This window comes from Lathamus discolor, chromosome Z (assembly GCF_037157495.1).
Source record: "Lathamus discolor isolate bLatDis1 chromosome Z, bLatDis1.hap1, whole genome shotgun sequence".
NCBI lineage: Eukaryota > Metazoa > Chordata > Aves > Psittaciformes > Psittacidae > Lathamus > Lathamus discolor.
Window position 1 is genome coordinate 87,015,595 of NC_088909.1, and position 143,721 is coordinate 87,159,315.

General features: G+C 43.3%; 4 protein-coding genes and 1 non-coding gene across 8 annotated transcripts in view; 1 reads left to right on the plus strand and 4 right to left on the minus strand.

Annotated features, from left to right (window-relative positions):
• Positions 1–6,675: 6,675 nt before the first annotated feature.
• Positions 6,676–19,525, minus strand: MTX3 (metaxin 3). Of its 3 annotated transcripts, XM_065663219.1 has the most exons (9): positions 19,248–19,525; positions 18,662–18,731; positions 16,585–16,661; positions 14,929–15,021; positions 11,523–11,705; positions 11,299–11,375; positions 10,239–10,396; positions 9,794–9,882; positions 6,676–8,384 (listed from the first exon to the last, which is right to left on the minus strand). In XM_065663219.1, exons 1-9 carry the CDS (start codon positions 19,326–19,328, stop codon positions 8,274–8,276), a joined length of 939 nt encoding a protein of 312 aa, XP_065519291.1. In that variant the 5' UTR covers positions 19,329–19,525; the 3' UTR covers positions 6,676–8,273. The 3 variants fall into 3 exon arrangements, with proteins under 3 accessions (XP_065519291.1, XP_065519289.1, XP_065519290.1); XM_065663217.1 differs by lacking the exon at positions 9,794–9,882 and having other exon boundaries at positions 6,676–8,410; positions 19,248–19,394; XM_065663218.1 differs by lacking the exon at positions 9,794–9,882 and having other exon boundaries at positions 8,281–8,384; positions 19,248–19,393.
• A 5,668-nt stretch (positions 19,526–25,193) lies between these two features.
• Positions 25,194–71,388, plus strand: THBS4 (thrombospondin 4). The gene is made up of 22 exons (XM_065662736.1): positions 25,194–25,302; positions 29,561–29,764; positions 33,528–33,775; positions 34,866–34,971; positions 46,303–46,385; positions 47,227–47,278; positions 48,628–48,800; positions 51,728–51,865; positions 52,451–52,528; positions 55,983–56,135; positions 57,437–57,541; positions 57,781–57,888; positions 60,330–60,489; positions 61,155–61,273; positions 62,097–62,149; positions 64,151–64,344; positions 64,631–64,809; positions 65,995–66,043; positions 66,135–66,331; positions 66,828–67,000; positions 69,115–69,254; positions 71,215–71,388. Exons 1-22 carry the CDS (start codon positions 25,215–25,217, stop codon positions 71,274–71,276), a joined length of 2,862 nt encoding a protein of 953 aa, XP_065518808.1. The 5' UTR covers positions 25,194–25,214; the 3' UTR covers positions 71,277–71,388.
• A 5,154-nt stretch (positions 71,389–76,542) lies between these two features.
• SERINC5 (serine incorporator 5) lies at positions 76,543–117,421 on the minus strand. Its single transcript, XM_065662689.1, has 12 exons — positions 117,318–117,421; positions 102,883–103,050; positions 95,699–95,877; positions 95,308–95,390; positions 93,460–93,553; positions 91,690–91,901; positions 90,770–90,865; positions 87,888–88,014; positions 86,123–86,189; positions 82,676–82,715; positions 81,879–82,026; positions 76,543–81,564 (listed from the first exon to the last, which is right to left on the minus strand). Exons 1-12 carry the CDS (start codon positions 117,342–117,344, stop codon positions 81,417–81,419), a joined length of 1,389 nt encoding a protein of 462 aa, XP_065518761.1. The 5' UTR covers positions 117,345–117,421; the 3' UTR covers positions 76,543–81,416.
• On the minus strand, positions 102,226–102,353 carry LOC136006117 (U6atac minor spliceosomal RNA). Its single transcript, XR_010608979.1, has one exon. It is a non-coding gene; the product is annotated as a U6atac minor spliceosomal RNA (small nuclear RNA).
• A 7,829-nt stretch (positions 117,422–125,250) lies between the features above and the next one.
• Positions 125,251–143,721, minus strand: part of CDK7 (cyclin dependent kinase 7) — a 20,141-nt gene continuing 1,670 nt past the window's right edge. For both annotated transcript variants that reach the window (XM_065661117.1, XM_065661118.1), the window contains exons 3-12: positions 142,312–142,345; positions 141,117–141,184; positions 140,145–140,213; positions 138,442–138,552; positions 136,727–136,845; positions 136,136–136,235; positions 135,213–135,299; positions 133,327–133,476; positions 128,626–128,773; positions 125,251–125,463 (exon numbers count right to left, since the gene is read on the minus strand). In XM_065661117.1, coding sequence (XP_065517189.1) covers positions 125,438–125,463; positions 128,626–128,773; positions 133,327–133,476; positions 135,213–135,299; positions 136,136–136,235; positions 136,727–136,845; positions 138,442–138,552; positions 140,145–140,213; positions 141,117–141,184; positions 142,312–142,345 — 912 coding nt within the window. In that variant the 3' untranslated portion in view covers positions 125,251–125,437. The remainder of the gene's footprint in view (positions 125,464–128,625; positions 128,774–133,326; positions 133,477–135,212; positions 135,300–136,135; positions 136,236–136,726; positions 136,846–138,441; positions 138,553–140,144; positions 140,214–141,116; positions 141,185–142,311; positions 142,346–143,721) is intronic.

The following is a 143,721-nucleotide window of genomic DNA, read 5'->3' on the forward strand; positions in this document are numbered from 1 at the left end:
AGGTATAACACAGATCACTACTGCTACCATCAATAATAATAATGATAACAGAAATAACAAGGGAAGAGAATACGATACCACACGCCAAAATGAGCCCGACTGAGAAGAGATGGTGCCCTTCCGGGTAATTCCCAGTTACCTCCCGGGCATGATGTACTCTTTGGCCAGTTTGGGTCAGGTGTCCTGCCTCTGCTTCCTCCTGGCTTCCCCTCCTCCCTGGCAGAGCATGAGACTCACAAAGTCCTATGGCCAGTCTAAACATTTGAGCAGTAACTAAAAGCATCGGTGTTATCAGCGCTGTTCCCAGGCCGAAAGTCAAAACACAGCACTGCACTAGCTACTAAGAAGGAGAAAAATGACTGCTACTGCTGAACCCAGGACAGTGAGGAGAGACTAAAACACAATTAGAAACAGTGCATGCAATTTTGTAAGGATAATATCATGAGCTGCATTTCCAAGAAATAATACTGTCCCTTTCAATAAACTTTCTTCAAGGTTTGCACCTGGTGAGTGATGTCAGAACTCATGTAATTTTGTTCTGAGAGTGAAACAAGAAAAGTGCATCCATTTCTTTGTAAAAATAGTTCACTCTATCCTCATCCATATGGTGAAGGAGACCCTAGGAAAATATCCTATTCTCCTTCCAAAAGGAAACCCCACCAGTCATGGTAGGTACCTTCCTGTGATGTACCCGAAGTTACCAGTAACTTCTTGCAGAATTCGGCTACCAAGTAATTGGAAAGGTGCTGAAAATGTGTGAAGACCAGAGGAGCATAAGGGGGATATATATAATATATATATTAATTATATATAAAAGGGATATATATATATATATATATATATATATATAATGCTTATGCCAGGTCAAGCTATCCCGTCTATTCAGTGTAGACGTTTGACCTGTGACAGCACCAGAGGCTTCTGCAAAAGTGCATCAGAAAAAAATTGGTTTTGTAAAAACATGGCAGAGGAGAAATTGGGAACAAGTTGATATATCTGCCTCAGATGTAGTCAGAAGAAACAGTTAGGCAATCTGAATGCATCTGTATCAATTAAAAATGTCTCTATCAATTCTTTCCAGGGTGTGTCATCTTCATATGCTAAATTATATAAACTTTTGTAGGAATTATCTCAAACCAAACCCAGGGAAGCATCTGATAAACATAAACTGAAGGAAGTGCTATTAACACTGAAAACACACAAGAAAGTTACTGAAACATCAGACCACACTGAACTGACTGAAAGAGAATGCAAAGGATATCATTATTGCTGTTAAGAACTAATTAGAAGCCAATTGCTGAAGTTTGCATCCTGTGGGTAACTTCCAGGAGCACAGCCTGGTTTATTTAATTCGAACGGTTTTTGGAAGAAATGTGGTTTGGGTTTGTTCTGTACCACCTCCCTTATGGCAACACACAGCTTCAGTAATGCTTTAATACAGCAGCAGAGGAGTGAAACAACGCAGATGCTAAGGCTGTGGAAAACTCTTCATCCAGTCTGACAACTCAGAGAGAAGATGTCATTCTGACACTGAATGATTCGCTCCAGGTGTACATCTTGCGATACAGGAAATACGACACTTCCCTCTGTGCCAGAGGATAATTTTCTTACCCAGACGGTGAACAAAGCACCTCTCAAAACTGATGTTTCTTTTATGTCGGAGTTTGCCAAGCATAAGAAACCAACAGGCATGAAAAGATTTGGGCTGCCAGAACTGTGAGTTGGAAACTTAAGCATGGAAAACGCAGTCTTATGCAGATGCGGGCAGGACTTTTCTATAGGCATGTGTCCTTATTGTGGAGGAGGTAAGGAAATCTTCCTTTACTTTGCTCATAAAACAGCAAACTCATACATTGTGAAGGTTTTCCACCTACAAATCACTATATAAACTTGGTGTGTACCAAGCTCTGGAAAGCAGCCTCTCGTATTTCTCAGGTACACCCACCTCTCCTGCAATCCTATGAGTCAGCCAACATCCAGGAGCCTTCTTCCAGGAATCTGGCCTACTCAGAAACCCAGCTAACAAGCACTGGCAATAACCAGTGCAGAGGGCTGACACCATCTTGATAAAGAGGAAAAAACAGAGGAAATTGGCAAAAAATCCTAACAAAATCTACACTGACCATTAAACAAAAGGCCCTAAAATTGCCATGGACTCCTCTTCAACTGTTTTCGTTTATCAACTACATAGTAAAAGAGGACCCCACTTGTCTGTCACTGATACCCCAACTTCTCTCATTTCAGTTATGCATCAGGCTTGGTTCAGAGTAAGCACATGTCATGGCTATGCGTGAATTTCTGATGCCTAAAGAAAGAGAAAGGGCGCCTGTTTTTGTCTACTGTCCTATTGCCAACCAGTCATTAAATCCCAGGACAAAAGCTGTAAAAGCAGTGATGGGAGCATCCTCACATGTGTTGGAACTTCCCAAACCAAAGTCAATAAGCAATGACAACTGGCAGCTTTAGGTTTGGTCTTCCCCAGGCTGGTGAGACTGCAGGAGAGCAAACTGGCACCATGCTGGTGTCAAGATAAGCCAACAAAAGCCAATGGCCTTCTATGCCATGTGACCTAAAGCTGACCTGACAGAAAGCTGAGATGGCAGTATTAGGAGTAAGAGGGTAATGCCCTACTCTTCCCACTGTCTTTCACTGTGGGACTGTAATCCCAGCTGACCTTGTTCTCACTGGTCTCTGTGGCAGCATCTGATGTCTAATGGTCAAGGCTGCAAACAGCACAGAGCCCTTAGAGACTGCTTTCAAGAACTGCCCGTTGCTGGAGGTGGAATCTAGCGGGTACCGCGACTCCCACAAAACATACTTCAGCAAAACAAGTAAGCATCTTGCCTGCTTCAGTCCTTCTGAGCATGTCACTCCGTTGCTATGTTCTCTACACTGGGTGCCACTGACTGCCAACAGCACTTCAACACTTAGTCTTCTGTCTGCAAAGACAGCTACCTGGCTCAGCTAAAATAAGGAGGCAAATAGAACAGATGGGAAACTGCTTTCTTAGCCTGTGGAAGTCAGGGGGATTTCTGAGTTTTTCATATCCTGCACTGAGGAAACAGGACCTCTCACGGATTTTTGTGAAAAATAAGGTATCTCTGCCCACTGCAGAAAAACTACTAATCCACTGGCTCAGACACTTGGCTAGAGCTGTGGAGCAAAGAAAATGAGTTCTCACTTTTTCTTATTCAGAGAGTGCTGAAATCCCTCTCCCACGTAATCAGGGGAGGGGATTCAGCTATTCCAGGCAAAGTTGTGCCTGATCTGTACCCATCAGTCCCCTTCCACCTCCCTTCTCCCCTCAGATTCCTATCCGGGTATGAGCAATCTTTCCTGTACAAAACAGTACATTTTTTGTAAAGCATACAGTTTTCAAAAATTTGCATTTCCAACAGCGACAGTTTCAGCAGAATATGTCACTGGCCGTGGAGGTGCTGCAGCCCTTCCTCTTCCCCATGGAAGGAATTTCTTGAGATGTCTCTTACTGTGGCCACAACTAAGAGCAAAACTCACTGGGAAGTCCTGACCTGAACATATGCAGCCCAATTTAAGCAAATATTGGTCTTGTCTTTTAACAGTGAGAAGAAAAAAAAATGCTTTTCCTTTTTTTGTGTGTGCTTTCAATAATCCTCAGAACACAAAGACAACCCATAGCTGGAGCCCACATGAAAACCTAAAAACTTTCCCTTCAGCATCTGACTCTCTCTAATGCTATGCCATTCAAGTGAAAGTTAAATATACGTTGGAATAACTGTCTGCAAGAATGGAAAAAGATTGGAGAAGGAGACTTAAGATTGAAAATAAAAACAACTAAAATGCATAGGGAAAACAAAATCAGTCACATTTGTTTGAAATAATTACCTAAGGAAGAATAATTGCAAGTGCCAAAACTGGACAAGAGCATGGGTAGGTGATAACAGCTATGTGGAAGTCAAACGAGAGCAGGGCATCGAGGTTAAGAGGACAGACACAGGGACCCTGTTGGCAGCACAGTAAGGACAACAGCCTGGGGGGGACAGCTCCCAACATGACTGTTTTACCACCTGCACAGCTGCTGTTGTGCCAACAGTAAGTCAGCTGGTAGCAACTGATAAATAAATGATCATTCACTGCCGCAGACGACAATGTGAGTGGAGCTAGATTCCTCCCTTCACCAGGCTGCTTTGGGTAAGTTGTAGCTCTGCAGAGACTTGCACTTCCTTGTCCCTCTCACCTCTACACTCTTGGAAACCAAACCCTTTAAGTGTTTGTATGAACTGGCAGGCTGCCTGGCCACCCTTGTCAAAATGGCTTGGCAAATTTGAGCTGAGTACCGAATTGCTCACACAGGGACTGCTTCTACTTAATGAGCCACTTGATACCCAAGGCACGCAATTTCTCTGCACTCTTAGTAAACTGAAGGACCTGCTACACTCTGTATCCTGATAACAGTAAATCACCAACAGACCACGCATGCAATACTTCAACATTGGAAAAAATTGGAACATTGACGTTCATGATGAAAAATACCCCACGCAGTTTTAATGAGGGAATGAGCAAAAGGGAGATGAACAATGCTGGGGAACATCTTGTGCCATAGGCTGATTTACTGCAAGACCTTACTTGCCATGGAACTAAAGTTGTCCTCCACTAATTCCTGGTCTCAGCTTAGCTTTTAATAAAACTCAGTAAATCTTGCTTGCTCGGTCTTGCACAAGGCCACACTGGCCTAGCATATTACAAGCAATTTTCCTTTTCTTCTTGTTTTTTTTTTTCTATAAAACCTGCAGCAAGCCATTGGATGTTCCCCACCTTCTGCCCACAAGAACAGTCCATCATACTTAGTGAGGAAGTCTTTCACAGCCTCAAGTACTGTGATACTGATAAATCTCAGATAACAGGTCACTGAGCCTGAAAGCACATGCCCATGATGCCTTTTCCTTGCTAACCTTTTCTTTCCTTCTCCTTCCCAGCTTCTGATTCCAACCTGGTCCAATTTCACTTGCACCTGGGATCTGTTCCTGAGAGCTTTACCCCAGGCATAAAGAGCAAACCAGTGTGATAGAGCGAATACTTAACATACTTAACATATCCCTGAGGTGGTACAAAGCATCACCTGCCTTCCCAGCAGCTACCCCCGACATGCAGCTCTGCTCTGTAACAGGCTACCCCTGGCCCTCCCACTGCTGGGTAGACTTCCCTAGTGCAAGTAGACCTGAACAGGGGAGCGTGGCTTCTGCTCTCCTGCCCAGACCCAAAACATCAAGTTGCACATCATCATCACCCCTGAATTGCTAGGTCTCGCATAGATGCAGAACATCAGTGCTAACAAGATGCCTATACACCAGACAGGAGGTGGGCACATGCCTGACAAGCAGCTGAGCCGGGAGAACAGCCTCTCAACTCAGAAACCTGCCTATGCTCAGCCACTTCTCCAGCTTCCTACTGCAGGCACACACCTGGCAGGTCCCAACAACATGGTCCAGACCACCTGTGGTGGCTAAAATGCCTGGGCCAGCTGGGTGGAAGAGAGTGGCTTTTCTGCTGGCATAGTTAGGGCTGAACAACTGGAAAGCTCTGGGCTGTGTGCTTTGGGATTTGACCAGCTCAACCCTCTGTGCAGCTCTTTAATAGCATGTGCCATGCTGAACAGCCTGATCCTGCATCAGTGCTCTGCCAAAATCCATCACCTCACTGACACTGGTTAGCACCAGGCAGGATTATGAACCATTTAGCTGAATCAGGCTAACCACAAACAACGGACTAAAATGGTTTGTGAAACTGGACATTTGTACTGTGAAACAGTGCATTCTTTTAATGCAGTGTCTTGTTAGTCATCGCAGTCTTTAAGTGTGTTAGGGATTAAGCAACTCATTGCCAACAGTGCACCCAGCCAGATTTCAGCCACAGCATAGTTGTCAGGCTAATGTAAAAAGCTGGTCCACCTTTCTGTATGAAAAATACCCAGCACTGTGCTCCTACTGCAATGCCAAGAATAATACCAAGAAGAAGAAAGCTACTCAAGTGAGTCTGGAAACCATTTTAACCAGGAACCAAACACGACTGGGTGTTTCTCTTGACAGAGTTTAAGCTACATTAGCAAAAGTGATGCGATTTCAGCAATGCTTAAGTGTTTATAAAAGCCTAACACAACCATGTTTTTAGAGGGGGAAATGACATTTTAAAGCTGGCTTGGAAATGCTAAATATACCATATTTGTAGCAATTCATTCATAACATTTTTCATCGTATTTCTTCTGGAATAGACAAGTTCCTATAGCCAGCTGACAGGAAGATACAGATTAGCCCTGAAAATACCTACATGGACTTCCCCTGAAAGTTTGCCTGGGCACAGGAGTGTTAAATTTGCAACCTCTGGAGTGGTTGAGCCGGCTTACAATTGGCAGCCACCTCCATTGGGAAAGCATGGCAGGCTGGAGTTGCTCTAGAGGTAATAACCTCTTCCCTGCCATCATCACCTTCCAGGAGCAGCGCAGCGAAAAGAAGGCCCACCAGCTGTCCTGGCAGCAACAAAACAACAGAAAGGTTACAAAACCTGTGCTTACCCACAGCCTCCTCCTCCCCAAGCAGCTGTTGAAAGAAAAGATTTCTCCTGAAAAGCTCTGATTAAATAAACCTTTTCATAAGGAGAAAGGAATGTGTTCAAAAAACCATTAAAAAACACTACCAGAACTCCACAAAAAATCAAAAGTTTTAATTCTGCAACAATGGCCATTTTACAAAGAGATTTTAGAGACTGAGTGAAATAAATATTCTAGTAAGAGCATGGAGCTGAAACATTATTTTAAAGTGCTCTTTAGAAACCCAACATTTCAATTATAATTAAGAAATGTTAAAGATCTTACATTCCTTACATATCAAGTCTGAAAGTACAGTATGTACACAATCTACAGTCTTGTCTTTATAAATAGGAAATAATTTATCTATATATCTCAAACATGACTACCAGCTGAAAGGAAGCTTAGAGACTATTTCGATTTGACCTGAAAAAAGGAAAAAAAAAAACCAGTCATCCCATACATACAGATATGGGAATGCTGTATCCCCAGAACTGCCATTTTGGCTGATCTCCTTGATTAATTCTTATCTGGCAGATACTTCACCCACTCATGAAGCATCTGCCAGCACGCTGCTGGTAGAGAATGACAGCATTTCCCTTGTAAAGGAATTGCTTGGGTCTCTAGAACTGGCAAGGCTGCTGTTAAGAGAATATGTAATGAGACATAAGTCCCTTAATTAGAACAGAAGATATATGCACTGCAATGTATTAAAGTTTGCAGAGATAAAAAGAACTCTGAACTAGACTGTCAAACAACAAAAATGTGGATTATTTTTTAGTTTTTGAATGAACTGTAGTGCTTATAAAAAATTAAGACAAAACTAACACGAGGCATTTGTGACAAACTTAAAAGCCTATCCCAACTTTCTCATGAAGCCCTAATCAGCCCCTTTCAATCCAGAACTGCAGCGTAGTTGCTAGTCAAGTCTCTTATCCTGACAGGACTCAGTCAAATCTCTCCAGCTCACTACTGGTGCTCTCTGATTTTCACATAACAGTTCTGCAGCGTGTGGCATTCCCCTGTGCACAGGTTAAGCCTGCTTCACTCAGGACTAACACCAGGCACCTGCGAAATGTTAGTAGTGTACATCACTGCACTCCCACATTGCACACACTTTCCAACAATCCCCCTGAAAGTACAACATGATAATGTTTTCAAAAATACAAACCATCTTAAAACACAGAAGTGTTGATGAATGTACAATAAAAATATTTAACTTCCACCCATCACTTTTCATTTCTTGGCTGCCACAAAGAAAAACTTTTTTTCCCTTCCAGTCTTTTCAATGATTTTGAAACTCGACTTTGTAATTTTCAGAGAGATACAAGAGTATACCCACTCACATACAGTAACACGATTACAGTAAAATCAAAAGCCACAAAATTATGGTGAACATTCTGTAAGTGGAATTTAAACTTTTGGTCAACATTTCTGCTAGGCTAAAGGCAAAAATATGCTGTACAAAACCACTTTAACATCTGCAAGAATAAGCCTCTTGTTTACTTTAGCCTCAGCTTAGTGTGTGGTCAGCCTGAACGATGCAATTTCTTAAAAGAGCAGGTAGACAGGAGATTGTAAAGCTCTATTTCTTCCTAGCTGTACCCATAAGCAGATTCTTCCCTTGTGAAACAACATTCACGTGAAAAAATTTACTGTGGCGCTCAGAATTCTGAGTTGAAGGCAAACGCAGGTGTATGAGCAACAAAAGTTGTCAAGGTGACAAACGATTCAACGGACTGCCCTCTTCTCCACCTGCAGCAAGCTTGAGCGTCTTTAGCTTTCGAGGGGGATGCTGGGGACTCTTACGAAGGTTGTCGTCCATCTGCAGGGAAATAATGAGAGCCGGATCTGGCAAACAGTAGAATACAGATTACACAACTGTCTGTTTGTCAGCCCTGCCATCATTAATGCTGGTTTGGGGTATTTTTTCCCCTCTTATTCCAGGCCCATCTAAAACTGATGCCTTGGTTCCTTTCCACTCCCAAAGATACGCTTGTGTTAAAGCAACTATTCATTCCACTAGCACATGGCGCATCAACCCCAAAGGGCAAATAAGTTGCTTCTGCTCAAAAAATTCTGTCAGCATTACTGAAGAGAGCAACACTGCTACCTTCTTCTAAGAGACCAACGTTTCAATTTTGTATAACAGCCAAATGCACCAGCATTTGGAGGAAAAAAAAAAAGAAATAGCTTAAAAAAAAGAAAGCTGATCAAAAGTCAAACTGGTAATATCAATGGATGATTTTGCATGTTCAGCACCTTGCAAGAACAAACCTTATTCAAATTAGGAATGTTCTGGAGGCGCTGGGTGAATTTAGATCAGTTACTGATTTCAAAAAGTATTTAATAAAGTACTTGTGACAAGACCTTTTCAAAGACATGTTAAAATTAATCTCTGAAATATAAAGATTCTACATTTCCATAGGAAATCAATCTAATGCCCTGTGTGTAATGTGGTATCAAAGAGAGTCTAGTTACTACAGAATAAAGCAAATTGCAGAAGACAGCACAGGGTAGAACTCCAGAGATTGTCTAGTCCATCCCACTTCAAGACAGGAGTCTTTAAAACTTCCACAGCCACTTCAATACCTCAAAGATGAGATACAATCCATACCTAAAGCTACAGAAGCTGTTCATAGTTAATGATCTATGTCCTACTCTGGTCTTTTCCAGGAAGAAATGCCTTCTATCCTTCTAGTTAAAGCGTTCTGTCTGCATCAGAACACTAATTCTTCACAGGTCTTTTTTCACATGAGTTGTATAGCTTTTGACAGGTGCTGAATGACACAGCCTTAGAGACAAAGAATACAAAGAAATAAAAGCTGGATGTAGAAGAAGCAGAAGGAAGAGTGACTGTACGTTAGTGACTACAGCATTCAGCTGGGAGCAACGAGAGCTGGCAATTGTCTTAACCTGAAGGACCATTTCTGGGTCTTGATCAATACATTTGATTTCTTTCTTGGAATGTACTTGCAGAAAGACATCTTTAGTTCGTATGAGCACTTGCAAGATAATGCTTTTGATTGTAATGAAAATACTTTTGAAGTACAAGGCTTCATTATTATTTTCAAATGACATAATTCTTCCTGCCTCTCTACATAAAGTAACTCACTTAGAAAAGAAGCAGTTAAAATAAAATGTCCACCACACAGCTGCATTTGCCAAGCAAAAGTATCTGTGAACAAGTAACCACAACGAAGCGGGAATATTAGAGACTGAAGCAAACGTAACCTTTTCAATCAAGTTGGATTCCTTATTTACAAGCTGTGTGAGTTTCTGCAGATTAGCATCTGCTGTATCCTGTCCAGCCGGAGAATGGCCTGGAGAGTGAAGGCAGAAAGATGAAGAGTGAAAAGGTATTTAGAAAAGCTTTTAAGTCTTTAAAAACGAACCCACATTGGAGAGAAAGTTCATACAGCATTTTTACGCAAACAAGAATTTAAGTGTAAAAGCCATTCCATGTGAGAAAACCAGGAGTATTAAGCATAAGCCACAGCGTACATGTGCGTTTTTTGCAATGCTTGCAGAGCAAAACTTTAGAAGCCTCGCTACCTCATTTCCCCACAGAAGCTCTAGCATAAACTACATAAAATCTAATTCTGCCTTGGCTCACAGATGAAGTCCTAATCCAAATAAGACTTTAGATGACAAAAAGGGGAAAATAAACAAAGCTTACCTGAGGCAGTTAATCTGAAGTAGCAAGTTAAAATATCATCACAGAATCGACACAGATTGGGAAGCTGTTTCAAATGCTCTTGTAGATGTACTCTGGGGAAGCACACTTTATAAACTGGTGCAAGGAAACCGAACACAAAGGCATCCAAGGTGGTAGGCCTGAAAAGAGTAACAAAACAAAACAAAAAACCAAAGTGACTGAAGTAAGACATTAAGACTGCTACAACATAACTGCTTTTTGTGTATATCAAACACAACTCAGGACAGAACGGAGCCAGCTTTTCCAGCATTCCATCTTTTCAAATAAGTCTGTTAAATTATTTCAAATCAATCTGGTAAATGTACAGATGATCTACTGATTTCAGCACCTCTGAACTAGAGACATACTGGCAAGCTGAAACAGTAACTTCAGCATTAAAATCCAGTCATGCTGTCATGCTGATAAGCAGCTCTAAACCATACTTCTGCAGTATAAAAGCATCCAGGGGACCAGGATCCTCTCTCACAAAGTGATCCAACTTCACTGGCTAAAGGAACAGATCATCCTTTTTAGGAACTGCTGACACTATGCCACTGGCAATATATGTTTCCTGCTCTGTGGACGTACCACAGAAAGAGGAGTGCTCCCAGACATACACCCTCCACCCACGAAGGTGCTGGTAACACCTGAGGCTTAAAGCAGTTTTTCTACATACAAGTACAGGAGGCAACATTCAGAGGCTAGAAAATCACTCATCACTAACTCATCAAGCACCCCACATTTTCTTAGCAGCTGTAGTCTGCCTCTCTGGAAAAATTCAGGATAAGGGAGACACCACATTGCTTTACTCCAAATGTCTTCTTAGTGACCTGCTTATTTATTCAGATTTATCTGTAAAGCAGAGTGTGAGATGTGAAACTACTGCGCAGCACTTTTTATGTTCTGACAGATAAAAACCAAAACAAAACAAAAAAAAGAAATTTGTGTTCACACAGTCATGTGGTACCTGCCTTATTAGTCATTAAACCAAAATACAAACAACAGAACAAAACAAAACGAAAAAAAAAAAAATCACACTCACGTATCTCCAAAGAAAAACTGAGATGTTCCCAATCTCTTCGACAGGAGATTTAGGCACTCCTTGGCATCCCTGTATATCTGATAAGACACAAAACTGTCTAAGAGCCCTAGGTTTAACAAGGCTACTATGCATAGCATCATTCATCATTTGACAGTGTGCTAGACTGTTTCACTTCTCATCTTTGACAGCATCAACTTACAAATTCTTTATTACACAACACATACTTGTGCTTCCACTTCAGTGAGAGTGTAGAGTGGAGGCCCTCCCCTGGTCAGCAAAATCCTGTTCAGCGCTTCCCTGGACATCTTTCCAGGCAGATACAAACTCAGTGGGAAGGTAATCCTTGAGGCAAACCATGGTTTTGTCACGCTACAGTAATTTTCAGCATCAACCCAGAAAGTGTGCAGCTGTATCAACACAGAGAAAAATGTTACCGGAATTTGAGCAAGAAAAGTAGGTACTTCTCAAAAGTTTGATGTGCAAGGCCTCTGTCACAGAAGCAGTAGCACCAGTAGCACTGTAATTTAAAGCAATCAGGCTCCATAAAGGACTATACTCATTCTTTAAGTGTAGGAGTATATAACTGAGACAACAGCTACCTTCCACCTAAAGAAAAACAACAAAGATATTACAGACCTATACACACATGCATAAAATTACACACACACTCATGTTTACGTATGTGCACATATCCACACTCACACACACACACACACTACACATAGAAAATATATTCCAAAAATGTTGCAGGCATACAGTATCAGGTTGAAGTTTCTATAATATTCTTTTTAATTTTATACAAATCTTAAAGTATTATAAATGGTGGCTTGTAACCTTGCAGGTGAGCTGAAGAGGCTAGCCTATGGTATCGTCTGGTCAGAATATTTTTTCCTGTACAACTGAAGCCAAAGTCGTTCAAGAGATCTGATGTCTGAAGATTTTTATAGCTGTAATATACTTACACTAAATTGGTGAGGGTATGCAGCCATGTGTTACTTACAAATTAAAAACGAAATTATTTTGATTTCTCAAAAGTTCTACCTGAACTGTTCAAAAGGTTTAAACAGTTGTGCACCCCACATCAGACATAACACACCTTTTTCAGAACACTGAAGTGAAAAAGAAACAGCAACAATAAGCTGCTTTCAGGATACTGTTTCATAAAAAGCACATAAAATAAAAGCAAATCATAGATGGCTTTTAAAATGTGTTTCATACATTCATCATACATACATACAAATAAGTACTGCATTCAGCTCTGGGGCCCCCAGTACAAAAGGGATGGGAACCTGCTTGAGCAAGTCCAGAGGAGGCCATGAAGATGAATCTATGGCTGGAGCATCTCTGCTATGCAAACAGCCTGAGAGAGCTGGGCTTGTTCAGCCTGGAGAAGAGAAGGCTGTGTGGAAACCTCACAGCAACCTTCCAGTATCTGAAGGGAGCCTACAAGGATGTCAAAGAGGGACTCTTCATCAGGGACTGTAGAGATAGAGTAAGGAATAATGGATTCAAACTTAAATGGGAGATTCGGGTTAGATACAAGGAAGAAGTTCTTTACTACAACGGTGTCCTGCATTTGGCAGTAACAGAAAAATAACTTATTTTTCTTCTTCTCAGTAGCTAGTGCAGTGCTGTGTTTTCGACTTTAGTCTGAGAACAATGCTGACAACACACCGATATTTCAGTTGTTGCTAAGTAATGCTTTCTCCAATCACAGACTTTTCAGTCTCATGCTCTACCAGTGAGAGGGACACAAGAAGCCAGGAGGCAGCAGAGACAGGACACCTGACCCAAACTAGCCAGAAAAATTTGTGGTATTCCATACCACAGCGCGTCATGCCCAGTATATAAACTGGGGGAATTACCTGGAAAGCCCAGATCGCTGCTCAGGTGAGGCTGGGTATTGGTTGGCAAGTGGTGAGCAACTGTATTGTGCATCACTTGTGTTTATTGTTAGAATCATAGAACCATAGAATAGTTAGGGCTGGAAAGGACCTTAAGATCATCTAGTTCCAACCCCCCTGCCATGGGCAGGGACACCTCAGGCTAAACCATGACACCCAAGGCTCTGTCCAACTTGGCCTTGAACACCATCAGGGATGCAGCATTCACAACTTCCCTGGGCAACCCATTCCAGTGCCTCACCACCCTTACAGTAATGAACTTCCTCCTATATCCAACCTAAACTTCCCCTGATTAAGTTTTAACCCATTACCCCTTGTCCTAATGCTACAGTCCCTGACGAAGAGTCCATTGCCAGCATCCCTATAGTCCCCCTTCAGATACTGGAAGGCTGCTATGAGGTCTCCATGCAGCCTTCTCTTCTCCAGGCTGAACAGCCCCAACTTTCTCAGCCTATCTGCATACAGGAGGTGCTCCAGCTTCCTAATCATCCTCGCAGCCCTCTTCCAACAGTTTCACACCCTTTTGATGCTGAGGACACCAGAACTGCACACAATACTCCAAGTGAGGTCCCACAAGAACAGAGCAGAGGGACAGTAAAACCTCCTTTGACCTGCTGGTTACGCTCCTTTTGATGCAGCCCAGGATACGGTTGGCTTTCTGGGCTGCAAGCGCACACTGCAGCCGGCTCATGTTCATTTTCTCATCGACCAGCACCCCCAAGTCCTTCTCTGCAGGGCTGCTCTGAATCTCTCCTCTGCCCAGCCTGTAGCTGTGCCTGGGATTGCTCCAACCCAGGTGTAGGACCTTGCACTCGGCACGGTTAAACTTCATAAGGTTGGCATCAGCCCACCTCACAAGCATGTCCAGGTCCCTCTGGATGGCATCCCTTCCCTCCAGCGTATCAACCGAACCACACAGCTTGGTGTCATCGGCAAACTTGCTGAGGGCGCACTCAATCCCACTGTCCATGTCACCAACAAAAGATGTTGAACATGACCGGTCCCAACACCGATCCCTGAAACACCACTTGTTACTGGTCTCCAACTGGACATTGAGCCATTGACCACAACTCTCCATACGGCCATCCAGCCAGTTCTTTATCCACCAAATGGTTCATTTATCAAATTGATGTCTCTCCAATTTAGAGACAAGGATGTCGTGTGGGACCTTTCCTTTTCTCCTTTCATATTCTCTCCCGTTATTTCCCTTATCATTATCATTACTGGTGGCAGCAGTAGTATTGTTTTATACCTCAGTTACTGGACTGTTCTTATCTTAACCCGTGGGAGTTACATTCTTTCAATTCTTCTCCCCACACCTCCAGGAGCAGGAAGAAAGGAAGAAGACGGGGACTGAGTGAGCAGCTGTGTGGTTCTGGGTTACTGGCTGGGCTTAAACCACAAAAGAGGGTAGTGAGGCATTGGAACAGGCTGCCTGAGGAGCAGTGTTGGACACAGTCTCGAGCAACCCAGTCTACTGCAAGGGGTCCCTGCCTACGGCAGAGACCTTAAAGATGATCTTTAAAGTCCTTTCCAACCCAAGCAATTCTATGATTCCATGAAATACACCCTTCTTTCCTTTACAAAAGTCGCTAGCAGTATTTCCAGAATTGCACTCATCTAGCCAGGACTACAGCTGAGAGACATTAATGTCTCTCACACTGGGCACTTCTTGTACCATTCACTTCCAAAAATTCTGACCATTAAAGTATTTCTCAATACTTACCAGAGAAGGAAGCAGCTTCTCTTCAAGTAGTGCAATATATGCCAATGTATCAGCCCCTTGTTTTGCAGACAATCCATAATCAGCATTGTATTTCTATAAATTAAGAAAAAAAAAATTACATACTACAAATAGTGTTACTGGGAACTTTCCAAAAAGATGATTAGTGTAACCCGAAGTTGTTTCAAACTTAACACCTATCAAGTCAGCAAACAAAACATTTTTTGGGACAGAAATCATGCACTCACTAGAATTTCTTTTCTTCTTCAGGCCAGCTATGTCAAACCTCCTTGAATCTCCTTTTTCTGCACCCTCATTCTTAGATTTTTGTGCCCCCCTATTCCCACAATAACTCTTGTGTCTCTCCCACAATAACTCTTGTGTCTCCTTCCTACTGCTTTCCAAGCAGCTGTCCAGTGATACAGAGGCAATTTTTCAGTACTAAGGGATGTAACAAACCTCTGGAAAAACCTCACCTTTATTTCTGAAGAAGAATCTGGCACTTAAGCTGGTGCATGCATAAAAAAGGCCCATAGTCTCATCTTTTGCTTTTGAGTACCACTCTAAAAGTTGAGAAATTGGATGCTAACAATATAAAGGACCAAATACACAGCTAAATTAATGCAGTTACAGCTGAATGAGCTTTTAATTCTGACACTGGATCCTCTTAAAGTATTATCTGAAGAGCTGATTAAGGTTTTTAAGGGGGAAATGAACTTAGTCAATTTAGAAACAAAGGGTCAGTGCTGACCCTTAGATATTTGAAATGCAAGCATATTATTCATACATTTTAAGCCAAGGAGGGCTTTTTTCCTAATAACGAATCTTTGATATTCAAATTACTATGAAACATCTGAATTTTAAAACAACTGTCTAAAATCCCACCTCAAATAGGCAGTTTTCAGATTCTGCTTTTCTTCCCCAAAGATTTAAAGTTTCACTTTTAGAATTTCACTTTTAGATCTTTAAATCTTGACTAGGCAGAAACTGGGTTTCTAATTTAAAAGCAGAATAGTGAGCTGGAAAACAACCTTAGAAATAAAAGGATGATGCAATGCTTTACTACACATCTTTATACTTTGCCAAAGAAGAAATCATATAGCTTTATTCTTTGTGAATAAAACATGAAGAAATCTGCAAAAGGCAAGCAGGAGTTGACTACGTGAGAACATGATGTGCATCAAGAAATGCTTGCAGACATTTTTACACTACAGGCTATAGAAAAACCATGTAGATTAAAACCGACACCGTATTATCCTTTAAAAAAAGAGCACTCACAGATGATTATCCATTTAAGCAGTTAAAACCACACTTCCTAAACTGTGATATCCTAAGTCTGCAAAGTCATAATGGTGGTAAAAGTGTTATAATTAGGAGCAGGGTGCTCAGTGAGAAACTGTTCAATTAAGGCAAATTTGTTGTCCTTTTCAATGAATATTTTTCTCATGCCTATTTATGTATCTTTCACATAACTAACCATCAAACTTTCAAACAACTATCTCTTATCCACCATTTTGCAATTCTCATGCATGTATCAGCAACAGGAAAGCTCTGGGTCTGAAACGAGTTCCAAGTTTTCAGAAGCCTGTATCATTGTATACGGTTGACAAGAAGAGCCACTATGAGGCAGAGAAAACAAACCTTTTGGAAGTGACCTACCTGCTTTCTTAAGAAGTTTAGTATTTTTGCTGGCTGAGATATGACAATGTCTTCTGATATGAGGACTGGCACATCCCCTAGAAGGCATAAATAATACAGTCAACAATTTATGCGGATTCGTTCTAACTTAATTAGAAAGCAATCAAGTCACTTCATCTACTTTTCCTCATGTTTGGATCTTACTAACATGTACGCACAAACTACGCTTTAACCAGTAGGGGACTTCCGCCAAGGTCACAAATACATTTAGGGTATTATGGCCTTCATTAATAACAACACATAAGAAAGAGCCCATGTTAAATCAGACTGAAGACAATGTTTTCTGGTAAATTGCTGATACTTTGAGAACCAGGTTCCTTGTCTGGATTTCAGATATTCATTTTAAGACAAAAATTCTAACACAGTCCAACTGTTCTCTCAACTTGTTCACCTCTCAACCTCTCCTTCCTTCTACGCCTATTTTTCCCTGCCATTCCCCTCTAAATCATAGAACGGTTTGGGTTGGAAAGGACCTTAAGATCATCTAGTTCCAACGCCCCGGCAATGGGTAGGGATAATTCACACTAGACCATGTCACCCAAAACCCCATCCAAGCCAGCACTTAACACTGCCAGGGATGGAGCATTTACCACTTCTTTGGGCAGCCTGTTCCAGGCCCTCACCATCCTCACAGTAAAGTACTTTTTCCTTACATCTAATCTGAACTTCCCCTGTTTAAGTTTTAACCCGTTACCCATCGTCCTGTCACTACAGTCCCTGACGAAGAGTCCCTCCCCAGCATCCCTATAGGCCTCCTTCAGATACTGGAAGGCTGCTATAAGGTCTCCATGCAGCCTTCTCTTCTCCAGGCTGAACAGCCCCAACTTTCTCAGCCTGTCTTCATACAGGAGGTGCTCCAGTCCCCTGATCATCCTCGTGGCCCTCCTCTGGACTTGCTCCAGCAGCTCCATGTCCTTCTTACGCTGAGGACACCAGAAATGCACACAGTACTCTAGCCTTGCTAGAACCACTGCCCACACTACCACTGCACAATCATGAACCAAGTACTTCCCTTTTGCCAGAAGCCTACTGGTCAGATGTTACTCATCAGATTGCAGGATCAAAGACTGCAGACTGTAAAATTTCTGTAACAGGTCTATCTTATAGCAAATTCAAAACATAACAGCCACAATGAGCCTATCATGACTGTGTTGCTAAATACTATTAAAGTAACAATTATCAGCAACACTTAACTATTTGGATCTTTTTCTTAATAGATGTTATGTATTTTGGCTATGAAGTATTTGGCAAGTACACCCAGCTAGTTATTGGATATTTTCTGCTAATAGAAAACAATAAGCTTAAAGCAAGAGCCGACGGTACTACTTCTGCATGGATATAGTAATGCCTGAACTGATAATGTGGTAAGTGTAAATGACACTGCAGTGATTTAACTCTCTGGAATACACCAAGACAATGCTGAGCAAACAGATAAGCAATTCATAGAAGTATCTGACACAAAGAAGTCCTCTCTGATACCTGATCTTCAACTTCCCCAGCAACTAGGCTGTTAGTCACCTTTTCTGAGTCAACCTCTCTAACTCAGCACAGTACTACACATCCCAGCTGGTGTAAGTTTATACTCTTTGAGGCTCACATTCCACTTCAGCTGTACCAGCCCACTAAATTATGTATAATTCTTTAATTATATAAGATTATTTCCATACATGTCTAGTTACTACCATCATAGGGTGAAAAAGCTTAAGAATTTGTTTTCATTACACCAACAATTTAGACTGCTGACAGAAACAGGTACGTCCTTGGCACCACTTTTTTGTTGACTGCCTGCTGCTTCACCCATATCCATTTCAATAAACTGTCCTTTGAGGCACTTTATTTGTCTTTATTTTATTCCCACAGATTCATCACACTTGATCCTGCAGTCATTTACTGATGTGCGGTGAAAGCAGACAGCCTTCGCTGGGCCAGGTTATACCTTTGAACACAAAACCAAAGCGAATGCAGGAAGAACACAGAAAGTGGAACCCACGTTTATGACCTGGCTACGATTAAAGAATAAAGAACTCAAGGATGGTACCTTTGCAAGCTCTCCATGAGTTATTTATAGTATTCACTGTCAGGGGAGCACCAGAAAATTTGGCATAAGCCTGCAATAAAGATTGAGGGGGAAGTAAGTCCGGTGTGTACGAGAAGTGTAAGACAGCACTTCAGGAGTTATTTTAAACAGCTGCGGGCACTGAGGACCGACTCAAAGGGCACGCACCGGTGGCGGAGTCGGTTTTAGTCGGTCGTCAGTGCCCTGATGCACGTCTAGGCAATGCCGGCCGCGCAGGCCGAGGCCAGGCAGCCCCCCGCAAGGCACGATGCCCTCGGAAGGAGCAACAGCCCGGGACGCCGCTGCCGCGCCGCTCCGCTCCGCAAGGCCCCACCGGGGGCCCCCTCGCCCTCACTTCCCACCCACCCGGCCGAACACGGCGGCAGGGGCGCCCACCCGCCCAGCACAAGGCTCGGCCTAGAGCGACGAGGGCGGGCGCGCCCTGCGGCGCCGGCGCCGCCTCTCCCGGGAGGAAAAGTGCCGGCGGCGGGCGAGTCCCGGGGCGCCGTCTCTCCTTCCCTCCCTCCGTGCTTCCCTCCCGGGGCGGGTGGCGGCCGACGGCAGTTACCATGACGGTCAGAGACTCCGGGTGCACGGACGGCAGCCCCCAGCCGCCTCCCCAGCAGCTCAGCTCCATGGGAGCCGCCATCTTGTCCGCCGTCCGCGCCAGAACGGCAGGCGCGGCGCTACTGCCCTCGCATGGCGACGCCGGAGCGCCCCCGGCCGAGCCCCGGGGAAGGACAAGCCGCCGCGTGGGCCTCGGCCATGCGGCCGGGAGGCGGCGGGGCGGCCCCGTGTCACGGGACCTCTCGGGCCCTCCCCATCGCCGCTGCCGAGGCCCGAGGGTGAGGCCGCTGGAGGCGCCGCTGGGGGTAGGGGCGTCGGCTGCTCCAAGCCTTTTACCTGTGAGGAGACGCCGCTGCCTCGAGGCGCCGTGGTTTCACTCGGGGGCTCCTGCTTTCGCGCTGCTTGAAGGCAGCTCTCTGGCTCCGTTACTACACACGAAGCCGTGACTTTCCAAAAAAGCAAACATTGTGGCTTTCGAGCAGATGTCAAGATCAGTCGCCAGGAATTTGGCTTTAAAAATAAGGAATTCTGATCATATGGTACCGGTTTTGACCAGGTTATAATGATAACCCTTTCCGTGTTTTCTTTTGGGGTTTTTTGTTGGGGTTTTTTTTTTTTTTTTTGGTTTTTGGGGTTTTGTTTTTTTGTTTTTTGCTGTGGGCTATTAGAAGCATCAAATTGTCAGCTGTTTCATTTCAGCGTTGGTGCATACATTCCAGAGCATGACTATATATTACATCAAGTAAAATGTTTCCATCCTTCCTACACAATCGACTTAAAAAAACCCTGTGCAGACCACCCTTATTCATGTCTTCCGTGTATGAAGAGATGAGGAGAACGAGGTCAAAGCTTCATCTTCCCCCCACCCCAGATCCGTGGTTTCAGATCTGCATGAATTCCGTGGCAGAAACTTATTACAAATCTACAAGACAGATCTTCAGATCATTCTGCTCCAGTTTGTGAGGAGCACGGGAGAGGAAATGCATCCATTTTTTTTCCTCAGAAATAAACACACCACTGGCAATGTTAACAGTAGGGGAAAAAAACCAAACAAACCAACAATCAAACAAAAAGAAAAAACACACAACAAAACCGACCTTTTTTTTTTTTTTTTTTTTTGGTTTTGGGGGGTTTTGTTTGGGTTTTTTTGTTGTTTTTTTTTTTTTTTTCCTTAACGGCTGTATTTTTTCCTGTAAAGAAGTACTCTAAGGTACATATTCTTAAAGGACAACTTTCTTCTCTTTTCTGCCCTACAGGGACCAGCTAACTTCTAGTCACTGTCTCTAAGTACTTCGCTTTGGCCTGATCCCCTCACTGGGATGTGCAAGAGAGGTTCTGAGCAGTGAACAGCTGTGATCCCAATCATCTGTTTCTGTAAGGAGGATGAGCTGGCAGGACCTTCTTAGGCAGGCTGCAAGAAGGCTTAGGAGGTAAATGTTAGAGTAAAATTTCTTCACATTGCCTTAGGGCCCAATTCATCTCTGTGCTGTTCTGGAGTCCAGAGCAAAGATGGAAGGCAATCTGCATCTTCCCTCACCTACCCAAAAGCTCTTCAGGAACTTTTCCTCTTGGTTGCCTGAGTGGAATTCCTATTAGTGTTGATTCGGAGAAAACTCCAGGAACAAACTCGCCCACAGAGTTTCAAGTTGACAAGCAGTATTCTTTATTGCTGCGCCGGGAGACACGGGGTGCTCCCGAGTGCTCCTCCTAACGTGTGTCCCCGTATTGCTATACAGACCATCCTTATATATGAAGCTGCACGTGAATTACATAATTTTCCGGAAAGTTTCCCACATGCATACAAAAAAATGTGATGGTGGTCTTTAAGGGTCGTTTATTTCTCCCAACAATCTTTATAACCTCTGGCAGTCTTTGAAGCACCAGCTTAATTAACATTACGGACATAGCAATCATCCTGTCCTTCTACTTATCAGTTAGTTTAACTGCTCCCATCCTGGACGTCTTATAGTCCGGGAGACTCCCCAGTAGATGTTTACACCAACTTAATGGGTTCATTAACACCACAAACATAACAATCATCCTATACTTCTACTTACCAGTTAAACTGTGCCCATCCTGGACATCTGCTAGTCCTAGATACTCCCCATCCCCATGTCCGGTTTTTCTGTTCTGCTTTTCATACACTTTTTGTACTAAGGTCCTAAGGACCTGAAACCATGTCAACCACATTCAAGCACCGCAGTTATTTTCCATTACAAAGCCATCAGACTTAACCTTACTTAGAACTGACTATATTGTGCTTTTGTGCCTCCTTGTCTCAGTGTAAATGAAAAGTTAATAGGTGCATCAAGAATGGATATGTGCCTTGACTTGAAAAAATAGAGCTTAAATCCAATCTGTGTTTCTGAAAAAGCAGAATTTCTTCTGAAACCCATGTTTGAAACCCTGTGTTCTACAAAATTTTTATGAAAATGTGGCAGGATCAATCCCAGAAGTGTTGACACAAATATGGAAGGATGTGGTTCAGAGCTGATATTTCATTTTCATTAACTAAGACTCTGCATCTTAATTGACTCTTGCCCATTAATCCTGATTTTTAATCATCCATATAATTCCATAAAAACAGTGAGTCTCCTGATTCATATTAGGAGCAAAATATGAAAGCTGAATTAAGCAGCAGGGATTCCTTTCCACTTCCCCTGCCTCATTACTTGGAGTTTGAGCAAGTCATGGACATTTCTGCAAAGCAAATTCTATAATGTTGGCAGCTTCTCTGTGTTCTGCATGGTTAGAATTTCACTGATTTATGTAAACTAAACAGGAAAAATATTCTAACAGTTGAGGTTACCTGCAGATTCTACATATAAAATTAAACTCATATATATTTCTGTAAGAAAATTACTTACAAAATGTTACTGGCTTTATGAAAGTCTCCTTAAAAACAAAATGCCTTAATAATCACATTTTGATTCTTATCCAAGATACTAACCTCCAATAAGTTAAGCTGGAGTATGTACTTCAGCTAATATGCAAAAATGAGAAGGCAATAGCTACTATTCCATTGTTTTTATTGAAAATTACAATTATAAGGTCAAATAGCCCCTTCAAGACAGCAGATAGACATTATACTTTGTGAAAATTCTTTAAAGAATGTTGTGCTTGAACACAAAATTCCTTTCAGGAGTATATCTGTAACATTCTCCAATAATAAAACTCATCACAGAAATGAAAACTGGAAAAATTGCAGTGAGCTTTATGTGTACTAGCTAAGTTCATCTAAACATGGACTTAAGCTTCTGTTTATAAATACTGTGAACTGGTTCCCTTCTGTTATATTGTATTCTGCAGCATGCTGTATTTGCCAGTATTGCTTCCATGTGCATTCTTGGCAAATAAGCACAAAGAATAAGCAGATGTAGAACAAGAATGGAATATGACCCTCACAGAAATAACCCATACATAAAATACTACAAACAACACCCTCCTCCCATAAGTTGGTAAGCAACAGTGCAAGAGACTTCTCTGTAATTAAACGAGAAGTGAAAATTGATAAGTTATAATTATTTAACAAATATTTTTGACAGAGAAGGGATTTTCTTCTTTTTTTCAAGAAAATATTTCTGATGTTTTGATAAACTCAAATAAATGGCATATAATTGATGGTGTTCTCTTAGGTGAAAGCAAACTTTTACTATCCTTTTATCCCCTTTCTTTTGTCTGCTTAGTAAATGCTTTAATACAGAACTGTGATGATTTTGCAGATGTTTTTGTGTCTGGCATTTAAGCCTCTGTTTTCAAAGAATGTTTTTTGGTGATGCAGGTCTTCCCCTTAATAGATAGTAGAGCAACATCAACACTGCTCTAGTTCCATGTATTAACCTCTGCAGCATCCGTGCCACCTCCATCCTTTAGCCTGGGGAGGAGTTCTGAGCTGAGACAGAAGTTTCTAGGGAGCTTGTTGCACTTTAAGTTCTTCCTTCCTTTTTCATTCCACACCCTTGCCTCCTGCTTTACCTCCTTTCAGCTTCCCTCTTTCTCGCTGCCTCATAGCACTTGGCATCTCCTGCTCTGTTTTTCTCACTCCATTGTGCAGCTCTCTTGCCAGCCTAATGACACCACCATGTCATCCTGTCACTTAGCACTGCAGGGGCAAAGATAGTGGAAGTGGAGGCAAGGCATTTCCTGTTGTGTGCAGACATATATATATATATATATATATATATATATATATGGAAGAGCAGCAGTGTGAGGAGGAGGAGTAGCTCTGTGCTGGGACACACTGGATACAGGGGAGCACCATCCAGCCTGGCAATAGGCAGAGGAAGGAATGAGCAACTGAAGGAATGGTTTCTGTTACACAGAGAAGCTATGAAGTAGGGAGTGATACAGGGTATATACCAAGCAGGGCAGGCAACTACAGGGTGAGTATAGTCCAGCTGGAGGTATTTGGAAATCTCAACACAGCTGCACTGGAGAGGAGCCTGCCCTCGTGCTCTGCGTGGGGACAGAGCCTTCAGTGTGCCCTGCTGCCTCTGCCCTGCAGTGTGCTGTTTCTTGCCTTCCACACAATGAGCGCCCCAAGGGCTGATCTCTTTGGTGCTTGTTAGCTGTATACACCAAGCCTGATGTGACTGAACATTATTCAACACTATTTTTTTCACTGAACATAAAATATCCCTCCTAGTGTTGCCTTTCTTTTTATGATGTAAATAATATCAGACAGTTACAGCTATTGCAGCTGCATGCTGGGTAGGTAGCAAACTATGAGGGGACCAACCATGGCTTCCTGGGTTTTCTTCTGATGTGACAGTCTGCAGGGCTGAGGCACAGAGAAGCACAGGACAAAGAGGGCGACACAGCAGGTTGGGAAGCCCATTACGTGCTGTCAGCTCGATGGGGTCCTGTGGAAGACTCCTTCTGTGAGCCCAGGGGCTGCTTGATGGATGGTTTCGTGGGGGCATGAAGATACTGGTGGCACTGTTCAGCCCCGAAGGGGCTTGCCTGCTCTCTCGCTTGCTCCTTTTCTCCTATCCTTTCTAAACACCAGTGATGCAGAGGCTAGAATTTTCTGAACTAAAGGGGAAACTGGGATAATGACATCACAGGGCACACACAATACTGAAAATTGTTGTAGTTGAAAGCAGAAGTTTTTGGTTTTTTAATGAGTTTGGTAAAGTCATCAGGTCTGGGGGTTTGTTAAGACAAGCATCCTTTTCCAGTAGCCTCAACTCAGTCAGTTTGAGCTCCCCCAATGCTCCTGAACTCTCATAGTGAAATGAAGCAGCAGGTAAGACATTCATCACTTTGTGAGTTAGAGTCTTCTAGAAACCCAACCTGCCCAGTGTGCAGTCAGCATGGTCCTTTTGGTGACACTCTTAGATAAGGAAAAGTGGAAGAGTTAAACTCCTACCAAGACCAAACCTACACACCAATGCATCTCCACCTGTTTTGAATTCAATGCCATCAAATATGCTTCTGTTTCCAGGGCTCCTCAAAGGGCAGACTTCAACCACGATTCTGACAGGCTGTTATTTTGCTGAACCTCAGCAAGACTGTGAGGGTGATGAGACACTGGCACAGGTTGTCCAGAGAAGCTGCGGCTGCCCCATCCCTGGAAGTCTTTAAGGCCAGTGGATGGGGCTTTGAGCAACCTGATCTAGCGGAAGGTGTCCCTGTCCGTGGCAGTGGGGTTTGGAACGAGATGGTTCCTTCCAACCCAAACCATTCTGTGACTCTGATCGCCGGCTCTGCCCAGGCTCTGTAGTCCCCCACCAACGCCGGTAGTTCCGAAGTCGGCCCCCGACGGTCCCCTCCTTTCGGACCACCGCAGGGCTCGGCCTTTCCCGGGCGCAGCCCTACCCCGCCCGCTCAGGGGGCAGGGGGAGCCCCGGCCAATGGCCTGCCGCCCGCCGCCGTCCCTCCCCGGACCGGGGGCCACCGCTCTTAAACTGGGGGGCCCGGAGCAGAAGGTCTGCCGTCCTGCGCCGCGCTCCTCGGCCTGCGCGTCATGGGGTGTGAGCGCGGCGCCGCTCTGCTGCTCCTGTCTCTCGCCCTGCAGCTCTGCTCGGGCAGCGCCGCCTCGCCCGCTCCCCGAGGTAAGCACCCCGCCGACCCTGCTTCCCTCCCGCTAGCACCCTTCACAGTCCCCCCTTTCACCCAGGACGGCTTTGGGTTTGCAGCGCCTTGTCGCCCCGGGAGGAAGCCCTGTGATGGCAGGCACGGCTGTGAGGAGGCGCCAGCTCCGCAGGCACGTGCACAGCCGCAGCCCGAGCTGTCGCGGGCGGCCCGGTCTGTGCCGCCCGCCGGGGCGCTGAGAGCGCGCCGGAGCCGCGGGCTGCCCTGGACCCCTTCGCTCGCCCGCAAGGGGGACCCGGAGGGGGTGGTGGTGTTGCCTCTCCATCAGCCACCCCCCTGAAATAAGCAAAAGATGCTCTGGTTTTATAGAGGTGATGGCAGGTGTGTTGGATATCTGAAGGGCGCTTCTTTGGTTTCAAGTTCTCTCGAGAGGCGAGTTGCTAAGCTAGGAAAACTCCTTAGAAAACTACTTCATAAAGCGCGCAAGAAAAATATTACCTTCTAAATCCAGAATTACTTTGATAATATTATGTACATAGTAAATCTTTATTTTAGAGCATGTATAAAGTGTGTGGTATTGCTATCCAGCAGTAGCTTCTGCCTGGAACCAGCTCAGCTACCAGTGAGTGTAACTTGATGCCGCTCCTGGAGCTTTAGCAATGTGCGTTCTTCTCTCTGAGTTTTTAACCCCTCCATTGTCTTACGAAATGATCTTTGACATTTTAGTCGGCTACTTCATTCCTTATTTAAGTGAAGCAGATCTAGAAGACAGACAATCAGATTAATTTACCTGTATTACCGAAAGCTTGTATTAAAGTCCTTCTCGATGTAAAAGCATTTCAGAAGATTATTATATTGAGAAGTAGGGTATTGCCATGCTTAAAAAAAAAAAAAAAACAAAAAACAAACAAACAAAAACAAACCAGAACCAAACAAACAATCGAGGGAGATCTCCAGCTTGTAACGGGCACTGGCCTGTGAAAGGTGCTGCTTTCAACATGTAAAGTGTTCACCTTAACAGTCATCAGAAGCCGTTGCAGTGGGGTTAGGGTTTCACTCCAGGTGCCTAAGCCGTCATTACTTAACTTGAAAAGTGCTGAACAATGTTAAGTTTACAGTCATTATGGTTAGGTGTGAGCAAAGAAGAACCTTGGAGGGTCTCAAAAAGCTGGTGTGACATGGCAGCAGGATTAAGGGAAAGAAAAGAGTCTTTTGAAATCCTTTCTCTTATGTGCCACTAATTTCACTCCTCCATGCCTCCATCTCCTAGGGCTTTATGTCCTTTTAGTTCTCATCTGAAGGGGTAGCCTTGATGATTTTGGGAAGATATCCAGAGTGGTTTGCCACTGTCTCAAGGTGTAGCTGATCCCTTGTTATCATTTTCACAGGAGGTTGAGCAGCTCCCTTCTAAAACCACAGGAAGCAGGTGAGGGAAAGAATTCCTGGTCAGTCTCTTGAGTGGGCTGTGTTTAGCCTCGTGGGTACGCATGCTTGCGCTCAGAGTCTTCACTTTCCCTGCATGGATTGAAAACAGCTGCTTGTGCCTTAAAGCACTGGCAGTCCTTTCCTATCCGTTTAAGTCTAGCATTCCAGAGAGACAAAGAGAGAAAGATGAGATTCTTCTAAAAATTGAATCTGAAATCCTTGTGAATATTTTTTTATCTTGTTCCTTCCAAACAAGCAATTGTCTCCGTAAGGTCTAAGAGTTGTCTCTCTGCCAGTTCTACTCAGGATATAAAATCAGTTTTCATAACCCCATTGCTCTTCTGCTAGTCACTTTTGCTAGCATGTGTGTAATTTACACTAAGGATGGATCCATACATGGACTGCATCTACATGCCAGTCAGTAAAAATATGCCAAGAGAGGGTTCCATAACACAGTGCTGAAGGATCCAGTTGAAGCAATGTGCTTTATAGAACACAACTACCAAACCAATTTGAGCATTGGTTTCAATTTGCAAATTTTGGCAAACGTTTTCCATGAGGGTTAGACAGACATTTGCCAGTATTTAGTCATTACTTTAGTAATATCTGTCCTATATTTTTAAGTGTTTGACTGTAGCAGAAATTAATTAGTCTCACAGAAATTGATAAAAAATCTGGCAACAGACCCTAGAAGGATTAGATAAAATATATAGCTATATTTTATTCTGTCTGAGACTTAAGTATGGTATTGTGGTGCTCTAGCTGAGAAGATACAGCTCTGTTTTATGAATGATTATTACCTGCAAAATGCTGTTGTACATAGTTGTGAGGTGCATTTCAATCTCTTGCTTGGGCAATTGCTTTGCTCTTTGTACCCTGAACATGATAAAATGCCCAGCCTTTTGCCTCTGCTCTCTGGGTCGCTGTTTTCAGTGGGAGCAGCAGTTGTCCTGGGATGCTGTAAATCTGAACTGACTAAGAAAGAAGTCATTTGATCAGATCCATCTCAGATACGTGTTTCTTACTTGTTTGACAACAGTATTATAAGTGCATGCAAATCAAGGGCCTGATTCTTATTGTATTGTGTCCTGGAAACTATCCGTAGTCATGGAATCCTTGGACCCAATACAAGTGTAGACTTAAGCAATGATCTGTATTTCAATGGTTTCATGAGATGAAGGGGAAAATCTCTTTATTTTTGGGAATTACATTATTGTCTAGATGAATGGATGCTCCACAATGAGCAGTGGAAGCAGCGTAAACCCAGGGCCTAATGTAAGGTTATATACCCCATGGCTGAATGTAGGTCTGTGTGCCTATGGGATTGTCCTGAGAGTGCTCTTCAGTCTCCTCCTGCTTGTAGCATATAGAAACACTGCATTGGTAGGATGACCCCATCATCTTAGTCAATGAAGACAGCTTTGAGGTCGTGCTGGGTAGAAAGGATTCCTATCCAAAGTTCCATTGGTTTTTGGCCTGGAAAACTTAAGTGGCACAACCAAGGGCTGCAATCAAGGTAAGGCACGATGTGCTGTCATGTGCTTTTGCTGTCTGCCTGTTGTTTAGGGCTCTTCTCTGGTGGCAGTTCTAGAGTACTCTGCTGGTGTGGGAGAAAAATATGGCCCAGCTATGATAGGCCTGTGGAGTGACAGTGGTATACAGTGGCTAAATGGGCAATTATATTTAAATAACGCTTGTACATAGTCCTTCATCAGACTTTATTGGGAGGGTATAATATATACACTTCTTCAGTTACAGTGGGTTGAAATAGGAGATTATCAAAAAACCTACCAGAATAGTTTATTGAGTTTGAAGACATCGTGGATTTACGAACATTGAGGAAAACCCCAGTCCGTGTTTCAGTGCTGTAAGGGGAGGTAGCTGACATATACGTGTGAGCATAATGTCATATATATGTCATAATGCTCTTCATTAATTCATTGTGCAGAAATTGCAAGAAAAACTTGAAATGGCTTTTACTATTCCTTCAAGGTTTGTTCTTTTTGTGTGTGTGTGTGTGGATTTTTTGTGTGTGGGTGTGGGGTTTTTGTTGTTGTTTTTTTGTTTGTTTTTTTTTGTGTCAGGTCTATTTTTCTTTACTTGTGCCAGAAGGAAAAGATAAGCCTTATTTATATAATATAGCTTCTCAGATGTCAGTGAACTGAGAAGGGGCTTATGAACATCATACTGCTTACTTTGCTTTTTGGAATTTTCATTGGTGCACTGATGTCATCAAAATGGATCTTAGGATAAGTACACTGGAAATCTGAATTTTTTGATGCTGGATCCTCAGTGTAATTGAAATGTGAACGCAAGCATCTGATTATGATAGCAGAAATAGGTTAAATAGCTTTCTGCTGAAGTGCATCCTCAGAAGAGAAAAATTTCATAGCTCTACCTGATACTGAGTACTGCAGTTTGAAGACTAGATATTTCTATATTAGTAACTTACCAATAATTCCTGTTAAAAAAAAAAGTTGCTAAAAGATAATCCATTGCAACAAAATATGTATGATATTTTGACAGACTCCTAAAATAGTTTTCGTTGGAAGGGACCCTTAAATATTTTCTAGTCCAAACCCCCTGCCATGTGCAGGGACATGTTTCACTAGATCATGTTGCTTTAGATATCCCTGCTGATGCCAGAGGGATTGGACTAGCTGATTTTTAAAGATAATGTTATTAATTTTTGTTTCCATATTATTTAGTTTAGGTAGGACAACTTGGGTTCATTTTAAAAAGTCCATATGGAAGTAGCAAAAAGTGTACAATCTGCAATGGTTGGCTTCAGACTGCATTCTTCTTTGGTCATTTTTATTTTTAAATTGCTGTTGAAACTTGCTTATTTTTCAGTTTTTGATCTTCTTCCTTATTCCAATGAGAGAGTGGTAACAAACTTCTTGCAACAAGCACTTAGCGATCCTACGCTGAATGATGTGTACTTGCTCTCATCGTTCAAACTGCAGCCGAAGAGCACAACCACTGTATTTGGCCTGTATTCACCAGCTGACAACAGCAAGTATTTTGAATTTACAGTAATGGGACGGATGAATAAAGGTGAGTTGTTAGAAGTATGCATGAAGTATTGTGGGGGAAAACTAATGTTGGATCCACAGTTAATGGTGTGTCAGGGATGTTGAAGACTGAGTGATTAACCTTTGTGCTTGAGTAGTTCCTGTTGCATGCTGTCGCCAGTTAAGCCCCCCTCCCTCCCCCCCCCCCCCCCCCCCCCCGCCCCCTCCACCAAGATAAAATTGTTGGCTACATCCTCTCTCACTTCCCTTCTCTTTTGCTCATCTTGCTGGATGCTGCTCTTTCCTGTTCAGGGGAAGCTGACCTGACAATCACCTGGTATCTCCACTATGCTCTGGGCAGTCCTGAGAAAGGAGTTAAAAAATGTAGTATGGACAAAGAAGTCAGTTTGGGGCTTTTTTTGGTGGTTTGTTTTTTGGTTTGGATGTTTTTTTCCATTCCTTTTTTTCTTTTCCCCCTTGGGAGAATCACTGGTTCTTATTACTCAGGAATGTGAGGGACACACGCACATGCCGCCTCATGCATATGAAGGGGAGGGTTTTTTTCTGCTGACCCTGGAGGTTAGATGTGACTATGCAAGACAAACATTCCTAGCACTTGCAGGATCTTTTGGGTGAATTCAAATGTATGTTCTGTGCTTACTGAAATTAGTTAATCAGGAATCAGAGTAGCAACTTCAGCAGACTTTTAGATATGGAGAGCTTGCATTGCTGTCTAGACCACACCTAAGATATATTGCAATTTTAAGATTCAGTGAAAAATTGGTGAATTATGCAAATTAGTGTTGTGGTTTTACTTCATTACTGCCATGATAGTTTGCTGCCGCAAATGTTGTAAGCAGGTAGCTAAGTACAGTATACTGAGAAATTCTACTGGTAAACTTTAGTTCATACATAGGAAAATGACTCTGTGCGCTGAGGAAGAGCGCACCTTTTGCTTGGGAAATGTAGAGGAATGAGTTAGATATAATGCTGGTAGTTTCATCAGGTCTGCCAAAGTCCTTCTGCGCTTGGGGAATAAGAGCATTTGTCTTGTGTGTGTTGGGGGGTGGCCACACAGCCTTATCAGTGTCACACAGTTCCTAACACTGACTTACCTAATTGGTAAAGAAATGATAGATCATACATACATGCCCTCTCTCACCACCACCCTCTCATACACACACAATTATGTGTGTGAATTTCATATACACGTCTTCATAGGTGTACGCAGAAATAAGTCTATATCCATACAATTGTGAATACATCAAACTCTTCTGACGTTCAAGAATACCTGCGTAACTGATTGTTAGTGATATGCTTTAACAGACAGAAGAGACGTACTGGGGAAGGTTACGTGGTTTCCTTTGGTTTTTGATATGCTGGAGGGAAGGAACACCATCCAGAGGGACCTTGACACGCTTGTGAGGTGGGCTGGTGACAACTTTATGAAGTTTAACCATGCCAAGTGCAAGGTTCTACACCTGGGTTGGAGCAATCCCAGGCACAGCTACAGGTTGGGCAGAGAAAAGATTCAGAGCAGCCCTGAGGAGAAGGATTTGGGGGTGCTGGTCGATGAGAAAATGAACATGAGCTGGCTGCAGTGTGTGCTTGCAGCCCAGAAAGCCAACCGTATCCTGGGCCACATCAAAAGAAGCGTGACCAGCAGGTCAAAGGAGGTGATCCTGCCCCTCTACTCTGTTCTTGTGAGACCTCACCTGGAGTATTGTGTGCAGTTCTGGTGTCCTCAGCATAAAAAGGACATGGAACTGTTGGAACAAGTCCAGAGGAGGGCCACAAGGGTGATCAGGGGACTGGAGCACCTCCCGTATGAAGACAGGCTGAGAAAGTTGGGGCTGTTCAGCCTGGAGAAGAGAAGGCTGCATGGAGACCTCATAGCAGCCTTCCAGTATCTGCAGGGGGCCTATAGGGATGCTGGGGAGGGACTCTTCGTCAGGGACTGTAGCATTAGGACAAGGGGTAACGGGTTCAAACTTAAACAGGGGAAGTTTAGGTTGGATCTAAGGAAGAAGTTCTTTACTGTAAGGGTGGTGAGGCATTGTAATGGGTTGCCCAGGGAAGCTGTGAATGCTCCATCCCTGGCAGTGTTCAAGGTCAGGTTGGACAGATCCTTGGGTGTCATGGTTTAGTGTGAGGTGTCCCTGCCCATGGCAGGGGGGTTGGAACTAGGTGATCTTAAGGTCCTTTCCAGCCCTAACTATCCTATGATTCTGTGATTCCATGATCTTTGAGGTTGCCATGAAATGGTACCTTTTAGAAAGTTACAAGTGACCTCATGCATCTTCGTGGAAATCTCAGTTCTGGCAGTGTCTTGACATAGACAGCAGTAAAAGTATACCTGATACTGATCACAGCTGTTGGGACATTAGCACTAGCATAGACTCTAAAGATGGAGACATACCCTGACTTATTCATGCTGGTATAAATCTGGATTCTTTTCATCATTAGGCTGAACAATTAGAAAAATAGTTAGGAACATGTACTCAGTAACTCAGAGGTCACCAACAAACAGAGGTATTGCAGCATCAAAGAGGGTACATTAGTAGCTGAGAGATGGAAAGCTAATTTGTTAAATGAATAGAAATGGGATGAATTCAGTAGGTGTTATTAGCTCTGAACCTAGTAAGAGTTTTTCCCTTTGCTCTATCCACAGTTTGTAGTTTACCTCAAGTTAACGTAGGTGCTTCGTTAAGGTCAGAGTATTTGTGAGCTCTTCCTTGATGCAATAGTAGCAGCCCTCTGGACTTCAAAGAGGTATCCACAAGAGCCAATGCATAACTATTCAGGTGCCCATCATCTGTGCAGCTTGACATCTCAATGCACATAACTTATCATGAGGAAATAAGAGACATACAGGCTCTAGTGATCAGTGGGATCTTTGAACTGACATCTGGCTAATACTGTAGAGCAGTTATATACTCTCTAGATGCACTCAGCTTGTTGCTTCTGAAGATATGTGTTAGCAGAGCCTGGGAGAGATTTTGTAGAGAGAACTAGCTAGGTAGATTTAGCTTGCAGATCCTGGTTTACCAATCCAATTTCCTTAGGAAAGAGACAGTTTTTCAATATTGCACTGTAAGAGGTTTTGTTTGCTGTTGTGTTTTTCTGAAGGTGAATTTTACTTCATAAAATGAAAATTTGTTGTGTGAATTATCAAATAGGTCTTCCACTAATGCCTTAAAAAATAGTTGAGAAGGGGCTTAGTCATCTCTGGGGTGGAATATGTCTTCTCTGCATTATATTTTGGGTTTATTGTTTATTGCAGAGAGACGCTGGTTACTGGCTTGGACTCATGCTTCCTTTGATTTCTTTAATGCTGCCTTTGGATACACTGTCAGATGGCCTCACTTAGTGCAATATGCATCACTGAAACTGATTTTTCTAGTTGTACGTTTTTGCTGCAGGGTATTTCTACGTCTGTCAGATATGTACTTGCCAAAGTGCTGACTGCAAGCTGTCCATTGCACCCTTTACTTTTACCACTTGTATTCTGGCACATTTTGGCCTGTAAAGTGACTTTGGCTGAGCCAGTTAGAGAGGCCTGGACAGAGCAGTGAAACACACTCTGCAGGCAGCAGTGCTTTAAAGATGGGGAGTCATGCAAGATTCCTGGTAATCCTGCTCTGAAAGTCAATGTCTCATTCATGATTACCAGTTATATCTGCATATGGAATGCATTTACAAAAGCTGACATGTGGAAATATACCAGAAGAATTACAGATTTCCACACGACCTTCCTTGACCAACCTTGGGTTACCTGCTACCCTCTTCTGTGTATTTTGTACTAGTGGTGCTACGCTATCTGAAGAGCGATGGGAGGTTGAATTCAGTGATTTTTAGCAACGTCCAGCTTGCTGATGGGAAACCCCATGCTGTCATCTTGTGGCTGAGTGGCCTGCAGCAGGGATCAAGCACAATAGAGTTGTATCTGGACTGCCTGCAAGTAGGTGCCATTCAGGACCTGCCAAAAGCGTTTTCAACGCTGTCTCAGATGTTGGCGGTGGTAGAGTTGCGCACTTTCCAGGAGAAGCCACAGGTGAGTGGAAAAACTGGGAGCAGGCTGAGCACTTAATGGGATCACAGGGATCCTCTGTATCATTGTCTCCTGACCTCAGCCCATGCAGTGTGGCCAAGCTGTGTACAATGTGCTTCAGTAACCTGAGTATTAACTTGTGAAATAAATATAAGTTCCATATAGAGCAGGTGAAACCTTAGTTTCATTGAACCCTGTAATAATAGTTATGCTGTTTGTTTGAAACACAATTTTTTAGCTTATTAAAAAAAATAACAAATTGCTGCCTGTCTTATTTCAGGCTAAGTTTCTTGGGGATTGAACCTTTTGCAAGGATTTAGCTGATGCTGTAATGGCAGCTCTTCATCAGCTTCTAACAGCTGTTCAGTAAGAGCAACCCTTGGCTGCGTAATGTGGCTTTACGCTTCGTGGTAAGCCACATGGACTAAAAAGGCGAAAGAAGAGGGGGACTCGCATGGTGTAAGAGTCCTGTCCCCATCTGTTTGACTACAGTAGCTTTTTTTCTCTGTCTGAGGTTTGCATAGCTTCCTGTCACCTCCATATCAACAGTCCGAGGTAAACAGTGACTTCTACAAACAGCTTCCATTGTTGTTGATGCAAAATACGCATTAGAAGGTGCAAAGGCATACTGCCCCCAAGTTTGCCCCATTGCTTTGTTTCATTTTGGGCTTGAAAATGATCCTGTTTATATGGAGAATTGCTAAGCTGCCCACGTTCCTTACATGAAGGTAAAAATGACTGGGAGTGGCAGGGGAAAGATTACTTTGTATTCAGTTCAACAACAACAACAAAAAAAACATTCTTCTATGTCACGGATATAAAAATATGTGAACTTCGTGGTACGTGAGATCATATGAATCAGAATAGTAAAAAGAAAGTTCAAAATAAAACCACAGCTATGTGAAAGTCTGCAAGTCAAAGCTTAGGAATTTTCGTGCAATTCAGATGGTGATGGGTGGTCCCGAAGGGTGTGGTGTAGGAGCCCTGCTTGGGAAACAGACAACCTCTCTGAAAACATAATTTACTTTGTCTGATACTTCACAGTTTTTCCATTGTCCCAGAATTGTGGACTCTGTTTTTCTTGTGAATCCAGGATGCACTAGATGAGCTGAAGCTGGTGACTGGAGGAACACTTGCCCAAGTGGGGAACCTGCAGGATTGTTTTCTTCAACAAATTGAACCTGTTCCTCAGTACACTGGTAAGGCCTGCAACCAGAAGTTTAAATTGTTGCCTAGGATCCCAGTGCAAGAAGCTAATGTGATGAATATTAAAAAGGTGGAGAAACTCTAGAGATAAGTAATAACAGTTGTTTGACTGAACTACAGCCATGATAATTTCCTGTAAATGTTTTAGAAATAGTTCAGTTTGGAGAAAAAACAGTCACTGTTGCTGGTGTTCAAGCGATGAGGAGTGTTCCTAGTAAAGGAGAAGTCTTAATGATTAAAAGAGGATTTTTAGCCTAATTTAGAAGGCAGACTTTTGTGATCATGATCTATTGGTGTCAACTTCATAGTATTTTAAGTATTCAGGTTGCAGACAGGAAGCAGTCCTAAGTGTGATACACTGCTACAGGCTTAGTGAAAATAGGTAGAGTAACAAGACCTGTCAATGTACAGTACAATGGCCAATATTCATATTTTGATCACTGGAGGGTACCTGAGAGGGGAGGAATGGGGTGTGAAAAAGGACACAGGAGACTGCAGAGCATGTTGGTGCTACAGCTGCAGAGCCCATGGGTGCAGGAGGGGAGAGCCATCACAAGGCAGCCACTAGTCCTGGTGTAAGTTAGCCAAGGCTTGTGTCACCTGCTGGACTGGAAACCTGCTCCAGAACCAATTCCTTTTCTGCATGTGCTGAGCATTATGGAGACTGAACAGGGAACAGGGAGGAAAGGAAGGAGCTGAAGCATACTGAGGCTCCTGCAAGTCCCCAGGAGATGGGTGAAAAATCCCGTGATGGGCAAGGATACTCTCTAACCTCTCAACCCAGTAAACCTGGGCTAGGCTGCCCCACCTCTACTCCTTCCTAGTCCCTGTTTGTCTGCCATCCTGCTGCGGGTGTGAGGGAGAAGAATGGGTTCACACCGTGTGGGCAGTATGTTAATATGTGGCAACTGGGCAGGGGGAGAAGTGAGTGCCAGGTTTGAAATGTGATCACTAAGAAGTTCTCTCTCTCACACCATTTCCTGCCTCTCCTGCCTACCCTCCCCCCCCACCCCCTCCCCCAGCAACCCTGCAGCATTGCTAGTTTTGATTAGAATAGAGTTGAGATACACAAATTTTATGAGGGCATCCTGAGTATATTATATAAGTGTAGGAGTCAGTGTTTTGCAGCAGTAACAGAATCTGTTTTGCCTTTTAATTATTTAAATACTCAATTGTATGTGTGTCTGTTTTCTTGCTCGTTAACATGTATATCTAGGCAAAAAATAAGGTTTTATCATCAAAGGTCTGCCTTTTTCCCCTACATCAACAGACATTTGCACATAGAAAGGAGGGGCAATTCAGCGTTTCCTCCTCTAGAAACTCGCAGCTCTGTGAATGGGGTTTCCAGATTGCAAACTTGCAGCTTTCTCATTTATAACTTTTTGCTCATCAATCAATAATACAAATGGCAGTAACAAAGAGACATATTGTCTCTCCCTGGCTGCCTCTGCCTGGCTGAGTCTCTCAGATTCAGTTGCTTATTACCTTCAAGTGGAATTAGTATCATATTAATGATAAAACAAGTTGCATGAATATATTCAGAGTTTACATAGTCAAATCCACCAAAGGAAAGGCGCAAATTTTCCAACAGCAATATTAACTCAGCTTCATTGCACTTTGTATATGCTTCATGGTGTCCTTTTACATGAGCAATGTATCAGAAAACCACAATTTGACTTCAGTGAGAAGAAGCTGGAATGCAAATGCTTAGCTGTATAGGGATATGAGACCTAGGTATCTTGGTAAAAGCATGTGGTTTTGTATTAACTGGAAAATGCTTGGGAAAGCACTGGAGGGAAGAGGGGCCCAAGCAAGCTGAATAATATTTAAGGATTACCTCCTGCCAGCTCACTGGTAATGCATCCTGACAAAGAGGAAGTCAGACAAAAATGCCAGGAGACCTGTGTGGATGAACGAGAGCTCCTGGACAAACTCAGACACAAAAAGGAAGCCTACAGAAGATGGAAGGACAGGTAGCCTCGGAGGAATACAGAGAAAATGTCTGAGCAGCCAGGATCAAGTTAGGAAAACCAAAGCCCTCATAGAATTAAATCTGACCAGGAACAAGAAGGACAACTTGTCCTTGTTAAGAAGAAAAACCTCTGAAGGTACAGTGAGGGTAAAAGGAAGATGTCAGAAAGCGTGGACTTCTGTGGAAGGAAACAGGAGACCTGGTTACCCGGGACATGGAGAAGGCCGAGGTACTCGATGACTTTTTTTGCTTTGTCTTCACTGGCAAGAGCTTCAGGCACACTGCCCAGCTGCAGAAGACAAAGGCAGGGACTGAGAGAATGAAGAACTGCCTGTGGTGGAAGAACAGGTTTGAGACCACCAGTGGAGTCTGAAGGTGCACAGGTCCATGGGACCTGATGAGAGGCATCTGTGGGTCCTGAGGGAACTTGCAGATGAAGTTGCCAAGCCATTATCTATCATATTTGAGAAGTCACGGCAGTCAGGTGAAGTTCCCACCGACCAGAAAAGGGGAAACATAACCCCCACTTTTAAAAAGAGGAAAAAAGGAAGAGGCAGGGAACTACAGGCCAGTCAGTCTTACCTCAATGCCTGGCTAGATCATGGAGCAGATCATCCTAGTAGTTTCTGTTGCTATGGCAGATGGACAATAAGGGGGTGTTTGGTGACAGCCAACATGGCTTTACTATGGGCAAATCATGTGACAAATTTGGTGGCCTTCTATGATGGGGACACAACATTGGTAGATAAGGGAAGAGTGACTGATAATCTGTGGACTTGTGCAAAGCGTCTGCCACTGTCCCACATTGCATCCTTGTCTCTAAACTGGAGAGGTATGGATTTGTCAGATGGACCACTCGGTGGATAAGGATGGCCAGACTCAGAGAGTTGTGGTCAATGGCTTTATGTCCAAGGGGAGAGCAGTGACAAATGACGTCCCTCAGGGGTTAGTGTTGGGACCAGTCGTGTTCAACATCTTTGTCGCTGACATGGACATTGGGATTGAGTGCGCCCTTAGCAAGTTTGCCAATGACACCAAGCTATGTGGTGCAGTCAACATGCTGGAGAGAAAAAACGCCATCCAGAAGGCCCTGCACAGGCTCGAGAGGTGGGCCCAGTGTAAAACTTAGGAAGTTTAACAAGGCCAACTGCAAGGTCTTGCCCCTGGATCAGGGCAATCCCAACCACAACTACAGGCAGGGCAGCCCCAAGGAGAAGGACTTGGGAGGTGCTAGTTGACAAGAAGTCAACATGACCCAGCAGTATGTGCTTGCAGCCCAGAAAGCCAACTGTGCACATCAAAAGGAGTGTGACCCGCAGGTCAAGGGAGATGATTCTCTCCCTGTTCACTCTCATGAGACCCCACCTGCTGTACTGAGTTCAGCTCTGGACCCCGCAACATAAGAGGCATGTGTACCTGCTTGAGAATGTCCAGAGGAGGCCATCAAGAGAATCAGAGGGCTGGAGCACCTCTCCTATGAAGAGGCTGACAGAGCTGGGTTTGTTCAGCCTGGAGAAGAGAAGGCTTGGGGGAGACCTTATAACAGTCTTCCAGTACCTACAAAGGGCTGGCAGGAAGTCTGGAGAGGAATATTTTACAAGAGTGTGTAGTGGCAGGTCGAGGGGAAATGGTTTTAAGCTGACAGAGGAGAGATTTAGATTAGCCATTAGGAAGAAATTCTTTTACTATGAAGGTAGTGAGGCACTGGAACAGGTTGCACAGAGAAGGTGTGGTTGCTCATTTGATAAATGAGACTAGTATGTTGCATATAATCACCATCATAAGATCATTCAGGTCAGAATGAAACTTTGGAGGTCATCTAGTTCATATAGGGTACCTGAATCTGACATAGTTGCGTTGCACCAGACCAAAGGTTCTTCTAACTTAGCTAGTGTTAAAGTGTATGCCAATATAGACGCAAGGACAAGAATTAAGAGTGGAGTTATAGTGTGTTTTTTCCCTCAATGCTGTCCTGCTTTCCAGCAGTTCATAGTATATAGAGCCCTCCCTCAGAGATGGAATCTTTGTGGTTTGTACTTGTCCTGGTTAATTTTCTTCCTAGCAGCTGGTGCAATGCTGTGCTTTGGCTTTAGTCTGAGAATAATGCTGGTAACGCACCAATGTTTTAGTTGTTGCTAAGTAATGCTTATCCTGATCAAGGACTTTTCAGTCTAATGCTCTGCCAGTGAGGAGGGGTACAAGAAGCTGGGAGGGAGCAGAGACAAGACACCTGACCCAAACTAGATGAAGGGGTATTCCATATCACAGGACATCATGCCCAGTGTATAAACAGGGGAGAGTCACCCAGAAGGGACTGATTGCTGCTTGGTTTGGACTGGGTATCAGTCAGCGGGTGGTGAGCAACTATATTGTACATCACTTGTGTTCATTGAGGTTTTTTTTATTTTCACCTTTTAATTTTCCCTTAGTTGTAGTAGTACTATATTTTACTTTAGTTACTAAGCTGTTCTTATCTCAACCCACTGGGTTTACATTCTTTCAGTTTTCTTCCCCATCTTGCCCAGGGAGGTAGGAAGTAGGGGGTAGTGAGTGAGTGGCTGTGTGGTACTCAGTTGCCAGCTGGTTTTAAACCTACACTATATATGTTTCTTTCCATGAGTCTGTCCAGTCAGTTTTGAATGCTTGATTAAGAATGTCTCCTGGTAAGAAATTCATCATGCCTGTTGGAGATACCTTCTACTGTTTACTTTGAACCTGCCTCTTCTAGTTCACAGAATCACAGAATCCCAAGGGTTGGAAGGGACCTCAAAAGATCATCTGGTCCAACCCCCCCGCAAGAGCAGGGTAACCTACAGTACATCACACAGGAACTTGTCCAGGCGGGCCTTGAATATCTCCAGTGTAGGAGACTCCACAACCCCCCTGGGCAACCTGTTCCAGTGCTCTGTCACTCTTACAGTAAAGAAGTTCTTCCTGATGTTAACGTGGAACTTCCTATGCTCCAGTTTACACCCATTGCCCCTTGTCCTATCACTGGATATCACTGAAAAAAGCCTAGCTCCATCATCCTGACACCTACCCTTTACATATTTGTAAACATTGATGAGGTCACCCCTCAGTCTCCTCTTCTCCAAGCTAAAGAGACCCAGCTCCCTCAGCCTCTCCTCATAAGGGAGATGTTCCACTCCCTTAATCATCTTTGTGGCTCTGCGCTGGACTCCTTCAAGCAATTCCCTGTCCTTCTTGAATTGAGGGGCCCAGAACTGGACACAATATTCCAGATGCGGCCTCACCAAGGCTGAGTAGAGGGGGAGGAGAACCTCTCTTGACCTACTAACCACTCCCTTTCTAATGCACCCTAAGATGCCATTTGCCTTCTTGGCCACAAGAGCACATTGCTGGCTCATGGTCATCCTCCTATCCACCAGGACCCCCAGGTCCCTTTCCCCTTCACTACTTTCCAGCAGGTCAACCCCCAACCTGTACTGGTACATGGGGTTGTTCTTCCCCAGATGCAAGACTCTACACTTGCCCTTGTTAAATTTCATCAAGTTTCTCCCCGCCCAACTCTCCAGCCTGTCCAGGTCTCGCTGAATGGCAGCACAGTCCTCTGGTGTGTCAGCCACTCCTCCCAGTTTTGTGTCATCAGCAAACTTGCTGAGGGTGCACTCAGTTCCCTCATCCAGGTCATTGATGAAAATATTAAACAGCACCGGTCCCAGCACCGACCCCTGAGGAACTCCACTAGTCACAGACCTCCAGCTAGATTCTGCGCCATTGACCACAACTCTCTGCCTTCTTCCTTTCAACCAGTTCTCGATCCACCTCACTACTTGATTGTCAAGCCCACACTTCCTTAGCTTATCTATGAGGATGCTGTGGGAGACAGTATCAAATGCCTTACTGAAATCAAGAAAAACTACATCTACCGCTCTACCATCATCCCTCCACCTAGTCACTTCCTCATAGAAGGCTATAAGGTTGGTCATACATGACTTCCCCCTCATAAAACCATGTTGGCTGTTCTTAATGACCCCCTCATCCTTGATATGCCTAGTGATGGAGTCAAGAATAAGTTGTTCCATCACCTTTCCAGGGATGGAGGTAAGGCTGACCGGTCTATAATTACCCGGGTCCTCCTTCTTGCCCTTCTTATAGATTGGTGTGACCTTTGCCATCCGCCAATCCTCAGGCACCTCGCCCGTTTCCCACGACTTTCCAAAGATGATGGAAAGTGGCCTAGCAATGACCTCCGCCAGCTCCCTCAGCACCCGTGGGTGCATTCCATCCGGACCCATCGATTTACAGATGTCCAGATTGCATAGCTGATCCCTAACCCAATCCTCATCTACCAAAGCAAACTCCTCCTTTGTCCTGACTCCTTCTGGGGCTATAGAAATCCGGGGCCCTCGGGGAGAGTCTGCAGGAGTAAAGACAGAGGCAAAGAAGGCATTCAGCACCTCTGCCTTCTTTATATCCTCTGTCTCCAGGGTACCCACTTCGTTCAGCAGTGGGCCTATATTGCCTCTTGTGTTAGTTTTATTTGCTATGTATTTGAAGAAGCCCTTTCTATTGTCTTTAACCCGACTAGCAAGATTGAGTTCCAAGGAGGCCTTAGCTGTCCTAATTGCCTCCCTACATCCTCTAACAACTGTCCTATATTCCTCCCAAGCGGCCAGCCCCTCCTTCCATAATCCATAGATTCTCCTTTTCCACTTGAGTTTGCCCAGCAGCTCCTTGTTTAACCACGCCGGTCTCCTAGATCCCTTACTTGACTTCCTACTTATTGGGACGCTCCGATCCTGAGCTTGGAAGAAGCGGTCCTTGAATGCTAACCAACTATCTTGAGCCCCTTTACCGCCTAGTACACTTTCCCATGAGACTTCCCTTAGCAGTTGACTGAAGAGGCCAAAGTTGGCCCTTCGGAAATCCAGAACTGTGGCTTTGCTAGGTATTCTATTCCTCCCACACAGGATCCTAAACTCCACCATCTCATGGTCACTGCAGCCAAGGCTGCCATTGACCGTCACCACTTCGACCAAACCCTCCTTGTTGGCGAGTACTAAATCTAGCAGCGCTGCTCCCCTAGTTGGTACGTCCACCATTTGCATTAAGAAATTATCATCAATGCACTCGAGGAACCTCCTAGACTGTGAATGACTGGCTGTGTGAGTCTTCCAGCAAATATCGGGGTAATTAAAGTCCCCCACGACGACTAAGGCATGTAGTCGCGAGGCTACTTCCAGTTGCCTGTAGAAAGCCTCATCAACTCCTTCGTCCTGATCAGGAGGTCTGTAATAGACCCCCACAACTGTATCACCCGTGCCAGTCAGCCCCTTGATTCGTACCCACAGACATTCCACTTGCTCCTCATCCGACCCCGGACAGAACTCAATACATTCTAGTTGCTCTCTCACGTAAAGAGCCACTCCACCACCTCGCTTTGCTGACCTATCTTTCCTAAAAAGGACATAGCCATCCATGACCACATTCCAGTCATGTGAACTGTCCCACCATGTCTCTGTAATCGCCACTAGATCATAACCTTTAGCCCGCACACAGACTTCTAACTCCTCCTGTTTATTCCCCATGCTGCGTGCATTGGTGTACAGGCATTTCAGGGAGCCAGTCCTAGTACCCTTTTTCCCCTGCGGGACAGGGTCTAAAAAGCTATCCTTTCCCACAAGTGAAACAAGAGATTGATAGTCCTCCTTAGCCCGCCATCCTTCAATCCCTAGCATGTTCCTCTTGGGCTTGTCCCCAACAGGCCCAGTTAAATCCCCTCCCCCCTTCATAACTAGTTTAAAGCCCTGTCAATAAGCCCTGCTAACTCCTGCCCCAAAACCCTTTTTCTTCTCTGGGACTGGTGTATCCCGCCTGTCACCAGCAAACCAGGTGTCCCATACAGCAGCCCGTGACTGAAAAACCCAAACCCCTGCCTTTGACACCAGTCACGTAGCCATACATTAACCTGCAGAGTCTTCTTATATATCCCTTCACCCTCGCTTGCAACAGGTACGGAGGCAAACACCACTTGCGCTCCAGACCCTTTAACCAGCCGTCCCAGGGCCCTGTAGTCTCTCTTCATTGCCCTTACGTTCCTCGTAATAATTTCGTCACTGCCAACCTGAAAAACCAGCAGTGGGTAGTAGTCAGACGGCTGCACCAGTTCAGAGAGCTTCTTTTTAACATCTCTAATCCGAGCCCCAGGCAGGCAGCAGACCTCCCTGTGGGGTGGATCCGGTCGACAAATGGGCCCTTCTGTTCCCCTCAGAAGGGAGTCACCCACCACAATTACTCTTCTTTTCTTCTTGGTTGGGGAAGTTCTGAGGTATGTGGGTGAGTGACTAGCCCTGGGTGACTCACTAGATAGATTTGCCTCACCATCTCCATTCACCTGGCCCTGAATTTCCAAGACCTCGTACCTGTTATTCAAGGGCAACTGGGAGGGAGGAAGGGATTGTGAGGGTTTTCGCTTACCTCTCCGAGGAGGAACCTCCCTCCATCCATCCTTGTCCATTAAGCTCTCTCCTTCTGTCTGATGGTAGGAGGGAAGGGGATCCATATCTTGTTGAACCACTTCCCTCTGCCCTTGCCTTAGGGTGTGGTTCCACCAATCTATTTCACTTTCACACTCTCTAATGGCTCTCAACCTTTCTACCTCCTCCCTCAGTTCAGCCACCTGCCTGAGCAGGTCATTTATTTGCTCACAGCGAACACAAGCAGTATCACTGGCTCCCTCCAATACAAGTGCCAGGCTCAGGCATTCGCTGCAGCCAGAGACCTGCACAGCTGCATGTCTGCAGGAAGGCTCAGTCTGGATACCCACATTAGTACTCACTGCAGCTTTCGATCGTGTTGTAACCATGATCTATCTGGTCAATCAATCCGTCTACGTCCCTCAGCACTCCTTCCCCCTCCTGTACTCCAGGCGAGTCCTCTCGATGAGGCGGTTGGAACGCTTCCCTGCCCGCTCCCCTGCCCGCTCGCCTGCCCGCGCGAACTGCCACGCAAACTGCCTCGACGCTCTCTGTTTGCCGGCTCTGTTTGCCTCGACGCTCTCTGTTTGCCGGCTCTGTTTGCCTCGACGCTCTCTGTTTGCCGGCCCTGGTCGCCGCGCTCCTGGTCGCCGCGCTCCCTGGGAAGGTTTTTTAGCCACTCCCAGCTGGTGCCACTCCTCCTGGCTCCGCCCCCTGTGAGTCAGCCCCTCGCGGGAGCTGAGCTTCCGAGTCCTGGGCAAGTCCTGTTGAGGACTTGAGGCTCCCTCCTCAGTGGCTCTTGTCGCTCTGAGGTGAGGCTCCTGGACGCTGATCTCTCCCCTCTCCGCTCCGGTGTTGCAGGCGTCCTCTCTCAAGCTACTCACCTCAGCAACTGATCGAGAGTGGCTGTTGGTGGCCGGTTTGATGTGCAACTTCTATATGTAGCTTCTTTGATGGAGGATTATAGGCTGACAGGAAACTGTTCTCTTGTCAGCCATGATCTGTAATTTAATCATGGCTGGATCTCTGCCCAGGTAACCATAGTCTCTTTGAATGATGTTTCAGGACTCTGACTTTGCCAAATGGGGGCAAGTAGGGTACTTGAACCAGTATTGTTCCCAAGAAAGCTAGAAGTATCTGTGAGGCATTTCATTATGGCCTGTACTTACACAAGCTAGTGTTTATGCATTTGTCCTGCCTCTACCAATGCAATGGAGCTGGTGCACCTCTATATCCAAGGCCCTGTGCTGGAACATGTTGTCCAGAGAAGTTGTCAGTGGAAGTGTTCAAAGTCAGGTTGGGCTGAGCTTTGGGCAACTTAACCTAGTGAAGCACATCCTTGCAATGGCTAGGACAAACCTGTTGGACTAGGTTATATTTAATGGTCTCTTCAAACACAAACCATACTATGAGTCTATACTGCAGACAAACAAACAAAAAAACACACATGCACACAGAGAAACCAAACAAAATAATAAACAAACAAACAAAAAAACCCAAACCCAAGCAAAATAAGAACAGACCCTAGCAATCTGTCCCAACAGCCTGTGTGCCAAAGTTCCAGTGTGGGACTGTGAAATACCCATAATCCTAAATTCTTGTGCAGTCCTCCCAGATAAAAACAAGACAAGGTTGAGACAAGAACAGAGGCAGGTTCTGGAACAGGTGGTTCATGAGTTTTTAAACTTGCTCCGTCTTTTGATGAGAAAGTCTGAAATGAAGAAAACTTAGTATGTTAGGAGTGGGATAATTCCCACTGGACATCGTTTGAAGTTTGAAACAGGTAAAGATTAAGAAAAGTGTTTTTCACGTAATTTTTCAGTACTCACAGAAGTGACACATGAATAAACCTCCCTGAAGCCGTTGGGCATAATATCAAAATACCCTGCCTGATTAGAATGCAAAAGAGCATATATTTGTGAAATTTGTTTAGACATACAGACTTAGAGAAGTAAAAAAATGGCTGCTCAAGAGAACTACAAACTCAGAAGTGAGCTACAAACAGAAGCTACGACAAGCTAATGTACTAACCGTGCTCTCTGCTACTCTTCTGTCACTGGGTCAAAACTAGTGTTTCATTTAACAGGTGGGCATCTTGTGATCTTGGCTCATGGACAGATGTAACTTTTGGTCTTGTCTTGGAGGTCTTTAATTTGTTGCTTGTTATTGAGAACTGGCTTTGGTGTGAATTCATAGCATGTTGTGAATCCATGCAAACTCTGCACCTCCTAGAAGCAAAGGCAGCCATGAAATGTGTGTACAATGCCTTTTGGAAGAAAAGCCAATTGCAGGTCTTAAAAGGACTGTTTGCATCAGAGCAGGCACTCCTGATGTGTGGTCAGAGCTGTACAATGAGATTGCTCAGAAAGCTGGGTAACTTCACTTTGAAATTATGCAGGAATCAATTGTGCTGACATGGAATACACTTATAAAGGGTGACTTCCCATTGTATGCTCAGATACTTCATGCCCACCTTGCCCTACTGCCCCAGATGGGTTACCACTATAAGCTTGAAATCCTAAGGTTTCACTTAAGGTTGCTGGTCTCAGGCGTGGAGGGAACCAGTAGCACTAGTGGCATTATTTCCTAGTGGTGCTAGGCCCTACTAGAGAGCCTTGCCACTGAAATAACAGTAGAAAAACAGACTGGTTTTCTCTCCATGGAGAGATTTCTGTTTTGCCTGTTTATGTGATACACAGTGGAGCTCAGTCCAGAAAACCCTTAAGTATTCAAATCACTATAAAAATTGGAAATAGATACTGTGTTTGGTCTAAGGATTCCTACAGGGCATAAGTAAAAAATAATGTCTGCCCTCCTTAGCTCTTCATGGTGTTTCCATCTTGTATCTCAAAATTATCATGGCAAATAAGGGAGAGTTGTGTGCACACTTTCTCATTGCTGTTTCCCTGCAGGTGATTTTAATAGGCAACTAATGGGTCAGATGATGCAGATGAACCAGATACTGGGAGATGTGAAAGACCTTCTCAGGCAACAGGTACTGTATAAAGGCTTAAGTGTGAAATATCCCAAGCTTGCCACTTTTGATAGAGTCAGTGAGAAATTCACATAAGCAATAAACTCCTGTGTAGATTTCATTGCCTCAGAGGTACGACACAGTGGAGAAGAAATAACCATATAGGTGCTGGTACCCTGTGATTGCTATGGAGGATCACTGAATGTAGGAGTGCTTATTCAGATACAGAAAATCTCATGTCTTAAGTGGAGAGGAACTAGAGTAACCACCCTAGCTTGCTGTTAGGTAGAGGTAGGTCTATCAGAACTGAACTTACATTTGTTTCACTTGCTTGTGGGTAGCAGAACATGGTGGCACAAGCCTTTGGTTAAGTATGTTACTCCTAAGGGTCTGTTGATGATGGCTGAAGTATAGCAACCATTATCACTGCCCTTAATTTTATGGTATAAAGAACATCTATCAAGATAGACTATCTATATTGCATGGTTGGTGTGATATCTTGGGGAAGAAATCATAGAATCATAGAAAGGACCTTAAGATCATCTAGTTCCAATCCACCTGCCATGGGCAGGGACACCTCACACTAGACCACATTGCCTAAGGCTCTGTCCAGCCTGGCCTTGATCACTGCCAGTGATGGAGCATTTACCACTTATTTGGGCAACCTATTCCAGTGCCTCACCACTCTCACAGTAAAGAACTTCTTCCTTATATCTAACCTGAACTTTCCCTGTCTTAGTTTGAACCCATTATCCCTTGTCCTGTTGCTGCAGTCCCTGATAGGTGATAATGACTCCTCTGGCAGCCAGGTGCAAAATAACTTGCCTGTATCCAAATAACATTTGGTTTCTATATCCTCAAGGTCAAGGAAACAACTTTTCTGAGAAATACCATAGCTGAGTGCCAAGCATGTGGTAAGTATTCCTGGTATTCCCAGTAAAAGGCAATCAGATGAGATGTACAGTCATTTAAAAACTAGTATTCGTTGCATCAGCTTTATGTTGTTTCTAAGAAATACTCTTAAAAAATATTACTTTTCAGTGTTTTAGATGTATTGGACACAAATTTAAAATGGATTTTCATTAGAGAAAAAGCTTTCAGTTTCCATAGGCCTGATAATCATCTATCAGGGGATAAACCCCTACTAAATCAAGCAGTACCACTCACCCTGTACTGTCAGTTCTTGCTCTGCCGCAAAGCTGTGCCGTGGGTTCCTGGGGAGGGAGACAATGCCTGCAAGGAATCTTATGAACTATCTTAGTAGGAGAACAAAGGAGGAATCATGTTCTGCTCTAGCTGGTATTGTCAGTCTGAGGAAGACCCTATGCAGTCCACCTGAAAGTCATCTGATTCTGAGTAGGCAGTCACTGATGAGCAGCAGGAAGACCCAAAACATGGTCTCCGTCTTTTCACTAAATAGAAGCAATAAATACTGTCCTAAATGCCACTGCATGGACCTCCTCCATGACTGACAATCAGGACATACATGCGCTCAGTATAAAAATCAGAATACCCCCTTACTGGGTGGGGCGAAAGGCTTTAAACTCATCAAGCCTTTTAGTTTATTTCTTCTCTAAGTCTGTCAGCCGCATCAAAGCTCAAGTTGAGCTCCCACCAGATTAACCTTTATGTGTAACTGCCAAAGAAAAAGTCTTTTAAGGCCTCATGCATGAGTACCAAGGTTCAGTACCTGCCAGTCTCAAAAAAACTTTGCTCTTCCGTGGGGCTGGTATCTGTGCACCTAAGCCATTGTACTTGCATGTCCTTCTGTGTGTTCATGGGCTGCCAGCTGCTGCTTCTTTATTCCTCTTATTTGTAGACTGTCAGATGTGTTCTTGAAAAGTCATGGCACTGTTTTTTTTATAAAGTGGTAGTGTTGCCAATTTAGCCAGAGAAATGTGTTGTACTATGACACAAGTCCCTTGGGGCACCTGAGGTAACTGGCTTTCAGTTTCCTCCTGCTGGCCAGGAACAGATCTGTGCTGGGACTAACCTAGCAGAAAGGCTCCCATGTGTAGCCAGGAGAAGCACGTGGATCTAACAAAATAGCCTTAATTTCCCCTGTCTGGGGACTCAACAAGATCCTGGGCCATTCCCTGCAGGATGTCTCTTCAGCCACAGCACAGCTGGTAGCAGCGTGGTGCAGAAACATCAAGCCCCTGCTGCGCAGCCTCCTGGGGATTTCTTCAGAACACTTGCCAGCTAAAAGCCATAATGGATGTTTCTTTCACTCGCTGAAACTGTTGTTCTTTCTGCATTAAAGGTTTGGGAACTGTGAATTTTCCAACTCAGCTTCCTAGGCGCAGTAAACCCAAATGCGAAGTTAATTCCTGCTTCAGGGGAGTCCGGTGCATGGAGACAGCAGAGGGATTTCAGTGTGGCTCCTGCCCTGAAGGACTCACAGGAAATGGAGTTACCTGCTCAGATATTGATGAGGTAAAAAATAGTGACTTTCACTGAATTTAAAAAAAAAAAAGAAAAAGGATAGGGGAAATAAAAAGCAACTGTTTCATACATGTCAATGGGTTGCTGATGCTTGCTGTCTTCAGCATTTGCTGACTGCTTGCACAGTGAATGTTAATTCATTCTGATTTGATTCCACCTCCTTATTTTGCTGTTGCTGCAACTTTATGGAGGTTATATGTGTGCAAACTTGAAATACCCTGGTGAGTTGAGGACTTTAATTTTGGAAGAAAAACCCAACCAAAACAAACAAAAGAAGCTTTTGACATAGTTGTTTCTATTCCCCAAGAAGATTCAGCAGCTTTTGTTACAGGCTGCAGAAGCCCTTCTTATCAATATGGGCTTTGTTTCTTTAAATTGTAGTGCTTCTGAACCAGCTATGAAGACCAAAGTCTTCTCTTCAACCCAGACTGGAGCAATGTTTTTCAGCCTTATGTTAAAAGTCTGTGAAAGAAAATAAACATTTATTGTTATTGTTGCTTTTATCTTCTTTATGGTTGTGTTGAAAGTTGATAATGTTGACTTAAATTTGCCTTTTTTTTTTCCTTGTGTTATGTTAGAAAGTCAGATCTTGCTTGTACTAAGGACTGAGTTAATAAATTGAAATCTTAAGCAATTAAATAAAATCTGTGTTAATTGGAATGTGACAATCAGAACACAAACGACAAAACCACTTCCCAGTTCACCACATTTTTTTCTGTATGATGATTTTTTGCCATTGCTCTTTAGTGATTTTTCTGGAAAAACACCTGGAGGTAGTAGACCAGGGAACCAGGAGAATTAGGTCATTAACTGTGCCTGCGGATAGCACAGTACTACCAACGTGGCTGCCTAATGATGTAGCACAGCAAAAGCAATTCCTTTTTTCTACTTCCCAGGCAACAGGAGATGTGCTTTGACTGCTCTTTTGGTTTACTCCCTCCTGTAGGCCATCAGCAGAAAGGATGCAATGTGTCCAACTTATATCTGTCTGTGAAAAAGTAAATGGGTTAAGTGTGGCAGTTTCCCGAGTTGCAGGCAATACCTTTTGTTTTGCCTCACATGACATGGACTATGTCTGCTGCAACAGAAGGTGCAAAAAATGGAGGTGAAGCCCTGAAATGTGAATGCAAGAGGTGAAGCTGAAAGAGCTGTGGTGTGAGTTTCATGCCACAGATAACCATGGTGAGAGTCTCAGGCCAGCCTAGCTGGAGCCTACCGGTACACATAGTTTCCTCCTCCTGAGCCATACCTAGACTGAGGCGGAGCATGGTGATAATCTCCCTACCATTTTCAGGGTTGGAGCAACACTACTCTTGACAGTGGTAGGAAAACAGAGACTGGTCTGTAGTGACATGGTTTCTCATATGAGGTCTTTACATGAACACAGCTACTAAAATGTCACCTAGTCTGGTGTGGGTCTTTTCACCAGTAAATAACTCTTTAACAGGTGGATTTTCACTTACGGTTGTGCAGGGGGGAAAAGAGGTAATAAATGGCAATAGCTTTTAATTTTCATTCTCTAATAAGAGAGGATGTATCATATTTGTTTTCCTGAGTTAGCTGAGAGTATGAAGTAATATTTTTTTATTATTTTTGAAAGCTTTTTAGAAATCTTCTGGGAGAGTACCTTTCTGCTGACTAAAAATTTTCTGTGCTTCCTAGTAGCTGACATTTATAAAGAAGTTCATATACAAATTCTGCTAAAGACAAATCTAGAGGATGCCTCACTCAGAGCTGCCATAATCTTTTCTGAGGCTTTTAGCATCTCTGCAATATGCTCCCTTATTCATTACCAGTTTGAAGACATTACTTTCATATCCTGTTATTTTGGGAGTTGCAGCTCTGCTCTGTTTATGGTGCAACTTGAGTGCCCTCTGCTGCCTATAATGAAAAATCCACAGCAAATGAGCACAAAATGTCTGTCCTGGGTTTTACATTTTCCTTATGCTAGTTGGCGACCTACTTCTAACAGATCTTTCCATCAAACATACTTCGATATTAAACATAACTTTTCTTGTTCCATTGCGTATGTGTTACAAGTTGTATGTTTGTTGTAGGTGGGTATCTTCTGGCTTGTTCTCCCTCCATCTTGCAGATGTTTTTCTGTTACTGATCAAGGAGGGGAGAAAAATGAATATTTTTAAAGCTCTTTTCTATTTCTTTCTCATGTTTCTTATTTACGGTTGTCTTTCAGCCATGTGTAGCATGATGGTATGTTGAAGTTTTCAGTACTTAGAAATATTACCTAGTACAGAGAGGCAGCAACACAGGATGTGATTTCCCAAACTGGCACCCACAAGGCAGGTGAAATGGGTCATAACTGTTCTGTAAGTCTACATGATGGCAGTAAAGCAGATGGTGCCTTCAGGCCAAAGGTGATGCTGTGACCGTGTGCGATTCTGGGAGCAGTACCAAGGGTTGTGTTTGGGCCTCCAGTCTAGAAATGTGTGAGTGCCACTGGCACATCCTTTCTCATCTGCGTTATGTTTGGGTTACTTCTGGCTGTGAGATTTGCCCAAATATAAATGAAGGGAGATGCTGCTGCCACTTTTGTGTGCACAAAACGAAACTGGAGGGCCATTTGATGGGTTGTAGTTCTACAGATGTCTGTCCTGATATTGTGGTTGGGATGCTTCCACGGGGCTCTCAGCCTCCAAGGGAATTGAACCTACCCAGCAAAAAGGACTGGCATCAGAGCTTAGGGCATCAACTGCAGGCTATCATGGAAGACTGCAGGCAGATGAAGACCTACTGGGGTAAGAAATATCTGCAGAGTCTGTTCCTCTCTAAGCCAGTTTTGAACAGAAGACATACAGACATTACATGTAGCGATGCCTTTGACTGAGAAGTCTGTGCACATAGTCAGGGTCTGGATGTTACTGAAGCACAAACGTGCTCGGTTCATTTTTTCTTTGCAGTGTCGTTACAACCCTTGCTTCCCTGGAGTGCGATGTGTGAACACTGCTCCAGGTTTCCGATGTGAGTCTTGTCCCCCAGGATATACAGGACAAACTGTGCAAGGGATAGGCCTCAGCTATGCCAAGAGCAATAAGCAGGTGAGTGGCAGCGTCTGTGTGGCAACCGCCATTGCAAGTTGCTGATTTATGTCAATGCATCTCTATTGTACTTTATTTATACTTCAGTCATTCCATAAATGCCTTGTGTAGTTAGGCAGAGCTGAGTGTTTCAATCAGAAGATCTGAGTTGTGTTTTCTTGGCTTTAATGGGAGTATTAAGAGTCGAATACTCAGATTGGTATATAAACAAAAAAAAAATGTCAGTATCTTCACAGGTGTTTCTGAACAAGGGCACTTTGTTGATGGCTGCAAACTGGCTTTGAACTAGGAAGAGTGTGATAGAGAAGGCCTATTTTATTGTCATTTTTTTCATGTTTCTGTAGCACCCACCCTACAGTTGTCTAAACTCTTGTGGGCAAACCAGAAGCCCATCCTAAGTTTTAAATTTTCTGTATCACAGAGGTCCACTGGAAGGTATGCCTATGGGTATGTCTGTGCCATCCTGAGAGTGGTTTCAGGAGAGTCTATGACTCTTTTCTAGACTTAAATTTCAGCGGCTTTTCTTCAGACTTGGATCTCAGATTAACATTGTTCCTATTACATGATGATTTGTTTTGTTGCTAGGTCTGCCTAGATATTGATGAATGTCAGAATGGTGGACTTGGACTCTGCGTTCCAAATTCCCATTGCATAAACACTTTGGTAAGCACCTTTTCATTTGTGGCTTTAAAAAAATTGACTGTTCTAAAATTCCTTGAGGCTAGGATTGGATTTATGGCTCTGATTGATGAACTGAATAATACAGTTTGTTTGTTGGCTTCATCTAAACCAAACAATCATTTCCTCTTTTCCTGTCTATTAATAAAAATAAATCAATACTTTATTTGTCATTAACATGTCCATTTGAGCTGTATCCTTATCGATTTCCCTGAGGAATGTCAGGAACTATTCTCTCCACATCATCCAGTTATGTGTGTTTGTGAGTACGCTATTGCAAGGAACCTCCTTTGAAAGATTAAATCTTTGCTTCCCCTCTTCCCACTTGGGAACTGCTGCAACAAGCTGTTCTCCTAGGTGCTCTTTTCATAGGAGTAATGTCTTCACTTTGTTAGGGTATCCTTCTTAATAAGTACAGAGAGGAAGACAGCTGAGGTTGGTACAACATTTTTAATACCCACAGGTATTTAGTCTAGGAGAGCAAGCATAACAGAAGTACAAACAGCTATGCTTTGAAAGGTTTGAAAGATACTAGGCTCCAAAAGAACAGGGCTCACAAACCTTTTAATGCTATGAAGCAAGTTAGACCTTCCACTTAGAATCGCAGAATTAGAGTTATTTAGGTTGAAAAAGACCCTTAAGATCATGAAGTCCAACCATTTACCTAACACTGCCAAGTGCACCGCTAAACCATGTCCCTAAGTGCCACATGTGCATATCTTTTAAATAACTCAAGGGATGGTGACTCAACCATTTTCCTGGGCAGCCTGTTCCAGTACTTGATAGCCCTTCTGGTTTTTTTTTTTTTCTAATATCCAATCAAAACCTCCACTCGCACAGCTTGAGGACATTTCCTCTTGGTCTATCGCTTGACAAATCATTAGATGCTTCCTTTCAGGTAGCTGTAGGAAGAGATAAGGTCTCCCCTGAGCCTACTTTTCTCCAGGCTAAGCAACCCCAGTTCTTTTACTTGCTCCTCACCACACTTGTACTCCAGACCCTTCACCAGATTTGCTTCCCGTCTCTGGACCTACTTCAGCTCCTCAATGTCTCTCTTGTCGTGAGGGACCCAGAACTGAACACACAGGATTCAAGGTGCAGCCTCACCAGTGCCCATTACAGGGGATGATCACTGCCCTGGCCCTGCTGGCCACACTATTGCTGATACAGGCCAGGATGCCGTTGGCCTTGGCTGCCTGGGCACAGGCTGGATCATGTTCAGCTCCTTCCATCAGCACCCCCAGTTCCTTTTCCATGAGCAGTTTTCCAGACACTCTTCAATAAGCCTGTAGCATTGCATGGGGCTGTTGTGGCTCAAGTGCAAGACCTGGCACTTTGCCTTGTTGAACATCATACCATTGGCCACAGCCCATTGATCCAGCCTGCCCAGATCCCTCTGCAGGCTCTTCCTCCCCTCCAGCAGACCAACACTCCCACCCAACTGCGTGTTGTCTGCAAACCTGCTGAGAGTGTATTTGATCCTCTAATCCACATCAAAAATAAGACTTTGATGACTTTGATAACTTTGATTTACTATAAAATAAAGATATTAAACAGAACTGGCCCCAGTACTGAGCCCTGGGGAAAACCAGGAGATCAGGTTGGTCAAGCAGGATCTGCCCTTCATAAACATGTGCTGACTGGGCCTCATCACCTGGTTGTCCCATGTGAGCTACTTATGCTACTGAAAATACTGTTCTGCTATAGCTGGGTGTACAAAGCAGGCTTTCTCCATTACAAGGGAAAGGTTGAAAGTATCATGGGGGTAAAAGTGGTCCTTTGTGCAGCTAAGTATTGTTGAGGCTATCAGTAGTGTTTGAAATTATTGCTTTCTTTGTGAATAACCTTGTTTTTCTAGGACTGCTTTCAATGTTCAGTATGATTTATGGTTTGGATTTTTTTGTGTGGTTTTTAATTTGGGTGTTTTTCATATCTAGAACATTTCTATCACATGCTGTATCGTACTGCGTGACTAGACATAACTAGTCCTCTTCAGGAAGTCATGAGGACCTACTTGTAGATGGCAACAAGTGTCCTGCCATCTGTCAAAGCAGCAGTGTACGTTTCTTACTCCTGTCTCCTTTAGAAACAGTTTGGTCTGAAAGTGCTGCCTTAAAGGCTATTTTAATGCATACGAGGGCTTGATATAGGACAGAATTTACCGAGTAAATTCAGGAGACTCCAGAAGATATTAGTCTGTCATCCATTAGGAGAAAGTGCACAGGCCGGTATGTTTTATATAGGCCATACCATTTGCATAGCCCAGTGATTATTTCACTCTTCACATATCTGCGTATATTCATCTTCAGCCTGGAAGTATGCAGACAGTGCAGAGTTAAAGTTTGGAATGAAGCTAGGAACATAGGACAAAAATAATACCTAGATGGGTAGAAAATGTATATCTCTTTGATGGCTGACTAGACAATCCTGACAGTTCCCCTTACAAGCTTTGTATGGGAAGAGTGACGGTGTGAGAAGTGCCTCAATTTTACAAAGGGATGGATGCACAAGTTTGACAGAGATCTGACTGTTTCTGTTTCTCAACATGTCAAAAATAATTATTCTTTATAAGAGAAAAAAAAATGTTTAACTTTTATGTCATAGGTTACAAATCTACAAGTGTGTGAGGTTTCGGCTTTTGGGGTTTTTTTTTGAGACAAAAGCCATATTAAGGGTCAAAAGAAGAACCCTTCTTACCAGCATTTATCCATTTGTATCTCATGGTGATCATTTTAGCACACACTTCCTTGGCTTAGCTCCTTTGGGTTTGTTTACGCAAGAGAGTGGCATAATATAAAATATATATATGCATGTAGGTAAACCACTAGAAAAGGTGACATGGATGTTCTCATTGCAGTGTAAATGAGGATGACTACGTCTTCAGCTCTTGAATTCTTTTCTGAAGAACATTTAACTCAAATTGGCTTACAAACATACAAGTTAAAAAAAAAAAAAAGGAGCAAAAACACGCTGAACTTTCTTGTCTCTCACTGATTAAAAGTTGTTGTGCCTAGTTGAGTTTATTAAAAACTAATGGATCTGCTTTACACTGAAATAAGAGCATCCAGTCTCACTGAACAGGTGCTGCTTACAATTTTACATGTTTTGTCTACCTGGAAGCTGCCTGAAAGCAGCTCAGACTGATGCTGGGAGGGACAAGGCATCGTGAAGAAGCTTTTACTGCTACATGACTTTTCTCTGGCTTAACAAAAGACTCGTCTAAAAGGCAGCAGTTGAGCATATTTTTCAGCTTGCACTGAGGGAGCCAAACCTGATTTTCGTGTAGGAAATAGTTTGTTCACAGTGCAAGGAGGCCTGATTGGATGAAAAACTACACTTGCACAGCATAAGCAGTGTGGCATGAGTCTTGCCAGCATGCTTGATTTAAAAGAAAAGAAGTCCCATTAAAGGGCTGGCTAGTAACTTTTTGTTCTTACAGGGGTCTTACCACTGTGGCCAGTGCAAACCAGGATACACAGGAGACCAAATCAGAGGATGTCAAGCTGAAAGAAGCTGCAGAAATCGAGCCCTCAATCCATGCAGTGTGCATGCTCGTTGTATTGAGGAAAGGAGAGGAGAGGTGACATGTATTGTGAGTTCATAAATTCATGCTTTTGTACAATGAAAAATAGCCTTTTTTAGGCTGGAACTGGGAAAGTCTTTGTGTTGAGTATTTTAACTGGATCTTAACTGGGCACACTAGCCCAGACCAGCTATGAAAATAACCAGGCCAAGTCTATCTTGCAATTGCTTTCTTCTTGCAGCATCTCTGTAAGGCAGCCATGCACATTTACTATATTTACTGTGTCTATACAACTAGATCTTTGGGAATGGCTTTTATAGACTTTCTAAAGTCTCCTCAGAAAAGACTGTTGAATGTCACTCTACAGAAGACATCACAAGGACAAATTCCTCTCCTGGTGCTCATCTACATAGCTGTGGGATCCTCTCTGCATACCCAGTGTGCCTGTACTTGCCTGCTGACAGAGATGATGTTTTTCTAAGTGAGACCGAGACCACAGATTCTAGACGTAGGTAGGCTGTACTGTGCTTTCCAGCCATGGGACCAGAGGAGCACCAAGTGGCACATAACTTCCATAGTAAGAATCTAACTGAAGTATATTACTTAGTTTTTCCAGCTTGCAAGGCGAAACAAGAGACTAATCCTGTGTCCTAAATTTGGATACAGTGCATGTTTTTGCCGGCACTTGTTTTGGTCTCATTTTTAAGTACATCTGTTTCAAGAAGTATCTGGGATATTTTAAGTCCGTACTGTAATTGTAAGATAGCTAGAAACTTGTGTTAGGCAAGCCTTCATTTTAAGGAGAGGACAGAGTTTGACATGCACTTCTATGCATCAGTCTTCAGTTACAAGACAAATTAGGCGTTAATTTTAGACAGTACCAATCTAATTGGCTAAGAGAAACTTGCATGCAAATGCACTTGCTTTGCTGATGCAAATTTAGTAACTGTCAGCACAGTTCTGTCTAGTTGCAGACATATTGTTGAGATAGTGAACAAAACGCAGTCATCCCCTCGAGCCGTGGGCTCCTTGCTGACTACTAGCTGCATATTCTGCCTAGGTCGCGTCTTCCTGGTCAGTGTCTAAAATAAATCTATAGCTTTCACTGAAATCATTGTGTTGCAGACACACATTCCATTTAGCATCAAGTCTTGGCTCTTTCTAGCTGTGTCTAGATATAGAAAGCTTGAAACAAAAGTTTTCTTTCCACATTTTTGAGAGATGGTGAAGTGTACCTCACTGTAGTTCAGGGACTGTCCATTCCTGGTGTATGTTTGTGTTTTGAAGACTGTTGTGGGGTTTCCTTCTTGAATATTGCTACAGTGACTCATTAACCTTTTGGTAGTACTACCATGGTGTTTTATTGATAGTGTGGCATTGGCTGGGCTGGTGATGGCTATATTTGCGGAAAAGATGTTGACATTGATGGCTACCCTAATGAAGAACTCTCATGCTCTGCTGAAAACTGCAGAAAAGTAAGAAATTCTTTCTTAATCCTATAATATAAATTCAGAGCATGAAGGGGTAAAGAGGAAGAGTGGAAGAAGCACGACTAGATGCGTTAACTTTTTTCAAGGAATTGAATTTATCTGGCTAAATCTGGTTTTAAATTTGATTCAGTGCTTAATTAAAACAGTAATAGAAAAAGTCATTGAAATTATGAAGGCATCCAGTTTACCCATAGAACACTAGAAAAGTCTCATTTTATATCTAGGACAATTGCAGATTTGTCCCAAACTCTGGACAAGAAGATGCCGATGATGATGGGATTGGAGATGCCTGTGATGATGATGCAGATGGAGATGGCATTCCCAATGAGCAGGTGCTGTGTATAGATCTGGGGGGGGTGGGGGGGGTGTCTGTGGGGGGGGGTGTCTGTGTGAACAGTAGGATTTCACACTACTGCAATAGGCAGTGATTTTGAAATATGGCTCACTACTATTTGCCAGTGATTATCCCATACCTTCAGTGTAAGCAGCTGTCTAAATCCTGTCTTTTTCTTTCATAGAATGCTCACTATTATAAGACCTAAAAAACCCAGGCTGTTTCACAGAGCCTTAAATCCCTCTGTGAGGGATTTACTAGTGTATGCTCCATTATTATATTTTATCATTGAATTCTAGAGCTTTCTGCATATAGAACTTGTGTCCTTGTCACACTTCCCTATAGCATGGCCTTCAGGAACATTACTTTCATTAGTGTCTTTTTAAATAGTAGGTTGACCTCACATCATATTCCAGGAGGGATCCAAACCCCATGCAAATTAATGGGTCTCTTGCCAATTGCTTGAAGAAAGCTTTGAATCATGTTCTGAAAGTGAAAGAGGTTTCCATGTGGGTACACCACTGCAGAATGTATCAGAGATTAAATTCAGACCATAAAAGCTCTTCTGTGTTCACCCCATACCCTCACAAGCACACTGTGGTTCTACATGAAGATCTTTCTGTGTTATTGCTTAATGCACTTCCAAGATAGACAAGAAGAACACTCTATTCAGATTACAAATGTCCATGTAGAGCTAGGGCAGACTAGCAATCACAGAAGGTCTGTCCGAGGCTGCTCTGCCACAGAGGCCAAGCCTAAATTCAGGTAGCTTGAAGCAACTGGTTTTGTTAATGTTCTACAAGAAAAGGTGTTAAATCCTCCTTTAACTGTAAATCTATATGCAGTTTCAACACTTTTGCAACCAGTAACTTCTGTATTGTTGCTAAGCTGGGCTCTGCGTCCATGGGTGCAAGAGGGTGAGCTCATGGGTGTGCTAGATGGCAAGGAAAAGTTTACACCACTTTGAAATAAAGTCTTCTCCATGTGCTTCCTGATGGTCTTAGGAAACTCAATAGCAGTTTGTTTGACAAAAAAAAAAAACAAACCACAAAACAACCAACAAACAAACCAACCCCAAAACAACAACAAAACAACTTGTGCATTTTTGTGTCAGGAAGTCATGTTTTTTGAGTGTTTCAGCTTTGGTTTAAGTCTCTACCAGAAGGGGGCAGTGGATTTTCACTGAGAGCGTCTGACAAACCCTGTCAGGGTCCCTGAGCTACAGCTTTTGAGGAGGACCATGTAAGAAAGCCAGGGCACCAGAACAGATTACTCAGTTACTCACTATGGACAAAATGAGAATCAGAAGTCAAAGTTATAGTTAAAGCCTTATGATCTGCATGTTTATATTTACGGTTCCCCCAGCATGATTCAAAGGAGAGCTTTAAGGGACACACGAAATCTTATTTAGAGCTAATCATAGAATCATAGATTGTTTTCAGTTGGAAAGAACCTTAAGATAATCAAGTTCCAACCACCCTGCCACGGGCAGGGACGCCTCACCCTAGACCATGTTGCTCAAGGCTCTGTCCAGCCTGGTCTTGAACACTTTCAGGGATATTCCTGTTCCAGCTTCTCAACACCCACACAGTAAAGGATGTCTTCCCTATAGCTAACCTAAATTTCTTCTGTTTAAGTATGAACCCATTACACAATCTCTTGTCGCTGCAGTCCCTAATGAAGAGTCCCTCTCCAGCATCCTTGTAGAATCCCTTCAGGTACTATGGTACAGGTACTTCAGGCTGCTATGAGGTATCCATGTGGCTTTCTCTTTTCCAGGCTGAACAGCCCCAACTTTCTCTGCCTATCTTCATACAGGAGGTGCTCCAATCCCCTGAACATCCTTGTGGCCCTCCTCTGGACTTGTTCCAACAGTTCCATGTCCTTTTTATGCTGAGGACACCAGAACTGCACACAATACTCCAAGCAGGGTCTCACAAGAGCAGAGTAGAGGGGCAGGATCACCTCCTTTGGCCTGCTGGTCATGCTCCTTTTGATGCAGTCCAGGGTACGGTTGGCTTTCTGGCCAACGAGCCACACTGCTGAGCCATGTTCAGTTCCTTTTCTCATCAACCAACACCCCCAAGTCCTTCTCCACAAGGCTGCTCTGAATCTCTTCTCCACCCAACCTGTAGCTGTGTCTGGGATTGCTCCAACCCAGGTGTTGGACCTTGCACTTTGCAAGTTGAACTTCATGAGGCTGGCATTGGTCACGTCTCAAGCATGTCAAGGTCCCTCTGGATGATATCCTTTCCCTCTTGTGTATCAACCAAACCAGACAGCTTGGTGTCAGCAATATTCACATAAAATGTGAACTGCTCACAGGAATAATTTTTTATGAAAGTAGATGTAAATGTAAGAGTTATATAAATCCACAAAAGTAGAAATTAAGTGTTTGGGACCCAATTCATGCCTGATTTGGATCTGTGTCACTTACAGGATAACTGTGTCTTGGTTCCCAATGTTAACCAGAGAAATAGCGACCAAGATATCTTTGGAGATGCTTGTGACAACTGCCGCAATGTTCTGAATAATGACCAGAGGGACACAGATGGTGATGGGAAAGGAGATGCTTGTGATGATGACATGGATGGAGATGGTTGGTCATTCTTCACTTCCAGCTTCTCTGACATTCTTGAAACTTGCCCAGAATGTGCCATGTGTTAGGAGATTTCCTGTCACCAGTTGCATTGTCTTTCTTCATGAAACCTGTGTTTGCAGTCCTTTTCGTTTACATTAATGTGTAACTTTTAGCCTTCGTTGGAAGCACTAAACACTGTAACAGATAAACCTACCCATGGTTTATGTGTAAGTTAGGGTCATTAGTCATTCAGTAATTCCTTAAAGGTACAAACATGTCTCAGAGTACCCAGCTGCTGCCTATCCCAGATGCTGAAGAGCCACATAATTTGTATTGCTGTAGGAGGTTTAAAAGAAGTAAAAAAATCACAACCCTTCAAAAGTAATAACAAAGGTGAAATGTTCCACTTTCTAAGCTGCGAAACAGGAACAGGATAGAATGAATTGTATGTAATTAATGAAGTGTGTGTGATGGGGTTGAAAGCTGTTCTTTAGCAAGATGTTTCTAACTTCTGTTAAGTGAACGGATGCACACGTAAGAAGGATCTGCTGTTCAGGCTTATAATGTCGTTGCAAGATGAAGTAGCTGCTGAAGAGGAATAGTGTCTTTACTGTTCTTAATGTTTATGTTGTCCAGTAACAAATGAAGGAATTGTTTTTAGCTAACATCTTGCTTTTCGCTAGGTATTAAGAACCTTTTGGATAATTGTCAGAGAATCCCCAACCAAGACCAGGAGGACACAGATAATGATGGTGTTGGTGATGCCTGTGACAGCTGCCCTACAATCAGCAACCCAAATCAGGTTAGCAGACACAAGATAAAAATACCCTCATTTAGGGAGAGGTACTTTTGAGGTTGAAAAAGAAGCATGAGAATGAAGCAGCTCATGCAGGGTGTTTACCTTTTTAACAGTAGGTATTTGGGAAGGTTTTATGCTTCAGAGTCTCCTGACAATAGGAAAGGGGAGGTACCAGGGGTATTATCATAATTTGGGATGTTGTTAGCACTTTTGCCCTGACAGTATCTTCTGCTGGTGTGCTCTGAAACATGGGCGTGCTCCAGTCCCACACAGTCCAATGCCAGACCCAACACAGCGGTGTGATTTAGTTACACTCGATATTTCTTTATTTAGGACAAAATCCCAGTGTACTTATTTAGTAAAACTTTTCATTGCTGCTAGGTGAGAAGTCAGTGAGACTTTTGATGTTTTGAATTCTGATTAAGCCCCTTGTGACTAACAAAAACTGCTGGAACCTTTACAGAAACATAGTAGATTTTCAAAGCTGCTGAAGACATCAGCTGTGGTTAGAAATGAGGGCTACTTATTTCCAGTAGTAGAAGAATTTTGCTTGAACTACTCACTTTGGTTGAGCTGCTCCAATCAAGTTTAACCCTGTTTACTCATTGTCTGTTGGTTTTGTTTTTTTCTTCTTCCTTTAAATAAACTGTCTTTTTGGTTAAATGGATGATGCAAACAAGAAAATATGTTTTGTAAAACAAATGTTTTTCCATGCTTTAGTTTTAATTGCGTTTGATTTGATTTGGTTGTGTGTTGGTTTAATACTGCCATTTTAGTAGATGCTCTCCGCAGCTGATACTGGAACTTTCACTGTTTCCTTTTGCAGTCAGATGTTGACAATGACCTGGTTGGAGATTCCTGTGATACCAATCAGGACAGGTATGCTGTGTTATGGCTTGTAACAGCAGCAGGGAAGGGGAGAGGCCTGTCTTGAGCTGAATCAAGCTCAGACTTCCTGGAGAACTTTAATCCCTCAGACTAGCCTGAATTTAACTCCAGTACCTCCTCAAAGAGGTGTTATTTCAGAAAACATTGTTTGAACCATCAGCCTTGTTGGGTCACTTCCCTGTAGCAGTACAGTTAAGAGCTTTTCACCTTTAGCCCCATGTTCACACAGGCTTCCTGTGAGTTCCTGTGGAAGTGACATTCAGTGCAGTTCTCTGGCTGTAAAACCCAGAGCACTGCTCAGAACTTTAATGAGGTAAAAGGCTTTTTTCTTTTATTTTCATTCCTCTTTTCTTTCTTTTTCAATCCCAGCAAGAACTTCACAGTTAAGGGCAGCATGTTTTCTCATAAGAACCTAGTGTTCCAGAAGCAGAATTTTATTACCAAGTGTAAAATAAAATGAAAAAAAAAAAAGAAAAAAATATAAGCCCCTTTGCTTTAGCACAGCAAGAGTGACAGTGCTCCTTTCTGGCTTTACACACCCTGAGCATTCACAGGGGCATGTCCCGTGACAAACTGCTCACACCTGCCTGGAAGCAGCTTCTGCATAACCAGCATTAGGGGTGGCAAGTGCTCCCCTGCTCTCCTTCCTTAAATGAAGAAGAAAGGGAAGTGATAAATCCTGTGCTGGCACAGCATGTTGTCAGCCACAGGCGGCTGCAAGGTCTCACCCCCAGGTGGTTGGTGGGTGCTGCTGCCTGGGATGATAAGTGCGGGGAGCCCACTTCCTGACCTCCACAGGGAGCATTCCCAGTCTTGGGCCAGTAGCTGCAAAGGGCCCCAGCTGAGAGCTGTTTTAAGTAGATATGGCCTTCGTTTTTTCTGGTTTTAAAAAGGGACATGGTTTCCTTTCCTCAAACTTAGCTAATAGGTATGAAGCATTTCCTGGTAGAAACACTATAGTTCTGCCTGAGGTTAACCTTGCTGTAAATGTATGTGCATGGTCCTCATTGCATTTCATCTTAAGAATGTGCAAACACCAGTTGCTCTGACCTAAAATAAAAGTACTTAAGCAGTGAAAGATAAGTGGGAATATGCATAGCTGTAAGCTGCAGCACTGCCCTAATTTGGCTGCATGTCACCTGGTCTGCCTGGGTTCAGCATAAAGCTACTAAGAAACATGCCAGTATCACCAGGAACTATTTTATTTATGGTGTGCGTACAAGACACACCTGACTTCAGGCCATTTTTTTTGCACAGATGCACTTAACTGTTGGCATGGAGAAACAATGCAGCTACCCCATAACTTCCCAAACTCTTTTTCTGTAGTCTGTCCCCATTCCTTGTGACTCTTTACTTAACCAGCTGATGTTGGGGGAGTGCTTGGGAGCTACAGACTTCTCTGTTTCTCTCTGTGCAGCTCACCTGCTGGACTGTAATGTAACAAAACTTGATATGCAGGAGGGGGAAAGTGGTGCTTGTTTTTAAACAAGTGTGATTTCCCATGTTCATGCAGAGTCTTCCATAAGTTCTTATTCACACTCACACCTGCATGTGCACCAAGACACTTGTGGGCAACGTGTCTGACAAGGGACACCAGCTGTTGAGTACTTGCTGTCTCCTGGATGCCTTTTGATTGATGACACTGCACTTGTTGGATGTGTCTTACATGTCTTTTAGGAGTGGATGTCATTTGAGATCTTGGGTTCTGGTACCTTTTCCCACTCCCTGTAAGGTTTCCTTTTCTTGTCTGAGTATTTTTATAGCTCCAGGCTTAGTCTTTACATTCCTGCTGCCTTATCATATGGTTTGCATTCGCTGCTTGTCTCCTTGCTGTTCAGCCACCTGAGTGGCAAGAGGTTGTGGTGACCACTGGTCTGTTTCCTGCTATGGTGTGCCTCCAGTGCAATTCCCGCTTGAGTACCCATGCTGTCCCCCATGCAGAGGCAAGAGCTGATGCTGGCATGCTGTTTCTTTTTGTTTCTTTGCTCATAGTGATGGCGATGGGCACCAGGACAGTACAGACAATTGCCCCACCATCATCAACAGCTCCCAGCTGGACACGGATAAGGACGGGTTAGGTGATGAGTGTGATGAGGATGACGATAACGATGGCATTCCTGACCTCTTGCCCCCTGGCCCTGACAATTGCAGGCTGGTCCCCAACCCAGGGCAGGAAGATGATAATGGTAAGATGAGCCTTCAGGAGCCATTTCAGTGCTTAGGCACTACATCCTTCCCCAGGTACTGCACATGTGCACCAGGATCCAACACAGTCACTGCATCTGCATACACTAGTGCCAGGAGGGGACCCAACACACAGGGCCCCTTTGGCCCAGGCAGAGGACCTCGAGTCCCCTCCCCAGGCACTGCAGCCATCAGGGCTGAGACTCCAGCTGCTTCTCAAACACCCTGATCCACCCAGAGGTGGCTACTTGCTAAACCATAAACCTTTCACTTCTCTGATGCATTCAGGTGATGGAGTCGGGGATATCTGTGAGTCTGATTTTGACCAGGATACAGTGATTGATCGGATTGATGTGTGCCCTGAGAACGCAGAGATCACCTTGACAGACTTCAGGGCCTATCAGACAGTGGTGCTGGACCCAGAGGGAGATGCACAGATTGATCCCAACTGGGTTGTTCTTAACCAGGTAAAAATACATCTGGTCTTTCTTACCTAGCTGAGAAAAATCTTTTGAAAACCACAGTAAAACTGTCTCTGTAATTGCTGGACCTCTGGCAAACAAGTGGAAAGTGGAAGCTGTTGGTTGGTTGACTATTTTACAGAAGTTATAATGAAGAAACATTTTTTAGCATATGATAGCTTTGATGCTTCTAATAGTCTAAAATAACTACAGGGTGGTCAGCTTTTTCTGGGTGGATTTCACTGCTGCCAAGAAGGAGAACACAAGACTTTTGTGTCACACTATTGAAGTATTTCTGTAGCAAACAGTTTCATGAAGCCTTCACAAAATTTTGAAAGTCTGACCTGCTGTGTAGCAGAGCATTTACTCTAGATGGAGACCAGTAACACTTACTTATACTAACAAATCTTAGCCTCCAGGAGGCTAATGTGTTCTGAGTCACAGGGAATGTGCAGTTTATTCCCATTGGCAGTGTCGCTGCCAAGCCAGCTGAGATGTATACACCTTCCTTAACCCAGTCCCAGCAGTCGGTTTAATCCCAAATTCCATGATCAAACTGTACAAGCTAAGCGTAGGAAAAGCTCTCTTCCACCCCAGCCCTCTTTCTGACATCCCCCCTGCCCTGTGCACAGTTCTGTTTCAGTGATCTGCAGAATAAAATTTTGCAGTAGGAAAAGCAAATCATTCCTGACTCAGGGCACACAAGCAGCTAAAACATTAGTATTTGATTATAGTCCTCATTTTAATTCAGATTAATTATAAATAAATATATAGATTATAGAATCATAGAATAGTTAGGGTTGGAAAGGACCTTAAGATCATCTAGTTCCAACCCCCCTGCCATGGGCAGGGACACCTCCCACTAAATCATGTCACCCAAGGCTCTGTCCAGCCTGGCCTTAAACACAGCCAGGGTTATAAATTATTATTAATATGATAATTATAATTTCATATTATAATCATGTTTATATTTACATATTTATATAGTTTATTATTTGTATATTATAAATAATTATTTGTATAATAATTATGAATAAATAAATAATTAATTTGAATAATTAGCTGCAAGTGTTATTGTGAACAAAGGGAGGAGATGAGTGGAGAGGGTGCTAGAGGGAGGCAGAAGGGGCTGCCAGGTGTAGCCAGTTCAGCTCATCACAGACACCAACCAGCCTAAATTTACTCTTACAGGGCATGGAAATTGTGCAGACTATGAACAGTGATCCTGGCCTTGCTGTTGGTATGTACCTCTTCTGAGATTCAAGTTTTACAGCAAAAAACTTGTGAATTAATTTTCTGCAGACTTGATTTAACCTGTGTGTGTCCCTCAGGTTACACGGCTTTTAACGGCGTTGACTTTGAGGGCACTTTCCATGTGAACACCGTGACAGATGATGACTATGCTGGCTTTATTTTTGGTTATCAAGACAGCTCTAGCTTTTATGTGGTAATGTGGAAACAAACTGAACAGACATACTGGCAAGCGACTCCCTTCAGAGCTGTTGCAGAGCCTGGCATTCAGCTAAAGGTACTGGTTGTAGCTCCTAGTTGGTGACACAGCAGTCACCACAGCCTGGCTATGCCATCCTGCCGTGGGTTGGCTATGCCACCAGACTATCTGACTGCTGTGGGCTGAGCCATCATGCTGTGTATTGGCCAAGCCATCACTGCATGGTGGCTGTTCTGCCTTACTGCTGTTGTCTCCCTGCAACAAGCGCAAAAACTGCCACACAGGCCTTTCAATAGCAATATTTGTTAAGGAAATACATCTGCAGTCTTGCCCCTGCTCATCAGCTGGAGGGTTTAGTCTCTGCTCTCATTGTACTCTGACTGTAGCTGGTCAAACTGCCTCCTTGTCCTTGGTTTTTCATGCAAGCAGTGGCTCCAGTTATACAAAAGAAGTTAGGAGCATATGAGCAGGAGAGACGCTGCTTCTGCAGACCTGCTCCCCATTACAGAAGGACTTGTAGCTCCTGAAAATCACAATTCTCTGTGATTGGCATTGGCAAATTGTATTTCTGCAGGCTGTGAAATCCAAGACGGGCCCTGGTGAGCACCTTCGCAACTCCCTCTGGCACACGGGGGACACCACTGACCAGGTCAGGCTGCTGTGGAAGGACCCCCGAAATGTAGGGTGGAAAGACAAAGTCTCCTACCGCTGGTTCTTGCAGCATAGACCTCAGATTGGTTACATCAGGTAAGAGAGGAAAGGATAATCGTGAGTACAGATACATGTCTGCCTAAATTGTTGTTTCTCAACACCTAATTCAGACCTGGGAACTTGTGAGATGTTTGAGCTTTACACTGATGAAGCCTTGTAACAGGCTAGGCTTTTGAAATTCAGCCTGCAATACTTTTCCTAGGAAACATAATTCCAAGTTACGCCTGTTTGTAACCTGAGTTTTATGCCATCTGGTTGTTGTAACTGGGTACTACCTTAATAAGCCCTTTTCTGGGTTTAATACCTTGTTTTCCAAGCTACTGATGGCCACTTATCACAAAAACAATGCATTTCAAAATTTCTTAATTTTGATCCTTTGGAGTATTTTTGTTGGAATCATGATAGTTCATTTACAGATTCTGGGATAACAGAATCAGTAAAAGTAGTCCACTTAAAAGGTTGTGATCCTGACTAAGATCAGTAATTATCGTGACATGGTAGATTTGAGATTACATAGCATATATTCAGAAAGTTTGTCAAAGCTGTGTAATGCATGTTATTTATTTTGTTATTTGAAAAACATAAAAAAATCACCCTTCAGGAGGAAGTATTTCACTCTGCACCATCCAGGTCAGCAGGAATTATACTTGTAGATCAAGGGCAGTGTTAGGTTGGCATCATCAGCTCAGTTTTGCAGCATTGTAGTAGAACAGAAATAGAGGTATGTCAGTTGTTCTTCAAAAAATTACCACCCTCCAGCTGACATGCAGTAACTTGATATTATAATTTTTCCAGTTTTCTGGTGCAGAGCATCATCTTCATCGGTAATGGGAATGAGCATGTTTGACTTTCTGCTAAAGTGGATTGTGGACATTTATTCTGTCAGTTGTGTCCCAGCCACAGGGCAGTTGTGAATAGATCCTGGGTGGCAACTTTTGTTTAGTCCAAGCTGTTTGTGAAGCTGCTTCACAAGCAAACGTTTGCCTGTGGTTGCAGTCTCTAGCCAGCCTGATTAATGCCCCCTGCAACTGGGAAAGCTAGCGAAGTCAGCGTCACAGTCCTTCAGAAACTAAAGGCAGCCAGGCCTAAAGTGAACCTCTGCCAGCTCTCTGTCCACATCTTGCTGCGGTCTGTTTAGGCCAGATGCCACAGACCATAATGCGTCTAGCGAAGGTTTTCTGAGGCTTCAAGGAAGCATAGGAAAAAGTCACTTGAGCCAAGACTCTCCCGCAGAAATTTGAAAGACAACAAGTTCTATTAATTGTACAGATGCTTTTGAACTGCCTCAGAAAATCAGGAAATAAACTCAGGAACATAACAGGAATTGTTGGGTTGGTTTTTTTTCTTATTTTATAAAAAGACACAGGAACTTTCTTTCCCTTCACCACTCTCTGTTTTCTTGCATGTCAGGGTTCTTATCCAAACAGGGTCCTTCAGGCTCATCGTCCTCTAAGTCACTTACCCAGTACCCCAGCGGCTGCGGACTTAGTGCAGACAGCGTTGCAGCATCCCAGCTAGCTCCAGCACAGTCCTGCTGAAGCCCTAAATGCAGGGCACACAGTGGGGAGCTGGCAGAGCTCAGCTCTTCTCAGAGCTGCTTGGGAATTTGCCTATGGATTTTCTAACAACAAAATGCCAGATCATCAGAACTGTTCCTGGAATTAATCACAGTCACATTTTTAAAGAAACTCACAGTGAAGTTTAACATCCAAAATGGTTTGTTTGAAACTTTGCCTATTAAAAAAGAAAAAAAGGTTTAGCTTCAAACTGTGTGAGACAATATCCATCTGGCCTTCTCCAACTGGCCTAATCTGGTTCTCCCTTTCTCCTGTAACTGTTGACTGGAAGCTTTCAAGAGTTAAAGCTCTCAACCTGACTGACTACACGAAAAAAATATTCCAGGGCTTTTGTAGGATCTGTAAAAAAACCCCAAACCCACCAAAACACCCTCCCTGTCCAGCTCTTGACAGCATGCAGCATTACTCCAGTCCCCAGCCTCTAAGAGGAGCTATCTTAGCTTCTTCTTCTCCAATGGGAAGGAGGGAGAATACCATTTCCAAGGCTGGAGCCACCATCGATAATGAGATTACTTTTATGAATGTTGCAGCCCTGGAAAAGACATAATGGACCTTCTGTTTGCTTTCATTAAGGGCAAGATTTTATGAAGGCTCTGACCTAGTCGCAGACTCTGGTGTAACTATAGACACCACGATGCGTGGAGGACGGCTTGGAGTTTTCTGCTTCTCTCAGGAAAACATTATTTGGTCCAACCTGAAATACCGCTGCAATGGTAATGTTGCTCTTACATCATTTTAGCTAACAACTAGCAAATGACCATGAAGTAGTGTGGTAGTGTGGCTGCCGGATTAAGCCATTTTTGCATCGCTTCCATTGCTTTTCATTCACAAGTCATTCACAGCTGTGAAACGCCTCCCCTGACACCAGCAGCATGCTGCAGCCCAGCCAGACGGGAACTGACACCTCACAACTGCTCCTCCCAGAGCACTCTGCTGCAGAGATTGTGCCAACTAAGTAGTATAGCTGTCATCAGAGAATTAGATACGTTATTTAAAACCAACCAACCATGAGCTGTACACACAATATATTTTCTGAGGCCATTATACATGTAGGATGCCTTGAGCTGTAAATACAGCGTGAAAGAAATGAGGAGATCCACTGGGATCACTCACCAGGCATCAGTGTCAGACGTGTACTTGTTGGTTGCTCATGTCTGTGGGAGGACAAGATCATGAGATGTGCTTTGTCCCATGGAGGAATCCTTCTCGGACTCTGTTGGAGCATTCTGGCTTACCCTTCTTGGGGTCAGAGACTTCCATCTTAGCCCTAATCTCCCACTGTATGGAGTAACTCAATCCTTGGTCACTCACACAGAAGCTGTTTGTGTCAGGACATTTCTGCCCTGGCCATACTACCTTGCTGGTAGTGAGGTTGGAGGGGCTGCCCCACTCCTCTCAGCATCGACCCCTACCTGACCAAAGCAGCCTTCAGAAAACAAGTTACTAGCCAAGTTGGAATAGTTTCTCTGTCTGCTCTCTGTGGATTCAAGAAGCCAAGACCGCGTCTGCAGTGGACACAGCCACTGCACAGCCAGACACTGGCTCTGTGGTGTGTTCTGATGATGTACCCTGGTTCCTGGGCACTCAGTATGCTTATAGCTAGTGCTTGGACGTCATGGTTAAACAGGGAAACTTTCAGACAGTGGTGCTTTCAATTATAAATTAGTTGATAAGAGTCTGAAAACAGACTCTTACGTCTGTGGTTTCCCAGACATACGTGGTTTCCCAGGAACCATGCTGCTGAAGCTGTAGGTACCGTCCTGGCAGTGAGCGGGCAGTGACTTTGCTGCAGGCACTTCAGTAGGTCGATTAAACCCACTCAGAGAAGTCTCTAGAGTCCCCACACATCCTGCTATCATTTTAGAAAAAGCTTAAAAGGAACTTTCAAGCCTCAAAAAAAGGTCAACAAAAAGCAGAGAAGTTTCCCCTTTATGCTGTGTACTGTGTGTATTTACATAGTTACTTCCTTTTTGAGTTTAGTTACCAGTCTTGCATCAGGGTGGAAACAATCAAAGTTGAGGTCACGCAGTTGAGCTTCATTGTTGAGGCTCCATCTTTGGCTTCAGTTTTAGCTCTATGGTTAGCTCTGTGCCTTTCCAGATACAACAGGAGCTGGCAAAGGCACCCTGCAAACTCAACACTTCCAGCAGAACTGTAGTGGCTCTTATGATATTGACCCACCTCCAGCTTACTTCACCAATGCTGAAGTGATTTTCTTCTACCAGTTGCTATTGGTCCTTGAGTTAATGTTTCAGTCCCTTCTTGTGGTGTGGGAAACCATCACAGGGAAGCGGAATTAGGAGCCATGAGAAACAGAGACGCTGACATAGAGATATGTCTGGGGTACAGAGCAAGACAACCACATTTTCTGCCTTTCCAGTCAGCATTTACTAATAAAAATATAGATGTGGAAGCCACAAAATTTTTGGATGGAAACGTAATTTGAAGGTTGGTAGTGCTCCATCATGGGCTAAGTGTGCCCTGTCTAGTTAGCCTCCCTCTGCTTTTCAGTGGTATACAGCTAAAACTGAGAACAGTCCCTGATCATTCTTAATGCATAAACAAAAGAGAAGGCATGGTATCTAAAGAAGAATGTGTGGGTAATTTATTAATTGAAGTGCTCCGTTGTTTTTTCGGAAGAGACTAAACTTTTGCATATTTTCCTATTTTCAGATACCATCCCAGAGGACTTTCAAGAATTTCAAGCTCAGCAATTTGGAGTTGGGGATATTTAAGAACAAGCAAACTAACACTGCTATTGCAAACAATAAACCAATATATTTTAAATCCTTATATGACTGTTGTTGTTGGAGTGCACACTGCAGCTTGTTCTCATTGATGTGACTATGTCAGACTTCTTTTTTTTTGTATAAAAGTAAAAATAAAAAGGAGACAAAATAGCCTGGAGCTTTGTCTTTGAATTTGCCCTGAAATCTAGGGAGCAGCATGTAATGGAGTGACACGTGGTTTCTCAGCAAAGTTTGAATCTATTGCCATTTTGGATTTGGTGTTAAACATGGTGGGGAAGAAAGTGCAATTTTGTCTATCATCTGGAATGTGTCAGAAACGAGTTGCAGCCAGGCACAAAGTGGTTGGGAGCAGTCTAGCAAAGTCAAGGGCTTCTTAGTACCTTTCCAGTCCTGCTAGAATAGAGTTTTCTCTCCTGTAGAGCAGTTCAACTCCTTTGGCAGACCTCTAAGAACTCTGTTAGACCTCCCTGCCCTCCCACTCGCAGGAAACTGTGAGTAACACTGTCACATCCTGTAAAAGCAAAAAAGCTGACTGCAGGGCACTGTATTCACAGCTATTACTTGCATGTGACTAAACAAAAAAAAGGACATAAGGAGATAAATGCAAAGTCACCTATACAGAGAAAATGATCCTAACTTTTACATACACAAAGCCAGGCTTTGACCTGCTGTCTGCACTCAGAGCACTCTCAGCAGGTACTGCACTCCTGAAAAGTCACAAGTTAAAAACCCAAACCACTTCCTGAAGCATTAGCAACCATTAGGAAAGGACTAAAAAACATTAAAAAACCACCCTATCACAACGCACCCTGTGATTTGAAGTATAGAAAGGTGTTGGATACCGTGTGATTTCTCCTACATTCTTCTTCAAACTGAAGCTAGGAAAGGGAGAGGGGACAAGCTCCAAGGACAGCTGAAGAGAAGGATATTGCAGCCTCTAGAGTAACTGCTTTAAAAGGGACAATGGGAAATGGTATTTCAGCAGATGGTGGGTACCGTGAAGGTTTAAAAAATCAGAAGTAGCCCTGAGGAAATGAACAGCCGTGGCTCCTTCCCAGCACGAGAGCACAGGGAAAATGTGGTGTTACCAGGTGAGTGCATCAAAACAGTAAACACATTTCCTATTCTCGGTACAGCAAAAATACCATTGAGGTTTATGGTGCTATCAAAGGCTTGGGCTCCAGGAAGAGTTTTCACTGTGGGCCTGTCCACAGTTGCCAAGGCTTCTGCGAGCAGCACAGCCCTGGGACCTGCCCCACGAGGGATCCCAGAGTCACAGCGCTGGAGCACTCGTCTGGCACGGCACTTAATTGTGAAAGGGCCTCTAGTGTCAGTCCTTTCCCCTTGGCTTCACCAAACCCAGCCTCACTCACCAGGTTTTCAACTGAGGACTGGAAGGCTGGCAGAGGGTATTGTCACATTATGCTTAGATTAGAATAAACATCTTTTCCTAGCTAAACATAGGCTGTAACTGCAGTATTGTTTGTTTACGAAAGAGAGCACAGGCTATGAAGCAAATCTGTGTCTTCCTTCTCATGCACTTGCATTCCACTAGATGGAGCCGCCCTTCACCAGGAAGAAACACTCTCCGGACGGTTTGGGTGCAGTCAGAGCAGGAGCCGTTTCTCATTCTGTGCTGTGTGAGCCTGCAGCACACACATCTTGCTCAAGGGGTCTGTTCCTCACAGTGGGTGCCACAGGCCTGGCCCACCATGCCCTGCCTGCAGCATGTGCTGGTCAGAGCACGGCAGCACACATCAGCTCTGATGGAGACGGAAACGTCGGAACTCCTGCCAGCCTCCAAACCTCCATCCATTGTGTCCCCTCCCATGGCTGGAGGCGCTCCTCCTGGTACAGGGGCTGGGGGGGAGCACCCTGGCTGTTGGTCACACCGGTTTGCCACCTTTGAATCTGGCCACTCGCAGGCTCTCTTCCAGTCTATGCCACTGCCACTGCCACTGGAGAGTGGAAGGAAGGAGGCTCTTGTGCTGTCAAAGGCAATTGCATGAAGCTGTGAGCTTCTAACCTCCCCCAGGAGAAAACACACTGCCTTTGTCAACCAGCAGCTGCAGAAACCAAAGCAGCTCAGGCAGCCTGAGCTCTTCCTCTCAGAAGGTGCTGTTGGGGCATTACAGCAGGCTGCCAGAGCTCACTGCCCGTCATGTTGACACACCAGCTGCTGCAACTGAGGAACAGTGAAGCTGAGGAATAGGAAGTCCAGCTGTCGCAGACAAACATTTGCCCCAGGGTCACAGTCCAGGCTTGGGAAGCCTCCTGCCCCTCACCTTCCCATCAGAGACAGTGCAGTCCATGTGTGTGTTTAAACAAGCTCCTCTTGCACCACCACCTCTTTCTGGATGATTCTGCAGCACAGACGTAGCTCCTTGTGCGGCCTCTGGCAAGGGAAGATGCTGCAATCCTACATCTTTCAAACCCTATGTGTAGCTTCCCCTTGACCCCAACACCTGCAGAGCAGAGCAGCACTCAGCTGGAGAGGCAGCTGCAGAGTCCTGGGGTTCCTGCACCAGGGTCTAACTTCTCACCACAGGTTAACTCTTTCCTACATGCTACAAACACCGTGACAAACACAATTCAAATGCTTCTGTTCTCCTGGTTTGAAACTCCAGGGGAGAGCATCCTGCCATGGTGCTGCAGGGTGAGGTGAAGGTCGCGTTGGGCACAACAGTGGCAGGCTGCTGAGCAAAGACTGCTTGCTCTCACAGACCCTTGGCACTTCTCAAGAGCCACCTGCACCATGGTCAAAACACAGAGCCTGCCACTACATGCACCAGAGCTGCATGGAGAACAGCAGCCTCCGCTACACCCTATGAAACTTGGTCAGCAGCTTCTCTTAGCCACAGGGAGCCCATGTCCTGGTGTGGGTCTCTGGCACAGGCACAACCAGCTCCAGCAGGCGGGCTGCAGCCAGCAGATGCTGACACAAGACTCTGCAACAGCCCAAACGTGGACGGCAGGAAGCAAGGACGGCAGAGCAGTGCAGGGAGATGCAGCACTTTCCCTGGTGTGGATCTAGGCATCACATCCAGCTGCTGGCCACCCCACCATCTGGGCAAGTGAGAAACCAAATGAGAAATCCTTGTTTCAGACAGCTGCATGGGCTTCAGCGCTATCTCTGGCCTGGAAAATACTCTGTGCTGTTAGAGGTACCCAACACATCTCAGAGCTCAATTGTGTAGATGAATCTGTCATCTCGTGAAGGTCACACTCTGTAGGGATACAAAACTGTATGGACAGGGAAGACGTGTAATATTCCATAGGCCAACATTTTCATTGCTAAACAATGTCCCAGTGTAGTGAATAAAAATGATCAGTTTACCATTACTGCCTCAGCAACTCCTTACCTCATATATTTGTATATGTCTCAAGTTTCTCCCCAAATAAATGGACTTTTCAATTTTTATATATCACACCAATTCATTTCAAATGTAAGAAAAACTTTATTGGTCCATTAAACATTAAATCTATAACAATACATTCACTCAGTATACAAAAGGAAGTGTTCATAAAAACCATTAACATGCTTTAAAAAAGGCAAAGCTGTTGACTATTTTACAATTAAGATCTTAAAACTCTGACGTCTTTACCAACCCTTAAAAGTCAAACTGTTACAGTTACTACAGATCACAAAAACTCGCAAAAAAGTTAAATAAACGAGCAAACCTCCACTTCCCTGGGCTACAGCTTAATAAAATAAAACCACACTTACACACCAAAAAAGTTCCCTTGAGATATTAAGAACCTTGTAAAAGACTAATTAAAATCCCCTCATCGCTAAGAAAATGTGTTTACATTTTGACTACTTTGCATCCAGTTTTTGAACATGGCATATACCAGACCGGGCACTGCTCCTCGTGGTAAACAAAAAGCAGAGAGTGAACCCGTATGTTCTCAGTAACTATTCTCTCACCTTGCATATGGCAAGTTGAACAATTTTCTCTGGAAGTCAATGTTCCTCGCCTTAAGTCTGTCCGTACGGATGTCCAATGACACCTAAGCACCTGGACATGTGTTGGTTAAAGGAGAATTAAAGCCCTGCTATGAGTTAGAAGATATTACTTCCCCACAGCTTTCCAAACTCCTTGTTGGCTTCACACTGAGGCTTCTTTGGCAAACGCGTGGCTACAGTGGTGCACCCCGCAGCTCTGCTGAGCAAAAGCCCTGGAAGCTTTTGGCTGCTGGAGTGGTCCCAAAGCTGATCACTGTGGCTCTGAAGAAGTCTGTGCAAATGGCTGCCCAGCACAGCACTGGGAGCTGTTGGAGAGTGGCAAACAGGGCTTGTATCTAAATAAATTCCACCTTTAAAAAATAGCATTATTGAACAGGTGGGAACAAGTCAAACCCAAGTCTGATAAAAAAACCAACCAACAAACCAAATCAAAGCTGGACTTAAGCCCCCCTTGACACCTACAGAGTTTCATCTGGCTTTAGAAAGCAGCCACCATGCCAGCCTCCTGAAGTTTCTACTTCAGACCCTGCACAGTGTGCCTGCACCCCTGGCAGTGTTCAAGGCTGGGTTGGACAGAGCTTTGGGTGACATGGTTTAGTGTGAGGTGTCCCTGCCCATGGCAGCGGGGTTGGAACTAAGTGATCTTGAGGTCCTTTCCAACCCTAACTATTCTATGATTCTATCCCCACCCTTGGGCACATGGGCATTCTGCCATCAGGATGTTGAAACACAGAGAGATACCAGTTCCCAAGTTGAGTATTCTGTTACAAGAACAAAAAGCTGAAGCTTTCTAAGCACTTGACCCCTGGCATTCCCTTGTACAGTCATGTGAAACGCTCAGTTCAAACTACTGTTTACAAAATTGAAAACACAAAGTAAGATGTCATGGCGTCATTATGTGTTTTCCTCCCACAAGAACTCGTAGGCCATTTCAAAAAACAAAGAAGCAGTTTTCAGAGAGAAAACTGATCCATATAATCAACTATGATCCCTCACTTTAACACCGCAGTTTGTCCTGCTATAAAAGGAAAGGATCAACAAGACATAGCAAAGAATTCTTCGCTAGTTTCTAGCACCAAAGACACCCCACTTGACAGGAAGCAGAATGCAAGTGAAGCAGGTTTACAATGCCTTTAAAAACAACCCAAGGAGAAAAAAGGCAAATAAAATAAGGAGAGACAACCAGCAAGCAAAAGACATTGCTTCTAAAGCCCAGAAGGAAAGACAAGAGCAAAACTGTAGCTTAAGTTTTAGCTTAAGTCTGCATGAACACTTGAGCTAGCCACACAGGTACAGTCTCGTGGTATCATGCTTCAGCAACTTATTCAGGAGAAAAGCCTAACAGCTGATGGCAGAAAATCTTTATAGCATGTTTTAAAAGCAGTCAGCGGATTATTTTGTTACCAATCTGCTCAGAGATGCCCATGATAGTGTGGGCTGCTAGCCAAAGTTTGAGCAGCACTGTCTTGAGCTCCCAAATTTTCCTGATGCACTGGTCAAAACCAGAGAACTGTTAAGGAACAGCTTTTTTCACAGGTGCAACGGTTGCTTCATTAATAGGAATGTGCTAGCCCAGGAACGGCCACACCAGTGGCTGATAAGCATTTGCATGTGCACAGTTTATAATCTCAAAGCACATCCAGATCTGTAAAAAAGGTGCTAAACCACAAAATAAATAAATAAATAGACATGCAGCGTTTATGATTCTGGGAGGGGACAAGCCCTCCTTCTGACTATGCATAGATTAGCAACGCTGAATTACCCATTTCAGGTGAAAGTGGCTCAACCCAGCCACAATTTACAGAATTAGCTGGCCAAGTACGAGCTTTTTGAACCCCATGGAAATGCTTGAAGTGCAGAACTAAGAGTATCACAAACATGTAACAATACTGATGTGTGATCACAGTGCTGTTCCTTACTAGGCATCCAGCTGCAAGGGCTGCCTGCACACTTTGAGGAACTAGGTGGTAAACAGCAAACAAGCACACTCATCTGCTTTCCAAACATTTGCAATGAGGTTTTATGGTATCACTTATTAGTCCACCTATCTGGATTCAGATATGTGCTCTCTGAGTCCATCCCACTGATTTTACCCCAAATAAGAACCAGTCACAATTACAGCTCTCTGTTGCCTTCATGAGAAAATCTAAAACTGTTCCAGTCTCAGACAGTGCAGCAGTGAGGCTCCAAATATCCTTTCTTAGGACAGACAACTTGAAAAAGTAGAAAGGCGCTGATAAAACTGTTTCAACTTCGCAGCATAACTAACTTGTGCCAGCAGTCGGCTCCTCCAAGAGTCCATTACACAATACCACTAGTATTAACTAGAGGAAACTTAGTACAGGACATGTTCTCTAGTCTTCCTGTGTTTGTAACAACAGCTTCCTCACTTCATACAGCCCAAAAACGCTAGGAGACAGAAATGCTGCTCTGCTTACGCCTGAGAATTCAATGAACAATTGTGGCACAGGGCAGGATAGGCACCAAGCAGCTAACTGCCTCAAGCAGAGCAGACACCTGCACTTTCAGATATGGGGAGAGAAAGTTAACTGTTTACAGTTTAAATGTAAATGTAAGCAACAACTACTCATTTACTTACAAAAGCATCAGGCTATTTGTGAGTCTTCCCAGATCATCTTACACTGCACAGTAGTATCTGAGGCAGTCTCCCCTAAGAGGTTTGTCAAGCACATATTATTTTAGTCTTCCACACACACCATGGGTCTGACTTTAGTCTTGTACACACCAGTGTAATGCACAAGGGGGTATTACCCAGTCACAGGCTCAGTTCAGGTTTTCCAGTTCCAGTGCCACCTGAATTACCAGCTATCACAGCAATAGGTATGAAGGCACTTCTTCAGAAGGTTTTAAAAGCCCAGCTGTGTGAGTTGTTTGGAATCTATGAACTGGGCATTTGAATCCTCGACCCTTGCTGAGGATTTTGTTAAGTAGTTGCACATGGAAGGTCACAGTACAGATTTTACAGTGAATGGTAAGGCTGTAACTAATACTTGCCTGGCCAGCAGGACGCCGTGCCTGAGGATCTAGGAGTATTGAACACCCAGGTGCCACCAGTTACTGATTCATTAGAAAGGCCTGTAGATACGCAGCTGGATCTCGGACCACAGCATGGACAAACAGGTCCTCAAAGTTATTTTCAGGGTGATTTCCCACAATGTTTGCTCAGAAGTAGACAAAGCAGTGTGGTCAGGCACTGGTCCATTCACACCCTACCTATACCAGCAGATCTAGATGCTTAAGGTCAATAGTGGAAGGAAACGATGAAGGAGCAACTCAGTGAGGCAAGTGCTGTGTAAAAAGAATGGACTTATGCCTCACTATGGACTTCACTCTTACAACCCTGTTTCCTCTGTGTAAAAACTATTTCCTTACATACAAACTATAAAAAAATTGAGCACAATGAGGTGCAGGAAGTCCCTATGCAGGCAGATACTGCCTACATAAAATAAGCCTTTTTGTAAACAAATAAGAACATCCAATGGCCAAGATACGTGTTAAGGTCATCCACATTTGTGACTGCTGTCTGAACCAGAAAACAGTTACCATTCCCTGCCTTATAACCTGACATAGTGCGTGCCTTCTTCTGCAGAGCTCTTTGCCCAGATTGTTCTGTTAGAAAACACGTTCCTAATTTTAAAAAACAAAGATTAGTTTCTCATAGTACAACACACATGGCAATAGAAGGTAACTCCTGCAAGCCTCTATACTTTGGGGAAAGCCTTCACTAAGGGAGGAGCAAGAGCCTGGACTGTCTCAGCTGCAGCTCACAGCTCTAGCACTGGATCAAGATTGTTTGTCAGAATAACTGCTGTGAGTTACATGGGACAACTGTTAGTCACCATCGCACAGCCCATAAGCTCTTATTCTTAGAGAGGAGATAAAGGCTTCTATATTGACAATGCGTTAACAAAGGCCCTCTTCTGCTGCAGAAGGATCTGTGTGGCTGGACTCCAAATGCACAGAGACACACTGACGGGCCCCCATGCTAGCAGAGCTCTTGGCAAGATTATAACCTTCCAGCAGAAGCAAAAGGAAAGGAAAAAAACTCTGCTTTCCTCTCCAGAGCTATTTGTTGCTCTTCTAACTCCATGTCCAAGCTAAGCTTCAACTGCTTTTTCCCCCTAGATACAAACAGGAAGAGCAGCAGTGGAGTCACCTCTGGACAGACTCTTCCTTCCCTCAGATCTCATGACATGTATTTTGAGGCTTCTAATCACCAAGGGTAAGTGGTGTAAATACACAGGACTGCAGACCTGTAGATTTTGTTTGAGGTAAGAGTACATGGGGTTGGGATGATCGCATCCCTAGCAACCTCTAGGCAGGACAGAAGCCTTAGGATAACCATAGCAACAAGGCAGCTAAAAATGGTAATGGAAACAAGAGTAGAACTGAGATCTGTTACTTTAGGATTACTCTCCAGGTGTGCATCAGCAATTATTGCAACAGATCAAATAAGGCATGCAAATATTTTGGCCACCTCCCTGGCCTGTATTCTGTGCTTTACTTTGTTTTGCAGAAACTACGGGTACTTTTAAGGTTCCTTCGTATATCAAAACAAGAACTGCTGTATCTGTCGATTTTGTTTATATCCTGCATATTTCACATCGTGTGTATACACATGTAGAGAGAGAGAAGCCAAAACCTCTGAGACTAGCATAAGTCATAAATTCACCCCATTGGAATGTAGACAGCCATACTAGGTTCAATCTTATTCAGCATTTAGGGCATCTGAGCTGTTGCTCTACCACTGTATTGTCTGCTTAAAGCCAATAAAAGTGACATTGTACAGTTTAATATTGTCAAGTCAGTCATATGTACTAAAACAGCTGCTGTTACATTTGTGTCTTCTGGTTTTGTTTTTCTGACTGCTTACCCCACTGCTTGGAATAGAAAGTCTCCAAAAGAAGTGCAGTCTCCATTAATGGATTGGTTGGCTAAGTTCCACCCCAACAGCAAAACTAACATCAAGGAGGAGTATAAAAATGCAGCAGTTAGAAAGAATACTTTCCAATTAACATGCAGGCAGAAAAGGAATATGATGCACCACAGTCCTTTTCTGACCATCAATGCATTTAAAATATTATAAAATTAGTAACAGATACAGAAGTGAAGATCCTGGGAGATCTTTAGACACAAGCTGAAACAGGAAGGTAGGAAAGTAAACAAGCACTCCACTTTTAAATTTGACAGCAACTGGCAGTGCTCATGTAATTAGCATTTTGCCAACAGCAAACATCCTGAATAGAGAATGTACCATATCTTAAATCCCGGTGCACTACATTCAACATGCAACTTAGGACAGCTGGCAAAGCACAGTTGGACAAAATTCAGAGTTTAAGAATTTTTTTATAGAAATCCCCTTCTGTTAACCACTGGACCAGATCTGAATTGCATAAAATATTCAGGTGCCTTTAAAAGTTATAACAGAATAAATACTCTATTATCATTGGTACATTCCTTTCTCAATCTAGGTAGACAATAACTTAATATATTTAATATTTAGATAAAGAATTTTTAGTAGATGCTTTGGCAATCAAATTCTTACATATTCTCTATTTCTAAAGAAGTATTTAGTTATGTTTCTGGAAAAAATTATCTGGATAATACTTACAAGAATTATATGCTGTACAGAACAGCAGTCCAAATCATCACTGCAAACTGTGAAGGACACAGTTAATAGAAGAGTATGGAAAGGAATGTATATTTGCTAGAAGATAGCCAACATTCACAGGAAGGAAGAAGATACATCTGCACCATGATTTTTTTTTCTTGCCAATGAAGCCAGAGAAAGATTGTCAGTTATTTGAAAAGCATTTTCTTACTTCAGTTTATGCAACAACTGTGTTGCCTACACTCCACACATCAGCATTACAAAGATTTAGCAGAGATTTGTAATCTCTTAGGTAATACTTGTTCAAGAAAATTAAAAAAGGTAAAAAAAAGTCTTCAATCATGTCTTTAGTCAGACTAAAAACTTACTAACTGGTACCTTATGATAAATGGGGAAATAGGTGTTTCCTCATTACAAAACTACTTGTATCTTATTTGTAACACTGGGGGGGGGGGGAAGGGTGGGGGTTGGAGGGGGATGGTGAGAAAAAGAAAAATATAAAAACCCAGAAAGACTTTCTGAGTGTTCACACTGAGAACTCTCTGGTTGGGCAACAGAGTGGAGCAATGAGAGTCCACAGGTACAGGCAGACACAAACCCAACATGAGGCCATCTTAATCCAGAAGATGGACCAGGTTCCGGTGAAGAACTTTTCAATCTGAGCACTTTCATAACTGTGAAAGGAAAAAAAAAAAAATAAAAGCAGTAAACTTACTATTCATATCTCAGACTGCAGTATCCCCTGTTTTTTCAAATGGCTCACAGACTTCAAATAGGTTAACCTAGACACAAAACAGGGGAGAGGGGCCATTTGTAGAGCAACACCTTGCACAGGAGTGACCGAGGAAAGACTTGGAATGACTCTTCCAGCTTCTTATTTAAGGAGAGGAGACACACTAACAGCAGAAGTTTCATTCACATCTTCCCTCTCAGTGCAGAGGACCGCTAATTAATTAATTAATTCTCAGCTTTACAGAAATATACTTACTGGAACCAGTGAGTTACTGTCATCATCACATAGAGCGAAGCCAAGAAGAAAACAAAGTGGAAGTAGGCATAACTGTACACTGTGCCTTTCTTCTCATCATAAATCACAGACTGGCCTCCCCTTTTTTCAACGTGCTCTTCCGCATCAGCTGTTAAGAGACAGGAAGAAGAAAGATTTTGCAAATTTGATAAGAAATGAAAGCAACAGCTGGCTTCACCAAGAACACAGCAAAACATCCATGTTGTGTTTTAGGAAAGAATGAATACTCTCCTTGCTTTCAGGGCACGGACCTAAGCCTTTAGTAAAAGAAACTGGACTGTCACTGAAAACCACCTCTATCAGCTTTCTGGCCCACAAGCTAGTTTTTTAGCATTTGAGCCTTTAAAGTGCTCTACCTGCACAATACTCTTCTGGCAAGTTCAAGCTGATAACCCTGGTTGTACCAAGTCTGTACACAGGGCAAGCACGGCCCCGTTCACTCCTGAACTGCAGTCTATGCAGTGTTGCTGAGCCAAAAATCTAACAGGCAATCACACCCAGAAGCATGCAAAGAGCAGAGATTACTCTTTATATGTTGCAGTAATGAAATGTCCTTTAAGAAATTATTAACTAGCCTGCTGTTTTAAATGGTATTGTTACATCTCCTGCGTCCTTCCCTACCCTAACTTTGAGCACTTCAGCTGCTTCAGTTTTATATGCAACAGCACAAGCAGGTCTCCATCTGCAGCTGTCTTTACTCTCTTGGCTTTGGTCTGAAAACTGAGTGAGGTAAATTGTGTGGTGAAAAATGTAATTACCATCTCCATCAGGCATGCAGCAAAAGCAGCAACGAGCTACCTGTGGAACAGACAACAGGAAGGGTAAGAGCTGTGCTACAGTAAAGAGGCAGAACAGTTGGTAAAGGAAGGTCTGTTATGTCTAGGTTACAGACCCTAATGTACACAAGCCTAGTTTGTATTTCCAGCCAGGACAAAATGCAAATTAGGATTTGCCAAGTAGTTCATAACAGTTTCTAAGCTTTGGAAAAACCTACTCTGCAAGATTTTGAGCAAATTAACTATTCTTTCAGGATTACTGCACCCATTTTACATAACTCATGGTCAAACACAAGTGCAAATACTTATGACAAAATGGTGGAACAGTTATAGTACAGCAGTTGCGCATTACTAGTTCAGAGGGTACTTACCTCTTCAGACTTGCACTTGAGTGCTTTTTAAATAAAAAATTTCTCTACCGAAAGGAAAGGGTAAGGAACTTTCAAAACCTTGCCACATGGGTTGGAAATCACAACTACACAAGTGTAAGTAAGTCAGAAATGTACTTATCTTTGCAAGATTTTGCAAAGAGGAGCCAGAATGAGTACAAGCAGAATTAAGTAAAAACAGAAATCTGGCTTTACTCCTTTACATAAATGAAGATTTTTTTTTTTAATTGATAAAAAAAGGAAAGCTGAAACTTACACTTCTTGTGTTAAGTGGTAATGTAAATGGGAAAAGGATGCTGACCATCCAATAAATATAAGTAAGTGCATTTTCTGCACCAGACCACAGTGCAAGTCAGCACCTTCTATAGTGTATCACCCACATTATTTGTCCTGATAAAATCCTACTCTGGGTTTTATCTTGGCTGTGGTCTGATGAAGACAATGAACTCTGTTAGGAAAATTCCCTTCCCTAACTATTATATCAATTGGGATTTATAATATGAAAATGTATTAACTTCATTTACTTGTATTAGTTCACAGCATTCACTGCAATGTAATGAGGTAGTGGAGTTTTACTGGAGGCTTTGGTATTGTTCATGCTTCAGTAAAACAAACTTCAGGACTGCCCAGCCCTGGAAAGAAGGACTTTGTTTCTTGGAAGGTTACAGCTGTCCATGAAGCATGAAAGATACCCCTGGATAAGCAAGATAATGCCAGCATCTAGCCCCTCCAACGTATCTTTGAAACTCTCCCAAGCATTCTAGAAAAGTAACTATTGCAAGACTGACTCCAGGGATGTCTGATCGACAGACAAGCGGCAGGAACACTGCAGAAACAAAGTTGTTTTGTGAAGTTTCCCTATGACTAGTAAAACCCACCACACCCGGTGGTGTGGGCATCAGTGATCACTCAGACAGTGCTACACCTTAATACTTGAAGGGTATGGCACGAGGACCCTTGGTAAAACCATTTGGGGTGCCCCAACTTGTCTGGGACACCCCATGTGCGTGCATAAATATTTACCCTTGTAATTCTGTACTTTGTGTTCTAGCCTTTCTCCCTGGTCACCACAGGCCAGTTGCAAGTTTTCGTAAAATGCCCAACTGATACCTACCTTGGAGAAGTCTAACCACGCTGATAAACAGTAAGTTATGGTGCCTGGACAGGATAAAAGGAAGCCGTGGGACACTATATCCTTGAAACAGCAACAAAAGTATACCAAAATGTGGGCATCCCCAGGTTTTGAGAAACATAGTAACAGACAACAGGGCATGTGCAAGAATGGAGTTCATCTAGTGGACACAGTGAAGATTGATGAAAGACCACCAGAGGACCCTGGACAACCATCTAAGAGACTGTGTGTGCATGTGTAGAGAACACTTACATTACAATAATGAGTTATATTATTCATACATATTATATACAAATATGGTAATGATTTATTGGAAAAGTAATGCATATGTATGTTTTATCCTAACAAAAACCTCATAAACTGCCATGTACACACATTAGGTGGAGCAATCTCCCCTGTGTCCAGTGCTGCAATAAAGGATGCCTGCTTTCTAAAACTCCAAATTGAGTCTTAGAGAGTACTTTGACTGACTTTCACAGTAACACAATAATCAGATAGTAAGCTTTTAAGGTAAATTGTCCAATGGGAGCATCAAATAGCAGTTTTTACCCTGCATATCCACGATCAAATGTACTCACAGATTCATAAACTCATAAAAAGCCAAAAAGCTTATTCTTTTCTGAGACTGGCTGAGTTTCAATAAAACCCTTACTCTGCATCTCTTTCTACTGCTGTGCCAAGCCTCACCTACAGCGCCAGCCTGAGCAACCCTCGGGCTGCACTCACATGCTGAAGCAATGTGACTTAATTGCAACCCTTTAATCAGCTGCAATTAAGTCCCTGCACACACAGAGTGAGGAAATTAGTAATGCCGACACACATACTGCTAGCCCCTTGTAATGCTTGTTTGTCTTGAGCACAGAGGCAGACAGACCTTTCTACACCACAAGCAACTGGAGAGCTACATTCAGGCTCCTGGCCAGAAGACAAAGGCCCTTTGCAACAGGGAAGGCAATCGGAGTGCAATTAGTTGCTCTTCAGCAGTCATTTCTTTATGTTTATGTTTGGTGGCTCTTGTGCCCCTCTTTAAAACCAAACGGTCTGGAAATAATGCTGTCGGCAAGCACTGGGGCAGTGAGCTGCACCTTCCAGGGAGGGGGGCACATCCAGGGCCCGATGTGTCAGCCACCCCAGCCCCATTGCAGCTCCTGCCGCAGGAAGGTTAAAAGCAGAAGTTAAAACTGTAGATGTCAGTAACAACAGCAAGAGAGCTATGGATTCATCCTCCAAACACACACACGTTTGGAGAGTGACACTAGCAAGCCTAATGAAGGAGTAACTGTTACACAGCAAAACAGCACTCATTTCCCAGCGCATCCTGGGTGTTTCCAGGATAAGGTGGCCAAAGCAAAAGGCAGGTGTAATGAAGAAGCCAGTACTGCTGAAAAAGGGGCAAGAAACATAATCCAAGACGAAATCATAGGCAAAAAGAGAGGAAGTACTTATGTGTGGAAATAAAAATAAGAGATAGGATGTTGGGATGACTCAGTTGCTATGAGAACAAAGGCAGTAAGTGCTGAAAACATTCAGGAACACCACCACTTCTTCTGATAGCTTCCTAGCAGACTTTTCCTTTAAATGAGAGGACATGAGCTTGTGTGGTGCACAGGAAGATTTACAGGAAGCGTGCAGGATGTTAAATAAACTACAAGAGCAGCAGATTATTTGAGTACATAAAGGCATCTCCATGGGACCAGCAAGACCTGCAGAACGGCCAATGTGGACAAGTATTCTGGTATGGACTCCAGGTATAGTCTGGTTTGGTCTGGTCTAGCAATCAGAACCTGCATGCTACGAACAAGCTTTTGTTTTCACCTTATTACAGGTTACTTAGCCATGAAAACAACAGCAAGAAAAGCACATGAGGAAGCCTGCACAGAAATCCTGTGGGAGGAAACAAGAACTCACTTCATTTTCAGGTGTTCCATATATGCCCCTCAGTGCTTCTGAGCTTGCACGTGTTGTTGAGGTCAAACTAGGAGCAAAAGAAGATAATGTCAAAACCCTCGGCACAAATATAAGCCCAAGCATGATTTCGCAACACCACAGCAAACATAAATAGTTACTTCCATGCCTAAGCTAAGCATTTGCCTGCATATAGCATCGAGCACTAAGCATGTGAAAAGTGTTCTGCGCAAGTATACACCAGCCACAGCCAGTCACTGGCCAACTCAGGCTGAATCATGAGTTTAAAAGTAGGTCACTCTTGAAAGGTGGTGAATTCATCACAATCATACAGCGGGCAAACAGCTAAATGCTCCAATTTGCAATTCAGAAGAGATCTCCCCTGCTGTGAACAACCAAAGCTTTTATGTTAACTTTACAGCCATCTCTTTGGCTCAGCATTTCTGCAAAGGCGTTGCTAGCTAAGGAACAGGTCACTGGCAGCAGTTTGGTTTCAAAAGTAAATTACCAACAGTGTACCAGTGGTCAGAAATCACTTTCTTGAATGACTGTAGCTGTCTGGGGGAATCATATCATCAATTAGGTTGGAAAAGACCTTTAAGATCATTGAGTCCAATCCTTTCTAGTTTCTTCAGAGAATAAACATTTCTTGCTCGGTCTTCCCCCTTCAGAATGTGTAATGCAAATCTTCCTTTACCCACAGGGGAACATGTGTTAATGCTTTGCTGCACACACTACACCTTAGTAAGCGATACTTCAAAACGTTCCCCTTGAAGGCCTTCTTATCTACCTGGCTACCTGGTGCAATTCCCCTGCAGGCTATGTAAAAGTTGTCTGCATTCCTGAAACACCTTCCTGAGGCACTGAAAATACTATTCTAAAGCAAACTAAACACATGATATCTATATTTCGTATCAGAATTAAATGGAACACATGCATATTTGACAGCATAAGAGTAGCTGTGTTACCTCTTCAGAAATTCTGGTTTTCACTTCAAAATTACAAAGAAGTTTCAGTATGTGAATTTTGAAGTGGACTGATTCAGAAGCAGAACCTGCTCAAAAACCTGCAGCAGACAGGCAGTGCTGTCTCCTGCTAACCTGCACAGCCAAAACAAGGCAATACAGGTAACAATACACCACCTTTCAAACAAAAGCAACTCCTCACCTCCCCATCCTGAAGCATGACTCAATTTATTGATGTAAGCTGCAATGATACAAGGTGAGCATCGCAAGTGTATGGGCACAAACAGATTTTTCTGGATAAGGAGATCATTGGCAAAACCTGATGGCAGTACAGTACTCACCACTTGCTCAAAGCAAGCCTTAAACCCTCCCAGTTTTGTTAGTTTGAAAGACCCTCAAGGAAATGTCCTAGCCTCTGCCAGAAGGCTACAGAAATTTCAGGTACCTTTTTCAGATGGTCATAACTGCATAGAGTTTTTCTTGCAGAAAGAGTAAATTCAGAATCAAACCACCCTGAGACTGCTTGAGATCCTGGACAGCTGGAAACATTTTCCCCTGCACCTCTAGATGCAAAATGCTCTATTTGGTTTTAATGAAGTGTATTTGTTTCAAAAGTTGTACTATCTTGTTGAACATTTTTGCCTAAAACATCTAACCATTTTGAAACTGGGGAGAATATGAACCTTCCAGCTCAGTTCTATTTCTCCCTGCTATTTTCTCTGCGTGAGGCATGCTATACACCTTCTCTAGTTAGACCATGACACTGCATTTACAGTGAGGTAAATGCAAACCCCCAGACTTACCAAGAATATAAAATGCAGCCAAACAAAATGGTAGTACCCAGGCCAGTAACCAGGTTTTCATCTCTGTGCAGGTCTTGACTAAATTCAGGTACACAGATTGTGATGTTCCGATTGTTTTCATCCAGGACTTCACAAAAGAAAACAAACAAAAAAGTACAGTTATCAAAGCTCATTTCACTGCATTTCAAAGTAGTCATCAGACTGAAGGTGTTCAGCAACGTATCTTTATTAATTCAGACACTGGTATATTTCAATTGTTTCTATCTTCTAAAAAGATCATACAGAAAAAATTACATATATCTGACCTGGCATATTCTGTGTTTCAGGCAAAACAAAAATGCAGCTAAGTAGTGTACTTAAATTTCTTGTTTGATGAGAGCAGACAAACAGGGAAAAAGACTGGTGAACTGTGAAATAGGAAGTTGGAAGTTTACCAGCGTTTCATCCAGGACAACATATAAGACCAAGGTCTCAAGACCATAAAATTCTTTGGCAGCAGAGGTGCCTTGAGGACAACTGTGAAATTCATACTCAGTGAAAGGTGGTGGTGTGTAGTTAGCCTGTTCTCAGACAGATATACAGGGGCTCAAAGAAAAGGAGATGCACTGCTTACAGGCAAGATTTTATCTGAACAACTAAACAAATACTACTCCTAGGTCCCTGAAATGAAATTAGCTCCTTGTTCTAAGATGCATCTGGCTTTTCGGTGTCTAGAGTCAAGCCAAGGCAGAGGCAAGTCAAGCATCACCCCAAAGCAGGAGATGACATCTGCACCTTATTTCGAATCAAGAGCTTTTGGAGCCAATGCTGTTTCAGGCAAACTGTGTTCCTATCTCCTCTTTCCTCCAGCAGCCACGCTGCACCCCCACTGGGATAGCACAACTGTTTGTAAGAGCAGAGGGCAAAATGCAGTAAAGGGTGCACCCCGGTTAAAAATAAACTCAAAGCCAGTATCCTGACCTGCTGGGGGAGGACTTTGCATGGCCCCACAGAGCTGCACAAACAGCTTTATCAGCACGCAGTGGGGACAGCATGGAGGTGGGAGCAAAACAAGGGACAACAAGCCTTGGAAGGCAAGATGGAACATCGTGGCCAGAGATGTGCAGAATCCCCTACCTGTCCATCAGGGACACCTCTGCAGAAAGGCAGATCCACTGTTCAGCAGGCCTTTTAGCTAAATCTGACACCAACAAGATAAGGCACGTTGTGATAAGCACAGGTTCAGTAGACACTACCTTTTGTTTGCCCATTCCTTCTTAAGACATTTGCAACTCTGTTTTTTGGGTTTTGTAAATAAATACTTGCGGCTTTCATTCACTTGAGGCCTGGTTTACGAAGTGTCCGAACGGCAAGAAGGCCAATTTGAAAGTCCCTCCTTGAGTAATGAATCAATATTAGAAAAATTCATGGCAAATCTGAGTAACAGGCCATGGGACACCTTAGTAAGTGCCAGCACCCCACACATTGTCCAGCACACGCCACTGTAAAAGCTACAAAGGCCAATATGAGAGTTCTTATCACACAGACAGGGGAGAAAGGAACATCTCAGAGAGGATGACAACCATGAGAGTTCTCTGACCTGAGAAGACAAGGAGGAGCAACTGATTCAGGAGGTCTGAGAGAGTGTGCTTGATGTGTACTCTGACCAATGCAGTAACCACACTTGCAGTACATACAAAAAGAATCATAGCATTCATTTAACTGCTGAAGGCTTTGTCTATCACAAGCACAAAATAACACAGGGCCAATGATTTAATACCACACATCACTTTCTTCCTCTTCTTTTTTAACATTGTGTCAAGTCTTGTGACTAATTCAGATGCCTTCTAAATTAACTTCTATGTTCATTCAAAAACACTGCTTAAGCTCCTTAAAAAAATTTTCCACCTAAATACTGTCTGTCCATCTTAGCTCTAGAAGACATTTTTGTGTGTGCCTGTGCCTACACAAGTTTGAGGGAGATTCTTTCTCCTATCTCTCCCCTTTCTTCTTATGAGGTATCTATAAAAACTTCTTCCTGCCAACAGACTTGTTTTCTTCTAGTTACTATTTCAACTATTCCAGTTGAGCAATAGTAAAGAAGGGTTCAAATTAGCATTACTAATTTTAACCAGAAAAGTCTTCTTCAAGTGAAAAGAGTGCTCCCTGTCCAAAAAGGTGAATGTGATGGTTAAGTGAGAAAAGGAAAGTTTGACTTGTGTTTGTAATGTTTTGGTTTTTTGTAGCATAAAGAACTTAAAACTTCAGGGAGTTCCCTTCTCCTGGTTTGCAGTGCCAATGGTTAGATGGCAAGTCGAGTGGAATACAGAAACTGTGCTGAAGAATAACATCATCTCAAACAACTGCAACGTAACTCCAAGTACTTTCTCAGAATGTCTTCTTTCAAAATGGAAGACAAGTGGTACTCAAGTTTTTGCTCCATAAGGAGTCCACAGCTAAAGCTATCTAGCATAACAATTGAAGAAGTGATTTTAGTATCAACTGTGATGGCCAGCACTAAGTGCTGGGGAACCTAGTAAAATTTTTGATGGAACTGGTCACACAGCCTCTTCCAGCGGCATCTAAGAGCCATTTGCTCCAACTCCTTTCCCATGATGTGACCAAACACATTATATATTGTATGAGAACATGCACTTGCCACACAAGGAATAGGCTACAAGACTCTAGGAAATGTGATGGTAGGCAACAGGTACATGGAGAGTGCTAATTGCATGGTTTCTCTCCTGACAGAATTATTTCTAGTGTTTGCAATTTCTTCTGCATAGGCCAGAACAGACCAAAGCCAGCACTCCAATATCCCTAATTTTTTTAATTCATGTTTGCTAAATTCTAGCTTTTAATACATGTCTAAAAGAATTTATGTAGAGCATTACATAACTTACTAGTTTCTGGTGGCTTGCTGGACAGTGCAGAGAAAGTGAGGTACATGACATAGCAGCTGATAACTCCTGACTGCAGCAAACCAGAATGGGGCTGCCCTTTACAAGAAAGAGGAAAACAAGTTATTTTTGCAGACAATTTAACAAACTGAAAAAGAAATTCATATCCTTTAAAGAAAAATACACCAGTATCCTTCAGAAGTGTATCTTTCATGTATTATGAAAAGAAGTGTATCTTTCATGGTTTAGAGCCGTTCATACGTTTTTAAGTCAGTTTAGATACACTTCCAGCGGCATGTAAAGAGAAAGAGTATCCTTTAGTTCTGATGGCTGTTTTAGAAATGCATTAAAGATTCCCTGCAAGTAGTGAATCACCCCACTATTCTCACCAAAAGCACCAGCTTTCCAAAAGCTATTGACATGCTGACATGCCAGTTTTATTTGCCTGTAAATTTTGTGCCGGAGTAACTCAGATTACTATTTCAAAGTCCAATATATGCAAGATAATAACAGTGCACATACATGCTTCATATACTGAAACATAAAATACTCTTGCCAACTCCTCCAGGCCCAAAATTTACAGATGGTAAACCACATGCAGTCAGAAGTAAATGGTGGATGAGCTTGTCAGCTATTACTCTACTGCTATCACTGCAAGAGTTGTGTAAGCTCCAGAGCACATTACCAGCACAGAGCTTTCTTCACACTATGACTTGCCTGATGGCACACCCAAAGTGTCTCACACTTTCCTAGTTTTAGCAGTTGAGCTGATGACCAGCAACGACACTTCATGGTGTAGGGGCAAGAGCAGCACCAGCTCTGAAGTATCTCGAGACTTTCTGCCTGGACATGGCTCATGCCCCCAAGCACACACCTGTGGCAGCACCAGAGATCCAAGAGGTAAAACAGATCAGTGGACTCACGATTCTGGACACAGGGTGATATGGCCACCAGTGACACAAAGAGGCACAGGCCACCGTGAACACCGATCAGGACTTTGTTGTACATGCAGCCCTCTGAGTGCGTGTAGAAAAGAGCCATGAGGACCAGGGCTGCCACAGCAATGGAGTACAACGTGAGAGTGACCAGAGCAAGCAAACCATTCCACATCTGCTTGTGCTTTGCACCTGCAGTCCTGCGGAGAGAGACAGAGACAAGCACCTTATCTTTGTCTACCCTTCCCTAAAAGAATTAAATTCTAAATAGCCAAACTGTTCGTATCCTCTAAACACAAAAGACAGTGCTTACTTTCCTGAAACGTGTAGGTCACTACACCAACAAGGCCCTTGCAAGGTTCCTCCCATGAAACAGATGTAAACATTCCTTAGCATTAGTGTTTATCTTCTGTATTATCATGGCCAGCTGTTTCTGTAATTATAGCCCAGCATGACTCCTAGACCTTCCAATCTCTGGGATTTCATCAGCGCATCTCAGCTCAATACTTCAGGGATTTCCTCAGTAGGAACTCAGACTGTCTCAGGTTTAGCTAGCAAGCAGTGCTCTTCACACAAGAACAGCAAAGGCATGTTGTCTGGCATATCCTATCTTCTGCTCCTTGCACCACCTTGACAGTTTTACCACCCCTTCGTTCAAAAAGCATCATCTCCATTTGAGTCTATCTCATCAATCTCCCTCAACTAAAGCACGGTTCACCTTGTATTCTTCTCTTCATCTTCCAGACTCCTCTTGCAAAGATCACCAGTTTTTTTAGGAGCAGCAACTAAAAAAGTTGTTTTGGCACAAAGGGATTTTTGGTGCATGGAAGGTGGCTGTTACTTTTTTTTCTTATTGTTGTTTTGTTTTGTGCAAACATGACTTATTTTTAAAAGAGTATCTAATGGAGGGAGTGCTAAAGTTAAATGCTGCTACTAGAAAAGAAAAGCAGCTACAGGAATTAGCTGTAACAAAACCGTGCAATATAAGGAGTTCTCACCTCTTCCTCCTTGAAAACAGGTATCTAACAAGCCAAAGGTTTGCTAAAATTCTTGCTAAAACAAGAGAGGACTACAAAGGTTTGTAGAGGAAGAAATGAGAAACAGAAAGGATGGAGGTGGAGGCTGGAGTTCTTGCATGTATGTGGGAGGACAATTTAAATATTTTAAATTTATGAGAGGCTAAGAGCTAGGAGGGTAATAGCAAACATGCCTGAACCAGAAATGAAGTCAATACCAAAATGGGGTATACGTGGGTTGATAATGGAATCTTTCATATATAGATGAAAAAAGTTGAAGAGAAAGTAGCAGTTCTCATGTTAAGAAACAATAAAAAAAATAGATGTGCATTAAAATGAAACAAAAAAAGCAGGATTTACCAGTTTATATCACTGTATACAGTTTCACTGTTACATTTTGCAAATCCAGTTTTATCCTCTTGCACCACTGTTTCTTAGCAGATATGTTTTCATACAAAATATAAAACAACTTTAAGGTTTTTGCATGCTAACATGCTACTGATTATTGGAAGCTAAGCAATTCCATTTAAGAATAGATCAGCAGAGTACAAGTGAATAAAGAGGAAACATCTGGGGAAGGAAAAAGTGGATGAAGCAAAGGTGAACAGCTCTAAGCATTGTAATGAAAGGGTCTTCTTTCAAAAATTACATCCATGCTATTTTTAAATTCCTTGTTACGAGCAATGTAATGTTCAGGAGTCCACTAGAATTTTATGCAAATAACTACTTGCCCAACACATACCAATTTTTATTCCATTTGTGTGTGAACTCAACGAGCAGGATGAGCTGAATGGCAATGAAAAGGAAACCTCCTGTTGCTCCTACGTAGCGCCAGGCTGCAAAGCAGAGGCAGAAAATAGGTCAAACTGCAGTCGCCTTTCCCTTGAGATAAAATGGAATCGCTGTCTATGCAGCGAAGCCATGAATGCTGTTTGAATATCTCAAGCCCACAGATGTAGCAGAAGATTTCAGCTGAAAAGGCAACTCAGCTAACTGAAGATTAGCTCCCTCATGAATTCAGCTGCAATATGCTCCACTTTCAAAATAAGCCTGTTAGGACATTTATTGAGTTTCCATAACCTAGAGAATTTTTGTGGAGACTACGAGTTACTATATTCAGACAGAAAATAATGAAACCTTTATTTGCGACTGGTGGCGTGAAGGCATTTCACAGGAATCTAAACCCTGAAATTGCAAGGTACTGGAACACAGTACTATAAAGGGCAATTTCTTTCCGTCCAGATTCCAGTACCACAGAAAAACAAAGGCGGAGCTTATCTATTTACAAATGCTGTCCTGAGCCACTCCCAAAGAGACGGGAACACTTGGTATTCACTGACTCCTTTGAAGAGAGGTTGTTTGACTACCTAATCATTGACCTACATATACTGTATTTAGATAGCTGTTTGGATACTTCAGACAACAGATGTCTTACGTACAACATCAGATGTCTCTGAGGAAATACAGATACCTATTTAAATGTTTAAGTTGCTTAAACAGCTTGTGCAGCAAGCTATGCAGTGCATTGCCTGTACATTACTCCAGGTACACAGCTGATTTCAGACGACATCTGCAAAACTCAAATTCAGGGGCTGACTGTTTAGCAGGATGTGCAGACTACAGCTTCAGAGAGAGAAGCCAGGAGGTAATCTGGGGGAGAAAGCTTGTTATGCTGTATCTCCACTCTATGTTAGACTGGTTTCCCTTTGAGAAACAGCATTCCTAACAAACTCAAAAAGTTCTGCTTTCCCTTTTCCCCAGACACTTCAGTTCTTGAAGACTTTTCACCATGAAAAGGGTCACTTGCAAAGATGATAAGCAGTCTCGCTGGCTTATGAGTACAATGCACTGCACGAATGCACCTCTCTAATCCAAAGAGTGATTAGATACTAAGGACAAGTACATATAGCCATCCCGTTGACTTCACGGGTGAGAGGAACAGGGACAAGGAGACCTTCACTCCCGAGGCATCTAACTGATCAAAGACCAAACAATGCCAATCTGATGCTAGGGTGCCTTACAAAACTAGAAATGCTTCAAGGCACAGCATCCTCAGCAGAGCACCCCAAAAAGTCTAATTTTACCTTCATGCATTTACACCACCAGCCTGACAGCTAACATTCCAAATTCTTTCGCAGCACTGCAGGTTTCCAGCAGCAAACACCCAGAAAGGCGCTGTGGTTCCTCGAGCACCAGCACCTCTCCATAACGCAGCATGAATCTGGCTGCCGCATTACTGCAGAGCAACCTGCACAAGCCAAACTAACATGTGGCTCTATGCTCTTGAGAGAACCATTTCTTGTGCACCATTACAGCTCCCCCTCTTTTAAACAATCTGCAAGATAGCACCTACCCATTTGGCCTGCTCCTGGTCAGAAAAAAGACATGTTCTTTACTGCATGTAAACTACATGCTCTTTTCTCATTAAAAGACCATCTGCTTTCATGAGAAGACCATCTACTCTGCACACAGTTTCCCTCAAACTTTGCTTGAAGAAACAGGGTAATATACAAGTTGATAAGACCTTTAGGCCTTACAGCCACCCACAAGGTAGTACAGAATGAAGCAGCACTACAAAACAAGGACGTACCATTGAGGAAAGTGTCCTGATCGGGAATGAAGAAGGCTCCTGAGCACATTGCTGCCAGAAGTATAAGTTTAATTAGCCAGAATCTAGACAAGAGGAGAGGAGGGGAAAAAAAAAGTCATTAGGTTACAATAGGCATTAGAGGTCTTCAAGTCAAGTATCACAAGAGAAATCTTCATTTAAAGCCTGAGATCAAACAAAAGAAAAAACCCCTTTGATGACTGACTGACACTTTAGTTAGCTCTCACTTGACTGCATTATTTTTGACAAAAGCAGTAAAATCAGCTTTTGGTTTGGATTGGGGTTTTTCTGCTTAGTGCTACATCCAGCTGTAAAGCAGGCAGCACAAACTGGTAAAGAGAAGTGGAAATGAAGCAGTCAAACAAATACTCACCCATTATGAATGTATGCGCGGCAGCTTTTGCTGCTGTTAATTTTGATGGTGAATAAGAAGAACAAAAAGAAGAAACAGGCCATTCCAAAACAGACTTTGTACACCGCAGAGTATCCCACCAACTTCTCACACATCTCACCCGCCTGAATACTCTTGCACATCTGCTTGTAGAAGGGAATCTGAAAAGCACACGTTACAAGCTGTTAGATAGGACACAGGGCTCCTTGTAACCAAGCATGTCTACATCTGTTCACCACCAACTCTCCACTGGCTTTGTTTAACATATTTCTTTCTTGATAACTCCCTGCCTGGATTTAAGGGTTCAAGAGACATAAATGTAAAACACAAAGGACCAGAGTCTAGAGCCTCCAGTCTCAACTCCCTCCACATGCTTTGGGGGTACAAGTCCATCTTTCTTTCCTTTACTGCCCATCCCCTCACCCGAGGGACCCTCTCCCACCTTCCCATGCTTAACAGAAGACTTTGATTGCTTCAGTAATCAAGGAGGAACATGCACGGGGCTGCAAGGCAGCAAGTTTTGGCTCATGCTGCCCTCCATGGATATGTAGAACGAAGCACACCCAAGGGGCACAGGGGCAGCAACCCCCTCCTCTCCATCACAGCCTCTGAAAGGGCGTTGTGCCAGCTGCCCTGATTTTGTTTTAAATTTGTAGAGAGGCAGGAAAATTCCACCTTTCTGTTGACTCATTAAATATTTGTCTTTGAGGCCCTGCTCTTGCCACGAGGGGAAAGCAAACAGCTGCACCTTTTGGCTTCAGTCTCACAGGCAGACATGACACTGGGTGCTCAAAAAATCATGTCTGTGTGGCCAGGATCCAGTCCTGTGTGGTGCCTCCATGCAGACACCCCCCTCGCAGCCAGGGAGCCACTGAGCTGTGCAGAAATGCAGGCATTTAATTAGAAAACCACTGTCGGTTTAGAAGAAAAAGCCTCTCTGTATGCTCACAGGTCTCAGCTGAGGCTGGTGAGACCAGTCAAACACCACACCAAACCCCCTGGAGCTGACTGCTGCTACCTGCACAGGTCACTGGAGGAGAGAGAAGACATATCTGCCAGGACACAACATGTAGAAATAAGTAACTTGGGCAAGGGAGATGGGAATCAAACTTCAGAAAGCATTTAGCCAAGCCACATTTTGCTCAGGAAAAATATGCAGACTGTGGGCAACACCATCCTTGAACATTTCCAAGAAGTCAGCAAACACAGCAGACACTGCTTCCCTCAGCAAGCAGGTCGGTACACAAAACCAGGACAGGAAAGAACAAACAGGACCCAAGAGCAAGTAATCAGGCAGTGTTTCCAGCTGGGCAGAAAGAAAGCCGAGATGCAGGAAACAAGGGGTAAACATGTAAACTGCAGGCTTTCAGCCATTAGGCTCTGTAAGCCTGCTTCTGTCAGCAGGGTATGTGACTGCCCCTGACATGCCAGCAACCCAAACCAGTCAGGAGCTCAACAACCCTCTTGCAGCTTCCCAAAAAGAGCAAGTATTTTAGCAGCTCACAGCAATGTTAGGTTGCTGTGCTAAGGGCAGCAAACATAACTACAGTACTGAGCTGATTCTAGATGGGCTAGAATCAGCCAAGGAGATGAAAAGCAGGACTCAACGCAGCTACATGGTGTTACAAGAATGGATTCAAGCTGGACCTCTCTGACATGCTCCTTCGACAAGGAGTAACTCAGAGGTGAGCAGCCACCGTGTGAGAAACTGGACAGTTAATGAGGAGCTGTGGCTAACTTGCATACAAGAGTTTTTAGAGAGGTGCTGAGAAATTGCCTGGAGCAGCAGGCTTTTCCTAGGTCTTGAAAGGCTATAAACCATCAGACAGGGCAAACATGCCAGCATTCAAAACAAGCAAATGGATTGACTGGAATAATTAAGAGACCTATCAATGCCACAGTGAAGCCAGGGCAAGCCAAGAGGCCACAGCAATGCCAAGGAAAGCAACTGGCCTATCAATTAATGCTTTCCAGTTCTTTGCTTGTAATAACATCACTCAGCAGAGATTACAAAGATGTATAATATCAAACTAACAGTATTTCTGAGAAAATCAGGGATTTGCTTGATATAGATGACCAAGGAGACAGATTTCTGCAACATCTGTACTTGGAACCAAGCAGCATTTCGCTTGAGACTTACAAAACAAAACAAAATAACACCCTGGCACCTGATTAATTGACTAAATTAAAACCAGATCTTTGTGTAACTGTAAATGGGCATCTTCTTTAATTGCATAGGTTTCTACAGATGGGTTTTTGACAGTGTATGTTCTTTTTTCCATTTAGTAGTAATTTCTTTACAGATCTGGCTGAGAGAAAATGAATGGATTCACAAGAACAATAGCTCAGTTTGTGCCTACACAAGCAACAAAGACCTCAGCTGTCATGTAGTATGCACAACACTATGCAGTAGCAAGTCATGGCCACAGGAACAGTCCTGTGGGATTGAACACCCTTTTTGGAGGCCCATGAACCTGAAGGAACAGAACAAGAATAAAATCAAACTCTTGGGGACCCCGACAGATAATAAGCACAAGCACAATGCCAGGGACAAAAGCGCTGATATAATGAAAAGGGCATGGTTTTGTGAGAGGATGATCTACTGCTGGGAACAATTTGTCAAGGCTTATGTGACTTTTTCACTGGAGGTTAAAAATGACTAGGTTTCGGGAGGGGTTTTTTTGTTGTTCTTTCTTTTTAAGTTCTCTGTCTCTGAAATACGTTCAGCTGCTGAACAGCCTGCCCAGCCCATGTGATTTACCAGGCTTTCCATTTGCTGGGTAGTTTTGCCAGCTGTTAAATCATGGATTAAATATTTGCCAAGTTTGATACAGTGAAATATTTACTTTAAAACTTTAAAAGCAACATAAGCTAATTTTTTTGGCATCTCAGTAGGGGACAAGGCATTCTTGCTGCAGAAACTCAGTATCTGCTCAGATAATGTAAATGCCACAACTGCTGCACAAGCAATGATGTTATCATAGCAACGTCAGCAATTTCCCAAGTGCAGTGAAACCCTTTGAGATGATAGCAACATCTACAGAAACAGGGGCAGGCAGCCCTGAACTTGCTTTCCCCTCACCGTGAACCACTGCTCCTCAAAATAAATGCAGTGCAAGAATCAATCCAACACAGCAGCACAATGCCCAGGCTGAGGCTTGGTCACTTCTGAGCCTGGGTCTGCCCCCACCCAAGCTTGTGAATGCAGGAGCGCAGGAAATAGTATTGGAGGGGGAATCAAAAGAAGAAGTGTGTAGAAATGGGCCTGAAGAGCCAGAATGAGACTGCTTTTGTTTGGATGTCCTCATCCAACAGAGGGAGAATGTGGCAGATGAACTTTGTTATAGAAACAGAGGAAGCATGAAAGAAAATCTGTGTAGGTGGGGAGACAAGGGCAAAAACACATGCTATCTTGCATCTTGATGATCTTAAAAGTCTTTTCCAACCTGGCTGATTCTCTATGATCTATGGCTAAATTCTCATCAGAAATACACAATGGGCATCTGCACTTAAAACCCCCATTTTTGGTAGCAAATTTGAATTTTAGCATACTGTAATAGTTAACATCCAAGATACAAACCTGGCTAGGGAAACAAGCCTGAAACCATGCTCTGCCAGAACACAAAGCCATCTAGAACTGAAATGCTTTGACAAAACTGAACTGGTTGTTACTGGGTTTTGTTTTCCTGAAAACATCTTTCTTAATTTTCCTTTCATTATTTAAGTAGGCCCTGGATATTCTCAGTGTAAAATGCTAGTTTTGCAACAGGTTTAACAGTAAAAATTTAATTAAAAAATCCCCAAAACACTACTTCAGAAGACCGAAACAATTATCTTCCTTTTCTTCTCTCAATTACCCTTTCGAATCCTGCCAAATTCAAGGATTTGCTTCAACAGAACATTTTTGAGTAAAGCTGTATCTGTTTTTTAAACCCAACAGAATTACTGGAAAAAGAAAATTATATATGGATATATGCATAGAAGCACTTCAAGTTGGATGCTGCTTTGCTTCATTTTGGAACAGAATCAAGTCTCTAAACCATTTCATGTAACTGAATATTGGTCTTTTGTGTGTTTCTGTCCGCATTACTGAGGCTCTCATGTCTTGATTGATGCTCTACCCCATCATTTGGCCTAATACACAACCTTGCTCCTCTGAAATCTATTCTACACACCACTATCCAAAATAGCTTCCTGGTCAAAACCACCCACTCCTTCCCTATCCCTCCAGTGCCTCTTACTTCTTCCACAGAAATCAAACACAAATGCCTTAGTTTCTTTGGATATTTTTCAGCATTTAACCCTTCAGGGCTCTCTTGGTGTCCCATGCGTGCAGGAACAGCTCAGGAGAAAACTCCCCCCACAAAAGACAAGTGTCCAATTCTTAAGGCTCATCACAAAATATGATGTTCTTAAAATCCTGATGGTTAGACTAGGAACTAAGGTTTTGAAACGATAACCAGATACTGTGTCCTCCCACTGACATACGGCTTCATCTATCTGCCAGCTTCGGTGAGGATGTGGAAGCTGAGACCCCTGTGACAGGGACTCATTTTTCCATCCACATTTCACGGCACAGAGAGGTCCCCAGCTCTGGGCTGGCAGCTGCAGAGTCTGGAAAACTGTCATAAATGTGTTTTAATAGACAGAATGCATGACCATGGGGGTAGATTAATACAACAAAACAAACATTTTTTTACAAGTCTGTTTAAGGTGTCCTTAAGAGATGTATGTTCACTGCTGCTTCCTCTCAAAATAATGCCAAAGGACCAAGTGCTACAATAAATACTTTTAGAACCACTTCAGACTTGGGAATTTATAGCTAATCAACAAAAGAAACCCCTCTCACTGACAAGGGGGAGATTCCTTTCACGTAGCATCAGTGTCCTTGAACTCTATATTGGTAAAGCAGACACATGGTTCCCTGCCAAGATTACGACTCCATAAAGGATTACGCTAAAATTTTATTTTTTATTTTCATATCATTTTAAAAAATCTGACTAAAATTAGTTAGAAGTCTGTCTCCTCTCAAGGAAGAGGGTTGACTTCCTAGAAGCATCATGCACAGTGTTAGCTTACAGTCCAGCTTCAGGACTTAGGAGTGCTCCACAATCCAACCAAAAGCAGAGGAATCAGTAAGTTCCCAGCACTCTTAAAACACTTTCAAAGCACAGTTCATCACTGGGAAACTGAGGACTGGTTAGTCTGAATAAATATTTCCAACGTGCACTCTATTACACCTGGGCTGAATTAGCTTCAGGAGTCTTTGAACTTACAACAGCCCCGAACATAATTATTAAATTAGAGAGCAGATAAAGAAAGCCTACTTTCATATGGTGCATTTACCATTCAAAGACATCAAATGCTCTAAATTAAGAGGGTGATTATCTTTCCACTTCACACTAACAGCTACTTTGTGCTATTTCTTCCCACACTGAGCTTTCAAGACTATGAACTGGAAAAGAAATTTGGCAATACTGAAAAGGATGTTGTTGAAGGCTTCCTGAATCACTTTTCTGTTGGATAGAGTATTTTTTGTTAGGGGTACAAGCTGCATTAAAACCACACAACTGATGGAAAATGACTTTATGAAATTTGGATATGAGCACGTAATTTGTCTCCCACACAGTTGAGTTCCCTGGGTTATTCACTTTTTTGCCAAGCTAAGCATCCAGTAAGTCAAAGTAATTCTTGGCAAGCAAATTCAGCACGCACATGTTGAGCAGTCACAGCTCACAGGCAAGCATCATGCCTGTATTGGGTACTCTTACAGGGCTGTCAGCAACTGCTGGTAGCCAGGGGTAAGAAGGTGGTGGTAGAATAACTCGAGCAAAGTGCTAGTAAAGGAAAGAAAATCAGGACAGAATGTACAAAGAGGGTACAATGGGAAAAAAGAAAGGTCGCTGGCAGCACAGCACAGAAGCCCTCAAACTAGCCCTATCATAAGCCTGCTGGTTCATCTGTGTTGCAGGCATAGGGTGCAAACACCAGCTTCTGGATCTTGAATGACGAAGAGCTAAGTGTTTCACAGACAACTGCAAGTCAAGTGCAGAAGGTAAGCTTGACCAGCAATTGGTTAAATGAGGAAACAGCCTTAACTGTGCACCCACTGGCACTCAGTTTTGGGAGGGTAATACAAAACAACTAGGTGACCTTCTTAGTGAGGGAACCATTCTGAACCTCCAGGGCATGCACAGCCTTGAAGCAGGCTCAGTGGTGAGTTTGGTGGAGAAACTTCAAGAATTAAGCAATCCACCAACTGTTCCCTCTACTTACAAAAACAACTTCTCTTCTTGTAGTTTGTAGGGGATGAGAGAGAGGATTTGTGCTATTGAGAGCAGCTTGGGCAGCTGAAGAAACCAAACCGAAGTCAAGGTACATCAGGTCCAGTGTGAGACTGCAAGCAGGCTGCTGAGCATTTAGCTTAGGAAAGTTATATTAAGACTCTGAAAGAATCACAGAATCCCAAGGGTTGGAAGGGACCTCAAAAGATCATCTAGTCCAACCCCCCAAAAACATGGTTAGATGCCACGAAGTAGGTGGCAGTGCCTTAACCGTATGCGTGTTGTATAGGCCACAAGGGCCTCTTCCATCCTTATCAAGGGGAGTGCTAACCTTCTCTCCTTTCATACAACGAAGCCTGAGTTTTAAACTCTGGTTTTAGCCACAGCTCCTTCATGCTTTAGAAGCTTTTTAATTAAAAAGACAATTAGAGATGAACAATATCTGCTGTGGTTACAGCCCATGTGAATAGGATGACTCAATGCACACTGAAGAAAACCCCTTGTAAAGGATCTGCAGCGTTATGCATGGCAGTAGTCTGTCACACAGCACCAAGAACACAGAACTAAAATTATAAATGCAACACCTGAACAGCTGTTTTCTAATTTGTTACTTCTGCTACTAAACAAGTTGCCAGAGGCAAACTCAATGTTGGACTGAATTGGTTTGTTCTACTACAACATGTCCCCTGATGGGCTTTAGTGACACTATCTGTGCAGCAAACCTGAGATGGGTTCACTGCAGAGCCATGAAAGAGGAGGAAGACTGCCAGTCCTGTGTTCCTTGACTCTTCACGTTGTGAAACACAATCAACAGGTGAGGAATTGTCAGGAAGGAGACCCATTTCCTCCCAGGGCAGCAGTGGGTTCATCTCTCTTACTTACGTGCGTTTTCATCTCGTTAGCTACTGTTGTTGACATCATGACACAACAGATGATAGTCACCAGCATGAAGTAAAGCGCATACATGAAGCGGGTGCTGGTTGACTGTTTGATCTTGGGGCAGCATTTGCAGCACAAGGAACAAGCGGCAATACCGCAGCAGCAGGCCAACTGGAAAAGAAGACAAAAACCACAAGTCATTCCATCACCCCCTCTAGGTTTCTGTTGCAAAAGTCAGTCAGCAAATCTGCGGGACTTCCTGTAAAACTCCAGAATTTCATAAGTCCTCTCCTCTCAGCTGAGCAGCATTTAAGTGGAAGCAGATTGCCTCGTTTATCAGAAGACACTAGGTTGAAGCACATCAGTTTCTATTTTTCCCACACGCTAAAGTTGAGTGAAGAGGATGAGAAGGAATTGATCCAGATTTCTTAATCCTGCTCTTTACTATCGCTGTGCAGCTCATGGTCCTGACATGTTTCACCCAGCAGAACAGGCATTGCAATGGTAAATCTCTGTTTCCTGCAATACACTCTTACTCCTCTGTAGTGATAAAACAAATCTGCACAAGAGGGGCAAAGCCCCCCAGATTGTTTACTTCTAACACAAAAACAAAATAATTTGGTTTTTAAGACAAGCTGGAGGCTTTGTTTCAAAATAAGCTGTGCAGATCCGTTTCAATTCACCAGAACCATACTGTCCTTTTTAGGTCCCATTTCTTGTGCTCACACAAACAAAAAACTGGTGGTTTTTTTTCTGTAATTTCTGATACAGAACTTTTTATGCTACCAAAGACTTTGAGCAAATCAAAGCGAACACAAAAACTGCTGGAACACTTGGGAAAACTGTCAGCAACAGTCTGGGATAATGGTCTGAAGGCTTTGTAAATAAACAACAGCTACAAAGAAAGCCAAACAAACCCAAACAAACAAACAACAAGCTACTAAAAGATCTAAATAATTTGGGCAGTAGAGAAAAACTCTGGAAATACTGGGCTTGCTGTGAACAAAGATAGCTGATCTTGAAGGACCCAAAATACAATGGCATCATCCCACACCGAAGAAAGCCAGAGAAGAAAGACAAATTCGCAGTTATTTAGACAACCTTTGCAAAGGTGAAAATGGTGATCTGACGTACAGGATGGCAAGGGAAAAAAATCACAGCTGCAAGGAAAGTAATAGCAAATCACACTTCAGCTACTACTGTCTTCAGTGTTTAATCAGTATTAGAGACAGAATTCCTTGTGTATTTTAGTTCTTTTTACCTGCAACTGAAGGTCCACCAAGACAAAAACCAGGAAGCACAGCAAAAAGCACGTAATTGCTTTATTCAACAGGGAAAAGGTACTGGCTGGAAGGGCTCTACCTTGATGCTTATTATTTCCTAACTGTTAACAGTATCATTGACTTTCAAAGAAGCTGGATTCACCTTCCCTGCCTTCTACATTTAGAAAAGTCATATATAAATATATAAGCCTTATTTTTATACATAAGGCAGCACTGTTCTTTGCCAGGCTGGTCCTTGCAAAAGGCAGCAGCTTCAAATGGCTCATGCGCTTTCCCCAGCACCCGTGACCACAGGAGGCATTTCTGGACATCAGCATGCAGCCAGGAGCAGGGAACCTCTCTTCCAGGTCTCACTGCTGCTAACCCAGAGCGACCTGAGCCCTCTGCACTTCCATTTTTGAGGGTCTCACTGCGGCTGGTGTTTAGCACAGGGGTGGCCTGTGGCCAGTGCCAGGGACTTGAGAAGACCGAGGTTGCTTTTTCCCAGTGTTTCCTCATCCCTCAGAGGGACCATGGATCAGAGGATCCCCTGCTGTTTAGCAAGCAGCTGTACAAGAGGGATGGGTTTTCTTAGCCCTTGACAAGGGATTCAGAATTCACAACAGCCACATTTGAGTCACCCAGACAAACTTTGCTGGCTTGTATGTGCCTTTTTGCCTCCCAGAACATTTCCTCTTCCAGCACCAATGACTGTACGGCCCAGAAAAGGGGGTTTCACGTGCCTGTCTGCAGACACGTATCTGATGTAAGACCACAGAGTCTCACAATCAACCCGGCTGATCAAACATCATTTTGAAGAAGTGTCTTGAAAAGACTCCCAGCTTATCATTTCCTTGCCACGTCTATGTGACGCAACACCCAAGATCAGGCTTCCTCCCTTCAGCTCTGCAGAAAGCAGGTGGCAGAGGCCCGTGCCTCGCCCAACAACAGCTCTTGGGTTTGCAGGAGACATGAAATAGAGAGAGTCCAAGCCCGCTCCCATGCTGCCCTTCCCTCCATCCACTGCTGGATCACACGCCAGCAGAAATGGGGGCCTCAAAGCACACAGCTGCTAAAACTGCTGCTGCTGCAAAGCAGAAATCCTCCCCAAAACACACAAAGCTCCAACTGTGGGGAATAAACAGAATGGGCTCGTGCTGGCACCAAAGCTGGAAATTGAAAGTACTACGTGCATAAGCACATCATACAAGTATACTTTCAAAATAGAAGTCAGTGCTGGCACAGTGGCAATTTCATTTTTTATAGGTAATGAAATTAAGTTAACTTTTACAGCATCAATACAATTCCAAGAGACAAGAAAGCTATGGTAAGTCACTGACTCAGCAAACAAACGGAATAATAGCATTTCAAAACAAAAGCGTACCAAAAGAGTATAATCCATCCATTCCAGAATTGTGGGGGAAAAAAATAAAAAAAAAAAGTTAAAAAATTAAGATTAAAGGTCCTTTCAGTCTGTACCAGAAAGATCCAAAGATCCCACAGCAAGCTTCAACTGCTGGACACACTTGCCATAAAGTTAAAAATTACAGTACAGAAGTAAAAAGGTATGCAGCTTTGGCATTTGTAAGGGAAACATTTTCCTAAGCCAGGCGAAGAGAGCTCTGCCAGTGAAATCCCATTTGCATCCAGCAAAGCGTCTGCTATTCCAGTCCTGGGTCTCTGGACCTGCTATTTAAAGGAACAAATACTTACACAGAATATATAGCTCAATTTATGCATTGTTCCACATTACTTAGAGAGACTTTAATGATAGTCTCTAATACCGAACACACACCCTATAAACTGGCAATATTCGTGAAAATACCAGTGTCTTCATCTTTTTTCAGCACTCCTTTCAGCACTCTGAATAGCCATGGAAACCACAGAAAGTTGGTTAGGTCATTCAGCCACAGCCCCAGACTGGGTGGTTTGGGGTTTTACCCCTTTTTTTATTTTTCTTTTTTTTTTTTTTCCTGTTTTAAACTCTGGTTATGACTAACCACATTCTATAGTGGAACACCATGAAATAAGTGTTATCCAAAAGTAAATCAAAACAGTCTCTGTCCTGAACAGTAAGATGCTGGCCACAACCCACTGACCTGAGAGGTGTCAAAATCTTTGGGTGACAGGCTTCAAAGCCCACATACACCGGTTCTCTGTTAAGAAATTGCAGTCAGCTGCAGCTAAACCACACAGCCGCTTTTCCATGGGCATGGCCCATCTCACCTTGCTTCTGCCTTTTGACTGCAGAGAGCCTCTGCCCAGGGGCTCAGGACCCACTGGTGCAGAAGTGCAAGCCAGTAACAAACCCTTCCCACTTCAAAAAAGACGGCTGTGAAAAAATGCAAGTAACGTCATAGATCTTTTACAGGTTAAGCTATCATTAAACTAAAGCTCCTTCAAAGGATGCAGAAGGAACCCATCAGCGGTTTTCAAGACACAGACAACCCAAGGCCTGTGACAGCTGCCCTCAGGCAGGCCTTGGGAATCCTGGTCTGTATCTACAGAGCTTCTTCCAAGGCCAGGGTCCCCAGGAGAGCAGGGCAATGGCATCCAAAGGCCAGGCTTCTCTGGCAGGAGTCTCATGCTGCAGTGGGTTCTGGCTTCATCTTTCTCACACAAAGGCTCTCAGCAGCCAGGCAGCAAGTACAGCCGACCCAGCTTCACATCCCCTCACCAGGTGAACACCACGGTCTGACAATCATTACAAGCACTACACAAGTATTTATGCCTCCCACAAATACTTAGGATCAGCTCACACTAACCCACTGCGTACACCAGCCGGCTGCTGTGCGCGGTGCTACCCTTTCAGACCTCAAGGAGGGTGCACTGCCAGCTTGCCTGAGATCCCGAAACTTGAAAATCTTGAAAGCAGACTGCGCCGTGATGCGCACTGCCGGGACCATGGCTGACCTGACTGGTTCCACAGCAGCAGCTGAGGAAGGCTGCTTGGAGAGCATTCCTGATGAAAAAGAGTCAAAGCACAGCTTCACAGGTGCTTCTAATGGTGGCCATGCTGGCTGCACAGCCACTGCTCCCCCCAGCCCTTCTCCTCTGCTGGCCACTCGCTCACTCCTATCCCCGCGTCGCACCTCAGTAGCCCTGACTGTTGTTTCTGCTGCTGGGGGTGACCAAACAGAGCAACCTACTGGCTAAACCAAACTAAAGAAGGTGTGGAAATGCCGTGTCAGCGCTTCCCAGCTGCTGGTTTAGTGCACAACGGTGGAAACCATTTTACCACTTCAAGTGAGGGCACAGTGCACGGGCGGGAGGGGAGAGCAGAGGCGGATGTCCCACACCAGTCCTGCATGCTTTGACCCTTCTCTGACCAGATGTTTCAGTGGCATTTTCCTAGCACTCCATTCAATTCGAGGGCAGCAGGGTACTGCCCCTTCCAAAGAAGAGGAACAGTGATTTCTACATGCACACAGTGAGGAGCAGAAGCAAGCAGACTGTGTAACAGCCCTAACTGTGCAAACCACTTTTACAAGTATAGGCTGGCCTGAACATATTTGCATGCTCCCATTCTATGCCAGCCTGGGCAGTTCCTATGGTTAACAAAACAAAGTAAAAGCACGCCTACCAACCTGAGCACAAGCTATTGGCTCCCTGCAATGGATACTCCACAAACACACACTTAACATCTACCACACACACACACACACATACACACACACACACACACAAGACTTGATTTTTGCAAGCTGTTATCCAATCTGATAGATCAGTGGAATGAGGCGTGACGGTAATGTTAAGCACACACATAACTACTTACATACAAGGCTGAGAAGTGAAGTGAACGTGTCCTGACTACTACTTTCAGAGAGACAGTGATGTTTTTAGAAGGTATTTTCCACAGATGTTTCCAAAAAAGTCTCAGAGGTCCCAGAAAATATTTTGTGTAGCCATTAAAACAAAGTGAGGAGTTTCAGGATCCCTGCCCAAAATAGCCTATGGTATTTTTAAATTATACAAACCATAGGGAAGTATCAAGCTTATCACAACAAAGCACTCTTCCTTTTGGAAGACTTCAACAGAAATGGTAACAATCAAAGGGAAGAAGAGCATTGGGAAAAGGAGTGCATACTTTAATGAAAGGAAGACCCAACAGTCTTTCATCTCTTCCCTCCCATCTGACTGCCCAGCCTGAACAGCCGGGTAGACTTCATGTTTTCTGGCCCGTCTGCCGAGCACAGGAATGTGCCTTGCTGAAGCTTCCTTTCATGGGGGGCCTGCAGCAGCTTAGCTTTTCATGCAGTGCGTGATTACCTGACTACCAGCACTATCTGGGCCCTAAAATGTGCAGATAATGCAGTCACCGAGCTGCTAACAGCAACATCTATCTAAAACACCCAAACATCTACTCTCACAGCTACATGCAGCACCCAAGCAGGCTGGAAAAGCAAAGCAGCCAGCCCTGTATGAACAAACATGCTGAAGCAGCTAGACACCAGCCCTTGGACTTTTAGTTTCATGCAAGAGCCAACCCGTTTGTTAGTGCACTGGTTCATGAAACCAAGATGCTTGATGCCAGGTATCCCAAGCATTAGGAGCTGGGCTCAGACTGTTATTGAAACCACTCTCTGCTATGCATATATATTTTGCAAAGGTTTCTTCAGCCAGACACATGATCACACAGCAGCTTGTCCTCTGAAGTAACTAAACTCAACAAAGAGGCTTCATTCTGTCCTTTGTCTGACTTAACTGGCTTTTCACTGCTGCTTCTTTACTGCTCAGACTCACCACATGGCTTAAGCCAAGATGTCTTCTGACCAGCATACCAGTTAATCAAGTGACGACCTATTTTTGGGAGTCACCTCATGCTGCAAACTGTGCAAAATTAAAACCAACTTCAGAGGACAGTCACGCCAGCCACTGCCCAAACACTGCTTTCAATGAGGCTTTCCTGCCCCGCGTGTCCAAAGCAAAAGGGCTTGTGCTCTGCACCAAGGGCCAGAACTGCCACACAGCACCACACAGCACTAAATCTAGGAGAGAAAGCAGCATCCAGGACTGCCATGCCAAGAGCTAAACTCCACGTGAGCCGCTGCCAGGCGCCAGCAGAGCTGAAGTTAAGCTGAACTGGGGACAATTCCCTTCTGTCTCCATTACTCAACATTCTCAAGCATTATTAAGCAGTGACTCAGCTCAGCACTAGACAACAATGTCACTGCAAAACGTCTAAATTAAAGACTGCGCAACTGCTCCTCTCCTGATGATTTTGGAAAAATCAAGACAATTGTTTAGTCTGCCATGAGCCTCACAATGCATCACATCACCCAGTTCCCCAGCAGTAGGGCTATTTTTCATTAGCATAGACCATCTGGATTTGACAGCAGTACGAGGTGGACTGTCTGTCCCTCTGGTTGCTTACAAGTATCACCAAAACCACAAAAAACCCTCCCACCTTCTAATTTGTCTGCTACAGTTCCTAGTCACTGCTCTTGATGCCACTTTCTCCACTAGCTTACAGGGCCTTTTAATTACCTGGTCTCATTTGAAGGCTTTCAGACTTTTCCTCCCAGCACCTAAATTGTTTGGGGTTTATTCCTGCACCCCCTCAGATTTCTCCTACAAGATCATGGCAGCATCATCAGCCACACTGCAAAGCACCCAGCCCTGGCTCCTCTCCCCAGCGTGTGCAGCCACAGAGGGCATGAGACTCTGCCACAAAGCCTGCCCTCCATGCACACCTTGCATAGGCAGCCAGTGGCTGTACTTAAAATATAAGTTTTATTTGTACTGGGGCCATGCCACGGGGGTTACATGTAAGAGCATCTAGCAAGCCAAACACTTTGTTAATGGTTCAATAGCACCCTCTGCTCTACCTGCCCTTCAATCATGCCTATGTGCTTTTGGGAGCAATTTTAAACATACTCTCAGGTCACTGCTGAAAACAGACCGCTATTTTCATCAGTGACCTGATCCTGAAGCCTCCTTGCATTGATCCCTTGACAATCTTCACTAAGAGCAACCTCTGCTGGGTGACAGGTTCAACTAGCCTTTCCTACCATTTCATATTTCACAGTTTTCTCATTCCAGCTCCTGCTGCAGCCGCCTCTCTGCCTTTCAAGGTAGAGGAGCTGCTAACAGAACAACTGGAAGATGAAAAAGACAAGTCAGCAATGTCAAGCAAGTCAACTTCAGCCCATCACCTCATACAGTGAGCAGGTTTTCCCCAGGTTAGCTCTGATGCTTGAGACCAGGACTCTAGAGGTAGAGTGGCTGATGCAGCTGAAATGTGCTGCATAGCCAGGGACAGAGACTGAAGGGCGGGGCAGTAACTGCTTAAGTCCATGTACCACTGCAGTGAAGAAGCAGTTCAAATGAAACATAGAACAGTTAGGGTTGGAAAGGACCTCAAGATCATCCAGTTCCAACCCCCCTGCCATGGACAGGGACACCTCACACTAAACCATGTCACCCAAGGCTTCATCCAGCCTGGCCTTGAACACCACCAGGGATGGAGCACTCACAACCTCCCTGGGCAACCCATTCCAGTGCGTCGCCACCCTAACAGGAAAGAATTTCCTCCTTATAGCAAATTTAAACTTCCCCTGTTTAAGTTTTAACCCGTTACACATTGTCCTGTCACTACAGTCTCTAATGAAGAGTCCCTCCCCAGCATCCCTATAGGCCCCCTTCAGGTACTGGAAGGCTGCTATGAGGTCTCCACGCAGCCTTCTCTTCTCCAGGCTGAACAGCCCCAACTTCCTCAGCCTGTCTTCATACGGGAGGTGCTCCAGTCCCCTCATCATCCTCGTGGCCCTCCTCTGGACTTGTTCATCTGTACGCATGGACTTCAAAGCATGTATCTAGAACAACTGCTTCACTTCTGAGTGAACTAAAAGCTCTGAGCTGTTCACAAAGATTTTGTGTCTTTAAAAGATGGTTGCATTACTGAGTCCAAGAGGACTTTAAGGCAGAGGGGAAAAAAAAAGACATAACAAAGATATATAAACACAAGCTGAGAAAGTTGGGGCTGTTCAGCCTGGAGAAGAGAAGGCTGCGTGGAGACCTCATAGCAGCCTTCCAGTACCTGAAAGGAGCCTACAAGAATCCTGGAGAGGGACTCTTCATCACAGCATGTAGTGACAGGACCAGGGGTAATAGGTTTAAACTTAAACTGGAGAGATTTAGATTGGATATTAGAAAGTTCTTCCCTCTGAGGGTGCTGAGGTGCTGGCATAGACTTCCCAGAGAAGCTGTGGCTGCCCCAACCCTGGCAGTGTTCAAGGCCAGGTTGGATGGGGTTTGGAGCAACCTGGTCTAGTGGAAAGTGTCCCTGCCCATGGCGGGGGGCGTTGGAACCAGATGATCTTAAGGTCCTTTCCAACCCAAACCATTCTATGGCTCTGTGATTAACACTTCGTACAAAGTGGCAGAAGCTGCTGATACAAAACATGAACTATCTCTCACCACATCATATAAAAAAAAAAAAAATTAAAAAAATATGCCTGCTCAAAGCACTGTTAAAGATGTTTCAGTTTAGATCAGTGTCACCAGGAGCCAGCTTCGTACATTTGCAGACTGGCAGGCTCAAGATGGAGCAGGCTCGCGTCTTCCATTGCTTAGTTCTTGATGAGCATTTCAAAATACACTGACTACTCCAGAAGTATCTTGAACAGGACTCCTGAACACTGTTTTGCCAGTGACTGTAACATAAGCCAAGGGAAAAAAAAATCATATAAGATAGGTCTCTTCACGCTAAGAACGTTAAGAACGGTTCCTGCTAAAACTCAGTGTGAGAGATGACAGGTTGACAAATTTTGGATCAGCCCTGCGCTAGACAGAAAGAACTGCAAAACTTTTCATCTTCTACCTGTGAACATTTGTATGTTTAAATACTTGAGCACACGCCACCTCTAATTGCTGGAAGCTCCAACCACTAAATTGCACACATCAGTCCCAGCATAGTTATCACTAATTAAAGTGAAATGAGATTACTGGGTGTGTCAGGACTCCCTTCAAAACAAACATGGGGCCACCTTCCCCCACAGGCTATCATGGATGAACGCTATTGTCATCCTCAGCTCTGGCCGTCCCAGTCCCTCACTGTCTCATGCTGTAGCACATGCTGACATTGAAGCCTGTCTCTTGGGTGACCTGAATAATGCAGTAGGCAAAATTCAGTTGGCAGAATGGTTGATTACAGCCTAAAATTCTGGGAGGCCAGGAAATAAACATGTAAAAACATACTGGAGCCCACACAGTTAAGAAAGAAATGGAAGTGCCATTAATTCAGGTATGCGAAGGACCTTGGAAGCAACCTAAGGTCCAAGCATCTTCACACAGCTAAGTTGAGAACACCACCTAGCCTCAGCAGGTATTTGGGATGACAGTAGTCAGCAGCAGTTGCCAGCTCCATATGAGACCTTCAGCTTATCCTGCAGTCATAGCTCAGGCTTCCAGGCTCCCCTAAAACAAGAATGTCTTGCACCACCAACTGCAAGTGCATCCCCTGTAATGGAAGTCTCAGTGACACCAAAAGCACCCTGGAATATCTACACTTGCAAAAATTAAAATAAAAGCAGTACTAGGACTTATATCCTTCTGCAGAAAAGTATCCCCTTGCCCTTAAAGGTGAAGGTCCTGTTCTTATACTGCCTTCACTCCACAGCTGTAGAGCCATGGATATTTAAGCTGTTTCTTTAAACCCAGAATGCAACCAACCTGTGGGATGTGAGAGAAAAAGACTAAAAAAAAAAAATACATTAAGCAGCAATGGAAGATTAAGCAGGAATGAGAGAAACTATCTTCTGCTAGAATGAAGCAGAGTCTCTTCTGCTCCTTACGCAGTGCCAGGGCAAAGATTCCAACATAGTGATGCAAGTGTCAAATGATACAACACTTCAAGGATCTCCCTGTCTTTTGGTTGCCTTTTCTTCCCTATCTAATCACTTTTGACTCCAGCAGCAAATTTTATCCAGCTACAGAAGGCAGATAGGGGCCTCAAATATATGACATTATTACGATTTCCTTGAAAATAGGCAAAAGGTTTAGCAGAGAAAAATGATCTCTCAAACCTGAGCAAGGAAAAGGCTGCAACACGAGTTCAGTATTTATCAGGTAGAGAATAGATGTAAGATACCAAGGTCAATGGACAAAGCTGCAGAAAAGTAGGCTTTGCTAATTCAGTTGTTCAGGCAGCCATTTATTTAAAACAAAACCTCCATGTTTCTGCAAACCAGGGAAAAAAGTTCTTCCCAAATCCGTTTTTCCTAACTGCATTTAAGTGGAATGCACTACAATACAGACCACAGACAGCTAGTTTCTTCTTCGGTCATGATTAATAGCAGTGGCGGTGGCTTGAAAAGTCAGGATGTGTTCCGGGGAGCACCATGTGGAGTGGAGCCAGGAACCATCCCACAGTACTGCAGCATATCCCACCACACACATGCTCCCACCAATGCCCCAGCATCCCCAGGGGACATAAACCTGGACAAGGATGACAGAGCCACCCTTTTCACCCTGTGATGAAAAGAAAAGACCATGAGGACAGGACTGCAAGACCCTCCTCAGCCTGCAGATGCAGAGAGTACCAGAGAGGCATGCAGACACGGAGCACAAGGCAGGGCTTCCCTCCCTTGCCCCAAAAGCCATGAGCCTCAGAAGTCGTAAGATTGGCTGAGACCAGTCTTACAAATAAAGCACTCATTTTCTATTAAAAGAAAATGTCCAAAACATAAACCCAAAACCAAACCCCCAAACCTTAGAATAAAGAGGCCTGGGTATAAATAAAAATCTTACACTCTTAACTGCATTTAGTATAGCATATGATTTCTAAGCACCGAATGATACCAAGAAAAGCACTCAAGATTTAACAGACCTTCAGAAATAGCTTTATAAGCTTTGATAACTACCAGTTCTTATTGAAAAATCCATCTTCTTGAAAAAATCCAGTTACAAAATGCTGCCCCCCCAGCCCCCCAAATTAATGTTAACTATCTAAATTACACTTATTTAACTCTGGACAAAATATATTCATTGTAATAAAGATTTTCTGCAACAGCTGCTTTTCTTAACCATGATCTCAACTTTATTCCCTTGAGAATAACTACTGAAGAAAAGCCAAATGTAAAATCCTGTTTCCCGTCAATTTAAGCAGATGTTTTTATGTAATCAAAAGCATTGTGGAGGCCCAAGCCAAACTGTATTCTCACTGTGTTCTCAAAATAGGCCTACCAATGAAGCACTAGCAAAAGAAGAAACACTTAGCAAGCTTATTACAGCTCAGAAACCTAAAAACTGCAGTTCTCTTTGAAACAAGGTTGTACACTGCTTGATAAAAAACAACTCCAGAAATCACAATTTATAAATGGCCAAGTTTCCTGAAACCAAGTTCCCAGGGTCCCCTTGGCAAGGATACAAGTCACACAGCAACGTTAATTAAGACTATTCTAAATAATTTTTGAGTGCAAAATCAGCATAACCGAAGTACATTAAAGTTTGGCAGCTTGCCGCTGTATCCTTTAACAACAGGAATCTAGGCTGTGAAACCTGAATTCATTTATTCAGACAGCCACCATCAACTAGATGTTTAGCGTGGTTTGACCCAAAAGTACGGATCATTCAGCGTCTACTTCACACCAGGAAAATTTGCTGGCATTACTCAAGGAGAATAAAATGGGTACTCAAGTGATGTTAACTCACGACAGAACTCCAGTATCAGCTACAGACATCCACATTGGGTAACTGCAGCTTCACAGCCCAGAAGGACAATACCAAAGTTTTCAGGCAGTTCTAGGAAAGCAGATCCACAGAAACAGAGATGGATGCAAGATATATAAATGACAAAAGTACTTTTTGTAAAACCCCATTGGTTTGGGATATCAACCCCATTAAACCAATATATTTTAGGGAAAAAGGAGGGACCCAACCTCAGTGTTGTTTTTCAGGACTTGTATAAAGTTCCATCTTTCCTCAGGCACACCATCTCTGTTTCTGGAGACAGGGTCAACTTCATCTTTGGAGGAACATTTAAGGAGCAGCCAAATTCCTTCTTAGTTTTCCAGCTTGATTAACACTACCCATAAAATACCTGAGGAAGCTGGGCTGGGAGGGAAAGGAGAACTTCTATCCCTTTTGTTTTTCTGGTTAATGTTAAGCAAACATCCCCTCATCAAGGTTGGAATAAATCAAGCCACGAAGGCAGACCATTTTTCTCCTAACAAAAGTTACGCTGCATGCTATCGAAATGTGGTTTATGCCATTTATCATCTTAGCCTGTAAAAAGGTTATCCACACTACATTTGCTGGTGTAACTCCAGCAATATGCCGTACATAGCACAGATAAGTCTTACATCCAGAATAGTGCTTCAGCCAGCAGAATACATCTCCCCAGGGTATTACATAATTTTGGCACTATGACTGCATGCACTTCAGGGCTTTTGCTTTGGCTCCAGCATCACTGAGGAGTTCAGTTTATTTACAGACTCCACAGTGACACATCAGTGTCAATAAAGCACATTACTTTCAGATATTACTACACATTGGATTTAAGAATGCCTCAAAGTTTGGTCACACTAAAGCCATGCCATTCACTACACGAGTCTCACAATGGCTCCTTCCTCTTGGCATTGAGTTACTTCTCCAGGAGTTACACCAAGAAAAAGCCACGCAAATGCAAACGGCCATGAACCACGGCAGTAACAGCACCCACTAACAGCACTTTGTGAGCTGCTGCAGAAGCTGCTTCACAAGCTGCCAAAATGGATGTGAAGCAGCAGTCAGGGAGGCATCCTGCGCTAAGAGGAACATCAGCAAAAGTGGTTGGTTACTGCTGTCTCCCGAGACCACCCAGGGCTGCTTGGCAAGGCATGGTGGAGCTCCTGGAGGGCGTGCGTGCGGAGGCACGCTCAGCAATCCTCCCAGCCCAATGAAGACTAGAAGAACCACAGCCAGAATACCAAAGCTAGTCCGGGATTCAACTTTCCGGAGAGATCTGAGGCTTTCTTCCAGTTGGTTCACACAAAAGCAAAAGAATAATGAGACGCTGAGGGTGGGCAAAGTGATCAAAGAAGAAACACCGCCAGATTTAAAACCGCAACGTGTTTAAATATGTAAAACAACAGGAATACACTAATTGGGTAGTCCATTGCATATGGGACATGGGCAGTAAGCAGTACACATGTAGTAATGGGCTTCTATTGCAGAAGCCGAGATTTGGGAAAATGAAGCACACTAATAAAGTGCCTGGCGGAGATGCAGTATAACACCACACTAGCGAGGCAACTAGTAAGGGCAGGAATCCTTCCCTGGAGTGAAACCAAGGAGGAGGTCTGGACACGGCCTTGCAAACACCCTTCTCCTGCAAGTCCATGGTCATGGGAGGTGATGCAGTCAAGAAACAAGGTGCACCCTAGTAAGACATAGAGCACTGACTCCTCAACCCATAGATGCTGAAGGTCCTGCACTGCCCTCCGTCACCACTTGCTCCCATCTCTGACTTCCTCCGCCAACACCTGCACTTGCTGAATCTTTCCGCAAGCCAGATTTGAAGGAGTCTGAGGAGCGCCAGGCAGCCAGCAGCTAAGAGAAATGTTTAGTCCATTCCACTTCTTACAGTTCTCATCTCCCCAGCACCAGGCACCAGTGGCAATTACCTGACCGCCTCTCGTCGCTCCGAACGATCCGTCACCCCTCTGGGAGCTGCTCCTCTCAGGGCAGGCTGCAGTGCCCCCGTCCCACCCGCACCCCACTGCGCGGCGCAGGCGGAGGTGCACCCAGGGGAGGCAGGCGGCGACCAGCTTCCCCCCGAGACACGCGGCGAATCCACCAGGACCCTGCGCTGAGACACGGCTGTAGGCACTCCAACAGCCCGGCTCCACGGACAGGCACCCCCGCGGCGCTCGGCTCCCTCACTTTAACGCCCGACCTGCGCCTGGAGGACGGCTCCCCCGCAGCCTCACCGCGGAGACCGCCAGCTCCGGCCGTGGCAGCGGGAGGACGCGGACCCCCGCCCCTGACCTGTCCCGTCCTGTCCCGGGCTCCCCGTGCCCCGCCCTGGCGCTATCCCGGCTCCCCAGGCAGCCGCCGCACCGCCAGCCGGGCCCCGCGCCGTGTCCCGGGGCTGCCCCGCTCCGGCGCGCTGCGCTGCGGTGCGGTGCGGTGCGGCTGGCGGGTCCCGCACCTCCGGCCGAGCACCTGCCGGCCTCCCGCGCGCCAGCCCCGTACCTGGCCGGCGCAGCAGTGCGCGGACATGCCGGCGGCGCGGCGCGGCCTGGCTCCGCCGCTGCCTCTCTCATGCGGGAGCGGGCCGGGCTACGCTGCGCTGCGCTGCGCTGGGCACGGCGCGGAGCGGAGCGGGACCGCCCCTGCCCAGCCGCCGACCGCGACGCCCTCGGCCCGGCCCCGCTGCCTGGCTTCCGCTGTCGTCAGCCCTCGCCGCGGGGGGGCCCGCGCCCGCACCGAGCGTGGCGGGCGCCGTGCGGGCTCCGCTGTGTGCCCCCCGCGGGCGGCTCGGTGCCCCCGGAGCGGCCGGGGCCCGCCCCGCGTCCTGCCCGGCAGGCGGTGCGCCGCGGGCCAGCCTGGCCCCTTCGCTTCCCGAGGCGGCAGAAGCGGCTGCTCCGTCTGCGGCTGACGCGTGAAGAGTGAACCCGTGCGGGAGGGACCCCGCCAGGCTGTGCCGGCCGGCTGCGATCGCTTGCCTGCCCGTACACCTGCTAAGGCACCTGCTTTTTAGCAAGGGGAATTCGTGAATTCACTGAATAAGGGGTACGAACAGGTGGATCTTAAAACACCGGGCGTCAAATTTAACACTACAGCGCACCAGCCTCGGGTTCGAACTGCTTTGCGGCGCCCCATGGCCATTAACAGCCCGACACCTTTATGGAAAAGCCAGGGTTGCTCAAAGAGTGGCTTGAGGGCTGTGCTTTCCTAGCAGAAGCTGAGACCTTTCCCGGTGTTTCCAAAATACTCTCTCCAGCACCAGTTGCCTGGACCCAGGTGTAGCACCAAGTGGTGCTTGAGGATCTCCTCTTTCCCTGTGTGGTGATGGGCATCTTTGCTGAGGGTAACTATGGAAAGATTCACCCTGTCTGCCCTCTTGCCTCTGTGTATGTGCTCCTTAATATTTAAGATGATTCTTTGGAACTTTGTTTATAGTCTTAAACTGCCCTAACTGTAATAATTCGGCGTGTCTAAAAGCCGTTAAACTGCATGCAGGTACACACATGTAGATAATGTAGCTACACCTTCCAAAAAAGCACGTTGGTGTGGATTGCAGTATGTATTGTGTAAAACCCCTTCCTCGTTCTATGTTTTGTGTGTGCAAACAAACAGGAAGTCAATGCTTTATTTAGGAAGCGGATCATCCGATGGATCATTACGTAGTTTAGTGATACACTGAGGACCAAGAGAGCAGCATTACCTTGAGGGTACAGTTTGTAAAAAGCAGACATGTGCTATGCTTTTACTGGTGCTCTAATATCTGCATGCACCCAGCTGTAGGCAGGGTATTTACCACTGAAACGAGATTAATTCTCCCAAGCAGATGGCTATTTAGCTCAAAGGACACCACACCAGCCTGTGGGCATCCCAGAGGACCCCACCGCGGTGGAGGCACTGATGGGATGACACTTCTGCCCTGAAGAAGCAAGAACAGCCCCAGCCTCAGGTCAGGACTAGGGGCTGGAGTCTCAGCACACCATCTCCGATCTGCAGCTTCTTTCCCCAGAGGCAGGGCTGAAGAGACAGAATCAAGAACTGAACAACAGACAGAAAAGCAGCGTGGCCAGCAAACAGGCAATGGAAAACCACTGCTGGTTTTAACTTCAAATCATAGCTTCCTGAAGCACATGGCTAGGCATGGGAATGTGAGCATCACAGTGTAGTAACAACTCAGTACACAGCAGTCATCTTCTATTTCTTGTCTAAGCTTCTTACACAATCACCAGATGCTGCCTGGTTAGGCTTTGCTTAATTACCACATCTGCAAAATCAACTCAAAATACGAAGGGGAATTTGAGGTTTAGTATAGAAATGAAACTGTCTTGCAAGGAGAGGCTGATGCAGGTGACATATGGTGGAAGAGCCCTAGGTGGCTGTACCACGCATCAGCATGTCTGCAATAGGAAGGAGCATTCACTGTGTGGGGAACACTGTTAATTCCCTGCTCCATGCAGCCCTCTTGAGTGCCAGCCAACACTGTTATCACCAACATGAGTAAAGCCAGCCTCTGCACTGAAGAGCAGAGCTCTATAATGCAATTCCCAATCGGTCAGAGCCCCAGAGGCCTGGGATGTGTGCCCTGTCTTTTTGAGTGAACTCATCACCAGAAAGGCCTGACCTTTCCTGCTGTGCTACTGGCAGGCATGAAGCAGGCTAATCACAAAGCAATGAGCAGCTGTTACTGCATGAAAAGAACTGCCACTCTGAAATTATCAATGCATTTAGAATAAGATTTACCCATCCAATACATACTCTGAAACCAGAGAAGGCTGATCTGATCCACTTGGCCAGGAATCTTCAACTCATAATTCCTGCCTCAGACGATTAATTTTGGCAGGGTGTCTCTTTGAAGAGATGCTAAATCCTATTTAGGGCTTTCAAGTGACAGGGAGTCCATAGCATCGGCAGAGAAAGGCAAAATGCTTTGGCCTTACTTTGTATAAGGAATTTTACGAACATACTTTTACAAGGATTTAATGAGACAGGCAGAATGGGGACAAGAAGTGGCACCATAGAAAGTAAATCAGCTAACGGATCAAGTTAAAAGTCTGGTCTCCGTTCAGGTGCCGGGGAGCGAGCAATAAGGGATAGAACTCAGTTAGAAGCTGTAACCACATGGCACTTGCCAGCAATCCCCCTGGGTAAGAAGCCAATTTGACCTGGGAGCAGGCTGCTTTGTCATTAAGCATATGCACAAGCAGAGCACAGCCGCAGAACCTGAACCCCAGAAACACTTCCCTTCAAGTCATTTACCTTCAGGCAGCCTACAAAACTCTGCCTGCAAGGTATCCAACCAGTTTCATACACACCAGCGACCATGGCACATCAGCTTTGTCAGGTCACCAGGAAAATTGCTACCCTTGGATCCCAACTGCAGTTACACTTGCAGATGTTACACCTTTACATGCATCCACTTTATTCATTCGTTACTCATTTCTGCATGGATGACTGCAATAGAAGAAGAGGTTCTCACTGTCCTCCTTCACTGTGAGAACAATGCAGTGTTACTACCTCTACTGAGAACTTAAAAGTTGTTAGTGGTGAAGCAGAAAGCTTTTTTGACATAGCACAGGGAAACTGTAATTTACCAGGAATGCTAAACGACTCTCTGCTTCAGTACTTGCATAGTATGAACCAGCTCGGTGTATTTTAGGGTAAGAATATTAGGAGTTATGCCATTTTGTTCAAACCTTCCAAAATTAAGCTGCAACTTGGAACGATGTTTTCAATGTTGTGTGGTTTCAAGATTTTTCAGTAATTAAAGGATTTTGGTTTGTGCCAACTAGCAAAAGGAAGAGCACAAAGAGAGTGCATCCAATGAGAAGGCGAAATCTACCACTTCGCTGTTTTTCAGGTGTAATGAGATACAGAAAACCTTTCCAAGCTTAAATGCGTTCAGAAAGAAAACAAAACCAGACTGTTACACATTGTGGTGGCCACTTACTTAAAATTAGTTCAGTTTTATAGTGTAAATTCAGACTTTATATGCTTGTTAAAATACAAAAGATGTGAAATGGCTTTTTAGGTGAAGGTCTATTTTGGTTGAGCCTAGTAATTAGACACTAGTCAAAAATGAAGTTATGGGAGGGAGGGGAAATGTCTGCGCAAGTGCATGAGCACATTCTGGAAACCGCAGCTCGGATCCAGACTGGCCCTCTTTTACAGCTAATGACTTGACTGCTGCAATGTTTGCTGGAATGCTTTCCTGCGGAAAAGGTATTTTGGTAAAGGGGAGCACCATGCAAAGGCATGATCAGACCATCCTTGCCTCGCAGTCTGGGTGGTTGCTGGCCATGATAAATGCATGTCTATCTCTTTTTTTTCTAAGTATACACTAGCACCTGGATTATGGACCACTTCTCCCCAGATCCCCTTAGGTAGCTAAAGGCTTTCAGAAGCTATGGCCTTTGGACATCTTCCAAAAGCCAATGTATCCAGGAATCACGCCAGGACCAGCTGCCACAGCACTGTATAGCCCAGCTGTAGACTGACAAAAAGCAAGGGGGAATCTCTTATAGCATATATCAAATATAGCAGTATTCATTACTACTATAGTTGGAGGATCACCTTCAAGTTTGTGAAGGTGTGGGGGAGGCACTCAGAGCAACTGTAATAGCAAAGAAAGCACTGAATGATCTGCCAGTGCATGGCAAGAGCAACCTGCAACTGCAGACCTCCTAGATGGGGCTGATAAGAGAGACTGTTGGTGCGTATGGGGACAGACAAGCATGTGTCATTGGCCTTTCCAGAATATCACATTAATCATAATGCTTAATTGTGGTATCTTGTACTATCTCTTTATTAGTGGTCTGTAATTCACTCTAAAAAAAAAAAAAAAAAAAAAAAAAAAGCTATGCACTTGAGTAGTCAAATTTCACTAATTTTGATCAAATTAAATGTTTTAAATCACTTGCTTGGCTTGAAAGAAAGCATTTCATAGCATTTGAATATTTCAGTATTAAAGAAATCCCCAAGGCTGGTATTCCCAGGTAAATCTGCTCAAAACCCCAAACACCTCACCTTTTATTTTGAGAATGATAGTTTAACAAACTGGTTGCTTAGTTGTTTTTTCACTCCAGTGTTGAAGTGGATTAAAATCTGCACTGTCTATTAAGGAAACACACCAACTAGACCTTTCGCAGTGGGGTAATTTTTGCTACCAAAGTACAGAAGAGTAACATTACACAGCTTTGCGCTGAATGCTCCAAGTGATGCATTTGCATGCTCATCGTTGCTCCTTTTTAGCACAATACCATGTAATGCTAATTATAAGTGTAATTCTTTCTGACCTCGCAGCAACTGTGTGCAGTATCGCTTTTCATTCCTAAATCAGGATTTTATTCTAGAATGTTTTGGGTTTCTTGATCACAGCTAAGACCTTGCAAATAACTGACACAGACATTTGACCCTAGTGACACTAAGGAAACGTGGTGCTAGCAGAAGAGACAGCAGCTTCTCCCAGCACATTTACACATTTCTGACCTCAGGTAATCAGCCAGCAGCAAGGAGTCCGATACTGCTTTGAGGGAGGAAGTCTTGCTGGAGTTAATGAGTAAGTGACGGGAGGCAGGAAAACTCCATGACCCAGAGTTACAAGATAAGGACGATTAAAGAAGTTCCACAAGAATATGAAGGCTAGCAGGATTAAGCTGCATGCTGAGAGGGAGCCCGGTTCTCCATCCTTACAAGGAGCCTCAAGCTGCCTTAATGATTCTCGGAGTCACAAGTGTTGGGTTAAGATCAGACAGTTGTTACCACATCCGACCACCTACATTATCCCTCTGCCAGATGCTGCGCCTAGTGGCATGGAAAACTGATGCGGTTCAGCATTTCAACTCCCGCAGTTAAATCTGATAAAAACTGATTTCTACCACCATGTATAAAGATAAAAAACATGGCGGCACTGTCTTTCTGCACTGCTGCCTTCCTCAGGATGCTGATGTGAGAAAATCAGAGTAGCTTCTGACACATGGGTAAGTTTCAAGTAATAAGAAACAGACAGTTTGAGGTTCGTCAACCCAGTAGTAGACTTCTTCAGAATTGCCAGATTGCCATATTTTATTTTTTGAGAGCGAACTTCTTCTGGAGAGAGAGATATTCAGTCACAGATGGCAAATCTGCACAGGGTAACGTAAGTATGCCTCGAGGATACCTGCTTACTAGCCTGGCCCAAACTCAAGGTTTCCCAAAGCCAAAGCATATAGCTCACAACATGTATTAAAGTCAGCTTAACATAACTGTCAATCCCTAAGGAACTGGCACAAATCTCTTGTGGCAGGCAATACACCACATTTTACTAACACTTTCTAATTACGAGTAGGGTGATATGCCCCCTCTCCTCCTCTCTCCTCTGCATGCCATTCTGTTCCTATCCCAGTAATGAATGCTGTTGGTATAAAGGTTTCTGGGCACAGTTTGAGCTGACAGCACTAGAGGAAATGGTCACAACAGTGATGGCCTCTGAGCTGACCACAGAAAGCCTCTTAGAAAAAATACTTGTGCAGGACCTGTCTGCCTGTGGATTCTGTGGAAGGAAAAGACAGAAACACACACACACACACAACCCCCTAACCTTTTGTTTGAAAGAGTTAAAAGCTGCTAGAAGTAAATAAATACAAGATCTTCTGAATAAATTGTTTGCAAATAGAAAAAACAAACCAAAACAAGCTAAAATTGACACAGACTATATAAGGCTAGTTCAGTGGCATCAAAACTAAGATTTTATTCCAGCTGTGCTTGGGGAAGCTTGAGAATGAGAAATTGGCATTACATAATGAACACAGTTTTGCCAAGTGGAGTTCTCAAGCTAGCAAGAACAAGGCTGCTTCTGCACCTTCCCTGGTGGTGGTGGTGGAACCAGGGGGAACACAGGAGGAGCAAATCTAATTCTCAGCAGGTCCTTGGAAAGATTAGTATTGACAGAAGGCTCTCTTAGGCAGTGTTGTATTTTGGAACCAAAAAGAGGCTGCAGCCGTGCATGTCTTTTCCCCAGCCTCTCACAGTACCAGGTTATCAGCAAAGTATGTGTCAAAACTCAGCCTGCCAAATGTATTTAAAGCTCTCAGTTTAGTTCTCTGAGAAGTTTATGTCTCAACCTAACAGGCTACATCCTAACCTATTCCTGTTTTACCTGGTCATTTTATTACAGCCTTGTAGAAAGGATACCTTACCTCAGAGACACAGCTGACACAGTTGAGTATGAAATACAAGGTGGAACAGAGGAATTCAAAGAAGGCCTAGCTACAGCCTCTTTTGTAACCATCCCTCCCTTTTCCCAGAGAAGCAAATGAGTATTGAAAGGGCACAGGTGAAACCTGCTTTGTGAAGGAATCATTGCATAGGAGCAGATGTAACATTAACAGTCATGCACCAGAAAAAACAGCTGAGTAGGAGTTAAGCAAGCAGTGTACATACAGTACATCAGTAAATCAACTGCAAAGCAACAACTGTATGCTACAGCCCAATCTGGCTCTGAGCCTTCTGTGTCAGAACAAAAAGACTGCAGAGATTACGCAGTGTTGGTACCAGTCAAGAAGTAGGAGACAAGATGAGGCTGTGATAGTTAGCTGTCCTTGTTCTCCATGCCACCACAAGTAATACTAGTATCTGTGAGAAATCTGTTTTTAGACAGACAGCGCCTTCCCTTTCTTGCACTGTTGCCACAATAAATTGGCAAAACTTACTGTGTACTTCCCCGTCTGTATTTGTTATACACTGTGGCAACAAAGTGCAAAAAGAAAACAAATGTTTTTTTTTGTATAAACGCTAACAGTACAATGCATAGAAGTTACTCAAATTCCATTAAGCCTCCAGGTAAGAGACATGGAGTTTACAAAGACAAGTACTAACCTTTCAGAAAGAAAGAGCAGTGACTCATGATAACAAGTTGGTAAGGGCAGGACTACTGTCTTAACCGAAGAGAGAAGGTGTTCAGGTTATGTTCCAGTCTGTGGAACTGTACAGTTTAGACTTTTGCACAAGCACATGCAAGAAGGCTCAAGACAAACCAGCCCCAACTGCTGGGGTTCTGAACAGAAGCCCTACAGCATCCGTACATTCAGGCAGTTGATGTGATAAAAGAGAGATTGTCAATGCTGAAGCATAATTAGCATGATAAAGCTTACAAATTAAACAGTATTTAGATGACCCAAATACTCCTTCTAGAGTTCTGACCTGCCTTCACTTATAAATGATAGATTTTTTCCACAGTATGAAAAATATGTGGGCTGGCAGACAGTCATAGGTACATCAAAGATCCAGGTAAAAAGTGTGTTATTTGTAGTTTTCCTCCATAGGGTATACATCTGTACGTGCTAGCAAGTAATTCAGCATAAAGGTTCTGCAGAAATTAGGCTGTGTAAATCTGTAGCCATCAAGCAGTTTTGACAGCACAAGTCAAAGTAACAAGACATCAAAACCAGAGAAAGGGATCTTCTCGTTTTGTTTAAAACCACTTTTATTAAAAACACAGGGTTAATTAAATGATGGTTTCATCAGGGAAATATTAAACTCACATTTTACATATTGAAATATTACAAAATAACCTTCCGATGGCTACTATAGCTTTCTTTCAATGACTGGGGCTTGGGCCATTTTCCCTTATTTTCATCCATCATCCACAGCAATCAAAAAATCAGCTTTTTTGGTAATCCTGAAAAATTTAAATCACAGTTACCAAAGTAAAGGAATACAGCCCCCTCCTCAAGATTTTAGTATTCATTTGGTACTGTTCCTCAGATGCATCTTCTCTGAGCTGCTTAATACTGTTGGCCGCAGCAGTAGTACATGACAACTTTTCCCAATGAATCGATGGCACGATGCTAGAATCCAAGCTCACTTGAATCAGTATGCATCCTTCAAATGAGTCCCAAATTCTGTAACTGTGTTAACTGCATTTCAGATACATGTAAGTATTTCTCTTTGTTCGTTTAAAAAGCTAGCCAGTTAGTTGTACTTTTAAACCTAAAAAAGGCAAGCTATTCTAAGGCTTAACCCTGCCCCACCACACATAAATTCAATGATTTTTCTTAGGTGCTATCATTATGCAGCAATAAACTGTTGGCAGGAAGTAATAACCCTTTTAGTGTCTGCCTCATTGTTTAATCACATCTTTGTTTAGTATCATCTGTAAGGATGACGAGGGCAGCAGTACTTTTTTGATTCTATTCCAGATCTTGTCCTGTCATTTCTTCATACGCTACTTATTTGTAATGTAGGTAGAATAAACCACAGCTGCCTTCTGGGATGGATATCAAGTTTATTATGAAATAATCCAATAGTTTTTACCTGCCCTATAGGCAGAGGTCTCCTCTAAAATACACTAACGCTAAATCACACCCATGAACTTTAAACGAATGCCCAAACACCACAAATTCTTAACTTTAGATACAATGTTGAGTTTTTTTTCCACAAACCAATATAGAATGGTTCTGAAATTGGACAGGTTCCTTATACTGCATTAACTAAGGAAAAAGTTTAGTGCTGTATCTTTTATGTCTGTTTTGTGAACCTACAACTCTGTAGAAATGCAGATTAACAGGACTAGAAATTGGTGTCCTGGGGAAGCAGTGCTGCTTTCGATTACATGTTTGCCAGAGTGGAGAAGATAGACAATGATGTCATCGTAGCATCAGTGTCTCCACATACGTCACTGATAAGAAATAAGTGGTAGCAATACCTAAAAATGCTGCATGTTTAATACTTTTCACAGGCGGTCATCCATCTAATGACAGTTTCGTCCTGACAATAAACACACTTTCTTGAGAAGTACAGCTGCCGCACATTTGAGTGAACACACCTCACAAGCTACGAAGGCTTGTTCTTGTGGAAAAGCAGCTCTTAACACTGATGGCATGTATCTTTCTCTCCTGGCAGCCAGCCCCTGGTACTGTTTTATAAGAGGGTACCCATCACTAATAAGTTCATCGTGCTAAGTTCCAGAGTGCTACGTCAACAGGGCTAAGGGAAAGAGAATGTACCAGGCAAGATGCAAGCACAGGCCAGCCAAAGAATTTCAGGGAATGCAATTTATTTCTTTGAAATTACCTTTACACATTTCCACTCTTAATGTGAATAAAAATGTGCTGTACTTTGAATTTTATTTAAACAAAGACTGTAGGATATTCTTCCAAAGCAATATTCAGATTTTAACTTCAGAAGATAACACCATGTAAGGATGTCATATGAAATCCAGGGAAGATTTGCTAGCTCTAACACTGGCTCTTCTCCTTCAACATCTGTTGGCAGCAGATGATCTATCTTTGAGATCCTCTGATTCTGTCAGCTCAGCTAAGACAGTTACAGAGTATAATGGAAAATCCACAACACAAACCCCATTGTGTTTCCATTCCCATTATATTGCTTTTTATACTGACACTTAAATGTCTCAAAAAGTAATGCTGACTTCCTAAACGCCTTTGTTGCAGCCAATCTCAAAACTTCTGGCATTTAACGCACAAGTTTGATTTCCTCTTGCTCAAGATGAGACTTTTGGAAAGACATTAAAGCAGTTAGTGTTCTAGCTTGATACATCTCTAGAAACTGCTCACTGTCAAATGCAAGACTTCAAATGGTGAAGTCACAGAATTCAAGGAAGCATTTCTTTCTCGTTCCTATCCTTTAGGTAACAAGCATGTTTTAGGGCTTGTACTCCAAAACAGTGACACAGATCTCCACATGGTCCTTGCAAAAGGACCTAAAAAGCTTAATTTTACTTCTTATGCTATGATAACTCGACGAATTCCAACATGTTGGTTGAATCATGGTACTAGGTAGTACCATGTAGTACATTGTACTACAGCCAGAGTCAACTGCTTAAATTTTTCTTTGAGATTAGAATCTTAAGATAGTGAAGTAATGCATTTTGCTCTTTGACACAGACTGAGAAACAACAAGCACCAAAAAGTAAGTCACACTCTAATTATGTAACTATCTCTCTGAATTTGATAGGAAATGCACTTTCATGGAAGCATCTTCATTCTAAAAATGCATCACTCTGGTATTAAAACAATCTCATACTGCCAACAGCAAAAATGCTAACCTGACAGCTGCTATCTATCTATCTAGATATTCTATCTATCTGTTAAGATGACCAACTCCCAGTTTAAGAACTAGTGTTTGCCATTCTACTAAGAATTCTAGGTAGTTCTAGGTAATTTAGCGGCAAATACAGGTCTTAAGTGCTCAGAGCTTTTCTTGCCATGAATATATGAAGGACATCCTACTGTTAGGGGAGGACTGGAGGCTCCATATAGATGTTAGGTAATAGGCTTGCCTTTTAAAAGAGTCACTGAAATGTGCTTACTTTCCTTAACCAGAGCAGTCTTAACAGTTCACTTGCTTCTTCACTCCTAAGAAAGTGCAAAAATGTCTTCTGAATCCAGTTTACATTCTGCCATTTCCTAGAATAACACGCTCTGTTTCTCTCTCACACCCTCCTTTTTTTTTTTTTTTTTAAAGTGATGTAAAGTTATTTCCACCTCAGTAAGATGTCTCAGGAAAAAAAAAAAAAAAACCACAGGGGTGGGAAACCATAATAGCCTGTGTTTTAATGGGCAGTACCAAACCCCATTACAGAAATTAACAGAATTGGGTATTTCTCCTAACAAATAGATTCCTAAGCATCATAAGAGATACTTTTTTTCATACTAGCTCTGCTAGAACACAGAACTAAGTCCTTCTCACCCTAAAGCATTTATCCTAAATCATTAAAGGGCTTCAGCTGGTGTTGGTGCCGATGGGTGTACTGCATTCAGAATTTTTGTTCTGAAACACCATAGGTATCACATTTTCACTGAGCATGTACCAAGGTTACCTTGATCTACTCCATCTGTTCTTTTTCTTTTTAGATTTGGAAGTGCATTTTGTTGTTCCTTCGCAACTTCTCCAGGGCAATTGGGTCTTGGCAACTGTTTTCCTGCTGTTGGTCCAGGTCGGTTACTGAAATACTTTTGTTTCAATGCCTTAATGATAATAGGAGAAAAATAACAAAGTAGTTAAAGTGTCAGGGCACCATCTACAAAGAGGTTACAATGAAGTAAAGCACTTGCAATTGGGATTTCAAAACTACTTGGATACTATTAAAATAGTAGAAGGCCACCTTGGGGTAAAACAAGATTTTGTGATCTCAGTGACTACCCGCTGCACTTTGATTTGTAAGCCAAGAAATAATTACTTTCAACTAGTATTCAGACATCCTAACAAAACTCTAGACAACACTGCAGGTGGTTTTCTACAAACAGCAAATTTCTAGCTCTGAAGACCTCACATTCTGAATAGACAGATGAGACAAGAGGATAAAGAAGTAGTAATAAAGAAAGATCAGAATATATCCAAAGTCTTGATCTAACCCAGGACCTGGACACCAGCTATTCTGCCAGCTTTTAAGATAGGTTTTTCCCCAAACTTTAACTGTGCTATTTCTCATTGTAAATTCTGAGAAAAACTTAATTTGAATTAGATCATAAGATAAACACAAGTGAGCAGGGTTAATTTCATGTACTGGAACTACAAACCCTATTTTAAAATTTCAAAATTCCAGAGCTTCCATAAATGGTGGTTAAGGAAAACAGGCTAAACTCTTAGTTCATCATTACTTTTGCTAATGTCCACTACATGGCATTCAATGCCAGCTATAAATTAAGCTAATACAGTAAGTGCGGGTTGTTTCCTGCCTTAAACTGTGGTGTTGTCAATAAATATGCTAGACTAGAAAAACAATGTATATTTAATACTCAAGTTACTATCCTACTATATGACCTGTAAAATTACTTCATATGTACAAACTAGTACAGAAATGTCCCAAGCATAGCAGAACTAACTAGCTGGAAATTTATAGTGAAAGTTCCTAAAGATGGTGACAAAAAAAAACAAAACCTGAATGTGCTCCGAAAAAGTCTTCTAGTAAAGAGATACATGCACTAATGTCCTGGATTTGGATCTCCCTTGCTTAACAAGCAGTGAGGGAATCCTGCCCTTCAGGGGCCAACTCTTTCTCTCATGCTTCTCTAACAGTACAAGGTGATGGAATATGGTGTTGGAACTGCCAACTGCTGTATCTTCCTCATAGCAGAATGCAATATTCTGAACAAGAACATTCTGCAAGGTTTTCATTCAAAATCCTTCGTTTCTTCCTATCAAGGAGTAGTGAAATCAAGATCAGTTTCACCTAAGTATAATGGAAAAGGATATTCAGATTATAGTTCTGCTTTAAATCACCACAGAATTTCATGTTAAAAAAGAATCCAAAAAAAGTTTAAATGAAAATGAAAAAGAGACTGGATCACAGAATCCACAGAATCACAGAATCCCAAGGGTTGGAAGGGACCTCAAAAGATCATCTAGTCCAACCCCCCTGCAAGAGCAGGGTAACCTACAGTACATCACACAGGAACTTGTCCAGGCGGGCCTTGAATATCTCCAGTGTAGGAGACTCCACAACCCCCCTGGGCAACCTGTTCCAGTGCTCTGTCACTCTTACAGTAAAGAAGTTCTTCCTGATGTTAACGTGGAACTTCCTATGCTCCAGTTTACACCCATTGCCCCTTGTCCTATCACTGGATATCACTGAAAAAAGCCTAGCTCCATCATCCTGACACCTACCCTTTACATATTTGTAAACATTGATGAGGTCACCCCTCAGTCTCCTCTTCTCCAAGCTAAAGAGACCAAGCTCCCTCAGCCTCTCCTCATAAGGGAGATGTTCCACTCCCTTAATCATCTTTGTGGCTCTGCGCTGGACTCCTTCAAGCAATTCCCTGTCCTTCTTGAACAGAGGGGCCCAGAACTGGACGCAATATTCCAGATGCGGCCTCACCAAGGCTGAGTAGAGGGGGAGGAGAACCTCTCTTGACCTACTAACCACTCCCTTTCTAATGCACCCTAAGATGCCATTTGCCTTCTTGGCCACAAGAGCACATTGCTGGCTCATGGTCATCCTCCTATCCACCAGGACCCCCAGGTCCCTTTCCCCTTCGCTACTTTCCAGCAGGTCAACCCCCAACCTGTATTGGTACATGGGGTTGTTCTTCCCCAGATGCAAGACTCTACACTTGCCCTTGTTAAATTTCATCAAGTTTCTCCCCGCCCAACTCACCAGCCTGTCCAGGTCTCGCTGAATGGCAGCACAGTCCTCTGGTGTGTCAGCCACTCCTCCCAGTTTTGTGTCATCAGCAAACTTGCTGAGGGTGCACTCAGTTCCCTCATCCAGGTCGTTGATGAAAATATTAAACAGCACCGGTCCCAGCACCGACCCCTGAGGAACTCCACTAGTCACAGACCTCCAGCTAGATTCCGCGCCATTGACCACAACTCTCTGCCTTCTTCCTTTCAACCAGTTCTCGATCCACCTCACTACTTGATCGTCAAGCCCACACTTCCTTAGCTTATCTATGAGGATGCTGTGGGAGACAGTATCAAATGCCTTACTGAAATCAAGAAAAACTACATCTACCGCTCTACCATCATCCCTCCACCTAGTCACTTCCTCATAGAAGGCTATAAGGTTGGTCATACATGACTTCCCCCTCATAAAACCATGTTGGCTGTTCTTAATGACCCCCTCATCCTTGATATGCCTAGTGATGGAGTCAAGAATAAGTTGTTCCATCACCTTTCCAGGGATGGAGGTAAGGCTGACCGGTCTATAATTACCCGGGTCCTCCTTCTTGCCCTTCTTATAGATTGGTGTGACCTTTGCCATCCGCCAATCCTCAGGCACCTCGCCCGTTTCCCACGACTTACCAAAGATGATGGAGAGTGGCCTCGCAATGACCTCCGCCAGCTCCCTCAGCACCCGTGGGTGCATTCCATCCGGACCCATCGATTTACAGATGTCCAGATTGCATAGCTGATCCCTAACCCAATCCTCATCTACCAAAGCAAACTCCTCCTTTGTCCTGACTCCTTCTGGGGCTATAGAAATCCGGGGCCCTCGGGGAGAGTCTGCAGGAGTAAAGACAGAGGCAAAGAAGGCATTCAGCACCTCTGCCTTCTTTATATCCTCTGTCTCCAAGGCACCCACTTCGTTCAGCAGTGGGCCTATATTGCCTCTTGTGTTAGTTTTATTTGCTATGTATTTGAAGAAGCCCTTTCTATTGTCTTTAACCCGACTAGCAAGATTGAGTTCCAAGGAGGCCTTAGCTGTCCTAATTGCCTCCCTACATCCTCTAACAACTGTCCTATATTCCTCCCAAGCGGCCAGCCCCTCCTTACATAATCCATAGATTCTCCTTTTCCACTTGAGTTTGCCCAGCAGCTCCTTGTTTAACCACGCCGGTCTCCTAGATCCCTTACTTGATTTCCTACTCATTGGGACGCTCCGATCCTGAGCTTGGAAGAAGCGGTCCTTGAATGCTAACCAACTATCTTGAGCCCCTTTACCGCCTAGTACACTTTCCCATGAGACTTCCCTTAGCAGTTGACTGAAGAGGCCAAAGTTGGCCCTTCGGAAATCCAGAACTGTGGCTTTGCTAGGTATTCTATTCCTCCCACACAGGATCCTAAACTCCACCATCTCATGGTCACTGCAGCCAAGGCTGCCATTGACCGTCACCACTTCGACCAAACCCTCCTTGTTGGCGAGTACTAAATCTAGCAGCGCTGCTCTCCTAGTTGGTACGTCCACCATTTGCATTAAGAAATTATCATCAATGCACTCGAGGAACCTCCTAGACTGTGAATGACTGGCTGTGTGAGTCTTCCAGCAAATATCGGGGTAGTTAAAGTCCCCCACGACGACTAAGGCATGTAGTCGCGAGGCTACTTCCAGTTGCCTGTAGAAAGCCTCATCAACTCCTTCGTCCTGATCAGGAGGTCTATAATAGACCCCCACAACTGTATCACCCGTGCCAGTCTGTCCCTTAATTCATACCCACAGACATTCCACTTGCTCCTCATCCAACCCCGGACAGAACTCAATACATTCTAGTTGCTCTCTCACGTAAAGAGCAACTCCACCACCTCGCTTCGCTGACCTATCTTTCCTAAAAAGGACATAGCCATCCATGACCACATTCCAGTCATGTGAACTGTCCCACCATGTCTCTGTAATTCCCACTAGATCATAACCTTTAGCCCGCACACAGACTTCTAACTCCTCCTGTTTATTCCCCATGCTGCGTGCATTGGTGTACAGGCATTTCAGGGAGCGAGTCCTAGTACCTATGAAGTAAGGATGAAAACCTTTCAAACCCAGGGAACAAGACATGCTATGTTAACACTAAAGTTTCAAGCTTTAGGTGGCTGAATTCTGAATGTCAGATATTAAGACTGTCTGAATGCCACGATTCATACAAATTTTGGTCGTCTACCTTTGCCATATACTGGAACAGGGATGGTCAGTTAGCATTATTCAGGCCTGTCAGCGGTCTTTCTATGGAAATATGTTTCTAGTATTTCACAGACAAAGCTATATGACATTACATTTCAAACCTGGCTTACTAGCTTCAAAGTACATTTATATTCAATATTAATGGTATGTTAACAAACATTAGGATATAATGCAAATGTACTATACCTGAGTAGCTGTAAGCCTTGTGCAAGGATTAAATGTGAATAAGCCTTGCAGAAGATCAAGCAAATCGTCACCAGCTGCACTGAAGATGTGGTGAAGGGGCATTCCAGGAAAAGACTTGAATGTGATATAATCTGGAAGACTTGTCATCCCCTAGAAAGGTGTAAAAAATAGAACATATATTTTTCAAGTTAGCACAGAGAACTGCTGTCTTTCATCAGAAACAATCTATCTTTCAAAACACCTTGCTAATTCTTGGTCAATGAAATAAAACTAATTTAAGAACAGTATGTTCTGAAGCCTTTTTAAAAAAAAAAAAAAAAATAAAAAATAAGTAACTGTTAAAACTGTTTCACCCATTCCCTTTCTAAGGGCTTTCCTTTCCCTGCTTTAGTGGTGAGCAGTCCAACAGGAAAGGTGCAGACAAATGATGTAAAACTTTTTTTTTTTTGGTGAACTGACATGGTAGAAGAGATAAGATTCACAAAAGAGCAGTGTGCATTTTCTTCAAATTAATAGTACACTGTCTTCCTCCTCAAAGTTAGCTGATCATCAAAAGCATTTTGAAAGGCACAACCGAAACTTTTTATCTGGGGAGTGGGGAGAGAGAAAGAAAATAGGCCAAGCAGGTAGCAGCAGATGAACTGAATGCTTTTTTTCTCCTGTAAGTATGAAATCAATCCCATTGTATTCAAATTCTATCATAAAAAGTTACCGTGTAGCAGACAATTATCCAAACATAATATTTTAATATTTTAAATATTTTAAATCTCTAGTCACCACACTTCATTAAGCTTACCCAAGCAAAATACAATATTAGCACTGAAGTGGAAAATGTGTTCAATTACAATCCTGACAATAAAGCTTTCAACTCTTGAAAGGCATGGGTTTGCAAATTAATTTGAGAATGCATCATCTCTGTCATGCTAGTATCTCCTGTTTTCTCCTTTCTCCACCTGTATCTTAACTCTTCCTCTTCAAAGCAAGCAGAACTGTCACTGCAAAAATCTTCATGCCTTTCATTTAGAATCCCAATGCAGTAACAGAATTGTGTTGGGCTACAAATGCCTTACACAGTATTTCTCCATACGGCTATAGCTCCATTTGGTGATTGCTTAGTACAGCATTCAAGCACCATTTATGCAAAGGAAAAGTGGCATAGAGAAGGAGCAGAGGTGGGATAGGATGACTTGTTAAAGTCCAGAGGGTGCTTCCACAACTCAATTACAAAAAAGGACGGTCTGATCAGGGAGCTCTGGAGCCCCTGTGCCCATCGGCTGGTCCAAGCTGCCCATCTGAGGAAGCCATGCCCGGCTTCCTGTCAGTCTGCCTAATAACCATGGTTAGGTTAGGTCATTGTGTGCCCTGACACTATGTGTGACCTGGTATTACTGAATTTATTGTCATCTCAGAGATAGCTGTACTACTAGTTTGTGCTGGTTTCAGTACCATTACTCTGAGATAACTGTTTTCCCTAAAGCTGTTGGTCTGGCCAAATCTCTAACTTATCTAGGCCAAACTAAGACCCTAAAAATTGTTCTTACTTCTGAAAGCGATTAAGGGCTTTCAGGTTAAAGCAGACTAATTAACCTAGCATCTCAAAAACATAAAACAGCAACAATAATTTCATACCAATATCGATGGGAAACTGTGGATAAATACAGAAAGGTAACCAAGAAGTTCCATTACTGTTGCTTAATGCTAACAACGCTGCTATACTGACCAAAGATTTACTAAGAGAGACAGTAAATCTTAGCTGCTTATCCTACTTTGTGAGATTAGGCAGCTGCATTCTGAAAATCTGCTTGAGTATTCTGGTACACTCCCTAATTTTGAAAGCTAAAACAGAGAGTTATCAAGTTACCAGTCTGATAAACAAAAGAACTTACAGGCCACAGGTCCTCTGTTGGAGTGCCTAGTGTTTCAAATATCTTTGTTAGCTGGTCAAGATCAGAGTCTCCAGGTAAAAAGGGAACCTAGGAGAAGGCAACAACATTTGATCGAATTAATTTCTGAATTTTAGTTCTAGAGAAAAACTGTGAGCTATGCCTCATAACTGCAGGGCAAAACATCTTTGTTTATCAGCTGCCCACAAAGATACACAATACTTGAGGGTTTCTAATGATGTCCAAATAGATTCTGAAGGTTTCTTGCAACCCAGGTTTGACAGCGCTGACTTGATAGCAGAAAGCTAACTGTAAATTAAACCACCAGCATATTTATGTAAAATAACTAAACACAGGAAAGGTTTTACATCTCATTTGCCGGTTTAGAGTTGATTGGTCACAGTGATCTTTCCATAATCTGCTCCCTGAAGTAAGGTTTTATATATAATCAAAATATTTAAAGTGAATTGCAGCTAGATTACACAAGCAGCGGTAAGACTGATGGAATGAGGGAGAGTAGTGACCCACTAGGACAGAAGCTGCCTGATCAGTGTCATACCCCATTTAAACTAAGCAGAGGACAGAAAAGGGGCTACTTGCCCAGTTCAACTTGTAGCTTGCACATCAGGTACTCAATGCCAAGAAAAAAGGGACTTTGTAGCCAAAGCAAAATTATGAGCAATTATAGGCAGTAATGAACACAGACTTACAAAGACTGTGATGCTTATGGAACCTTAGTCTATTCCAAACCTTCACTTTTCTTACTGCTACCAAGTTTTTGGAAGCTTTTTTCTCCCTCCTTTTCTTCCTTTGCAAAATCGCCTAACTGCCTTTGCCTGCTGCTGCTGACAGGAGAGAGGAAGCCCCCACACAAAGTTGTAATGCACTGAAGAGCAAATCCATAATGCTTACATTTTAAGACTTACCCTAAGAAGCAGTTCAGCTAAAATACAACCAACAGCCCACGTATCGACACCAACGCCATACATTCTAGCACCAAACAATAGTTCTGGGGCTCGGTACCACCTGAAAAGAAAACATGTTTTGGAGAAAACTCACAAAAGGGAATCCTTTGCATATTTTGCAGACCTGCTTTTTAAAGCATATCTTAAATAAGCATGCCATAAACATGAATAAATATTTTAATCAGGTCAAGCTTTTGCCTTGTAATAGGCAATATGAATAGCTACAAAAACAAGATTCTAAGTGTTAAGAGTAACAAAAAGTAACAGCTGTCTTGCTCTGAAAACCAGGCTCACAGGCAAATATATATTATTTCCAGGTTTCAAAAGAGTATCACACACCAGAACAACCCCATGGACGCACACTCCAGCAGTTCTTACGGAGACTTTGCTAAACAATGTTTTCTTATGTTTCTTTGGGATGCTCTTGCCACTACAGCCACATCACATAAGCTGGATACCAAACTTTCAAGATGTTGATTTGGCATAGCACATTTCAAGAGACACTGCAAAACAGCTACACAATCACTATGTAATTAAAAAATAGTGTCTTACCTTGTTACTACCTGGTGTGTATAGACTCTGTTTGGGCTTCCGAAAGATTTTGCCAAGCCAAAATCAGCCAATTTTAAAACTCCATTTTCATCTAACAACAAATTATTTGGTTTAAGATCCTGTCAGTAAAGAAAGCAAGAATGACTTTTGTCGGTGCTGATAAAAAACAGGCGTATAATGAACCTCCTGCCAAGTGTGCTATCACAGTATTTTAATATACAGGCTTCTGATTCTAATGTAAGTCTACATTATGAAGAAAAAAAACTCTAAAAAAACACCCACCAACCCTTGAAATCAAGTATTTAATCATACACAAAAAACGCAGTGAAACACATTGTCCTGGGTTCAGTGGTAGCAGTGATTTTTCTCCTTAGTAGCTGGTGCAGTTTCTGACTTCCAGCCTGGGAACAGCGCTGATAACAGGGATGTTTTTAGTTGCTGCTCAGTAATGTTTACTCTGACCAAGAACTTCCTGGGTCTCATGTTCTGCCAGGGAGAAGGGGAAGTTGGGAGGAAGCAGCGACTGGACACCTGACCCAGACTAATCAAAGAGGTATTCCATGCCACAGCATGTCATGCCCAGTATATAAAGTGGGGGCAGTTACCCGGAAGGGCTAGATCTCAGGCTAGGCTGCGTGGTTCTGAGTTACCAGCTGGACTTAAATCAGGACACGCACCCATTTGAATATTATCATATCTAAGCTGCAGAACTGTCAGAAATTTTTTAAAAAAACAAGACAAACCACAACAGAACAATGTCTCCTAATAGGTTCAAGCTTTGCTTGAAGTAACAGCAGTTCTATCTTGACTGCATAGTTGCCAAATGTATAATGGAAAGACCTTACAAGTATTTCAATTAACTGTAGGAATCATGGAAGTGATACAATTTAATACAGTAATAGTGTCCTGTGGGTTGACCTCTGGCTAGCAAAGACACACCCACACGCCATTCTGATTTCTTCTCTCGCCTCTGCCCCCACAGGATAGGGCAGAGAACATAAGCAGCAAAAGTGAGAAAACCCTGAGAGCAATATTATGGCAGTTTAAGAGGTAAAGAAGAGAGGAAAAAAACCAACAAGGCAACCAATCAACGCAACAGAAATTATTCACCACCTTCCATGGCAGACAGTACCCAGGCAGTCTATAAACAACAGCCACCATGGAAACCTCAACACCCCCTTCTTCCTCTAGCCCAGTCTTTATTGCTGAGCACAGTGCTGCATGGCATGCAGTGCCCCTCTGCCCAGCTTGGGGGGTAAGCCATCCCAGCTCTGTCCCCTCCCCGGTTCTTGCAGATCCCCAGCCTCCTTGCTGAAAAGCAAGGAAGCCCTGGCAGCACCCAAGCACTGCTCAGCTATAGACAAACATTAGTGTGTTACCAGAACTGTTTCAAGCACAAATAAAAAAAACCCAAACAAACAACACACACTGCATGTCTTACAGGCTGTTTTGAAAGTTCAGTCCATCCCAGCCAGACCCAATTCAGTGCTCACCAAAGTCACATTTAACTTGAGGCACTTCTACGTAAATATCTAAATAACCACATCAATAATTCTTACACTTCTGGTACTGCTACCATCTCTCCAGCTAGCATGCACACCTAGGGACTAACAGTGTCCAGACTTCAAAACTATCTTCATTAGACTTCAGACTCAAGTTCCATCAAATGTGACCTTTGTTTCAGCATTCAAGCTGCCAATTTAGTACATGCTTACCCTGTGTAGAATCCAGTGCTGATGCAAATATTCTAATCCTTGAAGGGTCATCAGCATATATGCCTTGATATGCGACTGTGTCAACACAATACTAGTATCCTTTATAATAACCTGTAAAGTGTCAGATTGATAGTAAGGCTTACCATGCAAGATTAACTTACTACCATTCTTCGAAATCAAAAGTTATTTCACCCTTTAAGATCAAATTTAAATTGGCAATCACATATATTCTACCATTCTCACTTTTTTTTTTTTTTCCAGGAAAATGTCTATTCTGGAGATCAGAAATTGAAATGGGGAGTCCAGACATCCTACATGAACTCTGCATAACAGGCAAATGAGAAAATGGGGGGGAAATGCAAGTATATTATTTTATCTCAGCTCCAGTTTGATACCCAGGCTTTACAACACAAAGATACATACACACAAATTATAAATGTGTTAGTGAAGTTGAAATTATGTTCTCACTTATTCCTTCTTTCTTTATGCAACCTACCTATCTGGTCTTTGTGAATGCAATGGTTTCCTCTTCTATTTCCAAGAAGATAGGAAGTATGATCACTTTACTGTATTTAATGAATTGCTTATGTTTTCTACATTCTTTGCTTTTTCAACATGAAAATTCTATTTAAACATCCTGTTTGAAAGTATTTTCTATATTACGCCCCAATGTGCTTGTTAATATTACAGTCCAGGTCAGTAATAGCATTTCCTAAGTTTTAAGTTGTTTGAGCCTTATAGAAATAGCTAAGACTACACAAATTTTCATGTATGCAGCACATGCCCAATCACAACAGGCTACAGTCCAAAAGGTGGCCTGAGTGATACCACAATATAGTTAAATGCTCCAAATACCATTATGTAGTACAGAAGTATTTTATTCCTCTTTGTTCACTATTATCTTCTTCAGCTCTAAATGTTGCATAGCCACTAAGTCAACAGAATGAATCCTCTAAAAACTCTACTCATTAACTTCTATTAGCAAAAAAATGATCTAACCTTTTCAGTCTTGCATTCATCTGGCTTTCAGCTATCCTGTCAATGTTTTCATTTAACATTTTAAATGCAATCCCTAGTTCTTAACAGCATGTGTAATAATCCTGCTTAACGACTACATTAATTTCAGTCCAGAGTAGGTATAATGTGTGCATATACAGATCTGACATGAACTGCTATCTAGGACAGTTTTCCAAAACAAAAAATCTTGCCTCATGCTATCTCATATAAAGACTTCCACAAAACCTAACTGACTTAAGGCCTTGGAGAATGAAGATACTGACTTGCAAGTACTTAGCATCATTACGTTTTTGAGAATGGATCAGGTGCATGTGACTTTAGCACCAGCTCATCACTTGGTACACTTTAGTTTTGCACTTATTTGACCATGTTTGATGATATTATGCTTAGCAGTTGCACTCTGAGAGCATGAGCTATGGCTTCAGGTACTACAAAACTAACATAGTAAACAATCTGTTTCCTGAAGATCATGCTGACAAATATTTAAAAGTAAAGTTTGCATTAATCAGCTGAGAACTCACAAAAATTGTGAAATTGTTCAAACTACTTTTAAGACACAATCTTAACCAACTGGCAATGTAAGTCACCTTTCTCATACGGGCAAATGTAATCTTATTGAAACAGTATTAAAAAAGAAAAAAACAAACACTTGAAGATATGTAAATAAAAGTCATTAAAAATCTTACCTCTAGATCCGTTTCCATAAAATCAAATACCAAGCTAATATTGGACTTGTGTCCAAATGCGTCTTGAAGCTGTAAAACCAAATACATTACGATGAAGCTACTCTTTTGTACTTCCAGTTTTCTAAATTTCTACACCATTGTAGTCTGCATGTGGATTTTCAGCTTGCTGAACTGGTTTAAATTTTTCAACTTGCAATACAAAAATTCTTACTCAGTTTAGCTTCTTAATTCAGTCTCACATTATTAAAAAAAAGAAAAATTTTCACTGTGTCAGCTACAACAGGTAATCTAACCTTGTCCTCTCCCCAAACTTTGCTGTTCTACAGAACTCCCACCCTTTCGTGAGACCAGACTAAGTTTTCCTATGGATTCAGCTCTGTGTATCTGTTTCCTGTAAGCATGCAGTACTTAGAAATTTTGAAGTATCTTTAGCTCCAGCTATCTGCAGCTGGAAGTCAACCAAAATTCAACTGAAAAGGTACAGGTTTTCCTCTTCCAACAGAGGTCTGAGATACCAGCACGAAAACCTAATAAGCCACATGAATCCCACTTTACCACTGCTTATGAAAGCCTGCTTTAGGCTGTCACCAGTTCCATATGAAGCAAACAATTGGCTAAATTCAGCACTGTCCTCACCTGTAATTCCCTCAAGAGAGATGCAAAATCAGGTAATCTAAATTTCCAGAATTCTCACCACCATTAATATTCACACATCCCCATGCTAAAAAGTAATAGGATTTCAAAGCAAACTACTTTGTGTTTGTTACTGAAACAGTTGGGTTTTGGTTTTGTTTTTTTTTTTTTTTTTTTTTTGCTGTAACAATTGGTTTATTGCCCATTTTGGGGTAGAAAAAAATAGCTCAAACAAAATTAAGTATCATGTCCATGACCCAACTAATTCTAAATTTCAGTCTGAGTCTGTACCAAAAGTATTTGAGGACTGATTCTAGAAGCAGCATTCATTTTACTTACACCAATAATATTCGGATGACTTAGCTCCTGTAACAATTTTATCTCCCTGAGGGCTGTTCTGTTGATTCCTACATCGAAGAAAAAAAAAAAAAAAAAAAAAGGAAAAGGAAGAAAAAGCCCCGAAGATGAGAGACTGAGAGACAGAACAAAATTTAAAACTTTGGATTAGCTCCAAAGAAATCTCCCACTCTGTTAATCATGGATGATTTAGTACTGCAACATAACTTTCACACCACTCAACAATTTGTTAAACAACAAATATTGCCATAGGTTTTCATTTCTGCAGAATAAAAGTGAATGTACACTTTCTTCAACAGCAAATAAATTCTACACCACAGTAACCTGATTTAGATTATGAAGCAACATGTCCCCCCTTTGGCAAAGAGGGAAGTTCTAGCAAAAGCCTGGGGGTAGGGGGGCAGGGAAGAGAAAAATCACAACTCTCTGGCAGCCTGCTCAGCTGTGAGGACTATGGGATCGGTGCTCAGTTTCTCTTAAACATTATCCCCTTCAAATAGAATCAGAGAATTCAGTACAAAGATTCTTCACTGGGAAGTTGGTAACCTAATACGTGAAGAATGGCAGCCTACACATATACAAGATTCTAATGCACCACACAGGCTGTGAAAGAAGACCAGGATTATTGGTTTTTTTACTTGCTATATCCATGCCTAAAGGCATATGGCTAGTCAGAGCAAATGATCAAAGAACACTACTCTATAGACCTAATTCCTCAACAGAAAACAAACCCATACAAAGACAAGAGTTATAAGATTGTTTTTATCAACTTTTGTCTCACCAAAATCACAAAAATAGAGCAAAGGAAACACCTGAAAACAGCAATAAATACTCCCACCCACCTTAAAATATTTAAGACAGAGACATGCATCAATACAAAAAGGTATTCTAAACTCAGTGCTGTAAAGATTATTATTCTATGCTACATATTCCTGTTTGTGTTCATCTTAAATTGAGAAAGCTAAGTGGTTATATACTCATATTTAGACATCTACCATGCATGCAGATAGCTCTGCTGCTTTTTTCTGTCCCTGCAGTTTGGGAATCAAACTGCTACTAAGCCTTATGTACCAGCTGAGCTCATTTTCCTCAGCCAAGTTGAGGTGCAACAAATTAAAAGGTACCAATTTACAACAACAAAGCAAATAAAGTAGCAAGAATTTGGTTTATTACTCACCATCTTTAGCTTCTGATCTATGTCCCAGTTTAATCTGAAAAGAAATGTTTTGTATTATATAAGGTTCAGCCATCTGTCCCAAAGGTAGCGAGCACATTCTTTAGCATTGCTCTTCTAGGACACAGTGAGTTTCAGTACCATGAAGCACTTTACCAGCTAGGGTTGGTTTTGTTTTTTTTTTTTTAAACCTTTAAAATTAACTGTCTCTACAGCATTAGTTTTTAAAAAAGCTTAAGAGTAGACATGATGGAGCTGAAAACAGACATAATGCAAACTGGCTGCACAAAATGCCCTGTAGCCACAAAGCTTTATTATAGTATTAATGTGCTTCTCCCTAGGGAAAAATGAGAGTGAAGTAATTGACAGCTGTCTTAGAATGACTGTCATAAAATCAGCATACTCTGTAAATGGGAGCTGGCTTAAAGTCCTATCTCACTCATCTACTATCCTGAAATTTTCAAGTCTAGAACCCTACCATTGATATTTCCAGATTATAAAAGAAAACAAGAATGCTTTAAGCAACATGTGGTCAGTAGCAGCCATACAGGTAAAGTATTATAATGCTAAAAGGGATTAGTGTATCAAACAAAATTACCTACTATTGATACTGTTTGACTTGCTCAGTAAAGCAGGCTCTTTAACTAACCAAAGCACTGTAATGTACATTTTTTCATCCCCTGCAAAGCACTAGAGCTAATCACCTGGTTTTAATACAAAACCTTCTTGCAATCTCTTAGAATCATAGAATAGTTAGTGTTGGAAAGGACCTTAAGATCATCTAGCTCAAACTCCCATGCCATCTTCAGATGGTATGGACTGAAATTGGAACAAGATGTTAATATTTTCCATTGGAACTGTTAAATCGTGTAAATGTGTGAACAACCAAGCAAAATAAGCAGTTTGACATCTGATCTACTGTAAGCAAGGCCCTCAAAATGTAACCACACTGCTGGAATAGGATGCAACCATACTGTAAAATGGACTCTTTGTCCATATGAAACAACTGCAACAAATGTCGAAACTAGTCCAAGGAGCTTATTTAATCAGAACAGAAACTGCACATGCTTAAGCTAAAAGGTAACTAAAGGATAAGTGATGAAGAAGGAAAGACCACCAGAGGAAGTAAATGACCACCAAGAGGGACTAAAGTTCCAGTAATAAGTCAACAGATGACAGCAGAAACCATGAAATAACAAACTTCATGCATACGTAACCAGTGCTTGGAATGGCGGGGGGGGACATGCTAATTAATTCTTGAAAAGTTTATGCATATGTATTAAGTAAGAAAATATAAACTATGTACTGACAACTATTACTCGGGAGCACTTATGGAGGAGAATTCCCAGGGCTACCCCAGCGCCACTAATAAAGAAGACCTGCTCAACAGTATCCCGTGCTGTTAAGTCACTT

What these genes read in the sequence shown, in the direction of transcription:
- MTX3 (XM_065663219.1), bottom strand. Translation starts at nt 19,328, where the DNA reads ATGGCGGCTCCCATGGAGCTGAGCTGCTGGGGAGGCGGCTGGGGGCTG. An exon ending in TAAACTTCTTAAGAAAGCAG is followed by an intron (nt 15,022 to 16,584) that starts GTAGGTCACTTC and finishes CTTAATTTATAG; the next exon opens with AAATACAATGCTGATTATGG. An exon ending in AATCCAACTTGATTGAAAAG is followed by an intron (nt 8,385 to 9,793) that starts GTTACGTTTGCT and finishes ATTTCCCTGCAG; the next exon opens with ATGGACGACAACCTTCGTAA.
- THBS4 (XM_065662736.1), top strand. Translation starts at nt 25,215, where the DNA reads ATGGGGTGTGAGCGCGGCGCCGCTCTGCTGCTCCTGTCTCTCGCCCTG. An exon ending in CAATCAGCAACCCAAATCAG is followed by an intron (nt 61,274 to 62,096) that starts GTTAGCAGACAC and finishes TTCCTTTTGCAG; the next exon opens with TCAGATGTTGACAATGACCT. An exon ending in AGGGCAGGAAGATGATAATG is followed by an intron (nt 64,345 to 64,630) that starts GTAAGATGAGCC and finishes TGATGCATTCAG; the next exon opens with GTGATGGAGTCGGGGATATC.
- SERINC5 (XM_065662689.1), bottom strand. Translation starts at nt 117,344, where the DNA reads ATGTCCGCGCACTGCTGCGCCGGCCAG. An exon ending in CGCGCATACATTCATAATGG is followed by an intron (nt 95,391 to 95,698) that starts GTGAGTATTTGT and finishes CCTCTTGTCTAG; the next exon opens with ATTCTGGCTAATTAAACTTA. An exon ending in CAGCAAGCCACCAGAAACTA is followed by an intron (nt 88,015 to 90,769) that starts GTAAGTTATGTA and finishes TCTTTTGTGAAG; the next exon opens with TCCTGGATGAAAACAATCGG.